General features: G+C 38.6%; 4 protein-coding genes across 19 annotated transcripts in view; all 4 read right to left on the bottom strand.

The window, feature by feature from the left end:
• Positions 1-706: 706 nt before the first annotated feature.
• Positions 707-23819, bottom strand: LY49 (killer cell lectin-like receptor subfamily A, member 1). Of its 2 annotated transcripts, XM_085024785.1 has the most exons (8): positions 23700-23819; positions 22129-22245; positions 19632-19721; positions 17313-17513; positions 13816-13958; positions 11726-11832; positions 2302-2449; positions 707-2215 (listed from the first exon to the last, which is right to left on the bottom strand). In XM_085024785.1, exons 2-7 carry the CDS (start codon positions 22241-22243, stop codon positions 2317-2319), a joined length of 789 nt encoding a protein of 262 aa, XP_084880911.1. In that variant the 5' UTR covers positions 22244-22245; positions 23700-23819; the 3' UTR covers positions 707-2215; positions 2302-2316.
• Positions 23820-29214: 5395 nt separating this feature from the next.
• MAGOHB (mago homolog B, exon junction complex subunit) lies at positions 29215-37349 on the bottom strand. 5 transcript variants are annotated; one of them, XM_084956780.1, is made up of 7 exons: positions 37204-37349; positions 36220-36276; positions 34483-34541; positions 33691-33801; positions 32603-32888; positions 31064-31146; positions 29215-29707 (listed from the first exon to the last, which is right to left on the bottom strand). In XM_084956780.1, the coding sequence occupies exons 5-7, from the start codon at positions 32666-32668 to the stop codon at positions 29608-29610; spliced, it is 249 nt and encodes an 82-aa protein (XP_084812906.1). In that variant the 5' UTR covers positions 32669-32888; positions 33691-33801; positions 34483-34541; positions 36220-36276; positions 37204-37349; the 3' UTR covers positions 29215-29607. The 5 variants fall into 5 exon arrangements, 4 of the variants coding, with proteins under 4 accessions (XP_084812906.1, XP_013843826.1, XP_013843825.1 ...); XR_014803848.1 differs by lacking the exon at positions 36220-36276; XM_013988372.3 differs by lacking the exon at positions 32603-32888.
• Positions 37350-44196: 6847 nt separating this feature from the next.
• STYK1 (serine/threonine/tyrosine kinase 1) lies at positions 44197-90218 on the bottom strand. Of its 7 annotated transcripts, none has more exons than XM_084956775.1 (10): positions 90048-90218; positions 60138-60286; positions 59567-59701; positions 56676-56942; positions 55818-55999; positions 54061-54144; positions 51300-51508; positions 49384-49424; positions 48643-48739; positions 44197-45633 (listed from the first exon to the last, which is right to left on the bottom strand). In XM_084956775.1, exons 2-10 carry the CDS (start codon positions 60199-60201, stop codon positions 45429-45431), a joined length of 1284 nt encoding a protein of 427 aa, XP_084812901.1. In that variant the 5' UTR covers positions 60202-60286; positions 90048-90218; the 3' UTR covers positions 44197-45428. The 7 variants fall into 7 exon arrangements, with proteins under 7 accessions (XP_084812901.1, XP_084812904.1, XP_084812899.1 ...); XM_084956778.1 differs by having other exon boundaries at positions 60186-60286; positions 90048-90186; XM_084956773.1 differs by lacking the exon at positions 90048-90218 and adding an exon at positions 89836-89986.
• An 11186-nt stretch (positions 90219-101404) lies between these two features.
• YBX3 (Y-box binding protein 3) overlaps positions 101405-121896 on the bottom strand; it is a 23406-nt gene continuing 2914 nt past the window's right edge. For 2 of the 5 annotated variants that reach the window (XM_003126475.4, XM_084956771.1), the window contains 9 exons: positions 120438-120501; positions 119359-119392; positions 116653-116742; positions 114716-114838; positions 111478-111681; positions 106118-106218; positions 104286-104457; positions 103589-103688; positions 101405-101955 (listed from right to left, as the gene is read on the bottom strand). In XM_003126475.4, the coding sequence (XP_003126523.1) occupies positions 103623-103688; positions 104286-104457; positions 106118-106218; positions 111478-111681; positions 114716-114838; positions 116653-116742; positions 119359-119392; positions 120438-120501 (854 nt within the window). In that variant the 3' untranslated portion in view covers positions 101405-101955; positions 103589-103622. The remainder of the gene's footprint in view (positions 101956-103588; positions 103689-104285; positions 104458-106117; positions 106219-111477; positions 111682-114715; positions 114839-116652; positions 116743-119358; positions 119393-120437; positions 120502-121896) is intronic. The other 3 variants (XM_084956769.1, XM_003355575.4, XM_084956770.1) reach the window with 3 other exon arrangements.

Below are 121896 nucleotides of genomic sequence, written 5' to 3'. Positions count from 1 at the left end.
GCAATTCAAAGCAAAGGAAAGTCTTTGACCAAATAGTGTAAAACAACTGGATATCTATAGCACACAAAAATTAACTTGAAATGGGTATGAGCCAAACATATAAGTTAAAACTCTAAAAGTTCTAGAAGCAAACAGGAGAAAAATCTCTGTGATCTTGATGTTGTCAGAAGAATTTAAAAAGATTAAATTACGCTTATCAACATTTTCAAACATACACCTACAAATCTGTACAATATACACTTAACAAAAAAATTGTTTCCAAATTGTGTTAAAAAACACTTACAACTCCACAATAAGAGAGACAAGTCCAACAAAAAGAAAAAAGGAGTTCCTGCCATGCACAATGGGATCAGCAATGTCTCTGCAGTGCCAGGATGCAGGTTGGATCCCTGGCCAGGCACAGTGGGTTAAGGGATCTGGCCCTGCTGCTGTAGTTGTGGGGTAGGTCATAATTGCAACTAGTATCACATATCTGAGTCTGATCAGGCCATGGAAGGAAGGAAGGAAGAGACAGACAAGATCAAGTACTGGCCATGATGTGGGGTAACTGAAATTCTCATATGTTGCTACTGAGAAAGTAAAATGATACAACCACACTGGAAAACAATCTAGAAGTTTCTTATATAAAATTAAACACGAACTTACCACAGAACTCAAACTCCTATATATTTAGTTAAAAAGAAATGAAATCACATCCAGAACTAGATTTGTACATAAACATTCATGGTAGATTTATTCATAACAGCCAAAAATTAAAAACACATCAAATGTCCAAACGTGGATAAGCAAATTGTGATATATCCATACAATGGAGTACTACTCAATAACAATAAAGAATGAATTCTAATACATGAAAGAACATGGGTTAATTTCAGAAACATGCTAAGCAAAAAAAAAAAAAAACAAGCCATATACAAAAGACACATGATATACAAAATTCTGTAACACAGGAGGTGAAATTAATTTATAGTCACAGAAAGCTTTATCACTGGTTGCCTGAGACCAAGTGGGTGCGGGGAGGGAGAAAGGAACTTTTGAAAGTGATGGAGACGTTCCGTGTCTTGATTCAATGATGTTTGAAAAACGTATTTCTGTTTAAAACCCGTTAACCTCATGACTTAAAATGAGAGCATTTTATTACATGAATGAGTAACACGATAAAGTTGATTTTTAAAATGTCGAGGTCAAAAAAGACAAAGAAATTGTGAAGAACTGTCACAGATTAAAGGAGACAACTTTAGTCTCCTTAACAGCACACCTAATTGTACCTGAACAAAGAGGAAAAACAAGTATAAATGACGTTACAGGGACAGTTGAGGAAATCTGAGTATAGGCTATAGATGAAATCGTAGTACTGTATCAATTTTGACAACTGTATGTTCTTGTGACATATTTATACAAAGGGACATAATTTCCTGAATTTATTACCAAATGAATCAACAAGGAGAGACAGAGAGAGGAATAAATACTATCACATGCAAATAGAGTAAAATATAATAAACAAATGGTAACTATAAGTAAAGGGTATGTGAAAGTTCCCTATACTATTGTTTCAAGTATGCAGTAAATTAAAAATTATAGAAAAAAATTTTTTTTAATTATTATTATTATTTTTTTTTGCTATTTCTTGGGCTGCCCCTGCGGCATATGGAGGTTCCCAGGCTAGGGGTCGAATCAGAGCTGTAGTCACCAGCCTACACCAGAGCCACAGCAACGAGGGATCTGAGCCGCATCTGCAAACTACACCACAGCTCACGGCAACGCCGGATCGTTAACCCACTGAGCAAGGGCAGGGACCGAACCCGCAACCTCATGGTTCCTAGTCGGATTCGTTAACTACTGCGCCACGACGGGAACTCCCGAAAAATTGTTTTTTAATGGAGTTAAAATTTAGATGGGATTGGAGGGAAGATCATCATTTTTTTATTTATTAATTGTGATCTCTCAAAGCCACAGTCTATTAAAATGATTTACCCTACTGATAAGGAAAAGCTCCAGGCTATTTACCAGAGTTCCCTAATTGGTTCTATGGATGTTTCAGGAGAAAAGAGGGTAATTCCTCAAGGCTATTCCAGAGAAGGGTAACTGCTCTCCAAAGACAAAATGATTCTCTCTTCCCCAAGAAGACAGGTGGCATCTGCTGTCTTAAATCATAGTGCAAAAGAGCAATTTCTTCCTCTTCAAGCTCATCTTTATTTCCACAATGGCCTGAATCCTGCAGTCAAAAACATTCATTTGCAACTAACCACAAATTATTATAGGAAACCAATGACCAAAAAAACCAACAAAATTTCATTTCACCTTTTCTTCTCAGTGTCAGTTGAAGAAATCAATAATTTTCTTACAGATACAACTGTAGGTATTAGAGCAACTAATATGTGTTACTCTTGTTGAGGTTAAAAATGCACATTCTCCTCTTCCAGAAGAAAAATTCCGTATCTTCAAATTACTGGAAAATAGAAAATATACATGGCCAACTGTTAATTCTGGAGCTTCCAATAACATACATCATATTTATAACTCAATTTCCTAAAGATCTGGAATATGGAAATATTAACCAGAACTTCATCATTAAAAGATTTTCTTCTGGTCTAGCCTAGTAAATAGAATAATACCCTCTTGATCACACCCATAATCTCCCATTTTGTTCCCCATGGGTAATTTTTTTTATCAGAAGGCAATATTGCTATGTTGGGATCATGATAGAGCAACCTGCTTTCATATGTCCATTATTTCAATAAAAATGAGAGATTAAAAGGAGAGGAACTGAATTTCTGTGACACTGATAACTAGATCTGATGTGCATATACTTTAAAGAGAAGAAAGAATTGGAATATTATATAGTCAGAGATGAAGTTGTATAATTGATGTTTTTATGTGTTTTATTTCTTTTCCTTCCCCACCCCATAGCTAATAGTTATTAACTGAAACATGAAAATTCATTGAAAAATATTTCAGCAAAGTGGTGGAGTAGGTGAGAACTATAACATACATCAAACGTACATGATGCACACAGATACTCAACATTCATGAGGTCTTGAGTTTGCCACCCATTGGTGACACTCATTCTGGCCCTCTGCCTAAGAAACTCAAATAAAATCCATAACTTTTCATCAGCTTAAGTGGAAATCTACAGCTCTGACCAGGATTACATGCCACTGTATCCACCAAAGAGAGATAATGTGTGTGCTAGCCATAAGAACTTTCTGTCTGTTGGACCCCCTTACTCAAACTTTAAGTATTGTCCTAGAAACACACATCAACATCAGAGTAGGGTAATGCAGCAGAGCCTGGCCATATGAAGAAGGCATAACTCAGGATTCCTGTGATCCTTTCACCCCTTTGCCTCTCATCCTCATTGTGACGAATTGTCCCGTCCCATCCAAATGTAATAAGCTATTCCACTTCTTTCCCTTTGCATAGAGCTATGTGGGGTTTTGTTTGTTTGTTTGCTGGCCCCTCCCCAGGCAGGTGGAACTTCCTGGACAAGGGATCAAACCTTTGCCACAGCAGTGACAACACCAGCTCCTTCACTCTCTGAGCCACCAGAGAACTCAAGCACTCTGGTTTTCAATTGATTCAGTTAACTGTGTGATTTGAGCCTCTTATTTTGGCCCATGACCTTTTCGTTTTGTGACCTCTGAGATTGTTTGCCTGAAAATGTACTCATGGGCTAAGATTATATCAAGGTTGTTTCCTGCATAGTATCTCTTGTAGGTTTGCAGCCCAGAACTACAATACCTGCAGGGCTCAAATTTAAAATTAAAAAGTGCTTAGATTCACAGTGCTCTAAGGCATCCAATGAAAGCAAGTTCTTTCTTGAGGAAGGCACATTCATCACAGTTCTTGAATAATTTTCACAGCAACTCAAAAAAGTAAAATAAAATCACTAAACACTGCAAATACAATGGCTCGTGAATAGAAGCCTGTAGAAATAATAAGTTAGACCCATAAAAGGTCAACTTTTAAAATTGTCAGATACCTGCAGTGCCTCTTGCATGATCTACAGGCAGTGGGGACAAACCACAGCAATCATCTCAGAAACCAGAGGAAGGAATGGCCTGCCACCACTAGGGGTCTGTTAACAGGTTCTACCTGTGGCCCCAGTCACCTCAGGTTGGCATAAAAGAGGGCAGTACAACTGACTATCACCCGTTGTTGCTCTCACTCCCCTGAGAACACACCCACCCTACTGCTGCCACTGCCAAACACTCCAGGCAGTGCCCACACATGCTTGATCACTGTCACTTCCCAGGACCCTGCAACTAGGAGCAGCCTGTGCAGCACCTCCAGCCTGGGCCAAGCAGGAAAGCGTGCTTCTTGTGTGGTCTACAGGTGGTGGGGCAAACCACCACATTTATCTCTGACTCCAGAGGTGGGTGTGGCCTACCAGCACTAGGGGTCTGTGAACAGGCACCATTTATGGCCCCAATCACCTAAGAGGCCTCCACAGAGGAGGGCACTGTGACAGAAAACCATCTGTTGTTGCTCTCACTTGGGAACTCACACACCTGCCACTGCCAATGCCAAATGCTTCTGGCACAGTCTAAATCTGCCTGAGGTTTATTACCACTTTCCAGGGCCCTGCAACTAGAAGTAGCCTGCACCACCTTCTGGCAGATCCTTGCTACTGTCAAGAACCCATCAACCAGGCACTGACTACTAGCCTTACCCACTGCCTTGTTCTTCCTAGAAACACACTCAGCACCATGGGGATAAAGCCTGAACACACTGAAGAAAGAGACAGCAAATATCCAAACTCCCACACCAAAAATAAATAGTAACCCCCCACAAAATACAAAGGTGCACTCTTGCATAGAAGTAGCCCTCCAAGACTACAGTTTGGCTTCGCTAAACTTACAGAAAAAGAAAAATATAAGTAAAAGGAAGAAGCTCAGGAACCACTTCCAGTTAAAAGAACAGGAGAATTCACCTGAAGCAACAAACAATGAAACAGACCTCTGCAGTCTAACAGACACTGAGTTCAAAAGGGAGATAGTGAAAATACTGAAGGAATTAAGGGTGAATATGAAGGAATTAAAAGCAGATATAAACAGTAATGCAGATTACATTAGAAAGGAATTAGAAAATATAAGGAGGAACCAAGAAAAATTACAAAATTCATTTGCAGAGATGTAAACTGAGCTAAAGGCACTAAAGAGCAGAATGAATAATGCAGAGGAACAAATTAGTGACTTTGAAGATAGAATAATGGAAATCAGGACAGCAGACAGAGATTCAAATTAAAAAACATTAAAGCAATATATGTAAGAGATCTATGGGATAATATAAAGCAGGTCAATTTATGCATAATGGAATTTCAGAAGGAGAAGAAAAAGAAAAGGGGAGTAAAATATATTTGAAGAAATTATGTCTGAAAACTTTCCAAATCTAAAGAAAAACAGATATTGAGATACAGGAAGCACAGGGGGCCCCAAACAATTTGAACCCAAATAGGCCCACACCAAGACATATTATAATAAAAATGAAAAAATTAAAGAGAGGATTCTAAAGGTAACAAGAGAAACACAAAGTGTAAATTATATATAAGGGAACCCCCCATAAGGCTATCAGCTGATTTCTCTACAGAAACACTACAGGCCAGAAGAGAGTGGCAAGATATATTCAAAGTTCTAAAAGGAAAAAATCTGCAACCTAGAATACTCTACCCAGCAAGAATATTATCTAAAATAGAGGCGAAATAAAGAATTTCTCCAACAAACAAAAGCTCAAAGAGTACAACAATACTAAACCCATTCCAAAAGAAATACTGAAAGGGCTTCTTTAAATAAAAAAGAAGTAAGGAGAAATAGGATGTAGGAAATCACAACTGGAAAGCAATTGCTTAAATAAACCAGTATACAGATCCAAAAAGAGAAAGAAAAAAGTGATAGTAAACATAAGGAACAGCAAAAGGACATACCTGAAGATGTTAAAAAGGACTTCAAGATCATAAAATGTGGGGAAGGAAAGTAAGAAAATCTAGATTTCTTTTTTTTAAATACTGTGATTGAGCCTATATGACTCTCAGGCTAAAGCAAGCAGATATAAGCAGGGGTTAACATACTTGAAAAACAGGGCAACCACAAATCAAAAAAAACATTACATCCACAAAAACTAAAAAGAAAAGTATGCAAGCGTAAAATAAATAAAAATCATCTAACCAAAAAAAAGAAAGGAAGGAGAAACATAGAATCAACTGGAAAACAAGGTTTAAAATGGCAGTAAATATGTATTTATCAATAATTAATTTAAATGTCAGAGGACTGAATGCTCCAATCAAAAGACACACAGTGGCAGATTGGATAAAAATGCAAGAGCCTACAATATGCTTTCTACAAGAGACTCACCTTAGGGCAAAGGACACATATAGATTGAAAGTGAGGGAATGGGGAAAGATATTTCATGCTAATGGACAAGACAGGAAAGTAGGAGTTGCAATACTCAGATCAGACAAAATAGACTTTATTTTTGTGTGTGTGTGTTACCTAACTTTATTCTGGTAATTTTTTTTTCCCACTGTACAGCAAGGGGGTCAGGTTATCCTTAGATGTATACATTGCAGTTACAGTTTTTTCCCCCACCCAAAATAGACTTTAAAATGAAAACTATAAAGACAGACAAAGAAGGACACTATGTAAGATAAAAGGATCCATTCAACAAGAGGATATTATAATCATCAGTATATATATATATGCCCCCAATATAAGAGCATCCAGATACATACAACAAATGCTAGCAGACATAAAAGGAGAAATTGATGGGAATACAATAATAGTAGGAGACTTTAACACCCCACTCACATCAAAGGACAGATCCTCTAGACAGAAAATCAGAGATCCTAAATAACACAATAGAAAAGTTAGACTTCATTGACATTTTCAGTACATTACATCCAAAAAAATCAGAATATACATTCTTCTCAAGTGCACATGGAACATTCTCAAAGATTGGCCACATACTGGGGCACAAAATTTAAGAGTATAGAAATTATTTCAAGTATCTTCTCTGATCACAATGGCGTGAAACTAGAAATCAACTACAGGAAAAGAAATGAGAAAAAAAAAACTACATGGAGACTTAACAACATGCTACTAAAAAACCAATGGGTCACTGAGGAAATCAAAAATGAAATTAAAAAATAGCTCAAGACAAATGTTAAAGAAGACACAACCATTCAAAATCTATGGGATGTCGCAAAAGTGCTGCTTAGAGAGAAGTTCATAGTGACATAGGCCTTCCTCAAAGAAGAAAAATCTCAAGTCAACAACATAACCAACCACCTAAATGAATGAGAAAAAGAAGAACAAACAAAACCTAAAATCACCAGAAGAAAGGAAATCATAAAGATCAGATAGGAAATCAATAAAACCAAGAGTGGATCTTTGAAAGGGTAAACAAAATTGACAAAACTCTGACCAGACTCACCAAGAAGAGGAGAGAAAAAACCCAAATAAACAACACAGAAATGAAAAAGGAGAAATCACAATGGATAGTGAAAAAATATAAAAAACCATAAGAGGATACTATGAACAATTGTATGCCAACAAATTTGACAACCTAGAATAAATGGACAACTTTCTAGAGACATACAGTCCACCAAAACCAAATCAAGAAGAAATAGATCAACTGAACAGACTGATCACTAGAAATAAAATTGAATATGTAATAAAAACACTCCCACAAACAAAAGTCCAGGACCAGATGGCGTCACAGGTGAATTCTACCAGTCTACAAAGAAGAACTTATACCCATACTTCTTAAACTTTTCTAAAAGGTTGAAGAAGATGGAACACTCCCAAAGACATTCTATGAAGCCAACATCACCCCAATATCAAAACCAAACAAGGAACTACCAAAAAAGAAAAATTATAGGCCAATATATTTGATGACATAGACACAAAGATTCTCAGCAAAATTTTAGCCAACTGAACCCAACAACATATAAAAAAAGATCATACACCACGACCAGGTGGGATTCATCCAAGGTGCACAAGGATGGTTCAACATATGTAAATCAATCAACGTCATACACCTCATTAACAAAAGAAAAGTAAAAAAACCACATGATCATCTCAATAGATGCAGAAAAAGCATTTGACAAAGTCCAACATCCATTCATGATCAAAACTCTTACCAAAATGGGTATAGAGAGAACATACCTTAACATAATAAAAGCCATTTATGACAAACCACAGCCAATATAATCCTCAATGGAGAAAAGCTGAGCCTTCCCACTAAAATCTGGAACAAGACAAGGATGCTCACTCGCACCACTTTTATTCAACACAGTATTGGAAGTGCCAACCATAGAAATCAGACAAACAAAAGAAATAAAAGGGTATTCAAATTGGAAGAGAAGAGGTAAAACTGTCACTTTATGCAGATGACCTGATACTAAGGATACAAAAACCCTAAAGGCTCCACACAAAAACTACTTGAACTGATCCACAAATTCAGCAAAGTAGCAGGATACAAGATTGACACTCAGAAATCGGTTGCATTTCTGTATACTAACAGTGAAATATTAGAATAGGAATATAAAAATACAATACCTTTTAAAATCACACCCAAAAAAATTAAATACCTAGGAATAAACCTGACCAAGGAGGTGAAAGACTTATATGCTGAGAACTATGAAACATTCATCGAGGAAATTAAAGAGGATTCAAAGAAATGGAAAAATATTCCATGCTCCTGGGTTGGAAGAATTAATATCATAAAAATGGCCATACTACCCAAAGCAATCTACAGAGTCAATGCAATCCCTATCAAATGACTCATGACATTTTTCACACAACTACAACAAACAATCCAAAAATTTATATGGAAATATAAAAGACCCAGAATTGCCAAAGCAATCCTGAAGAACAAAAACCAAGCAGGAGGCAAAACTCTCCCAGACTTCAGGCAATATTACAAAGCCACAGTCATCAAGACAGTGTGGTACGCATACACACACAAAAAGACATACAACCAATGGAACAGAATAGAGAACCCAGAAATAAACCCAGACACTTACATCCCAAGTGATGCTGGAAAACTGGACAGCTGCATGTAAATCAATGAATCTGGAACACTCCCTCACACCATGCACAAAAATAAACTCAAAATGGCTTAAAGACTTAAATGTAAGTCAAGACACCATCAAACTCCTAGAAAAGAACATAGGCAAAACATTCTCTGACATCAACTTAACAAATATTTTCTTAGGTCAGTCTCCCAAGGCAGCAGAAATAAAAGCGAAAATAAACAAGTGAGACCTAATCAAACTGACAAGCTTTTGCACAGCAAATAAAACCATTAAAAAAAAAAAAAGACACAGAGTTCCCCTCGTGGCTCAGTGGTTAACAAATCTGACTAGGAACCATGAGGTTGCAGATTCAGTCCCTGGCCTCAATCAGTGGGTTGAGGATCCGGCATTGCCATGAGCTGTGGTGTGGTTCACAGACTTGGCCCAGATCCTGCATTGCTGTGGCTCTGGCATAGGCTGGCGGCTACAGCTCCGATTAGACCCCTAGCCTGGGAACCTCCATATGCCTCGGGTGTGGCCCTAGAAAAGACAAAAAAAAAAAAAAAAAAAAAAAGACAATGTATGGAATGGGAAAAAATGGTTTCAAATTATGCAACTCACAAGGGCTTAATCTCTAAAATATACAAACAACTTATACAACTCAACAGCAAAAAAAAAAAAAAAAAAAAAAAAAAACAAAAAAACAAATGACCCAGTTGAAAAATGGGCAAAAACCTGAATAGACATTTCTCCAAAGAAAATATACAGATGGCCAATAAGCACATGAAAAAATGCTCAACATCATTGATTATGAGAGAAGTGCAAATCAAAACTACTATGAGGTACCACCTCATACTAGTCTGAATGGCCGTCACTAATAAGACCACAAATAACAAATGTTGGAGGGGGTGTGGAGAAAAGGAAACCCTCCTACACTGTTGGTGGGAACATAAATTGGTACAACCACTATGGAAAACAGTACAGAGGTACCTCGGAAAACTATACATAGAACTACCATATGATCCAGCAATCCCACTCTTGAGCATGTATCCAGACAAAACTTTCCTTGAAAAAGACACTTGCACCCATATGTTCACTACAGCACTATTCACAATAGCCAAGACATGGAAACAACCCAAATTTCCATTGACAGGTGATTGGATTAGGAAGATGTGGTGTATGGAATACTACCCAGCCATAAAAAAGAAAAAAAGTAATACCATTTGCAACAACATGGATGGAACTAGAGACTCTCATATTGAGTGAAGTAAGTCAGAAAGAGAAAGACAAATACCATATGATATCACTTATATCTGAAATCTAATATATGGCACAAATGAACCTTTTCACAGAAAATAAATTCATGGACTTGGAGAACAGACTTGTGGTTGCCAAGGGGGAGGGGCAGGGAGTGGAATGGACTGGGAATCTGGGGTTAATAGATGTGAACTATTGTCTTCGGAATGGATAATCAGTGAGATCCTGCTGTAGAGCACTGGGAACTATATATAGTCACTTGTGATGGAGCATGGTGGGGGATAATGTGAGAAAAATAATGTATATATGTATGTGTGACTGGGTCACTTTGCTGTATAGTAAAAAATTGGCAGAACACTGTAAACCAAGTATAATCAAAAAAATAAAATCATTATATATAAAAAAGAATGTCTCCACTGTATAAAGAAATTAGGAATTAAAAATAAATGTGAATGTAAATGAATGAATGAATGAATAAATAAATAAATAAATAAATTGTCAGATACCAAACATAAAATGAGTATGTTTAATGTCTTTCAAGGAATAGAAACAGTTCCCATCATGGCTCAGTGGTTAACGAATCCGACTAGGAACCATGAGGTTGCGGGTTCAATTCCTGACCTTGCTCGGTGGGTTAAGGATACAACATTGCTGTGAGCTGTGGTTAGGTCACAGACATGGCTTGGATCCTGCATTGCTGTGGCTCTGGCACGGGCTGGTGGCTACAGCTCCAATTAGACCCTTAGCCTGGGAAACTCCATATGCCGTGGGTGCGGCCCTAAAAGGACAAAAAAAAAAAAAAAAAGAAAGAAAGAAAGAAAAAAAAAATAGCCTGTAAATACGAATAACTAGAAGATTTGAAAATGTTAGAGTTTTCCTATAATTAAAGAAAAGTAACAGTTACGATTTTGAAAAATCATTGAACTGTTTAACAGTACATTATAATAAATGTAGAGTTTACAAAATACACACTTAGGAGGACTAAAGTGACGTGTGTGTGTGTGTGTGTTTATGTGCGTGCACACTTGTATGCTTGAACTCATATTTCTTTAAATTTATAATTAATATAAAATAATAATATACATGAGGTTCAAATGAATTTGGGGGATACTCAAAACACTCATTTGTGGTTGTATGAAGGATCACTATGACTAAGTCAGAATAACCCAATTACTTTGTACAATCTTACCTTATGATTTTGTTTTCTTTTGTACACCTCATAACATGTACTTCTGAGAATCATAAATTTTTTATTAATAATAACTCTGTACAACACTTCTCTTCCTTTTTAACTATACTTCCTAAAACATTTTCTTAATTACTCTCCTTATTCATACTAATGACCTCTACTTAGAAAATGAGTTAAGCTATGCAAAGTAAGAGAAAATTCTTTTTAAATGTGCTCTTTCCAACCCAACACCTGTATTAGAGTTTGAATGCAGCCCAGAAACTTACAGTCCATAAGATGTGCTATTGTCAATCCATTTCCATTTACTTTCCATTTCATTAAATGATAATCCAATCCAGTAGAAATTTTGGTAAATCTGGGATTGAAGGAAAATCTATGTAAAGGAAACAAAACCGATGTGACTTAAATTCCCATCTGTCAGATGAATGAAAATAAAGACAGGTAAAAGATCCCACTATTTCTCTGAACAGTGGTCTGCTAATTTCTACATCATATTTCATCCTGCCTTCCTTAAAAAAAAAAAAAAAAAAAAAAACCTCCCCTGAATCCCTGTATTTTCATTTCCCAAAGAAATTTTCTCCTAGTAGGTTATTTATTTACATTAAAAATGGCTGCCACTTTCAGAGGTTATTTAAAGTGTAGAAAAATTTTAAATCTTAAACAGCTAACAAATAGGAGAGTTGTTAAATAATTATGACACTTTATGAAACCATTCAAAATCATGCTCCAGAAAACTGTAAGGATAAAGAAAAACAATCATTACATATTCCAAGTGAAAAAAGGAATCATTAAAACAAATTTATTAAAATAATGAATGATTGTAGAGACATGTCACATTAGAGCCTTTGGCTTTATAAGAGAAAGCATTTGCTTCATTAGTTGAAGGGGGTGAAGGGAAAAGGGGAAGTATTTAATACTTAGAAATATTTACTATGTGAGAAAATGTAAGAGATCAAAGTGACATCGTACATAATGTCTGATTTAATGACCAAATATATTTCTAACGGATTTACAATATGTTTCTATTGGGTAGATTTAAATTTAACTGTGTGTTACTGCAACAAACATAAAAAATTATTTTATGTTTCTAATGAGTAGATTTAAATTTAACTGTTACTGCAACAAACATAAAAAATTATTTTATGACTTGATATCATGAATTCTTTTATGTTATGATTTAAAACATCTATTAGACTTGCATACAAATTTCATGTTGGTTTCCTGAATGATAAGTAGAAGTTTCAGATGGATCGTGGCAAACATTTCTCTGTGTGAACAGTTTTTATGTGTGTGGACAGTTATTACTAGTAATACATTAAAAATATACTGATATTACCATCACTGTATTTTCTCTTTTTACAATTTTTCTTGAAAGATATATATATTGATATAATATAAACAAATACTGGTCAAGTAAATGTTACCTACAGATGCAATGAAAATCGTATGAAGCTGATCTGTAAAGCTGTTACCACTTTTATGTTTCTCATTATTATCTACATTTTCCATGTGGGAAAACTGAGGACTAGAGAGATTAAGCAATTTACTCCAGGTCACCCAGCTAATAAGCAGCAGAACTGGATTTGATCCCAAGCAGTCTGGCTCCAGGATTCCCAATAATAACTACTAGACTGTGTTGCCTTTGGGTTCTTTGCTGCCACCTTATAATTTAAAATAACTGCTCATTCCAGGCTACAAGTTACCAAAAGGTTGAATACTTCATCAAAGGAAAGTCATGCTTCTCTGTGAGGGGTTCTCCTGCAGAGTCCTAAGAAAAGTATATGATTGCAAGGACCCAAACTGCATCTTCAGAGGAGTTTCTTTGGAAATAATAATGGTCATCATGATTGATAACATGTATTGAATGCTTAGTAAGTAGCAAGATCACCTGCCTATTAGCAGGCAGGGTCTCCTGGAAGAGTTTTCTTAATTTTTTTCATCTTTTATTTTATAGAAAACAGGACAGTATTTGAGAAGAGCATTCACCAAGAGGGTAACATTTACTAGGGATTTTGATGAACGTCACACTGAGACCTTCAACTGCAATCTTCAAGAGACAACTTCTATTCCACCCACCAGGAGATGGGGCTCCTGTGTTACAGTCTTCATGTTCTTAGGTTTTGACTCTTAAGTACTGAGCTTGATGGAACAAAAGACCAAAGATATTTCACTAGGAAAATCTTTGGGGATGGGAGGGGGAGACTCTTAACTATACACTTTTGGTTAATTCAACAGACATAACACAAAAAATAACTAAAGGCTCCTCTTTCCAGACTCCCCCATGTTCTCAGTCCAAGGAGTAAGTTTAAAGGCCAAGAGGATTAAAAAAAAAAAAACATGTAACAGTCCATAATACCAATTCATCATTATCATCTATCTTCAAAAGAGATGAAGCATAATTTTTGCAGGTCTCTTTACATTTGCTCCAGTCTTGATTTTTGGTGGTAAAGTAATAAAAGTTTCCTCTCCAACAGCTCAAGCGGCCTTCGTTGAGATGGCCTACAATATATAATGTGAAACATTAAACTTCTTTTCATCCAGTATTCTGTAAAGCAGATCAAAATACTGATCATCCCTCCATAACTCAATACAATCTTAACAGCTGTCAATAATTGTAATGTGAGGTTCATCAAATTATGGAATGCCAAGAGCTACCTGCACTCCCATAACATTGCAGCACTATTCACAAAAGTCAAGAAATGGAAACAACCCAAATGTCCAGCAATAGGTGAAAAAAATGTGGTATGTTCATACAATAGAATATTATTCACCCTTAATAAGGAAATACAGCCATATGTAATGGTATGGATGAAACTTGAGGACAATTATGTTAAGTGACATAAGCTGGTGACAAAGAGCAAATACTGCATGATTCCTCTTATATGAGCTATGAAAAGCAGTCAAACAGAAAGTAGAAAGGCAGTTGCTGGGGGAGGGAAAATGAGTTGTTATTCAATGGGTATACAGTTTCGGTTATGCAAGCTGAATAACTTCTAAAAGCCCACTGTGCAACATAGTGCCTGTAATTAACAATACTGAACTGTGCACTTAAATATTTGTTAAAAGGGTAGAACTCACTTAAGTGTTCTTACCACAAATAAAAAAGGGACATGAGAAAACTTTTGGAGTAGAAAGTTATGTCTCTTACCCTAATTGTGGATGGTTTTACACATATACACATGTGTCCAAGCTCATCATATTGCATACACTAATTATGCACAACTTTTTGCATATTAATAGTACCTTAATAAAGCTGTTTTTAAGACCTGTACTCTGAAAACTATAAGACACTGATGAAAGAAATAAAAGATGACACAAACAGATGGAAAGACACACCATGCTCTTGGATTAGAAGAGTCAATATTACCAAAAATGACTACACACCCAAGGCAATCTACAGAGTCAGTGCAATCCCTATAAAATTATCAAGGACATTTGTCGCAGAACTAGAACAAAATATCTTAAAGTTTGTTTGGAAGTACAAAAGACCCAGAATAGCCAAAAACATCCTGAAAAAGAAAAATGGAGCTGGAGGAATCAGGCTCCCGGACTTCAGACTATACTACAAAGCAACAGTCATCAAAACCATATGGTACTAGCACAAAGACAGACATATAGGTCAGTAGAATAGGATGGAAAGCCCAGAATTAAACCCACGTACCTACAGCCAACTAATCTATGACAAAGGAGGCAAGAATATACAATGGAGAAAGGACAGCCTGTTCAATAAGTGGTGCTGGGAAAACTAGACAGCCACATGGAAAAGAATGAAATTAGCACACTCCCTAACACCATACACAAAAATAAACTCAAAATGGATTAAAGACCTAGGTATAAGACCAGATACTCTAAAACTCTTAGAGGAAAACATAGGCCAAACACTCTCCGACATAAACGACAGCAACATCTTCTCAGATCCACTTCTTAGAGTAATGATAGTAACAACAAAAACAAACAAATGAGACTTAATGAAACTTAAAAGTTTCAGCACAGCAAAGGAAACCCTAAACAAAATGAAAAGACAACCCACAGAATGGGAGAAAATCTTTGCAAATGAATCAACTGACAAGGGATTAATATACAATATTTATAAACACCTCCTACGGCTCAATACCAAAGAAACAACCCCATCAAAAAATGGGCAGAAGATCTAGACAGACAATTCTCCAAAGAAGACATATGGATGGCCAAAAAACACATGAAAAGATGTTCAACATCACTCATTATTAGAGAAATGTAAATCAAAACCACTATGAGGTGCTGACTTTACACTGGCCAGAATGGCCATCATCCAAAAGTCTACAGACAATAAATGCTGGAGAGGGTGTGGAGAAAAAGGAACCCTATTAAACTGTTGGTGGGAATGTAAACTGGTACAACTACTGTGAAAAAACAGTATGGAGATTACTCAGAAAACTAAAAATAAAACTACCATTTGATCCAGCAATCCCACTCCTGGGCATCTATCCAGAGAAAACCATGACTCGAAAAGACACATGTACTCCAATGTTCATTGCAGTACTATTTTCGATAGCCAAGGCATGAAAACAACCTAAATGTCCATCAACAAAGGAGTGGATAGAGAAGATGTGGTAAATATACACAATGGAATATTACTCAGCCATTAAAAGGAAAGAAATAATATGGCATTTGTAGCCACAAGGATGGACGTAGAAATTATCATGCTAAGTGAAGTCAGTCAGACAATGAGACACCAACATCAAATGCTATCACTTCCATGTGGAATCTAAAAAAAAGACACAATGAACTTCTTTGAAGAACAGTTACTGACTCACAGACTTTGAAAAACTTATGGTTTCCAAATGAAACAGTTTGGGGGGTGGGGGGGATGCACTGAGGGTTTGGGATGGACATGCTGTAAAATTTGGTTGTGATGATTGTTGTACACCTATAAATGTAATAAAATTCATTAAGTAATAAAAATACTGCTAAAAAAGCTGTTTTTAAAATAATACAATTAAATTAAATTTTTTTAAAAGATCCTAGAATGTCTTCTACAGAAAATTAAAATGTTCCTTTGGAATTTTTTTCTTTTTCACGTATATTATATAATATACCAAATTAAAATATTATTGATTCCTCACTAACAGAGACAGTACATTTCTACTAACTGCCATCCCTAAATGGTATTAAATGTGCAAAATCTCTTTGTAAATGCTAAGCAAATATTTAGTAGTTGTTGATTAACCAGGCCGATTCATTCCATCATTATGCATGATGACAGAGTTTATTGTATGAGATTTAATATTCTTATCTCTTGGATGTTTTTAATTGTATCATCACACATAGTTGCACAAACATCAACACTACAGCAGATCTTGCAGATGTATGGCAGGGATCACAAAAAGACCAAATATCTCAAGTCAATGCAGAACAGAAATACACACACAATTCTCTTTACAACAGCTTCCAAGTAAAAGGCCTTGTGCCCATTTTAGCCTGAGCATATTTTTACTGATATTTTCCATATTTCATGTCAGCAACAAAGTTGGAGTATCTAATTTGCCCATAGGTCCAAAATGATCCAAATGTTCAGAAGTGCTGACATACTGTCTCACCTTCTGAGAGCAGCAGGAAGGCGAGAGCTGCCACTGAGTTTTGTGAAACTTGGATTCTACTAATCCAAACATGACTCCTGGGGTCCCAATCCTATATTTGAAATAAGCAAACCCAAATACCTACATTACATCTAAGAGGCACAAGTTAAAAGTTGTCTAGCAGACCTAGATCACTGGCATAGAACATAAGCCTGTTTATTAAGCCTCAAAGTTTTTGGAAGGGGAAGAAGTGATGGAAAACTGTGTGATTTTTCCTTCAAGATTTCCTCCATACCTGTATTTTGCAAAGGCTTTGAAAAGACGTCCATTTTTCTGCAACATCCCTTTCTCTGATTGTAGAGAATGCTATATTCTAATGTCTTATTTGTCAAAAGTTGCTCATTTAAGTAGTTCTCATTTTGCATAAGGTGGTACTTTTGTGTGAGGTTTCGTAGAATTTCCTCCTGTTGATGTTTCTCTTGAATATACTGGAAAGCTAAAATTAAGAGCATAGATATAATTTTTAAAGTATATAGAATGCATAAATGTTGAAATTTAAGACAGGAAAAAAAAGAATCTCACTTTGACAACCAACCCATTTCATTACTTTAATTAGTAATTTGACATTTGGGAAGTAATACCTCAATAACTTGACCATATAAATTGAAACATCAGATTTCTCGCTATTAGCTACTTAAGTGTAGAACAAATAAAGATTTCTGAATAAAATTATGATGCTAACATCTTAACAGTCGGTTCAGTTTTTAACAGTTAGTACGTCATTTACAACTAAGTACCAAAGGAAAAATCAGTCAACATTTAGCAACGCATCTTCTGGGTATGAACATCTACTGTAAGCAACCTGAAGAAAGAGCACTAAAATCACAGGAGTGGATGGAATATCCATAGGATAAAAGAGAGGAAGATCCAAATACATTATTTTATCTGAGTGTTACATATTAGTAACTCAAATGAAAGATAAAGGTTGAATTAAAGATCATCTACCATCCATGCAGAGAATCAATCTTTTTATTAGACTATTTACTTTTTTATTATTATTTTATGTATTTTATGTATTTTAGGCCATGCCTGGAGGCTGCAGAAGTTTCCAGGCCAGGGCTCGAACCCATGCTGTGGCCTGAACCACAGCAGTGATGATGCCAAATCCTTAACCTGCTGAGCCACCCGGGATCTCCAACCATTTCCTCATTATAGACTTAGAAAAAGTTAAAAAGAAAGTCATCATTTCTTTTGGCAGTTGTTTCTCAAAGAATATGTTGCTGGGATTCACAGAAATCTAAATTTAGATGGTGAAATATTATAGTAGTTCCCCCTTATCTGTGGTTTTACCATCTACAGTTTCAATTATCCTGTCAACCGCAGTGTGAAAATATTAAATGGAAAATTCCAGAAGTAAATAACTCAAAAGTTTTAAATTGCATGCTGGTCTGAGTATGATGATGAAAACTTGCACCATCTCTTTGTTCCTGCCCTGGAAGGGGAATGATTCCTTTGTCACTTAGCAGCCATTATCAGATGACTTGGAGGTGTGCAGGGCTTGCATCCAAGTAACCCCTATCTCACTTAATAATGGTCCCAAAGTACAAGAGTAGTGATGCTGGTAATTCGGATATTCTCTTACCGGGGTTAATATAAACTAAACTTTATCATAGGTATGTATGCATAGGAAAAAAAGCATAGTGTATACAGGAGTCAGTGCTATCTGCAATTTCAGGCATCTGTTGCAGGTCTTAAAGTATCCCCCATGGAAAAGCAGGGGACTAATATACTAAGGTCTGTATCAGAAGGAACGTTACCATGTCTCATAGAGAACGAAAGAGCTCATTACAGCCTCAGAGACATTTTAATAGGTAAATAAAATGTAAATGACAGTGTGATTACGTCTGAGGAAAAATCACCAAGAAAGAGCCACCTGGGGAGTTCCCACTGCGGCTCAGTGGGTTAAGAACCTGACATAGTCTCCATGAAGATGTGGCCTTGCTCAGTGGTTTAAGGATCCAGCATTGCTGCAAGCTGCCGTGTAGGTCACACATGCGGCTCCGATCTGGTGTTGCTGTGGCTGTGGCATAGGCCTCAGCTGCAGCTCTGATTCAACCCCTAGCTGGAGAACTTCCATATGCCACAGAAGCAGCCATAAAAAGAAAAGAGAAGGAAATAAAGAGCCACCTGAGATAGTCCCTTGATTAATATCTGCACAATTACGAGTTCCCATTGTGGCACAGTGGTCAACAAATCCGACTAGGAACCATGAGGTTGTGGCCTTGCTCAGCGGGTTAAGGATCTGGCATTGCAGGGAGCTGTGGTGTAGGTTACAGAGGAGGCTCAGATCTCGCGTTGCTGTGGCTCTGGTGTAGGCCGGCGGCTACAGCTCTGATTCCACCGCTAGCTTGGGAACCTCCACATGCCCCGGGAACGGCCCAGAAAAGTCAAAAAGACAAAAAAAAAAAAAAAAAAAAAAGAAAGAAAGAAATCTACACAATTAGTAGTTACTTCAGTAAGCCGTACTCACACAATTACACAATTAGTGTTATTATTAACTACAATTAGTAATTAGTGGTTACTCAGACTTGAAGGATGTATTTCAGTTACTCACTCTTTGTCCCCAACACTATAACTGTTACCAACAGAAGGAAACAGAGGATCCCAAGAATCACTGCAATGCGATGCCAGAGCACTGAAAACTCTTTAAAGAAAGAAGAAAATGATCGTTAGGCACAACTGAAGCCCTTTCTATGACTTCCCAATCCCGCTCCCTCTGCATGGAACGCCGTTCTTCCCGCTGCTGCTGCATCTTTTTTTTAATTGGAGTATAGTTGACTTACAATCTTACAACGTTGTATTAGTTCCAGGTGCACAGCAAAGGGAATCAGCTATACGTATATAAACATATCCATTCTTTTTTCCATATATGCTATTACCAACTATTGAGTAGATTTTCCCATTCTGCTGCTTAAATAGTACACCACTCGGGCTTCCTGCTGTTCTCTTGCTAATACTATGTTAGAATTGCTCCTATTGAATTGAGTACAATAATTCTACTGTATTTGTGCAGATTAGAGGGTCTAAACTAATTACGATTGATTTGGAAGTTGCAGTCTTTGCTCGTTTCTCCTTTCTACATCTTTAAAACCCTTGACAAGACCACTGTGCACAAGATCTGCTCCAGAATCAGAAATATGTATTTTGACAATGATAACCTATGATTGTAGTAATTTGGAAATAAATGTAAGAGAAATCCAAACCTCGTCTGTCTTCTTGGTTTTTTTGTTTTGTTTTTGTTTTTGGTCTTTTTGCCTTTTCTAGGGCCGCTTCCCGCTGCATATGGAGGTTCCCAGGCTAGGGGTCGAATCAGAGCTGTAGCCACCAGTCTATGCCAGAGCCTCAGCAAAGCGGGATCCGAGCCACGTCTGCAACCTACACCACAGCTCATGGCAACGCCAGATCCTTAACCAACTGAGCAAGGCCGGTGATTGAACCCTCAACTTCATGGTTCCTAGTCGGATTCATTAGCCACTGTGCCACGACGGGAACTCCCTGGGGTATTTTTTAATAGTCTTTTCTCTTACTTATTATGAAACATATTCAAAAGAGAGAAAAGTAAAAAGAATAGTACAATAAACACTGAGATATACCCCCCCCCAAAAAAAAGATCTTTAGGGATAGAGCCTGGCTCACTACTAACCTTAACCTAGACATCATTTAAAACATAGAAAAAAATTTTCTCTAGAAATTGTATAAAAATACATCATACAAAGGGTTTTAATTTACAATCTAGTAATTACAGTTTTAAAGTTTCAGATTTCTGACTGACAAACACCACGGTATAAATCCTACACACAAGAATAGTCCTATAGGATTTTAAAAATTCATCCCTTCTTGCTTTGATTACAACTAATCATGAAGAAATCATGAAGAGGAGGGTAAAAGCAGGAAAAATTTTTTTTTTTTCTTTTTTTTTTGTCTTTTTAGGACCGCACTCACAGCATATGGAGGTTCCCAGGCTAGGGGTCAAATTGGAGCTGTAACTCTCGGCCTACACCACAGCCACAGCAACTCGGGATCTGAGCCTCATCAATGACCTATACCACAGCTCATGGCAATGCCAGATCCTTAACCCACTGAGTGAGGCCAGGGATCAAACCCACATCCTCATGGATACTAGTCAGGTTTGTTAACTGCTGAGCCATGATAGGAATGCCAAGGCAATATTCTTGAGAAACTGGTAGCCAACAATGGATGTTCTGAAGCTGCAAATGTGACTGGCGCTCAGCCTTAAAATACTTTCTAGAAATCTACTTTTCTTTCTTTTTCATCAGTTTTTTTTTTTTTTTTTTTTTTCCTCTAGCAATGCTCTAGTTATCCTCTGACTTTTAAGGTCCCCCATACTGGAAAATTTTATCTCTGATGGACATTACATTAGAACAGTAAAAATTAGTCTCATTTTAAAGCTAGTAACAATACTTGAAGGTAGAAAGAGAACGGAAAAATTAGAATGCCCCTTTTAATTCGAACGTTTTTGTTTCTTCATTGCCGTCAAGGTTTGGTAAATATTTAAGACACCTTAAATATCTTTTGCCTGAATGAAAACATTGTTTCTAACACATTTTTCATTTCTTCAACATTCCGTAAGACTTACTTTTCTAGGAAATGTAATGTTTTCTTGAGACTCTAGTCTGTCCTTTACTTTTAAAGGCCTCACTAATTTCTCTTGACCAAATTTGAATGAAATCATTCTACTACCTTCTCAAATTTAAAAGAATTCATTAATTTTTCCATTCTGAAAAACTTAAAAAAAAAAAAAAAAGACCATTAAAGATCATGTGGTTTCATATTACCAGTAAAGAACCCAGAGTATAGATAGGAATTTTTGGGGGAGGAAGGGGCAGTGCTGGGCCTGCAGCATGTGGAAGTTCCCGGGCCAGGGATCAAACCTGTGCCACAGCAGTGACTGGGGGCCACCGCAGTCACAATGCCGGACACTCAACCAGCTATGCCACCAGGGAATTCCTAGATAGGAGCTCTTTATTTCGAATGTCAAAAGTTTGAGAATCCATAAGAGACAGGGGACTCTAGATGCTTAAAACATATACCTTTTTCATCAGTCTTGCCAGGCTTTTGAGTACCACCAGGTCTTAATCTATTTTGTGACTCTGAAGGCGATGGAAGAAATGTCAGGCTAGAATAAGTCACTTCCTGGTCATTCATCTCTAAAGTAAAAAGAGATATATATTTTGCATTAAAACTTTGATCTGTCTAAAGAAAAATTAAAATGTCAGTCTATAGAAACACATCAGGATTAAGAGGTATGTGTGTGTGTGTGTATGTGTTTACTGACTCCTTCAAGTGCCTAAATCATGTAAACCGAGCCTGATTTATATAAGAAATGAAAAACTTTCAATATTTCTACTAAAGTCATTTATACTCTGGTAATTATGGCCATGATTATTAGAAAATATAGAAAGAATTTTTTTAAATCTACCAATAGATTAAGCAGGCTAAGTCTTATTCATTTTAGCTCAAAATGTTCAACATACATACACAAATGTTAGGCAAAGTAATACCATATCAAATTATTGAGACACTTTTAATACTATTCAAAAAATAAAAAATGCTGTTTTTAAAATTCTTCAAAAGTATAAATATCTTGACTTATATATATATGACTCATATATATAGACATATATAATATATATACATATAAATACTAAAAAGTTCTTATAATTGTTTGAATAGTAATTCAATATCAGTTTGAAATAACAATTTCTTGGCCTGAATAGATAAGTACATTGTGTAGTTTTTTCAACTATAACATGACTCTACTATAGCGTTCCCCAAACTTTATCCCATATACCATTTGTAAAAGAATTCTTGAGGGTTAACACTGCAAATTGGTTAACATTCCAGATTTCCATATCTCATGAGAGATGTTCTGAATAAAAATCTATTAGACCCCAGACACCTATATTTTTAATCCCAAATGATTCTATATATTTTAAAATTTTAGAAATAATCCTCTAGTTGCCAGAGAAGCCTATGTGAAAATAAAATTTGTCGACAGGCAGTCTTTAATTAATAGCCATAAAAGATTCAATATATTAACATAGATCAATATAAAAATGATTAAATGGAGATATTTTAGATTTGCCTTTCTTCTTGTATTAATGAGTATGAAAAGATGATATCCAAGAAACAGGAAATATGGAAAACAAATTACACATTTAACTATATTCCTTAACACTTTTTTTAATTTCCAAAATGTTCTAAATTTGATTATTCACGTTTTCTACTTTCCTAAGGAAAATCAGTCTTTTCTATTACAGAATGCTTGAAGATTGATAATATGTAAAACATTAGACCCAAATATAAAATATTTTAACCCCCCAAATTCCTTTTCTATATTTTGATAACATAAAGGAAAAATCATAGCAGAGTAAAAGAAAATAACGTTCCGTAAATGCTGAACTACAATGGTCACATCCTTTAATATTAATGAGGTTCTAATCCAATCAATAAAAGAATGTTTTTTATCCATCCCATATTTGTGCCATCTATAATAAAAAGCCACATTCCTAGAATTTTTTTCCCTAGAATCTTTTCTTTATAGGTTGGACTAGTAGGATATTCAGGTACAAAGATCTGAGGGAATAAAAGCAGTTATTACCTATGTCTGTGCCACTCAGTGATGCAGGTGGAGAAAGTGGACCCAAAAAGGTGACAGAAGTTTGCCTTTTTGATCCTAGATCCCTTGGGTGTGTGAGGGGCTGTGAGACAGAAGGCAGAAATGAGTAGTCTCTGAATGATACTCCAACTCAAAATTTTCTGCCCCTCCTCTTGACCAAAGTGATAAAAGGAAATTATATGGTAAAAGCTAATGCTGACGGGGAAAGGAAAGGTGGTCATGAGCTGTATCTTTTTCCATTTCAACTAACCAACCACTGCAAAATTACAAACATTTGAGGACTGAGAAAATAAACACAGCTTTGGTGAAAACAAGAAGTAAGATCTTTAACAAAGCTAGCAAACTTAAAAGAAACTACTAGCAAAAACAATTAAAATGTATATGCATAAATATATAGAGGCATACACACAAGAAATAGTCTCTGACAAACTTTCTCATATATTTCTATTTGAAAAGATTTCTTTTTCCATTTATGTTTATTGCAGATAAACATTTTAGAAATTATTTTAAAACACCCATAATTCTACTATAAAATTGTGGTATATGTACTTCTAGTTTTTTATCCGTATATTATGTTTATGATCAAAGCTGGTGTCATTCCACGTACAATACTTATGATCTATTATTTTCAAATAAGGTTTCCCCATTTAATAATATTCATCTAATATGTGATTTTAAAAACCATACATAGGAGTTCCCATCGTGGTGCAGTGGTTAACAAATCCAACTAAGAACCATGAGGTTGAGGGTTCCATCCCTGGCCTTGCTCAGTGGGTTAAGGATCCGGCGTTGCCATGAGCTGTGGTGTAGGTTGCAGACACGACTCGGATCCCACGTTGCTGTGGCTCTGGCGTAGGCCAGTGGCTACAGTTCCAGTTACATCCCTAGCCTGGGACCCTCCATATGCCGTGGGAGCGGCCCAAGAAATGGCAAAAAGACAAAAACAATAAAAAAATTAAAAGCCATACATAGTTATTACTCATATGGATCATACTATAATTTATTTAGGAAATCCCCTACTATTGGTTATTTAGGTTGCTTCCAATTTTTTGTAAATGTAAAATATATCTGGCCTATACTTTTAAATACTTCTTTAGGAAAAATTTTAGACAAGAAATTATGGGGTTAAGGGGTCTATACATTAAAGAACTTCGATAATATTACCAAATGCCCTCCAGAAAGGTTATTCCCATTTATACAACACTAGTTGTGTGTGAAAATGTTCACATTTGATTTTTTTAAGAAATACTGGTGAATTATTCTTCACTTGAATTTTGTCCAGAAATCATACTGCATGAAAATCTATAATGTTCCACCTAGAAAAAATTTATTTCTATACATCTGTTTCTATGAGCCAGACCCTGCTAGAATACCCACAGATCCCTCAAACATGCAGATCTGGCTTGAAGTCCCAGCCCTTGCTTCTACGTGTGACTTGAGGCCAGTCACTTCACTTCCTTAAACCACAGCTTCACCACAGTAAAAGAGTGATATTTGCCGCCCAAAATTGTACAGTATGTAAAGTGCTAACCAGACCTGGCAACACTACAGCAGGTGTTCACTAAATAGGAAATATTATGATTTGAGGTCCAAGATTCAAAACCTTTCTGCCATGTCAAATCTTCAACCTGTTTCCCCACATGTTCAATGAGAATAACACTTCCATCATAGACATGGAAGAATTTAATGAGATTAGCAATATAGAGAGGATTACTTAGACTTCAGAAATAAGTAAATATTCTTTTTTTTCTTTCTCTCACTCTGAGGGGTCTGTAGTGTCAGTGGAAGGGCTAGGACTGCAATCCAGAAATCCTGATATGTAGCACTTGATTCTCTACCTTAACATGTCAGGTTTGGGGTGTAGATGCCTGGAAGAAAGTGTGTGGCAGGGGAGCAGTGGTGTAGAGCAGAGGGTTGCCTATTAACACAATTTAGGAGCTGGAAAACATACCTCTACTTCCCTTTGAAAAAAGTGTTCTGTGACCTCAGATGTGGTTATTTTATATCTTACTGCCCCATGGAGACAGTGTTTATGTTGAGCCTTTTTTCTGTTTTGTTTTACATCCTCATAGCTGGTTAGAGGATGGACAGCTCTCATGACAGAGGTGAGACAGGGGCAGAACAGTTTTGTGAACGTAGTTGTCTGTTTCCTCTATGTAAACTCCTTACCGTGAGTACCACATCTGCCTGTTCATTACTGTAATTGTGGCACATAGAAGAGAGATGACGCCTACACGTGTGCTCAGCGAGCAAAGTGGTTAAACATAAGAGGAACTGACAACAAGATCTAGATGTGTCATGGTTTGGCAGACAGAATGAGATTAATAACTGGAAAGCCGAATTGTGTAGCTGCTCCCTCTAAACTCTACTTTCTTTTTATTACCAAGTTCCAATTTCTGGAAAAGATGACTCCTTCCCTAAAAGAGAAAACAACCAGCATCAGACAGTAACAGCAGTAACTTCAGAGGGGACTCATTGAAACTCCTAGAACTGATCAAAGAAGCACAAAATTGGAAGCACTCAGCTTCATCTGTCATGACCACTAGTTAATAAAACAGAAAGATGAAAAAGTTAAAGAATGTTTTGAATGTTCTTATACCTGGTCTTCCCAATTCACTTTTGTGCAAAACACCACATAACACGTACACAATGTGAATACATAAAGCTTTTGCTTATATACTTCCTGGCTGTTTTACCGTAAAGGCCTTCTTCAATTAGGAAACCACACATTTTACCCATCCCTTCCTGGCAATACCAGCTTTGTCTGCTAGAAGCTTACCACACAGCTTCTAGTCACACCTTCAAACTTCATGGTCACACCTTCAACCCTCAATGGCTTATCATTTTACAGGAGCAGGCTGTTCTTCCTGTCCCAGCCTCAAGTGAAGTCTTCAGGAATAACCACCAGCTCCCAGGGAAAGATGGTCTGCATTACCCTATTTGGGGGAAGCAACCTCACATGGCCAGGCTCCCACCTCCAGAGTCATTTGTCCTCATGACTAACCTTGACACCACCCTGCAATACAAATTTTTCCTGGGTCTTACAGTAAAAACTCAAAAGGCCTCCTGTTTGAGTTTTCCTGTTTCCCTAATTAGCTACTTTATTCATCCTTCTTATCTTTACCAAAAAAAAAACTATTCTAAGGCTCTAGAGTTAAAATCCTTTGTACTGTCCCAACTGGCGTCCAGCAGCCAACCAAACAGCAGCCATCATTCCTGCAATTTCTAAGTAACTAAATGAGAGGAAAAAATAAGCATGAAAAAAAATAACGGAAAAAAAAATCTTGGATAGCTATTCAGTTTCTGTGCCACTAAGTGATAGAGGTCTATTCATAAGTTGGAAAGGAACATGGTCTTTTGAAGGAGTGCCACAATTAAGAATTTCAATTCTTCAGTGTCCTCTCCATTGTATCACAGTTTGGACTCCAAGCGCACCCTCAAATCATCCATTCACCTTTGTTGTGTTTTGTTTTAATTTTCCATTATAACTCATTGCCACATAATGCTAAGAAATCAATTATTAAAATAATAAATTTAAGATCCACACAAAAACCTGCACATGGATGTCTACAGTTTTATTCAGAATTGCAAAAACTTAGACGCAACCAAGATGTCCCTCAGTAGGTAAATGGATAAATAAACTGTGGTACATCCAGACAATGGACTATTATTCAGCCTTAAAAAAAAAAAAAACTATCAAGCCATGAAAAGACAGGGAGGAAAATTAAATGTGTACTAAAGAATTAAAGAAGTCAATCTGAAAAGGCTACATACTGTATTATTTCACCTACATGACTTCATGGAAAAAAACAAAACCATGGAGACAGTAGATTAGAGGTTGCCAGGGAATGGGGGTAGAGAAATGAATAGGCAGAGCACAGAGGATTTTGGGGGTTAGTGAAAATGTGACATGACGATACTATGACAGATATATCATTATACATTTGTCCAAACCCATAGAATGTACAATACCAAGAGTGAAACCTGATATAATCTATGGGTTTTGGTGATTGTGTCAATGTAGGTTCATCAGTTGTAGCAAATGTACCACTCTGGCGGGAGATGTTGATAATGGGGGAAGCTATGTATGGGTGGGGTGTGGGTAGAGGGGAGACAGATCTCTGTACTTTCTTCTCAATTTTGCTGTGAACTTAAAACTGCGCTCAAACCATGGTCCTTAAAAGAAAAAAACCATATGGATCTGTCATTAAAAATATAGCTCAACCCATGTTCACAGGTCTCACGCATTTCAAACGAAAATAACGTAGTCCAACAATAGGATATATAAATCATCTCAGCTATCACATATATTCATATTGTAAATGCCCACATGAATAGACTCATTCTGCTATCAATGAAATATCTACCCTCATTCTTAAACTGTAAGAGGAGGTACAAAATCTAGAAATTCAAAATAAAAGTATATAAGTAAATAAAATGGAATGGAACAGACCGACGGATCACCCTGACTCTCACAGTCCTCCTTGTTGCACTGTGTGTTGCTTTGGTTCAGCAACTCATAGAACTTAGCATCACTGTTGCGCCACATCCAAAAGACACATGCTAACCAATGTGTTCAAATATACCACTCTGTGGCATAAGCACATACACAAGAATAATCGTGATAACTGAAAGAAATGAATCTCTTACACCTCAGACTAAGTTACAAAAAGACAAGTAACCTGCAGGCAGTTAAGTACAAAAGACAATGAGTTGAATAACTTTTACAAAGCACCTACAATATGGAAAAGTCTGTACTAGGTGTTGAGTGGTGACACTCCATTCCATGAAGGGACCAAAGAAGGCATGGAGCACAAAACCAACACTTGAAAAATACATTTATCTCAAGAGGTCTCTATTTACGGGGGAAGTGGGAGGTGGGGAAATGTACCTGCTGACCTGAGTGCTATAAAAATCCTGTTTCATATAAAACTAGTGTCGCACAAAATTTATTTTTTAATGAATGTTTTAATATTCATAACATTCAAATAGTATTATTAAATGAGTGAGACAATGTTCACTAGGAGTTGGGATATAAATACACACACACATTATGTTAAGTCTACATTTCAAGTAATTTTTATAGCTGAGAACTCATTTATTTCCCACAGACACAAAATATACATAATGCGAAATAGAGAATAAGGGCCTAATAAAAGATGTGCCTAACTTGGGGTACTGACTTCACCTTTGTAACCTTGAGGAAATCACCGCTTATACCAAACCACTTAAATGTGAATAACCAGAGGGGTCTGCGACAAGCATAAAAAACCCAACACCTTCTGTAAAAAACTTCTGTAAGCACCAAAAAATTAAATTCCGTCAGGGTACGGTGGAAACAAGGAAGATCTTCAATTCCTTTAAACAGGTGGGAATCTGGCTGCACATATCTACATGAAAGAACCTCTGTCATACGATACATCTACTAAAACAATTTTTATTATCTTTGAAGCAAATCAGATACAGCCTCCTGGAGGGAAAAAAAACACTCTCCATCCAGGCTTTGACATATTTTATTAGAGCAACATTTCAATGAAAGGTGGTTTTTATTTACAGAATTTAATGCATGTGGGGCTGGCCAACCCACTTGGACCCAAGTGAAGATAACCATTAAGTCCATTTATGTATTTTCTTTCTTTTTCTTTCTTTTTGGCCGCACTCACAGCATGTGCAAGTTCCTGGGCAGGGATAGAACCTGTGCCACAAGTGACAACACGGAATCCTTAACCTGTTGTGCCACAAGGGAACTCCATGTTTATGTATTTTCTTATTTTCAATTTGCATACAAAAAGTTTGCTTTGCATTCATAAAAACCCCAGTATTATAAATGACAACCCCTCCCTCACCCATCCCTTAATTAAATATAAAAAGTTTCAAAAAAACATACAATTTAGATTGGTTTAATCTTGAAATGTAATCCAATAAGACTAAAAACTAAACATTTCAGGTCCTGTACCAAGTAATAAAATACTCGAAGGCCTTCAGGATCCCTAAAATTTAAAAAGATAAAAGTTACTTTTGTGCTCCTAGAATGAAACAAAATACAAATTAATTCCTAAAACAAAAACCAAAAACCTAAAACAATTAAGACAAATTAATTTAGGAGAAGGATTTGCTGATAACTAAAATGGTTATATGCAACAATTCCAATCTTTATCTTTTTTTCTGTAAGAAAAAAATACATCAATTTCTTCACCAGTATTCACCTGATATTTAAAGTATTTATATCCTTACAAAAATTATAGTTATACATCACAAAAATGCATAAGGCAAATAAAATTATAAAGATAGAAAAACTCAATACTATATAATTTCACAGTATTGGTATTTCTCTAATTTTTCATAACTAAAAACATTCCCTGTGGCCTTTTAAACATTACTTTTTATATTATACCAAAAAAATTGACAATAACTTTTAATTAATTTAAAAATTCTCTGCTTGTTATACATTCGTATTTTTTTCAATTACAAAGTTTTCAATGATCATCTTTATGAATAATAAAGTTTTTTCATTATTTCAGAATATTTCCCCAGAACAGATAAATGCTCAGAGATGAAATTAGCTGGATGAATATGAATGAAAAATATTAACAGCTTTTAACTCATACTATCAAACTGCTTTTCAAAAAACACTATCTATTTATAATCCCAGTAGGACACAAATGCAACACCCTCAGCAACTAGGAGAAAATAGATATATGACAGTTTAAAAGTATCCGGTCAGTCTTTATGAACGTAGCCTTTTGTATCCAATAGTTAATACGCATTCATTTCTTTCTCCTTCCTCTAATAAATGTTTATAAAGCACCTACTGTTTGTCAGGCATGGCAGGAAATTTGGACTCATGGAGTTTATAATGAAACAGGTTAAGCAAACAAGTTATTATAGTTTAGGGTGATAGGAAAAAGACAGTATAAGAACATTTAGAGGAGAAAGAATGGAAAGAAATAATTGAAGGCAGAGAGGTTCAGACAATGGTATGTGGCAGAGACACAGAGCTTAGGAAGACACAAGTAGCTAGAGCCATACTTAAGCCATACTATGTTTTTTTCTATTTCTTTCAAGTATTTACCCAAGGAAGAGAATGATGTGATGAGACTAATAAGGCTGATAAATCCAATAAGGATTTCTGTTAAATTTTGTGATACTGTGTAGAGATTAAGATTTTTTGGCAATCAATAAAAAATATAATGCTGAATTCTTTGATAACAAGTCATCACTGATATAAAAATCAGGATTACACACATATAAACTGATATAGGATGGAATTAAAATAATCTATAGTTCTAAAATGAGCCTCTCTAACAAATTATGTCAATTTAGTCCAAATGCTTTAACATACTCACTTTGACTGATTAACATCAATAAGAGAACCTATTTTTGATGTGGTGAAAGAAATGTGTTCATCTCCAATCACGATTTCAAGCTCCTGAAAAAAATTAAACAGAGAAATGTAGTTAATATAAAAATCCATCCCAAAGACAGTTTACTCTTGCGATATGAGGTCCCAATTTTATCTGCAAGCTTTCCAGCGATCACAGGAAATAAGAAAAAAAAGAAACTTGACCTTTTCTATAAACTATAAAATAAAAACCTCATCAACTGCTTCAGGAGTCCCCAATACTAGGATGAATCAACAATTCACAGAAACAGACTCAGACTTTTTAAAACTTACGGTTACCAAAGGGGAACAGGTGGGGGTGGGGGATGGCCTGGGGCTCTGGGATGGGCATAAGCACACTGAGGTACATGGAATGACTGGCCAGTGGGGACCTGCTGTGTAGCACAAGGAACTCTATCCAATATTCTATGATAATCTATGTGGGAAAGAGAATGGATGTGTGTACATGTATAACTGAATCACTCTGTGGTACAGCAATTATCACAACCTTATAAATTAACTATACTTCAATAAAAATGAAAAAATGAAAAAGAAATTGCTCTCCAGAGATGCCATAAAGAAGATACAATCAAATGAATGATATACTTCAGAGTGGCACTGGGATGTTCTTTATAATGTCAATAAAAATTAATACTATGGGTATAAGTCTACTTTAAATATGATAAATACATTTATCCTTCCTACCAGACTCTACAGATACATTGCATAATATTAACAACAGAACCACTTTAGCACCTACTGTGTGTTAGAGCCTATGCCAAGGACTTTACATTCTCTGTAATCCTTAAAATTAGGCCAAAAACCCTGACAAGGGTAGGCTTTATTAGCACAATTTTGTGAAATTCAAGACTCCCAAAGCAGAGGAAAAAAATCGTTGATATTTACAATCACTAGTAAATGATAATACAAATTTCTGAACCTTGGATCATAGGACTAAGAAATTCATAGTCTTCTGACTTCAGAAAACAATTAAGAATAAAACAAATGCAACATAATACAGATGCTTCTGGCGTGCCAAAATTACAGTATAAATTTTTCTCCAAATTTTATCTGCAAATCTAAAATGAAAAATTAAAAAGTTATAACTGCTTTCAGTTTAAATTAACAGCTTTTTCAGTTTAAGTTAACAGATGCCATTAAAGACACTCCTAGCTATACGCTTGATCAGAAGACCTAATTATGCACCGTTCATAGCACACACAAAATGGAGATTTAACAAAGGCTCTCTAGCGGTCATAAAGTCTGTCTTAAAGATTCAATAGACAATTTCTAGAGCATGAGTAATCCTCCCCACTAATTAAAACGCATGAACACATCAAGTGAGTAGATGAAAACACTGGGTTTCCCTCAATCTAAGAGATAATAAAAGCTTTGTTGCTATAGTTTTTGATTTTTAATGCATATGCATACTCACATAAGACAAAAAGATCAAAATTTACTTTGTAAAAGTATTTACAGTGCATAAAATACTGATAACTATTACCTTTGCTTTCCTAAATAATGTTTCTTTAAATAGAAGTGTTAAGTTACTGCTACAGAGCGTCAGCATCTGTTAGATTTCTCCACATTTTCTTGTAGTCAAAGGAGCTGTTAAACAGTATAATCCTTGGGAATATACAACAGCGAAATTAAATGTTTCTTCCTCCTGGGGTCATATCTCATTTCTCCAAGAGGTGAAAAGACCCAATTCAGAAATCAAACTGTCTTTCTATAGAGTGAAATTAGGCCTTCAGAGTTCTTCAGCAGCCCTCTGAGAAACATCAATTTTTCTGAAGGGAATATGAGAGGGAAAGGCAATGGTTAGTTTGAACAAAGAAACCAATCAAGTCCCTCTCTGGGGCAAATAAGAATTTCCAAAGTTATAAATCTGAAGAAAGTGAATTTTAGGTAGTTAATGAGAATCCTAATGCTCAAATTTAACAAACACCTGTGTTTTTTTCCTATGTGTATTAATTATGAATTTATTATTCCTAATAAAAGTAATTAACCTACAATAGAAATGATTCATAATAGTGTGAAAAACATCGTAACTTTAGCTGGGGCAGCTGCAAAGTTCAGAAAGACATATAAATTGACAGCTATGCATTGATTCCTTTACTTATAGGAAGTAGCACAGAAAATAAGGCAAAGTGAAATAAAATTAGTATTTACCAGATGCCTACTAAACGGAAAACCCAAAACTCAGTGAGGATCCAGTCTAAACAAATAAGGAGAAACATAACAATTATACTAACAATTTTTATTATTTACATATTTAAAGAATTACTAAACATGGGAGTTCCTTCATGGCTCAGCAGTTAATGATCCCAACTAGGACTCATGAGGATGCGAGTTCAGTCCCTGGTCTTGCTCAGTGGGTTAAGGATCTGTCACTGATGTGAGCTGTGGTATAGGCAGCAGACGCCGGCTCAGATCCCGCGCTGCTGTGGCCGTGGCATAGGGGCATAGGCCCACAGCTATAGCTCTAATTCAACCCCTAGCCTGGGAAATTCCATATGCCTCGGGTGCCGCCCTAAAAAGCAAAAATAAATAAATAAATATTTTAAAAATAAAGAATTACTAAATACAAACCTGCCGACCAACCCTGTCAGGAGGAGGCCACAAAGCATCATCTTCCTTTGTAATTTCACTGTCGTCAATAATTCTCTTCAGTTCTTCCATTACACTCTTGTGTACATAAGCCTGAAAATAGGTTATAAAAATTTCAGGGTCTATTCTCCCCATACCTCAGAAAGAAATAATAAAATTACAAATCCCGAGTATTCAAATAGAATATCAAAAAAAAAAACCCTTAATTCTGATTCTAAAAGCAAAAGTTGGGAGAAAATCATCCATCCTTATGATTTTTCTTCACTCCCTTGCCCTTTCCTTTAAATATATATTTTTCCCTCTCCACATCCTAGTCCCTTTTTAAATCTTATCCTCTTCATTTGTAACATGGACTCAAATATTTCAGAATGGTTAATGCAAAATCTACAGGGTGAACAGAGAAAAATACAAATACACATCACAGTTGATACTTTGAACTTTTTCTTACACCTAACTTTTGCACCTCTTATTTAAAATTCATACTGTGTTTAAGTCATGATTATCAATTAGTTTTAAATGACAAATAGGGTAAGAAGACAAAGTTAGTTATGAATAAATTAAATAATATGCTCAAATGTGGGACTACAATTTAATATATTCAGATTGCTTCTTTTGTTGTTACAGATGCTACAACTGGAATCCCTTTTCAATCTACAAATTAGCTGCTTTTTTACAGCCTTTAATGTACTTTAAAATATGTAAATAAAAACACAGACAGGAGGAAAATGGGCTTATATGCAAAAAAAAAAAATGAAACATTTGAAAAGAACTTACCTCCTTTCTGATCATGACATCATTTTTATAATTGCTGTTGTTGGCGTATCTAAGTTTTCCTGTGGGGAGTGGAAAAAAATTCAATCTAAATAGCAAAAACTGCTAAAAAATAAAATAATGACACTATAAGCAATTTTGAAGGTAGAAACCATTTTATACTATTACTTGTATTAATATTTCCTACCTCCTAGCATAAGATTAATGCTGGATATATGTTGGCTAAAGTTGAAGCCAGGCAACTTTTTAAATTCCATGCCTTCAATTATAATTATACAATGGGAGGGTCATTTTCAAGGCCCATTTTCTTAATCTATATCACGATCTCAACAGGGAATCTGAAAAAGGAACTAATATTTCTTCTAAAGTTTATATGTCTTATTTTTGCTAAGTTATTTACCCAGAGCATTTAACCTAATCTGAAAAATAAATAAATAAAAAGTAGGTTTTATTCTTTATTCACAGTTGAGAAAACAGGGAGTTAAATACCTTGCCCAGGGTCACACAAGATTCAAATCTAGATATACCTTCTTAATACTCATGCTTTCCCCACTGTTCTTTTAATTATTTTCTTTCAAATGAATGTGTGTATGTATTATGGCAATGCTAATATTTTAGAACTATGGTAAAGAAGAATACCAACTATGTGCAGCTTCTGGATAAAAACTGGCCGTTTTGTTAGCTGATATATACATAATTTAGGTGTACTCCTTGAGGCATGCCTCTCCTCAGTCAGTTGCCCAGGTACAGGTGTACTGTTAACTTTTTTTTTTTTTGTCTATTTAGGACCGAATCTGCAGCATACAGAAATTCCCAGGCTAGGGGTCGAATCAGAGCTGTAGCCGCTGGCCTACACCACAGCCTCAGCAATGCCAGATCCTTAACCCATTGAGCGAGGCCAGGGATTGATCCTGCACCCACATGGATACCAGTCAGATTTGATTCTGCTGAGCCAGGAGGGGAACTCCAAGATGTACTGCGATCTTTATCCTCTAGAATGATAGGTTACCCTGATGAGGTCCCTTAGGAATCATTGTTTATAGGACTCATTATTACTGACAGAAGTATGTGGAATGGTGGGGTGGCAGATGAGAGCTATTGTCCTGGAATGAAATTTCCCTGATAATATTAGACTACCTAATTTATGTGACTGGCTAAAAGTGATACAGACACACTGATAGTTGTTCACAGGCAAAAGTCCTGAAAACAATATCACATAAAGAACAGATGAAGGCATTTCCTTCGTGGTGCAGCAGAAACAAATCAGACTAGGAGCCATGAGGTTGTGGGTTCAATCCCTGGCCTTGCTCAGTGGGTTAAGGATCCCTCGTTGCCATGAGCTGTGGCGTAGGTTGCAGACGCGGCCAGGATCTGGTGTTGCTGTGGCTCTGGCATAGGGCAGCGGCTACGGCTCTGATTAGACCCCTACCTGGGAACCTCCATACGCCAGGTTCGGCCCTAAAAAGACAAAAAAACAAAAACAAAACAAAACAAAAAAAACCCAAAAATACAGATGAAGAATTCAGGTAAATCTGGCCCCTTAGCTAAATTTAAAAAAGACTTGGGTAGAATGAGGGAGACTAAGGTAATTAAGGTTTCTAAATAATTAGAGAGATGTAGCTACCCTGACTTCTACCTAAAATATTTGATATTCTCCCCTTTTTCTAATATGTGATCCTCCCCTAATTTTTCTTTTGCGCTTTCACAGAACTTTGTCCAAAGCATGAGCACAGCACTTACCATCAGAACTGCCTTATGATTAGTTTCACGTTTGTGTCACTCAGCAAGATTTAATTCCTTGAGGGGAATTAAAGAACCCGACGCATTAATATAACCTCAATTTTTGTTTTTACATGTTGCCCAGCACATAACATGCACTCTAAAAAGAAAAGCCTATGCAGCTTTTAACAAGACTGTTCTTGTTACAGTAAGAGTTCTATATACAGTACAACGATCTAAAGAGAATCAGAGCTGTCAAAAGATGTAAATTGCTGCCATTACTTGGGCAGCAGGCACTTTCACCGGCTCCTGCAGCTCTCAGTAGTCCGACTCCTTTATTTTCCCTCAGCGTCCAAGACAATATCTACTCTCATTTTGAGACTCATCTCAGCTGTCACCTTCTCTAAAGATGACCCGACTCTTTCATCCAGAACTAACCACTCCCCCGTTTTTGGAGTTTCAATGCATGCTACATGGAACAACTATATTTAAGCACCCAGAATACATCGTTACACTCATTTCTCTTTACATGTCCCGCTTCCAGCTTCTGAACAGCAGATTTTTTTTTTCTATTCATGCTGCCTTACATACAGCGCATGAATGAATAAAACGGACGCATGGGTAGTTCGAAAGTTACTGTTCACCGCAAGATTATAAGCATCCACAGGCCCACCGCGTGGCGGGGATGTTCTCATAAAACGTTCGAGTATTAGGTCGTTTAATTGGATGGCCTTTAAGGTCCCTTCTGGTGAGCAGATTCTAGGATTCTGATTACTGTAGGTTCCATTTTAGTATCTGGCAGTATAGACTTTTCTGAAATAACTTACACCGATTAGTTACCTTTTACTCACAAAACCAATATACTCTCCGATATTCTTAAGCTCCTCAGCCCCACTGCACTCTCGCCAAGCCCGCGGAGGCTCGCCCTCCCCATCACCGCCTCCTCCGCGGCCTCTCCGCCTCGCTTCCCCCAGCTCAGCACCGCTCAGGAGCGGCTCAACTCACCGTCCGGCCGAAACTCGAACTCCAGAAACTCGTGTCCAAACTTGCCCTTGTGTCCTACGTAGTAGCGCAGGTAGAAATCGCTGGCCATAGACATCTTGGTCCCCGAAAAGCCCGCCGAAGGCCTGGCCAACGTGCTACAGGGCGCCTGGTAGTGACGTCAGACGCTCAGGATAAACACGTCACTGCGAGCGCGGCCATTCCGCCTCCCGCAGCCCCAGAGGAAAACCGGAGGGCGGAGTCTCGCGAGAGAGACTAGGCGACGCCGTGGGAGGGCAGCAGCGATGTGGACTTTGGTTTATTAGAATGAAAAGTACGTTATGTTCAAAATTAGATAGGTCATATTATATTAGGAAAGAACAGCAGTGTGAGCATATGCAAGCATTTGTTATGGGTTTCGAGCTAAGGTTTGCAAATCGCTCTGGCTTTTCTGGTCGGGTCTCTAATTCTAGGAGCATCCCTTGAGGTGGGTGTGGCCTTATTCCCCTTTTTTAGTGGGATGAATAAAGATTAAACCTGAAAACTGGAATAGCAAACATCTTACATGTTTATCATCTACAAGGTACTAAAGTTTACTTTCTCTGCTTTTTATTTCATTTAATATCCACAGCAGGCCTGTGAGGTATCAACATTTCCCTATTACAGACCAAAAACCAAATGCAAACAGGCTTTGAGAGTTTGGATAATTGGGTCATTGCCCAGCAACAACAACAAAATTTTGAGAGCCAAGATTCAAGTCTACGTCTGCCTAACACTAAAGCCCATATTTTTTCTCTGTTAGTTTGCTACAAAGTACTTTCACTATCAAAGATTAATGTAAAGACATTAGAGAAAATCGTAGTCAAGTCCTGTAAAAACATACTGTCAAAGTAATAACAGGAAAGAAAAATGTGAATATTTGAAATTATCACTACAAAACACATGTTAAATAAGTGGGAATTAAAATGCACATACATATGAAATATATATGTTCAAAGCAAAACATGATTTTACTGAAATTAAAAAAAAAAAAAAAGATACAACCTGGAATTAGAACAGCAAGATTTGAAGTACAGCCCGCTCTCCTGCTAGATTCTTAACACAGGCCTTTCCTCTTCAGACGAGGATTGCTAGTTATCTAGCATCTAGAGGTTAATAATAATAAAAGCAAAGTAAAAAGAATCCATCAAACAGGAGGCCTGATGAAAGGTACATTGAAACTGAAAATCTCTGACAATCATGGTATAAAAGAGTTTCTTAAATAGTAAAACATTTCGTTGAATAAGTGTTTGTTTATCCTCGGTGGCCTCTGGAGTTTTGGCAATTTGAATGGTTTAGCCCATGTTTCTTATGGGAGAGTTAAAATTCAATTAGTGAAGGAATGCTCATCTGGGTGAGTTTCAAAGAATGAGGAAAGACAAAGTGAGCTTTACACAAACCCTATTTTTCAAATATTATCACCTTTCTTTTACCATCACACAGAATGGTCCTGCCTGTTGAATGACTTTTAGCCTTCAGTGGGATTTAGTAAAAAGAGTAACAGTCAAAAGACCTGGGGGAAATTCTCTTGTGGCAAAGCAGGTTAAGTAAACTGCCTTGTCACTGCACCTACTGGGGTCACTGCTGTGGTGTGAGTTCAATTCCTGGCCTGGGAACTTCCACATGCCGCCAGAACGCAAAAAAAAAAAAACACCAGGAATCATTCCCTCACTTACCTCGGACCTAACATTGGTTAAGACACTAAGCCTGTTTATTCATCAACCAAATGAATTTATTACAATCAAATTGACAAGCACACAGAATTATTGAGAGGATCAAATGAGATAATGCTCCTAAAATAATATTTAATATTTATGAAACATTATGAGTTGTAAGAGGCATTTCCTATGTGCTAAAAATGATTGGGCACTGTTAACGCCAGTCCTTTCTGCTTGTAGTCTGGAAAACAAACATGTAGACACATGTTAGCCCAAGGAAGCAAATACTATAAGAAAGAAATTTTCTTTTAATGGTTGTAGGACAGCACAAGAAACAAAACAAATCCCTTTACTGGGGAAAAGAAGTTAAAAAAGGGATATATCGAAGTTCCCGTCGTGGCGCAGTGGTTAACGAATCCGACTAGGAACCATGAGGTTGCGGGTTTGGTCCCTGCCCTTGCTCAGTGGGTTAATGATCTGGCGTTGCCGTGAGCTGTGGTGTAGGTTGCAGACGTGGCTCAGATCCCGCGTTGCTGTGGCTCTGGCCTGGGCTGGCAGCTACAGCTCCGATTCAACCCCTAGCCTGGGAACTTCCATGTGCCGCGGGAGCAGCCCAAGAAATGGCAAAAAGACAAAAATAAAACAAAATAAAAAATAAAGACAAAATGCAAAAGAGTATAGTTTGGTAAAAAAAAAAGGGGGGGGGATATATCTGGAAAGGCTTGTGACAAGATGTGCTTTTTTTTTTTTTTTTTTTTGTCTTTTTGCCTTTTATAGGGCCGCTCCCGCAGCCTGGGGCATATGGAGGTTCCCAGGCTAGGGGTCTCATCAGAGCCGTAGCCACTGGCCTACACCACAGCCACAGCAATGCCAGATCTGAGCCGTGTCTGTGACCTACACCACAGCTCACAGCAACACTGGATCATTAACCCACTGAGTGAGGCCAGGGATCGAACCCGCAACTTCATGGTTCCTAGTCGGATTCCTTAACCACTGCGCCACAACAGGAACTCCAATATGCTGCTTGAATTGGACCTTGTTGGATAGGTTCAGTATATGTTCAGAGGGATGGAAAAGCAAATTGCCTGAGTAAAGGCACAATGGTGTGAAAATGCACGACTTGGGAAAGCCAAGAAATTTCAGTATAGTTAGGGCATAAGGTTCATGAAAGTAGTGTAACCAGAAGGGCAGACTGAGCAGGTTATGTTGAGTCTATGTAACTGTCAACATAGAAATCTACATTAACCAGTGTATACATTTTTTTTTTTTTGGTCTTTTTGTCTTTCTAGGGCCGTACCCACAGCATATGGAGGTTTCCAGGATAGGGGTCTAATGGGAGCTGTGGCATGTGCCACAGCCACAGCAACTCCAGATCCCAGCCACATCTGCGACCTACACCACAGCTCAAGGCAACGCTGGATCCTTAACCCACTGAGCGAGGCCAGGGATCAAACCCGCAACCTCATGGTTCCTAGTCGGATTCATTTCTGCTGAGCCAAGACGGGAACTCCCATTGTATAAATGTCAATATAAAAATTACTCAGTTCCAACAGAGGCTGCTGTTATGGAAAATATGCAAGAAATATAAAGCATGATTCCTTAGGACAAAGTGACTAACCATTCCAGTTTACCCAGGACGGAGGCGTTTCCTAGGATATGAGACTTTCAGTTTTAAAACATGGAATTTCCCAGGCCAACTGGGATGAGTCAGTCACTGTACTGACTATAAAAGTAACCCACAAAAACTTGACCACAATATTCCATAATATCTCTGAACATATAGGGAGTAATCCCTTTGGTTTGTTTTTTTGTAGGGAGCCTCGCACAATCTTTTCATTCTCTAATTTTTCCTTCAGATTTTTGGCACATGTGCCAATATTCATTTTCATGCTTAACCTAAATAGATCTTCAGATCCCAGATCTGTGACTATGTAAATAGGGCTTATGGAATGCTAAGATTGTTATCTGTAGCCAATTATTGTCTTTATCCCCTGAAAAAACATCTGAGCTCTGAGCTCAAGACTAATCCTCGTTAACCCTATTTTTAAGATGAAACATGAAAATATACTTACTTAATCCTTCCTATATTTAGCCCCCCCCCAAAGCCAAAGTCCTTATCACAGAAAGGACTGGAAAGTGATAGAGCACTTGTGTATTATGGATTTTTTGGAGGTTATACACTAGAGCCGCGGAAATGTTCTGAATGGCTGTCAAGCATATGAAATGTGGCTAGTGAGACCAAGGAGATATTTTTTAAATTTTTAAATATTATTTTAGTTTGTGTGAACTTAGTTTTTAAATAGCCAGATGTGTTTAGTGGCTACTGTGTTGAATAATAAAGCCCCATTATGTGGGCTGGAAATGGTGAAAATATTTTTGGAACATTGAGAAACCTCAACCTCAGCCTTTAAATTAGGGCTAACTTAATGGTAACAGCACAGTTTATTTAGGAAAATAAATGTTTTGGCTGCTTAAATGAAGCCAAATAAAGAGCTGTTTCTGCCTTTGCTAATGCAGTCTATCTGTGGATAACTTCAAAAACCCTTGTGAAGTAATTTAGAAATAAACATTTTATTTTCCAACTCTAGCTGAAATGGCTTTAATGATTTAATCAAATACACAATATTCATTGATAAAATAATGATTTCCCACTAGAGTTTTTAAGTTTATTGCCTTCAGTTTCATGGTAACAAATCAAGTCAGAGGACTATGGTCAGAGATGATTATTTCTTATAAGTGTTAATTTAGTCTTTTAAAATCTTCTGATTTTGCCTGTGTCTAAAATTCTCTCTTCCTTTGATATCATGTCTGTTCTGTCCTCACACCTCTTTTGCCTTTTGCCCCACCATCTAAAACTATCAGATAATTCCTACTTAACAGCTTTGATAAATGTATTCTGACTTTCCTGTGATAAATTGTAGAGATGGTAGGTTTTTGTTTTCCTTGTTTATTTTATCAGTAGCTACTGAATAGTTTTGATTTTGTATTTATAACAGAAGCTGTGAGAGCTACCTCATTCCATTAAATGGATCAGAGCATTATATCAGAGTCAAGAATACTATATGGTCTAAAACAATATTTTAAGGTAATTGAAATTTGTTTTTGAAATATTTTTAAATGTCAGAATTACCACGGTCTATTTCATCTTTATTTCATTCACTCACTTTCTTTTCCATAGCAGATGTCTTTATTCAACCATATATGTTTTGGCTATGGGTCAAATCATAGCTGCAGCTGCCAGTCTATCCCACAGACACAGCCACAGCAACACACTGCGACCTATACCACAGCGTACGGCACCGCTGGATCCTTAACTCGCTGAGTGAAGTCAGGAATTGAACCCACATCCTCTTGGATACTAGTCAGGTTCATAACCTGCTAGCCACAACAGGAGCTCCCATATATGTCTTTTAAACCACTCACTAGTGTTACTTTATTAGTAAGTGAAACACCATCAGACAGAAATACCAAAACTTCCAAACTATTTTTCTCAGATAAGTTCATGCTATGGGGAGCACTTGAAGCTAGTGCTAGATTATTACATAATGATATATTTAATTCCATTTTTCAAATTAATAATTTTTCCAGCATATGAGAATTCTATATGCTTGTAACATGTAGCATAACCACTTACTCTTAGTTCCAAAACAAGTAAAACCAGTCTGCTAAATTAAACATAATAAGCTATTATCCCAGTCTTCCATTATATTTGATTCATATTTATTTGTTTAAATGAGTCATGGTAGAGCAAAATTTAATAGCAGTTTTACTGCAAGATTAAGATTTATAAGATTCTATTCATTAACTTACTTTTTCCTTTAACAATGGTGAAAATATTATTTTAATATCATTACTCAATTTTAATAACAAAATACCTAAATCTAGTGTTGTGATTTGAAAACATGAACATGATTTTAAAACTCCTGGTTCATCCTAGTCTAAGTTAAATTACATCACCGAGTGTTAGTGAGACATGGTTTCCAGGTGGGTAATTGCTCAGTTCCTAGCTATGTTGAAATTTTTTTTTAACAATAAAGCATACTTTGGAAAAGCAGGACTGGAGGAGGAGGGAATTGAAACAATAAAATAAATCCTAAACCAGATTCGACTTAATTAAATGGTAAATATTTTCATTCTTTTTTCCATTCATTAGCTTGGAAAATACCTGGAATGGCTGATAAGTCAAAGATACCAGAAATATAATTCTCCTTTTAGAAAAAGCCTGGCTAAGTGAGGGGAGGACCAAGTTTTCTTAGAATAAACAATTACTATATCCAGTTTTCCAGACCTTTATCCAGGAAAACAAATACAATTTAAAATAGCAATTGTCTACTTCTTTGCCTCCGGCCAAAACAAACATTAATGCACCAAGTGAAAGAGCGGTACTCCCTTTCATCTCCCGCCACCCTCCTCCTGCCTCACTCTGCACCAGTACCACTGCCTCCTTGCAGTTGCTCACACTGCTTTTTCTTCTGGCCTCAGAGTTTTCACACCTGTAGTCCTTCTCTTAGAAGACTTCTCCTCACTGTAATAGCCAGTAATAGTCAGGCTTATTCACCCATTCCCTAAGGTCTTGATGTAAATGCCATTTCTTCAGGGAAGTCCCCATTTTAAACTCCCTTCTACTATTCTATGCTTCTTTTTCCTATCACTTACCACAGTTGTAATTAACAAATGCCCACACAAATATGATGGATATAACATCTCTTACTTTCTAGACTGTAATCCAAAGCTTTCCGTTTCGTTTATCCAACACCTAGCACGGTGTCTCACAAGTTGGCCTTAACATTCAATTCTTTGAAGACAGTTGAATAAGTCTTTTGTCAATGTGGCTTCAATGAAGAGCTGAGAACAATGAGATCCCATAGGACTTTATCATTTTGCACTGAGCCACTCTACCTCTCTTCTCCCCACTGCTACTTACCACCCATTTAAATTCTGACTAGTCATCGTGCTCTTGCCACAGGCACAAAAGTCATTGTTCAGCTGGATGACTCATCATGACTCTATCAGGATTCTAACTTCGGAAAACTTTTCAACTGCCAGTCATCTTTCCAATAGCAGCCTTAGATGTCCCTTCAAGTGTATCCAAAGTATCCTTAATATCACAGACCACATGTTCAACTGAATTGCTGTCATCTTGATGTTTTTAGTAATTTGAAATCATAGATGACTATTGCCAGTCATCATTTTTGTCATGTAGTATTTGTACCATATCGTCATCTTTAAGCATGTCCCTGTGGTGTAACCGACAGACCACAGTTCTTTTCTTGGCCACAGTAGATGTTAAACAAAAACAATATGAAATGTTCTAGGATAATAAGGGGGAGAGTAAAGAAATCAACATTTATTGAGCACATAGTATGTGTCAGATACCGTACAAATACATATCCTCATTCAATCCTCGCAACAACCTTGTGAGGTAGGTATTACCCCTTTTTACACATGAAAAATCCCTTTTCTGACAATGTAGATTGTCTCTTGAATTTTTCTATTGACATTTACTCCCATCTATTTATTTCTTCCTATGTAGAGATTTTGGCAACCATACAACTAGAAAAGCCTACTTTCATTCAATATTAATTTAATGAAATAAGTTTCACAGTACATCATTGGATGATTGAAAAGCAGAACCTACCATCCTCCCATCTCAGATTATATCCTTTTCTAGCCCTTGTTAAAGACGTCCTACTAAGCACTTTTGCTTGGTTTCCATATTTCCCGTTAATTAAATACATACACAGTGTACTCATCACTGTCCCAACTGACTTTCTGGGCTCAGTCTCTCCAGTCTCATAGGGACCAAGAAGCCATCCTGATGAATGATACATCTCAAATGTTCTTAATCATAAAATGACCCTTCCAGCTTCTTGTTAAAAGTAGTATGAGCAGGGTTCACCTGTCTCAGAATTAGAGAAGGGGGGATGATATTTCTCCTATCTGCCCCCACGGGGAACTCAGCAGCCTTCCTTCATGTTCCCACCCCCACCCCCGTCCTGCATGAAGGCACCAGGGCTGAAGACCTATATGTCCTTCCTCTGCCTTCTCTCTGAAGGATGACCTTGGTTCTCATCTATACTCCTGAGCAAACAGAACCTTTAATTTTCTTCTCATCAACTTCTTTATCAGCTTGCTAGTCCCTCATTTTATTCCAATTTTCTGGACCTTATAATAGTCCAGAAAAAAACATCAGGCTAGTTTCAGAGGAAATTAGCCTGTGGCGGGAGGGACCAGCTTATCCGTGCCATGCTGCAGAAAACATTACAGATTCATAAAACTCCCTTGCAGTGACACTGTCGCCCCATCTACCCTGCATCTTCAGGATTGCGACAGCAGAAATGAAACCATATTTCTCCATCTCCAGGGTGTATGGTGTGTGCAGCCTCATCCAGCCTCATTTCAGGTATCTAGGGAAGTGTGTAGGGGAGGATCCAGGATCCAGGGATCCAGGATCTAGTTCTAGGTACAACTAGAAAGTCTTTTCTCTGTTCTTGGAGGAATTGGTTCCAAGAGTATATGATCTCTCAAAAGAAGCTTGTTGCTCCAGGATCTTCAAAGGATACTATAGCTGTAGGAGAGGCTCTGCACGCTGACACCTGCCACAGCTGCATATAGTTCAGGCACCACCAACTCTGGTACTTGCAACACAGCCTTGTCATTTGCAGTTCGGGCAGCTGCTTCTAGGCGTGAGTGTAGCTCTCCAAGTGAGGGGCGGCTGCCCTCACTCCAATGCCAGCAGGACTTCATGAGGCCGTACCTGAAAAGGAAACAAGACAAATTGACTTCCTTGACAAGGCAAAAGTTTGATGAACATGTTTCCTCTCATAACAAACCTGAACAAAAGAAACCTACGGTTCTTTAATCTTCTTCTCGTTGTCTGGTACCATATTCTTCCCAGAGAATGTTACTCCTTCTTATGCTCTTAACACTAAATCTTTTTTTTTTTTTTTTTTTTTTGCTTTTTCTAGGGTCGCTCCCACGGCATATGGAGATTCCCAGGCTAGGGGTCTAATCAGAGCTATAGCTGCTCGTCTACGCCAGAGCCACAGCAACATGGGATCTGAGCCACATCTGTGACCACACCACAGCTAACAGCAATGCCATATCCTTAACCCACTGAGCAAGGCCAGGGATCGAACCTGAAACCTCATGGTTCCTAGTCAGAGTCGTTAACCACTGAGCCATGACGGGAACTCCAACACTAAATCTCTTAATAGCATCTTTTCAACAGGGCCCTTTTTATAACAGGAATGATGAAAGTTTTCTTAAGCTACAATCAGTTTGATAGAACAGGGTTGTTTTTTTTTTTTATTCTATTACCAAAAACTCTTTCAGAAGCTGTTTTCATCTTTAGACATTATTAGCTTGCAGCATTCCAGACCATTGCTGTAACTTTTCTACCAGTATAACCTACATTAAAGGAAAATAAGAAGTTACGGAATGGTATGATTCATACCAATTTCAAATCATGTGATTGGATGGTTCCTTCCATTAATCTGGGTCATTTCCCTCCATTATTACTACTTAGCTTCTCTAAGAAGTTGCCTTCATCTAGATAAAAATATTTACCACCTTTAACCTGTCTTTGCTTCCATCCAGTTTCTAGAGAATTTATGACAGTCTGTTTTCAACCGCTTCTCATCATCTCATTCCTGCCCAAGAACCTACAGTGGTTTTCCACTGCCCATCATATAAAGTCAACGTCCTACCTATAGCCCCTTCCCACATAGGCCTTGCCTAACTGGAACCCTCTCCTCCTGCCGAGTCAGTGTCCTGCCATGCCCTGGATGTGATTATTAACGCTCAACTCTGGTCTTTGCTCATGCTCTGCCCAATTCCTTGAATATCCTCTCCACGGTCATCCTTTCCGACAGGTTTAAGTCTCAGTTTCTCTGTGACACCTTCACTTCTAAACCTCAGCACACTGTATTTCCCATACTATTGTGTCATGAGACATTGTGTAAGATGCTTCTTTAATAATACTGATAACACTTACAAAAACCTACTCATTATATAAGGCATGGTAGGGGAACTTAACATGCATTATTTCATTGTGGCCTCACAATAACTTTGAGGTGGGATTATCATTATACCTATTTTAAGATAAGTAAACAATATACAGTAAAATCGTAGGACTAGGACCGAACATGTGTTTTTCTGACCCTATGAGATAAATCTGAGCTTTTAACGATTCTACTAATTGCCTCAAACATTGATTTTGATTTTCATGTTGTTTCAGATATCTCCTCATCCAAGTGTTACATTCTATTCTTCAAGACCAGGTGCCTTATCAGTTAAATGTCTCCCCCTAGTATCAAGGACATCCCTTTTTTATGTATAAAGCCTTGTAAGAAATATTTGTCAATAATTTCATTCTAATATATTCATCCAAGTATCACTACACTGTATGTATGTACACATAAATTTACATAATTGTGATATTTAACATTTTTAATATGCCTGACACTGTTACTGTTTAATGTTGGGAAACCCAGGTGCTGGAAATTTACCCTTTCAAATTGAAAAATTTACAAAATAGCAGTTTAAATAGAGATGTATATTATATTAATCTCCTGCCTTTAAAAAAAAGAATGTAAGTTTTTCTTATGTCCTATAACAATCCTTTTTCGTACTTTATTAGTTACAAAATTCTGTGTGTAATTTTTAATTTTTCCATTTTCTGCCTCTACATTGGTTCACCAAGTGTCCTTTTCTTTTCTTTTTTTTTTTTGGATTTTTGCCATTCCTTGAGCCGCTCCCGCGGCATATGGAGGTTCCCAGGCTAGGGATCTAATGGGAGCTGTAGCTGCTGGCCTACGCCAGAGTCACAGCAATGCAGGATCCAAGCCGCGTCTGCCATCTACACCACAGCTCACGGCAACGCCAGATCCTTAACACATTGAGCAAGGCCAGGGGTCGAATCCTCAACCTCATGGTTCCTAGTCGGATTCGTTAACCACTGAGCCACGACGGGAACTCCCCAACTGTCCTTTTCTGCTGGCAATTTTATATCCTCCTTCTCCTATCATTTTAATTTCTTCTCATCTCCCTTCTTCTGATTGGTTTCCAACATGCTTAGAAGAGGGAAAACAGATAGTTGATAAGTTTTTAAAGTTAAATATTAAATAGGAACAAGTGAGCAACTGTAGTGCAATGGATTTTGTGAACTGCTGTATTAGAACTGAAGCTGGCAGGTTCTGAGACTGACATTTAAAGAGATAAAATCTACTGTACTTGCACTGGAGTTGGTCTATTCTTAAAGCTTCCAGAAGAACTAAACTTCATCAACTTTAGCAAATTTAAATGTCTAAAATAGGAAGTTCCTGTTGTGGCTCAGTGGGTTACAAATGCAACTAGTATCTATGAGGATGCGGGTTCGATCTCTGGCTTCACTCAGTGGTTTGAGGTGTTGCCATGAGATGTGGTGTAGATCGCAGAGGTGGCTCAGATCCCACCTTGCTGTGGTTGTGGCATAGGCTGGCAGCTCAGCTGATTCGACCCCTAGCCTGGAACTTCCATATGTTGCAGGTGAGGCCCTAAAAAGAAAAAAAAAATTCTAAAATAGTACTCAGTGGTTGCTGTGATATTCTCTGTGTGTTCCTATACATATATATGAACATAATATATATGAGCAGATGATGTTTTACCACGTAGGTTTGGTTTAAGGCTGTACTTTAGCCCAGAAAGGGCAGCTGAGAATTACCTGAGCCACTTTGAAAAGGGCATGATTGATGAAGAGCAAAAAAAGATTTTCAAAGCCACTTACATTGTGTGTGTGCAGCTACTGGGTCTCTTCATGATTTTCCTTCTTTGGAGATACTGTAGGATGCTAGTAGGAGGGACTTCAGGATAGGGAGGTGCCCCTGTTAGTATGGAAAAAATGAGAATAGTACAAGAGCTTCCATTCTCTAGATTATAAACTAACACTATTCTCCATCCACCTGGGTTAATTGCCTGCAAAAGTAGAGCCATGGGAAAAACAGTAGATATAGTTGCTCCCCGGTGATCAAGTTAGAATATAGCTTAGAGAATTCTGGGGGGGAAAAAAAGGTGTTGGAGGAGGGGAGGGGACTGATCATTTAGGATAATGTTACTTTAAGAAAGTAATGAGATAAAGCAAAGTGAGACGGCAGATCCGCCCTCTACTTCCCAAATGTGAGCAGGTGCTGTATTTTCTCAGTTGAATGGATTAATAAGTCTACAGACCATATTTTCATGTTTATGCAAGATCGTTCTTGGATTTTAAGACATCCCTTGGAACTGGGAAAGTCCTAGGGAGATGAAAGAGGAAAAAAAACAAAAGAAAGTTCAAAAGAGGAGAAGGAGGGAGAGGAGAGATAGAGAGGGAATCATGATTTTTCGAGAGTATCTCAAAAATCAAGCTTGGATTCCATGTCAGCCCAGTTCGACCTTCAGAGACTGTACTGAAACCCCTTTTCATGGCCAGTGTCATCCACCACCCAGATAAACATCCCCGTTTATTTCTGTACCGGTGCACACTCCTTACCTAGAGTCACCATCTCATAAAGCAGGATCCCAAAGGACCAACTGTAAAAGAAACAAAGCCATTTACTTAATTTCTATTTCTGCCTTTCCTAAAGAGCGCTCACTTAAAGATCAAAGGCTTTCAATAAGAACCCCATAAAAAAGAAGTTCACTTGTGGTGCAGAGGGCTAAGGATCTGGCCTTGTCACTTTTGCAGTACAGGTTCAGTCCTTAGCCTGGGAACTTCCACATACCACGGGCATGGTCCAAAAAAAAAAGCGAAAAAAACCCAACCCCATAAGAAAGGCAGTGAAGGGAAATTGAGGGTGGTTAATACAATAATACAATAAGCAAGGCAGTGGCACCATTAGAAAGCATTTCCATCCGACCCCCTTAGAAACTAATCTATTTGAGTACTAGATTTGTCTTTCTTCTATATTACACATTTACACATTAATAGATATTTACTATTATCCGCTTAATTGTATGAGTGTTTATGCAATCATATTCACCCAAACATATAGAAAATCCTTTCTGCATCTTTTGCATCCTTTCCATACCTTCCTGCTGAAATTACAGCTTTTATTCTTACCACAAGGCCAAGCAAGTTTTATCATTTATCTGCTATTTCCTCAGTAGATCTAATTGCTCAAACCTAGGGAAAATATTAATACAGCAAGCTTTATACACAATTGCAATAGGTATTTGCCTAAGCAATATGATTTGAAGGATGTATATTGCACAATTCTATAATATCATCATTAAATGAGCAATATTTCCCAGTTAAGTTTATTACTCCCAGACCTCTACAAAAAGCAGATGTCAGTGAGGCAGCAATGGAATAAAAATGCAGTCTTATAATTGACTCACTTCATCAACTGATATTCGAAATTTCCTCCACAGCTCATAACATTCATGGCTAGTAAGATATTCTATATTACATCTATGTGCATCTCTAAGCAGTCATATAGTTACCAAAAGTCAATAGTAATTCTTTTGCAATCCTGCTTATGCCAATCACACATGTAACTGCAATTATGTGATCAATTAAATATTGTGTAAGCTGATTAATTATACCTGACAAAAAGTATTAGCTTTCTGAAAACTAGGTTGAATGCTTTGGAAATATTCTATAAAACTGAGCTGCTAAAAAGAAGGTGTTATCAAATTGTGTGAATGAGATAATCGTAGAAAACTGTGAAAAGGAATTCCCACTGTGGCACAGTAGGTTAAGGATCCAGCATTGCTGCAGCTGTGGTATAGGTCACATCTCTGGCTCCAATACAATCCCTGGCCTGGGAACTTCTATATGCCGCAGGTGCATCCGAAAAAGAAAAAGAAAAGAAAACTGGAAAAAAAATTAACAATAAATGTCTGCAAACTGTTTCACAATTGTTTTTAAGTTTCTAACTCTACTTAGAGTCATCCCAAACTGAAACTCAAAAGTAAATTATTATGGATGCTGTTTATACAAGAAACACAGCAGGTACCTTCATTTACCATAGCAGGTCTATCCCCTTGGCCCTCCTCCAAAAGACTGATACATAAATGTCCATTTATATATTTCAAGTTAAAATAAATTGAATATATATATGTATTTCTTTTTATTTTAATAAGGCCTAGTTTAACAAAACTTTTGATTAAGCAGACCTACTTCTTTCAGATAGATTAAGTCCTCAGATATTGGCTTGAATCATCTTTTTTCTTTTTCTCTTCTAATTAAGGCTTCTAACCCAATACAGACAGAATACTTCAAAAGGCACTAGAAAGGACTTCAGGCAGGTGCCAAATACTAACTCTGTCACTAACACACATTTTTACTGGAGAGTCTGTCTGACTTCTAAGTAGAGATTTCATGGATGGACATAATTGATGAGAGACCCAGTCACATTCCAGGTCAAGAAAGGAAGAAATCCAAAGGGCAGGAACAAACCGTACATGTCTCCTTTGATGCTAGCTGATGTCAGCAGAAGCCGTTCTGGGGCGAGCCACTTGAGGGGTACGACTCGAGTAGAGGAAATGGCCCCTCGGGAGTGGACTTCATAAGCCAGGCCCAGTCCACAGAGCTTAGCAGTGAGATCAGCCTGGATCAAGACATTCCTGGCTGCCACATCCCCGTGGAACAGATGCTTATCCTGGAGAAATTCCTGTCGACATAAAAGATGGATCAGCTGCCATGGCTTGGGTTCCAGATAAGGCGAAGCAGTCCTAGGAATCCTCAAAAAGACAAGGGCATTTTCTACTCTGAACAAGTCTCATTAATCATGGCATATCACTCCCAAGTATTTATCAAGAATCAGACATTTTTGCATTGTATTTAAGATTAGCAAACTGATACCAGTACTTCGTTCCTTTTTAAAAAAAAATTTAAAAGACTAAGGAGTTCTCTTGCAGCACAGTGGGTTAAGGATCTGGCATTGTCACTGCAGTGGCTTGGATTGCTGCTGTGGCATGGGTTCGATCTCTGGCCTGGGAACTTCCATGCCATGGGCGCAGCCAAAAAAAAACCAAAAAAACAAAAACAAACTTTTTTTTAAGAGCTGTTTTAGATTTATAGCAAAATTGAGTGGAAAATCCAGAGCCCTCCCATATCCCTCTTTTCTCACCCCTTCATTTCGTCTATTATTAACAAATTGGCAGTGTAGTGTACAGTAGTATTTGTATTTTAAACCCAAACTCCAGGCTTATCCCTCCCCCACTTTCCCCTTGGGTAACCACAAGTTAGTTTTCAATGTCTGTGAGTCTATTTCTGTTTTGTAAATAAGTTCCTTTGTCCTGCTACCCTAACTTTATCAAGGAAGCGTACCAAGTAGAACCTCCAAACACCATAGTGAGGGGTTTTTTTGGTATGATGTGCTCTCTCCTTGCCCCATGAGAACTTCACCTGTAACTTTTTCTCACTTCACTACCTCTTTTTTCCTAAGTTTTCCCTGATTCCATCTAGATCTCTGGTATATGTCATACCTCAAGGTGGCAAAATATATCAAATACTTAGAATAGTAGCTTTGCAGAGGCCTTACTTTTTCCGTAGCAAATGCTAATTTTATTTTATTTTATTTTATTTTATTTTATTTATTTTATTTTATTTTATTTTATTTTATTTATTTTATTTTATTTTATTTTATTTATTTTATTTTATTTTATTTTATTTATTTTATTTTATTTTATTTTATTTTATTTTATTCTTTCCAGGGCTGCATCTGTGGTCAAATTGGAGCCGCAACTGCAGGCTTACACCACAGCCACAGCAACACTGGATCTGAGCTGCTTCTGTAACCTGTGCTGCCGCTTGCGGTAATGCCAGATCCTTAACCTACTGAGCGAGGGCAGGGATCAAACCCACATCTTCTTGAATACTATTTCAGGTTCTTAACCCTGTGAGCCACAATGGAAATGCCAACAAATGCTAATTTTAAACATAATCATCTAAATAATTTCATAGAAATAGTCATCTGAATTTCCTGAGTAATTCTGGGAAAGATAATTTTTTCCCTCTTAAATTTTGAGTTCTTTCTCTTCCCTATTTATTTATTTTAAAATAAAGAAATGAGGGGATTCCCTGGTGGCACAGTGGGTTAAGGATCCAGGATTGTCACTTCTGTTGCTCAGGTCACTGCTGTCATTCAGGTTCGATCCCTGGCACAGGAACTTCCTGTATGCTGCAGGCACAGCCAAAAAATAAAATGAAATGATCTCACTGTTGCCCCTTCGTATTGCTCCTCTTCTACTTTGCCTGTCCCTTTTGAAATATATGTAATTCCTATCACATTCAGTATCAAAGCAAGCTTCCAACCTAACATGTTCTGAACTAGTATTTCTTGTTTTTCAGGTACAAACTATAAGCTTCCTTCTGGTTCTGTAGCCTTTCACCCGTTCAGTTTCTCTTTCCATAGCTTCTCCCAACTTGCTTCTCTTTTCCCTTTTTAAAATCTTTTAACATAAGTATATATTGGAAACTATGTGGATATGTAACTCTTGGCCCTGGTTTTTGATCTTTAACACTGAGAAACTTTTTAAAATGCTTCCTGTTCCTTCTAAAAAACTCTAAGTTGGAATTTTCTGGTAGCCTAGAAGTTAAAGGATTCAGCATTTTCACAGCTGTGATGTGGGTTTGATCCCCGGCCTAGGAATTTCTACATGCTGGGGCATGGTCCAAAAATTTTTTAATTAAAATAAAATTAAAAAGTAAATAAAACCCAGAGTTCTCCTCATGGTGCAGTGGTTAACAAATCCGACTAGGAACCATGAGGTTGCAGGTTCGATCCCTGGCCTCGCTCAGTGGGTTAAGGATCCGGTGTTGCCATGAGCTGTGGTGTAGGTCACAGATGCAGCTCGGATCCCTCGTTGCTCTGGCCCTGGCGTAGGCTGGAGGCTACAACTCTGATTAGACCCCTAGCCTGGGAACCTCCATATGCCGCGGGTGCAGCCCTAGATTAAAAAAAAAAAAAAAAAAGTAAATAAAACCCTAAATTGACTGCTTTGTGCCTAGAATTACCAATACTGAATTATATTATCTAAATAATTTCATAAGTAAGAATTGATAACAACTTATCAGTGCTTCAGTTTCTGCCCCCAACTTCCATCTGGTTTTCTTTATAATATATACCCATTTGAGAATATAAAAATGAGATATATGACATCAAATGCCAGGCTAACAAGAAAAATCCCTGCCATCTGTTATCATTTTCCCAAGCCTTACCAAAGCCGAAAGGACCTGCTTCCCGATATGATATATTTGTTTTTCTGTGAGGTCATAGGGAAGGCCATCCATGGTCATCACATCCTAAAGAGATTTAAAAAAAAGCATTATATCAAAATGACATGAACAGATCTGAAAAAAAAATAAGAGCAGAGACATTCTTACATTATCAAAGCTAGAGGGAAAGATACAAAAACATAAGGACGATAAGATTCAAGGAGTGATGACATGAGAGATTCTCAGGTATGTAGAGAAATGCAATAATTTATTGGACCAAGAAAATGATAAAGAATATAGATGATTGAAGAATGAAAGAACAGAATAGTAGGTAAGAAAGAAAAGTACGTATAAGACTATCCATTGGAAAAAGCAACGATTCTCCTGAAACAGTGTGTGTGTGTGATAGAGATTAATTAAGCACATTAACTTAACCCATCCTGATGGAATGCTTTCTATGTGCCAGATTCCATTTTAGGAACTCAAAAGTAGCAAAATAAATATGTCTGCTGCCTTCTGGAGCTTATGCTGTGGCAAACACAGTGAATCAGAATGAGATAAATGCATGGTTGTGGATCTATAAGTGCCATGAAAGAAATGCAATCGTGAGTGGAAGATGGTAGAGGAAAGAGCTCCTTCAGTTGCAGGAGCAAGGAAAGCTCTTGGTGAGATTGGAAGAGTAAGTGGACCCTGGCTCTGCAGAGAGGGGAAGAGAGAAGTCTGGTGAAAGAGAAAGTCAAGTGAAGAAGATCTAAAATAAAGAAGCACATCATTTGAAAAATAGAAAGAAGCTAGTGAGGTTGAAGCACAGACCAAGTGATGGATAACCTCTTAAAAAAGCTTAAAATCTCATTATTTGCACATCATCCTGTTGCATCACTGGATGGAAGAGGTCAACAGGGTCCCTTTTTCACTCACATTTAGTAATAATATGATTAGCATATTAGGGGTCTTGATTAATATTGAACTTTGTTCATCAGCAAGGAAGGAGCTGACTAGGAAAATGTGGAGCATTTCAAAAAGAGCAGTAGGTGGAGAAGCAGGAAAATTGTAAGGAAGAGGATTTGCACTTTAGCCTGGAAACTTCTGAACATTTTAATTTTTAAAAATGTGAATTGGAGATACAAAAATTTGCAAGCTGAATTTTTCCTCCCCTCAGCCCTGGCACACCAGGGTGATATTACAGAATGGAAGATATACTTGACACCACCAATAACAAAGCTAATACAGACAATAGTTAGGTTGTTAAGGCAGTTATCATTATGACAGCTACCATTCTGAGTGCTTGTTATGTACCAATCACTACATTTTACATATATCATTTCTTTGAATTTTATTTATTATTACTCCCACTATACAAATTCAGAAAACTCAGGCTCGGAGAGCTGATTTGCCCAAACTCACACAGCTAGTAGAGGGTGGAGACTAAAGTCCATTCTCTAAATCTACATTACCAATATGGTAGCCTTTAGCTATATGTGACTATTCAAACATATATTATTTAAAATTAAATAAAACTCAGTTTCTTAGTCATATCAGCCATATTTCAAGGGTTGCACAGCCACATGTGATTTGTGGCTACTATATTGGACAAAGCAGATATTCTACCATCACAAAAAATTCTATTGGATGGTGATAATCACTCAGTTAGGCTATTATAATGTCTCTCTACTTTGTCATTTGTCAGGCTAATTGACCTGAGAACAGCTAATCAGCCAGGTCAAGCCTCTCCTTCCTAATACCACTACCCTAATACTTACCCGGCGACAGATCCACAGAAAGCTGAGCAGGTCCCCCTGGGCCACATCCTCCAACACCATGTAGAGTGGCAGCCTTTCTGTGCAGCATCCTTCCAGCTGTACCAGGTTCTTGTGCTTCCCCAGATACTGATAGAATTGGATTCGCCCTAAGAAATCCTGTACCTCTTGGAGCCCAGCTGATTCTGTGAATGACAAAGGAGCCATGGGGAGTGTGCAGTCACAGTAACACCAATAAAATGGGAGATATGAGGCAGGAAGCATTCTTAGAGAATACATTAGGATGCTCCAAAAGATAATGAGTAAACAGAAGAGAATCAGTTAGAGGATGGTCTTCAATGTCGCTGGTCTTTTTGTCGCAGGTAGCAAAGAACTACAGGTCTTTAGAACTCTGCCTAATAGACACATGTTCTGTTCACATTAAAATATTATTACTACCTAGGTCTTTTGACTAACATTCTTGCTAATCATATCCTTGTTCTGTCTTATGTATCCATCATTACTGGTCCATACCATGCGTACTGGCTCAAAAAAAAAAAAAAAAATACAGTAGCAGGAAAAGATATCAAACAGTGAAGAAAAATGAAGAAACAACCTCACAATCCTCATCCAACTACTATCCAATATGGAAAAATCAGTTCTAACAGCCTTGATAGGCAAGGCTGAGCTAGGGAAAGACTTGAAGAAGAACATTTCTATTTCAAGGTTTCACTTTTTATTGCCTTCTAATTCTGCGCCCAGCTGTGATCACAACTGTCTGTTAATATCTTAATGTCTGCAAAACCTGTTAAGCATTCATTGTGAGGGCTCACAGTAAAAAAAGTTAAAAGGGGAACAGAAGTCCAGCACTTCTCCTTTTACCTTTTAAAGCCTTGACGACAACACTCTTGGGCTTAGCAGGGTCTCCAATATATACCTTGGTTCGATAGATGGGCCCACAACTACCATTGTGGATTTGCTGCAGAACTTCAGAGACTTGTTCCCGAGGCAACTGCAGCTTAGCCAGGGCATGTGTGGAAATCTGTAGAAGGCTTTCCACTGATGTCTCCTTAAGTGGTACAAACATGTTTCCTCCATGTCCTGCTTCTTCCCAGCTAAGGCCCCTCGATGGAGGCAGGTGGGCAATGCCTAGAACAAAGAGATGATACCATCCAGTTTTTTCCTAGCCTGAAGGCTCCAGAAAAGCAGACTCTGGAATAAGCCAGCAAGAAGTCCCTTAAGCAATTTTCTCTCTGGCCACTGTGAGAATACCTTTGAATGTTTCAATATGAACCAGCATTAACACAAACCTTATAGAATTTATGTAATAATCCCATTAACGCTAAGATGACTCAAGATGGACCTCTGAAAACTGGTAATGACATTTCCTTTCAGTTTTTTTCAAGATGACAGTTCAGTTTGAGTAGAGAATGGAGGCAGTTAAGGAAGTTCTTGACTCAGTACTTAAACCACAGGCACCCAAAGGCATGGTAACTACTGGTGGAGATTACCATTTAAGTCGATTAAGTGGCTTCCAAAGTTGGAGGGGAGGTATGGATAACGACTCAACTCTAAGCTAAGCTTATTCTTTCTCCTTCAAGTTTTCCCCAAAGTCAAATTATTCCATATTTCCTAGAGTCTCAACTAAAAAACAAAAAACACAACTCTTATGGTACTTTCCCCCTTTCTAAGCAAATTTTCTCCATTAGAAAAAAAGAGATTGATTCTTTTTATTAAGTTACCCTTCATTCATTAATGCATCCATTTATTCAACAATATCACCTCCTACATGCCAGGCACTGTTCTAGGTGAGAGGAATAGGCAAAATCCAGATTCCTTTGAAGATGGCTTTCTAGTAGTAGGAGAGAGGAAGCAGATGATAGCATACCAGGTAAGGAGTGTTAGGGAGGAAAAGAGAGGAGTAAGAAGCATCAGTAATGCAATTTTTTATTTGAAGGTCAGCAAAGGCCTTTCTGAGAAGATGACTTTTGAGAAATACCTGGAAGCAATCAGAGAGCAAACCATACTGGTATCAGGAATGGTATTTTAGAAAAGGGGACAAAAAGTGCCACAGTATTGAGAAGGGAGCATACTTGGCAAATTTGAAGAAGAATAAGGAAACCGGTGCCTGTGAAACCAGGTGGGATATGGAGGGTTACAGGAGATAAGGCCAGGGAGGGCCCAAGTCATGTAAGGTCATGGAAAGAATTTTGTCTTTTTTCATTCTAAGATGGGAAGCTACTGGAGGGTTTTAAGCAAAGAACTGACAGGACTGACTTATGTCTTAAAAGAATCATTCTGCTGCTCTGAAGAGAATACCCCATAAAAGGATAGGGGCTGAAGCAGGGAAACCAGTGAGAAGTATATTACAATTACCTGTGAGAGGTGAGGGTGGCTTGAGTCTATTCTGAAGACAGGGTTAACAGGATTTGCTAATGGAGTGGATGTGGAGTGTGAGAGAGAGGCGCCAAAGACATCCTCAAGATTTTAGACTAAACACACAGGGAGCTGGGTTTGCCATTTACTAAGACAGGAAAGCCTTCTGAAGGGAAGATATTGTGAGGGAATTTCAGGACCTTACACATATTACATGCTTGATGTGCATCAGATCCAAATTGCAAAGTAGGTGGTTTCGATAAGAATCTGGAGTTCAAGGGGACTATCATCGCAATAGAAAAAGCATTTGAATTCATAAGACTGAAAATAAAATCACTTAGGAAGTGACTGTAAATTTAAAAGAAAAGTATTTCAAGAAATAGGAAGTGCAAAACAGTTTCAAATGCTTTTTATAGGTTGAGTAGGATGAATACTCAACATAGCTGCATTGGTGATCTTGGAAAGAGCTGTATTGGTGGGTTGTTTTAATATGCTCAAAAGAGAATGGGAACTCCCACTGTGGTGCAATGGGATTGGCGGTGTCTTGGGGGCCCTGAGATGGGGGTTTGATCCCCACCCTGGTATGGTGTGGGTTAAGGATCCAGCATTGCCACAACTGTGGCTTAGGTGGCAACTGCAGCTCAGATCTGATTCCTCGTCTGGGAGCTCCATATGCTGTGGGGCAGTCAAAAAAAGAAAAGAAAAAAAAAAAGGGAAAAAAGAGAGAGAGAGAGAGAATGTGACCAGCAGAGTAGTGGCAGCAAGTTTAGACAACTTCTTAGAGAAGTTTTTTTCTAGAAGAGTGAATTATTAGGGAATCGGGATACAATTATTAGAGAATTAGGGTTGGGATCAGCCACTATAGTTTCATGTCACTGTCAGATTTTTTCCCTTCTTTTTTCTGTGTTTTCTGTATGAGCTGATTCTCTGTCCTATGCTCCAAAACAGCATATGATCGTCTCCTACCTAATGCTTCAGAGACTGCTATGAAGGCTACCCCTTCTCATCATAAATTCCAGAAGCACAGAGTAAGCCTGGAATGTATTCTAGAGTAAACTGTCATCCTTCAAGGCTGGTTACAAAGCCTTGGGCTTTTTACTCACTAAAAAAGTTTGGTCTTCCTCCCCAATCCTAGACACTCACATGGCCAGAGATTTGTTAGTGCTATAGGACAAAGGAGACAGAAACAGGTTACATGTGGCCTCTCTTGCCTATTCTTTCAGCTAACAAGCATATATTGAACTTCTACTCAAGACTTCCTAGAGGAAAGCTCACCCCCGTCTCAAGAGGGGGAGATCCATACCCCCATCTCCTGGCAGGGACCTCTCCACTTGGGCTCATTGAGACTTGAGCCTTATCTTCCTTGAGCTACTTCCCAGATGCTTTTTGAACGTTACCTTGGGGTCCAGGAGACCGTCGTTGGGCTCTTTGTTCTCTGATAAAAAGCCACAGGATGACCCCAAGAAGGATGAGGAAGATGCCAACCAGGAAGGCTGGGATGACGATGATTTCATACTGCTGCTCCTGGATAACTAGAGAGGAAATCAAGCAAGAAGAGAAGAGATTGAGGAAGCAGCCTAACCTGACTTTCCCAACCCACAGGTCCTCAGCTCACCATATGGGGCATGATCACTTCTTCCTTCTGACTCCTCTACTTCCATTCATTGGAACCATAGTTGGGATCAACTCCCTCATCTGAAACCCCACTGCCCCTGTCTCTTAGCCCATCAAGTATGCTCTGTGCTTCTTCTCTCATGTTTCCTACTGAGATGGAAGATACAGCACACCTGGATCCCTGACTTCTGCCCCCCTAACTTTTAAAAGACAATGGCCCCTAGTGCCAAATCCTGTAGCACCACTGTCTTCATTTCTATTGGAAATCAAATGATCTCCCTTCTAGAATCTATTCAGATCTTAATCTCTATCATCCTAAAATCAGAGGACAGATATCTGTATATCTGTACTTACTACACAACTTGTCACTGAGCTTGCATTCCAAAAGCATTCGTGTCATACCCCTCTCATCTCCCATTGCCACACAGCTGTCCACTTCAGGCCTTGACCCACAGAGAGTGCACAGAGCACAGCTGAGAATAATTCTCAAGAATTGAGTTGTTCTGAAAAAGAATAAAATAGATCACAGACAGAATTTTAAAACTCCTCTACAGATCACTAGTTATTAAGTACAGGGCTACCTGGAGCTCTCTGAGCCACCAAATCATCTCTATCCATCTCTCTGATGTTCAAATCTGAAGAAAAGGTTTTCCGGCCATTTTTCCTTTATACAGCTATATAGCCATGGTCTGGTCTTATATTTTCATGCCATTGTTGCTCAAATTCTTTAAAAGTTTCCCCTCTTATTCTAGACTCCTGCTCCAGTGGTTAAGTTTATGAATGGTGTGCAATTGTGGTCCATGGGCTATGTGGCAAAGATCTACCTCCCTTACAGTCCTTAAGGAGGTCTAATTTTCTTTTTCTCTGTCTCCTCTATTTGTTAAGCAAAATACTTCATTTTTTATATAAAACTGATTCAGACAATGAATAAATAGTAGGAAGATTTCAAGAGAGGTGAGGTATGCATTTGCTTTCATCCTCTGAAACATCCTGCCAACACATTCTTACCATCGATGAGTAGATAACATGTATCAAGGAAAACTATTTAATTCTGCAGCTCCAAGAAGATTCCCCAGCCCATCATATATAGATACAGACACTCATTCATACCAATACTAGATTAAAGCAATATAAAGACAAGTCAAGAAAAAATACAGTCAGTAATAAGCCTTCTCTTTATTTTTTAAACAAAAAAAGAAATATATTCATAGGGTTAAAAAAAAAAAAAGTCTCATCCTCATCCATCTCTCTAGTTCCCCATTCTCCTCCAAATAGACTCTAGTTACTAGTTTCTCACGTATCTGGTCAGAGACTTTTTATGTGCATCTCTTTCAATTCTACACAATCAGCATATATTTCTATATAATCGGCATATATTTCCAAAGACCTGGTTTCTTCTTTCTGAAAGGAACTGGTGGTTATCACACTTCCACATATATACAAACTTTATTTTGCCCTTGGTTACCCTAATTCTATGACTAGCAAAGCCAACGTCTTTAGTTCTGATTGATCTGAAAGAAATATGGTGATTTTTCCACTGTCAAGGTAACTCTAAATATACGTTCTAGCTCTGTAGTGATGTGATAATAAAGTAAAATTTTAAAACTCATAAGCACAGTTATGAGTACAGTATTATACTCTATCATGCCTGTGTGACACTGGCATTATTACGCTGCCTTTAGTACTGATACTAATAACCACAATGTTGTTTATCGGGGCAGAGTGTCTTAGTGCCTGAACAAATCTCCCAGAGTGCCCAGACTTTTCATTATTCCTCAAACTCTGAGCTTGTCTGAGGGGATGAGTGCTAAACAATTACCTAACAACTCAGCAGAGAGACAGGTGTGTGGCTGGTGGCCAGAAGCCTATGTAAACAGAGAAACAGCCAGAGGGAGGGATATTTTAGAGAGAAAAGAAAATTCTTATCTATGGATTTGCACAGAGTGAAGGACCTACAAGGTCAATGAATCCTAAGACAGTGAAGTCCATCTCATCTAGTTTGGAAACCCAAAAGGCACGGCAAAAGCTCCCACAACCCCCCAGAAAAGGGAAACCACTCGTAAAAGGGCAAGAAACAGAGAGGCTTGAGAGGGTGGAGCAGAGGAGAAAGTCCTAAAAATAAAACATTAGCTCAGCCAGGAGAATTCAAAGGCAATTTGAAAATGTGTCCCTGCCCATCTCATTCTTGTTTTTCTTTCCTCTGGCTTCCTCTTCGGGGCATTATCAGATGTAATTATTTTCCTTCAGGGAGCAGCCAGTTCAATGAGTTTGGCTCTCCGGGGAGGTGGCTCTGTGAGCATAATCTTTCTTAGCCCCGCACCGGAGGAAGAAAGGGGTCAATCAGCAGCCAACTCCAACTTGTGAACTCTGCCCAGAAACCAAACTACACACCTGCTGATGATGCACACTAGAGCCCTGTGCCTATGTCCCCACGTTGACTTGCTCAGGGTGGCCACACCCAATGACAGCACATGGCCAAACATACCTACACCTGGGGACCCAAGTCCATGCTTCTACCCTTTCACCTGGATGACACACTTGCTACAGAGCACCCACCTTTGGATACAACTGTCTGGTGTATTTCCCGAACAAGGTTCTCACCATCATTGAATGTGTAGCGATCATTCAAAGAGACTGGGCTTAACAATACGTGGCAGCCCAATGAAATTGGATGTTGGAACAAGGAACTAAATGTGAGGTGAGGTTCACTCAATAACTTGCTTTCCAAGTGTTTGCACAATAGCTTATTCAAATGATTATGGTTTGGCTACAGGCATCCATAATACACAAAACACGTCCAGAATTTTTAAGGAATACACACCAGATATACCCACCTATCCGTGAAAGCCTGCACAGGAAACCTTACCACACAGAGCCCACCACAGCACTTAGATCCCAAAATTCTTTTTTTTTTTTTTTTGTCTTTTTGCCATTTCTTGGGCTGCTCGCGCGGCATATGGAGGTTCCCAGGCTAGCGGTCTAGTCAGAGCTGTAGCCGCCGGCCTACACCACATAGCAATGCAGGATCCGAGCTGCGTCTGCAACCTACACCACAGCTCATGGAAACACCAGATCCTTAACCCACTGAGCAAGGCCAGGGGTCGAACCCGTAAACCTCATGGTTCCTAGTCGGATTCATTAACCACTGCGCCATGACGGGAACTCCCCAAAATTCTTACATTCACTTCTAACGACAATATTCCTCTCTATATCATTTTTCTCTCAGCAATTAATATTCAATTACCGCATAACTTGGCCTTCCCACTCTGTGCCAACCTAACATATGGCCTGAATAGATACCAAAACCTTCCAGAATGACCCTTTCTATGGGTTCAATGCTAACTCATTTGACCAACATTTCTGTACAATATGACCAGTTCTCTGTCCCTTCAACTATATCTCACTGTGTTAAAAGAAAAAATTACGTTGGTTACTGCTTCTCTTAATTGGACTGTAAAATCTGTAAGTATATAAAACACTATCCTACATCTAATGCTTTCATGCCACTGTTTCTCAAATTATCACTGTTTTTTTTTTTTTTTTAATTTTATGGCCCATCCACAGCATATGGAAGTTCCTGGGCCAGGGACTGAATCTGAACCGCAGATGTGACCTATACGACAGCCATGCTGGATCCCTTAACCCACTGTGCCAGGCCGGGGATCGAACCTGCACCTCTGCAGATTGACTTGAGCTCCTGCAGTCAGATTTGTAACCCACCGCATCACAGCGGGAACTCTGTTTCTCAATTACTTTTAAAGTCTCTCCTCCCACCCAAGACTCCTGCTCCAGGGTTCAAGTTAATGTTCCCAGCACCTGTCTGAACAATGGTAAATGGGTTATGTGAGAAAAGTCTACCTCTGCTATGGTTCTTAAGCACGTCTAACTTTCTTTCACTGTCTATCATTTATTTTCTGAATGAAACATGTACTTTCATTTTTAGACAAAGCTAATTCAGACAGTGAATAGCAGATTTCAAGTTCTCTCTTCAGTGCCTCATGTTTACTAAATTGGGGCACTGGAATCATGGGTCCAGTGAGGTCGCGAAATTGTTCATTATGATAACTATATTTGATGGTTGGAAACTATGTACAGAGCTTGCCTAAGTAGATTTGGCATGTACCTATAGTGCCAAATCTCTTCAGGCAGTGCTCTAATTAAAACAATATTATTGCCTTATTTGTGGTTATCATTCCTTATTTTTTTCTCTTTTCAATTGCTTCTGACTTTTTAAGAGCATCTTAAGATGTTGAGTTCCCCTCTTGACTTGAGAATTGAGAGGGAGAAAGAGCACCAAGAAGAAGATACAAAGAAGAAGAAAAAAAGAGTAAAATCAGAGGTGAAATCCACGCTAAAGTTTTGCAGGACTGTGGTCTGGAAACCACAGAAGTTAATAATCACAACTAGAATTGACCTAAACATTCATATTAACTATCCAAATTCTTACACATATATACAGTGTAAGAACAATGCCCACGCTGCATCTTTGCATCTGCTTTATTACGCACAAAGAAAATGGTTCTTTTTGCAACAATAACACAATTCTCATCATTAGTGACATTTCTGTTCCGTTAGCAAAACAACGACCCAGCCATAATCAGCAATTTACTCATGAGTCCAGACGAAGCTCTTCTTACCAAAATACATCGACAAATAGATCTTTAAAAGTTAGATGTATTCTCCTGTGCTCTCCCTATGTGTTGTGAGAAATTCTTTGTTTGAATATTCGATGCCTGGTCCCACTCCAATAAGGTGTGATATCTGCTATACCAACCTCCCTTCAACCTCGTCACCTGCATCTCGGCACAAGTGGATTTGCTAGTCGCGTCTTCTTCATACAGACAAGTGACCCACCGCCTCGATGGACACCACACTGAGCTGAGGGAGTTAGTAAGAGCTGTGGGCTATGGGGCAGAGGACACAGAGACCCAAAGCAAGGAAGATAAAATATATGGAGAGGGCACCCAGAGACAGAGACAGTCTGCTTTCTTAGTCACTCAGCTTTCCCTTCTCTTCCCCCGTCATCCTTACCCCTGAGCGGGCTAGCCAAAACAATTCATCTAATGGAGTGACCATGTTGGAAACAAGCATAGAACTGCTCCAACAGTTCAGATCTAGAGGATTCCATTACTTATCTCCGACATTCTGAAAAACATGCTGGCCTTCCTGTTTTCAATCCAATGAACATATTTGGAGCAGCTATAACATGCATATGTTAGCCTAGGCACTTTCACACTCAGGAGGAAACAGTGTTTCAGAGAGAATATTGTCCTAAATTAGCCAGAGTTAAAAAAAAAAAAAAAAGGCAAGTAAATGGCCAAGAAAGGTTTCATCCTCCAGTCTTTTAACTAGAAACCCACTGCTCCTTAATCTATTTCAGTACACATATGCAGCTGTCACTCACACGGACAAAACACAGTGTCAAGAAATATGTCACAGTCTGAAGGAATCACGGAACCCATCACGCTGCAATAAACTTTCACCAACAATTACACCATAAATTGGAAAGAACAGGTGAGAAGAATCTGCCTGTGGGTTCTCAAAGGTCTCAGAGAACCATGTCTGCATGTTGATTTTCAAAATGGATTCTGAACATAAGCACAGGATCCTAAACTCTCTCCAGTACTCACCAGATGATGGGATCTTGGATCATTTTCTTTGTTCGTTTTCCTGGATCTGAGCCCAATCCTATGTCTATCTGCAGTTTTGAGGGGAAGGGCCGGGTTTCCAGGACCAGCAATCTTGCACTGTGAGCCCGATAGTCAGGAAGGGGCCAGAGCCCCCAGGGGCCAGATCGCCAGCCTAATAATTAGAGTTGCCATGCTGGGTCTCCGAGCGCCTGGGGCTCCCCTTTTCCTGAAGCACACTCCGGAGAGGACCGGCCAAGGGACTCACTGGGAGGCGGCCCCTTTAAGGCCAGGGAATCCAACCTGTGGAAATAACTCGTCTTCAGCCAGTGATGTCTCCTGGTGCAGATAAGGCAGCGAGGAGAGGAGTTACCCTGAGATGGTCCCTTGTCCTCCCGTTCTCCTCATATATGGAAGGATCAGGACCTTTCTGATCTTCGCCCTCCTCCACCTTCCTAGAGACTCAGGGCTTGAAGGGACCGAAATGCACTTTGAACCCAAAAAAAAAAAAAAAAAAAAAAAGGCTCTGCTGTGTTGCCTGGGAGTCCTAACCATGTTTAAACAAAATCTTTTGACAGCAGAACTGAGCGTTATCAGCTTTTCTTGCTTTATTTACCCTTAGGCAGGAATTCCTGAAACGTGCATGATGTACAAGAGAGATGAGGAAACCGAAATTGACTCTTGGCTCCTCCTGAAAAGCCTGCTCTTTAGAGGGGTGAAAGGAACATGAGGCAGACAGGCCCCCAGACACCAAGCCAAGAGGGGGCAATGTCACTTCAACCCAGCAGCATCCGATTTTAAACGTCACCACAGATATGAGCATGTTTTATGTCCTTTGAGGTGTTGCACAAACTCAAGACATTTTATTGTTATTACAATTATCATTCTATTTATCGTGTTACCGATTCTATCATCCTCCATCTACCACATGCAAACCTCAAAAGCAAGGAAATAATACATCTTGAATGATGTTCTCTTCTCTGGCTCTTTTTCCTTCCTGGAATTACTAATCAACAGTTTCCCAAGACTATTGATTAGAAGGAAAAGCCAAGAACAGGGAGGTCCTGTTGTGGCTCAGCAGGTTAAGAACCTGACAGAGTGTCCATGAGGATGTGGGTTCAATCCCTAGCCTCGCTCAGTGGGTTAGGATCCAGCATTAACACAAGCTGCAGCATAAATCACAGATGCGGCTCGGATCTGGCATTGCTGTGGCTGTGGTGTAGGCCGGCAGCTGCAGTTCCCATTTGACCCCTAGCCTGGGAACCTCCATATGCTGCAGATGCAGCCCTAAAAAGAAAGAGAAGAAGAAGGAGGAGGAGGAAGAGGAAGAGGGGGAGGGGGAGGAGGAGAAGAAGGAAAATCCAAGAACACACAACTTCCACCCCCTCTATATGTGACGCTTGGGGGCTTCCTTCATACACCTAGTTCTACTGTTATCAGTCACACTGCATTTCCAAGAATTATCTCCCTCTTTGCTATTTATCTGGTTTGGCTTTTCTTTCAAAGGGGGGAACTCCTGGTCCTTTAAAAAATATTGGGTAGCTTCCCCAATAAGCAAGGAGATCTACCCTGTTGTCCTACCATGCCTCCAGCTTTTTCCAGCCCGTAGTCCCCAACAAAGAGGAGAGGGAGGGCAGAAAGAAGACCCGCTTCAAAAGACCACAGGAACCCACACCTGTGCACACGTACACCTTCCCATTCTCTGATGAAGAAGCCCCAGAACCAGGCAAGCAGAACAGCAAGTGGACAGGAGACTCCATAATCAGGAAGTCAGCTCCGCTGCCGTTTGCCTCCGTGCTGTGTCATACAGGTGTGTCCTGCTAGGGAGTTTATACATAGAAGATCATACCAGGTAAACTATAACAACCGCCTGGCAAGGTGAAAAAGGCACCTATGGGAACACATTGCCACCACACTGCACACAGCAGGAAGCAGACAGCAGATTCCCTGCCTTAGAACTGGGCCAGCACGCTTCTGAGCTGAGCTGGCTGGAGTTGGTTCTGTTTCTCAGGAGAACCATAACTAATACAAAGACAGAGATGTCAAGTTTTTATAAGTCTATGCAATGGAATACTGTAAATATTAATTTTACGTTCATGAAAATTTTTAATAAGTGGGGAATTGTAATATTAGTACAGTCAATGACAAAAGTAAGATTTTTTTTTTCCTTTTTCAGCCACACCCACAGGCGTATGGAAGTTCCTGGGCCAGGGATCGAATCCGAGCCACCACAGAGACCACACCAGATCCTTAACCCACCTTGCCAAAGCGGTAACTTCTGATAAAAGTAGATTTTAAATATAAACATATATGAGGGAAGACCACACCCATATTGGTTGGAGGAAACACCTGTTCAGGGGAAATTAGAGGTACATCAGAATGCCACAGCAGCAAGGGTGACACTAAGAATGATTTTTTTCCCCATACTTTTTATTTTCCAGATAGTGTGAATTAAGCCTTCATTACTTTTTTTTTTTTTTTTGTCTTTTTAGGGTCGCACCTGCGGCATATGGAGGTTCCCAAGCTAGGGGTTGAATCAGAGGTGTAGCCTCCAGCCTATACTAGAGCCACAGCAACACCAGATCCGAGCCGCATCTGTAACTTACACCACAGTTCACAGCCAACGCCGGCTCCTTAACCCACTGAGCGAGGCCAGGGATCGAACCCGGAACTTCATGGTTCCTAGTCAGATTCATTTCCACTGTGCCTCAACGGGAACTCCCAAGCCTTCCTTATTTTAGAATAAGAAAATGAAAAGGAAGAACTGCTGGAAGGTGGAAAAATTTGAAAGCAGAGATATCAAAAGAAAATTGGCTGAGAGTGACAGAAAAGACAGAAGAAAAACTCTCCTTTAAGATCTTAACTAGTGATCAGAATCAAAGACAAGGTAGAATCACTAAGGCAAGAATTAAGGCTTCAGAAAAGGCTCTCTTGGCCTAAAGTCAAGGTGATGACCTAGCAAGTTCTTCCTTATTGCTTGCTGAGGGCATTATCTTTCCTACCTGGGAGAAAGCCAAGCTGGAACTTTCAGGAACCAAGTTAATATACCATCTCCATCAAACTGGGGTGCAGAAGAAAGAACACAGGACGCAAAGTTAGAAATGCAGAATGGGTGAATCTCAACCTTGCAAAGCCTTGGCTTTCTCATCTTTACCACGAGATCATCACGACCCCTCGCCTCAGAGGATTCTAGTGAGAATTAATAAGAATGTGAAAACGTTCTTCAACCGTAGTAGTTGCCGGTTCCTCTTCTAGCAAGAATTCACCTGTATAACATAATTACTTTCAGACCAAAGGTTCCAACATAGCGTTCCTGAGTAATTTATTCTACTCAGAAGTCTCTAACTTTGACTGCTACTTCCCCAGCCACGATGGTCTCAAGAGAGTGTGACTTTCCTTCAAAGCACTGGCATAAATGTCGATAAAATATATATATTCTTTTTCAGATTCTTTTCCATTATAAGTTATTACAAGATATTGAATACAGTTCCCCGTGCTATGCAGTAGGTCTTGTTGTTTATCTACTTTATATGTAGTCGTGTGTACTTGTTAATCCCGAACTCCTAATTTATCCCCCCCCCCTTCTCCTTTGGTACCCAGAAGTTTGTTCTCAAAAATCCGAGTCTGTTTCTGCTTTGTACATAAGGTCATTTGTATCACTTTTTTAGATTCCACGTGTAAATGATATTTATCTTTGTCCGAGTACAATAATCTCTAGGTCCATCCATGTCGCTGCAAGTGGCATTATTTCACTCCTTTTTAGGGAGGTAGGTATTTTCTTAAGTAAAAGTTAGCAACTCTACTATAACTAGCTTGTTATTTAATATAGCCATGGTGCAGCCCATCAGCTGGCCCCACCGTGGCTGTCTGCCTTTGTCCTTTTCACCTCAGCTCTGAACTTGTACGCATGAGAAAGGTGCTTTGTCTTCAAATGTTTCTTTCCTTAAGGTCTTTTATAGCTTCCTCGATAAAGGCCAAAAAGGCATATTCCTAGGCTTCAGTTCACTTTCACTTTTTATTATCAGTCCCACAAGTACCGGCCAGGGCATTTCTGAGGCCTGGTATATCTATCTATTCATTAGCTGTTTACTCTTGAGCAAATTACTTAATCTCTCCTAAACCTCATTTTTTTTTTCAATCTGTTGAACTGGGTTTACAACATTATCTAAATCCAAGAGTCACTGTAAGAATTAAAGGATACTTAGAACAATAATAACACAAACAGTCCAATAGTAACAAATAGTAACTATTGCTAATTATTCCTATAATAATTACAGAAATAAAAATATTCCTATAATAATTGCTGTTACTCTTCTTCAAATTATGATTTTTCAAATGACTTTCAAATGACTCTACTCTTGGATATGGAGCATCAATACCCTACACAATATCAATACCATGATTAGAATACTCGTATGTTTGTGTGTCACAGCAGTAAGAAAATTGTTTAATGTACCCTTACACAAAATGTTACCCAGGCTTCTACTACAATTTTCTCAACTTCCTTCTAAGAAATACCTGCTTTTGTTAAATCTTAAATTTTCAGCTCTCCTGTTCTTTTTCATAAATTGCTTCATCGTTTTTAAAACATCATCTACTTACAATAAAAGCGGATAAAACAGGTTTTAGATTTCTTTTCCCAGACTCTAACTCCTCAAATTTAAACTAGTGTGTTTGAAGGAGCTTTTTAAAAGTTGTAACGCCCAGGATGCATCAATGAAATTAGCATCAGACTCTCTGGGAATAGAAACCAAATGCTGGGATTCGTCAAAGTTCCAAAGGTTAATTCCAACCTGCAGTCGAGTTTGGGAATTCTGCCTCACACCCCCATCACCTTCCTTTCTTAATACAGAGAAAAGTCATCAGGCTCTAATTTAAGAGAAGGTTCTAAACTGGCAGGTCCGTTTTAGTATTCAGGGTGTGTGTATATATGTGTGTGTGTGTGTGTCTGTGTGTGCTATATGTGTCTGTATGTGTCTCTCTCATTCACTCACTCACTCTGTAATTTAGGGCAAGTTTTATCACTTCCCTGCTTTTTACTTCATCACCCCTGCGCTACCCAACCACAGACATTCTAACAAATGAGATCAAACCTATGAAAGGACTTTAAAGTTTTAGAATAAAAGGATTTCAGAAATTATCATGTTCCATCAACACATACACATACACACACACACACAGAGTCACCGCCATCTCTTCTGAAGTTATCCTTGCTTCCCAGGGTAAAATGTTTCTATAGTAACAATTTGCAGACTGTTAGCCCTTGTTAAGGTATTTCAGAGACTTTCAAGCCAACTCTCCTCATTACTCTATTGTTTACTGGTCACACTTCTTCTCTTTTCATATATCACTACTAATAATCTTTAGGGAGACAAAGTTTAATGCATTTTAAAAAAGAGGCGATCTAAGATTCACGGAGGAGAAAAATCTGATTATCAAATGAATTTTAAATAATGCTGTTCCTGCAGCAGCATGTACACCAGTGAGACCCTGTCATTAATCCTCACCCTGACTTCAGCTACTGTTTCCCCTGGAATTTGCCATATTGTCCTCACCTAGATTATTTCTCAATAGAAAATTCTAGGAGAAACATGCAGTGAGAGGGAAGGATCCTCTCCTAATACAGGCGAACAAGTCATGAGATTTAAGTTAGGATCCTGGGTCAGCAAGTTGTTGTATGTGACCTTAAGCCAATTAACATCTATTTGTCAAAGGCTTGTGTGTAAAGCACCAAGAAATAACATAAATAAAGAGTAAAAATACAATGCATTATAAGTATTTTTTGATATCCAACGAAGAGTATCTAAGAAAATAGAACTATGATAAAACCAAGTTATATATAAAATATGATTACACAGGGGAAGAGAATTCAGAATTGTAAGACCAGATAAAGGTGGACGAGAGGGGTTTTCTCTATCCTTCTCAGTAAGGAATTTAATATCGTATTCATTCCTTCGAAATGGGTGTGGAATCCATTCCTTCTAGTAAAACCTCTATTTGCTGTCTGTCAACAGACAGAGATATACAGAAAAATCAAGGACTGTAAGTGCCCCCCTAAAAAGATGATGCAGAATGCAGTTTAAAGAAAAGGGATGCAAATACAGCCTGAATATATAGTCCCCCTTCTGGGCTCTTGATTTCTTCGGAGAACAAAAATGTGGCAGTGCCCCAAACTTTGAAGATTCACTTGATCTCACTTTTCAAAATGAAAGAGCAATGAAGATCCTAACAAAGGTAGGACAAAAGAACAGAGATCATGAGGTGAGTGTCCAAACTCCACAGGAAAGCCCTCAGAGATTTCTGCCCAATGCTTATTTAATGGAACAACAAAAATATAGTCAGTACTGCTCACCACCTCTTGCCCCAGTTTCCTCCTCTATACGTCTCTCCTAACATATTTTTAGACTTTTTTCCAGGACCCAAGTAAGAAGGTTAAATTAAGGTACTGTATCCTTGGATCCACATGGTCTCTCCTCCCTCTTTTTCTGCTAAACCCACACTCTTTCCATGAGTGAGCATGGGGCAGAGTTCAGACCATAGACTAAGTGAAGCAACCTGCTTTAGACTCCACCCTTAACTGCTATTTATGTTTCACACATCGTCCTTGATACTGGTTTTTGCTTCCCATTACTGCCTAGTACATTTTATGGCATATAGTTAAAAGGACAAATACTTCCGCAGTGCTCACTGTGTGTTAGGCACTATTCTAACCGCTTTACATAAAGATGAAGAAACTGTGTCACAGAGAGTTTAAGTAAGTTGCTCTGGATCACACAGTGAGTAAACAGGGATTTGGAACTCCAACCCAGGTTGTGTGGCTTTAGAATCTGTGTTCCTACATTGTACTATGCTGCCTCCCTAGTAGATGCTCCAAAACTTTTTTTTTTTTTTTTTTTTTTGCTTTTTAGAGCCACATCCGAGGCTGCATGTGGAAGTTCCCAGGTTGGGGTCAAACTGGAGCTGCGCCTGCTGGCCTACATCACAGCCACAGCAATGCCAGGTCTGAGCCATGTCTGTGACCTACACTGAAGCTTACACCAATGGGATCCTTAACCCACTGAGCAAGGCCAGGGATTGAACCTGCATTCTCATGGAAACTAGTCAGGTTCATTACCGCTGAGCCACAATGGGAACTCCTCAAAAACTTTTTATTTCCTAACTTAAAATTACCTTTAATATTGCTTTAATACTTTTAGTTTGTTTGTTTGTTTTGTTTGGGGGTTTTTCGGCCCCACCCACTGCATGTGGAAGTTTCCAAGCCAGGGATTGAACCTGCACCATGGCATCAACCCAAGCTGCTGCAGTGACAACACCAGATCTTTAACCCACTGCAGCACAAGGGAACTCCTGGGTTTTTTTTTGGTTGAGATACTATTCACATATCAAAAAATGCACCCTTTGAAAGTGTACAATTTCGTGGGTTCTAGTATATTCACAAAGTTGTGCAACCATCACTGCTATCTCATTTTAGAATATTTTCATCACCCCTCAAAAAAAATCCTATACCAATAACAATCACTCCCCAGTGTCCACCTCCCCGACCCAAACCCCTAGCAATCACTGACTTATTTTCTGCCTTTGTGGGTTTGACTGCTTTCGATATTAAATAATAACATATAATGTAGAAACTTCTGCACCGGCTTCTTTCACTTAGCAGGTTTTCAGGTTTCATCCATTTTATTAGTCAGGGTTCTTGGAAGAAACAAAACCAATAGGATATGTACATAAAGATATATATATAAGAGGACATTTATCATAGGAATTGGATCACAAAGCTTATCAGGATGAGAGAGCCCATCATCTGCCTTCTGCAAGCTGGAGAACCAGGAAATCTGAGGCTGTCATTCAGTCTGAGGCTGCAGGTCTGAAAACCGTGGTTCGTTGGTATAAATCCCAGAGTCTGAAGTCCAGACTCACCTTATGCTAACAGGGCATGATATATGTATAAGCTGTAAAATTATTAAGTCTGAGTCCTAGAATTTTATGCTCTTTTTGAAGACTGTTTTGTGTATTCTAAGTCCCCTGTGTCCCTTCCGATACGAATTTTAGAATCTGCTCAACCATTTCTGAAAAAGAAGCCACCTGGAATTTCGGCAGAGATTGCATGGACTCTACCCATCCCCTTGGGCAGTGCTGCTGTCTTGACAATAGGAAGCTTTCCTACTTCCTACAGGATGTCCTTCCATTGATTCAGTTCTTCCTGCATTTCCTTCAATGATATTTTGGAGTTCTCAGTGTGCAGGTCTCACTTGGGGTTGACAATAACATTTACAATTCCATGGACTCTAAAGGTTAACTCAGATTTTGTGTATGGCTTGGTGATATCACAGAATGTTCTGTCTCTGAGAAAATCGGTTCTAGAACAGGTTGGACAACACATGCCTCCCAGAGGCTGACCACACATGCCATATATAAGATAATACAAGCCCACTACTGATCTTTCTCCTATCTGGATAAGCACACAGACTATACAGCACCACAGCCTGGAGCCCTCGATGTCAGAACCAAGTTTATTTTCTTTGACAGCCCTGAGTTGCTCTAACATTCTTAGGTTGCCAGGAATTGGTGGAACTAGAGAGGGTACCCAAAGAATCACACCTCCAAATTTGTATTAACATAAACATTTCTATAAAATCTAACTACAAAAATCGCTGCTCCCTGGATACCCGAGATATGACTGATTGAGGTTTAAATAAAAGCCACAAAGACACAGCCCCCAATGTCACAGTTAAACCTCATAACTCAGGTCTGAAGATGCAGGGATTTCCATCTAGCATAGAGTTCCATCCCAGGGTTTAGTGACCTTTTCGTGAGCGATTTATCTCACACACTATCTGAATATCTATAAACCCACACCCTGTGCCCTTGCTACCAATACTATCAAATCGTTATTGCCCATCTGTTTGTAGATGACCTAAACTCATACTTTTATTTTTAAGTGAGCTTGCCTCCATTTCCCAATCAATGATAACTCCGCGAATTAGAAATAACTTTTTTTTTTTTTTTGGCTTTTTAGGGCTGCATGTGCAGCATGTGGAAGTTCCCACGCTAGTGATCAAACCAGAGCTACAGCTGCCAGCCTACACCACAGCCACAGCAGTGTGGGATCCAAGCCACATCTGCGACCTACACCACAGCTCACAGCAATGCCAGATCCCGGACCCACTGAGCGAGGCCAGGGATCAAACCCGCATCCTCGTGGATTCTGGTCGGGTTTGTTTCCACTGCACCACAATGGGAACTCCAGAAATAACCAATTTTAATAGCAGCCTAAGAAGAGCAGACCTAGAAAGATAAAGGTGGAGGTGGTGAAGGGGAGGTGCGTTACAGAAATTATAAACGCACATTCAGTTTATCTACCTTTCTTTTTTCCCCTGATCTTGCAAAATTGGAATATTCTTCAAAGTTTCTATAATAGAAAATCCCTTCAGAGTAATCCACAGCTGTTTCAACAACTTCACCTTGCACATGGAAACTAAGAGCTAAGTGGAAAGGTGACTCACCTAAGGTCAGAAAATAAATCAGAAATCTAATCAAGTGGGGAAACTTCTGATCGTGAATACATTATTGGACCATCCTAAGAGTGGAACACAGGTGAGGACAAGACAGAGGAGTGAATTCAAGGTCACCCGGTGGTATGGGACCTACCTGAGCATCAGAAGGGATGTTCAATTCTCAGTGTCAAAAAGTCATTCTACTCCCACACTGTAAGCAAGTAAACCACCACGGTACTTTCTGGGCCACTGTAATCACACCTTCCTGCTAAAGAAACTATAAAAAGAGTAACCCTGCCTTCCATTTCTTACTCTGCTTTACAGGTCCACTATGAGATGCAGCACAAACTCCACCAATTCCATAGAATTCTAAACATGTACAACCAGAAGAGCCTTTTAAAAGCAACAAGAACAAGAACAAAAAACCCTAACCTCCTTCACTTACAGATGAGAAAACTGAGTCAGAATTTAGATGTCTTCCAACAGTTAAGACTAGCATCATGTGACTTGAATGCCCATTGGGTGTGCTTTTATTACAGTTTTCCACTCTTCAAAAGGCTAACTGGATATTAAACCTCTTTTTATTAAGCTGAGTTTTGTCGGATTCATTTTCACTGCACCACAATGGGAACACCAGAAATAACCAATTTTAATAGCCACCTAAGAAGAGCAGACCTAGAAAGATAAAGGTGGATGTGGTGAAGGGGAGGTGCTAGTTCTTGGAATTCATAATGTGCCTATACTTGCCTAGTTTCTTCTGCATGCCAGGTCTTCAGGCTGCACATCTGTCTGGATGAACCCCTGGAAATCTGCCCCATGCATTTCCAAGGTTGAACAGACTTTACGTTCCAGTTGTATTTTCCTTGCTAGCATTGCAGGGATTTAAGAATTTTCTACTGAATATTCTGCTTATTCAGTCCTCCACCAGAACTCATTTTGATTCATACTAAGATATCAGCCCCAAGGAACACTGAAGGGGTCAGGCTTGGGGCTAAAGAGAAAGATCACTGAGGTAGGAGGCAGGGCAGTTCCAGATCAGACTGGTTGGATTGGTGGAACGTGCTTATAAATCTGGTGGAAAACGAGGCAGTCAAGACAGATTTTCAGCATTCCCTTAGCTCCCCTCCCCCTTCCTTGAACCGTAAGCCAAACTTGTCACTTCTACTGGGGATAAACAAGTCCTTTCATGCTGCTGTAGCCTCTGAGTAGTCAGAGGCAGCACTGACTTTGGGCCCCAGCTGAAGAGGTATCATGCAGCACGTAGACAAATGTCAGTAGGCACTTCCCCTGTCTGGGCTAAGCCAACCCCATCTGACTTCAAAGGGACCTTGGAGAAGTTTATCCTAATGATACAAACTAGAGGTGGTTTTGACATGTAGTTGGTACTAATAGCTCATTACCGTCAGGAGTAGAAGTGCTTAGGAGTATCTTGTCTAAACTCTGATTTATCATCTTTGGCAAATATTTTTGTCATTCAGGTGACAGCATAATATGATTCTAAAATAACTGGTGTCTCCTAGAGTTGTTCAACACAACACCCCACATTTACCCAACAACACAGAACATTTGTTAAATCATTCAAAACTGATAATAAGATGAAAGCTAATAACGGTGATGCTTTCTTCAGGAAGCTAATTGGGTTAAAATGTGAGTATTATGTATTATTGAGATTTTTCCCTGACCATGATATATATACTTTGAAACACTTTTTTTTCTTAAACTTTAGCATCTGCTACAATTTGTTCTTAGTAGAATTCTAATGCAGCCTAGAATTATATACATGTAACAATTTAAATTTAAATCATTGTTCTAGAAACAGCACCTTATTAGTATGTTTTTTTTTTTTTTTACCCTACAACTTTAAGAACTACTTTTTTTTTTCTTTTTAGGGCCACTCCTGTGGCATATGGAAGTTCCCAGGCTAGGTATCAAATTGGAGCTGCAGCTGCCAGCCTACACCACAGCCACAGCAACCCCAGATCCTTAAGCCACTGAGTAGGGCCAGGGATTGAACCCACATCCTCATGGATACTGGTCAGGTTCATTACCACTGAGCCACAACAGAAACACCCAAAAACTACTATTAAATATATAAAGATGAGGCAATTTACTAGGGCCGAAAATATAAGATGTTAACAGCTGTAAAAGAAAAAAAAAAATGAAACAGGGTTCCTTTTCATTCATCATTCTTACCAGTAATTTAGTCTATAAAAGTATAGGAGTTCTCTGGTAGCCTAGCATTTGAGGATTCGGCATTGTTACTGCTGTTTGATCCCTGGTCCAGGAACTCCCACATGGCGTGTGTGTGGCCAAAAATAAATAAATAAGAGTGTAGGGCCAAACAATTCAATCACTATCTTCAAGTTGCTGTGATCATGCAATTGTTAATTGGTTGTGTTGAGGAGGTGGGGCCAAGAGGACAGAGTAAAAGACCCTGAGCTCACCTCTTCCCATGGCACTCCAAAGTTACTATTTACAGAACAATTATCAATGAGAATGACCTAAAGACAAGCACAAAAGATTTTTTTGGTCTTTTTTTGTGGGGCAGGGTGCACCCATTTCATATGGAAGTTCCTGGGCTAGGGGTCGAATCAGAGCTGTACCTGCCAGCCTACACCACAGCCACAGTAATGCTGTATCTGAGCCACATTTGTGATCTATATCACAGCTCACAGCAATGCCAGATGCTTAACCCACTGAGCAAGGCCGGGGATCGAACCTATGTCCTCATGGATACTAGTCAGGTTTGGAACCACTGAGCTACAATGGGAAGTCCACAAAAGATTTTTCACATCTAAAAATTCAAAGAAGAAACCACAATGAGATAGGTAGGAGGAGCAGAAAACTGTGTATTCAAGACCCACACCCCCTGCTGAGTGACCCACAAACTGGAGGATAATAACAATTTCAGAGGTTCTTGCCAAGGAATGAGGTTCTGAGTCCCACACTGGGCCCCCAAGCCTGGGCCTTCCTGCACCAGGAAGATGAACCCACAGACTAGTTTTGGTTTTGAAGGCCAGGAGGGCTTGCATAGAGAGATTTGGAGGGCTATAAGAAAAAGAGATTCATTTTTAAGGATCTCACACAAAATCTCACATCCTCTAAGACTCAGTGCAGAGGCAGTCATTCGAAAGGAGCCTGGATTGGACTCCTTGTGCTGACCTTGGAGAGCCTCTCAGAGAGGTAGGAAGCAAATGGGATTCTCTCTGGGGACAAAGGTGCTGTCAGCAGTCATTCTGGGGAGCTCATTCTACCATAATGACACTGCTGCTGGCAAGCAACATTTGGGAATCCTCCTTCTAGCCATGTAGCACCAAGGGCTTACTCACAAACTAGCCAGTTGGCACAAGTCATAGGACCCCACAGTCCCAGAAACCAGCTATGTGAGGTAACAGCTCTACCCACCAGCAAGCTGGAATCACCCTTGAGACCTTCTCAGAACCCCAAAAGCAGCCACTCTCGGACCCAACCCCATAAACTAGTGGACCAGAATCCTCCAAGTGAGGCAGGGTCTGGAGGCCAACTGGGCTGGGGGCAAGCCCCACATACTAGCACACCACAGCAGAAGGGCCCATGCAGCTCACATAGGGGGCATACCTAGAGTATATAATTCTGGTGACTAAAGGGGAGTGTGCCTCCATAAATAAGCCACTTCATCAAGATTGGGATATGTAACAAACCCACCGAATATATATAAATAAAAACTGAGAACTAGGCAACAAGCTAAAATCCCATAAAAAGAACTAAGATAAATGAAAGTATGCAAAAGACCCAGTCAAGAGTTTAGAGTAATGAATATAAATAATTTCAATGAATTAAGGAGAAGAAAGAATAAACCCAGTGAGAAGTTTAATAAAGAATTAGAAAATATAAAGAAATACCAAACAGAACTGAAAAATACAATAACTAAAGTAAAAATCACACTTGAAGGAAGAATGGTAGATTAGATTATACAGGGACTGGATCAGTGAAGTACGAAACAGAGTAGTGGAAATTACTCTGAACAGAAAAAAGAAAAAAAATTTCAAAATGAGGATAGTTTAGGAGACCTTTGTATAACATCAAGTGTACTGACATTCACATTTTAGGAGTCCCAGAAAGCGATAATAGAGTAAGAGGCAGAGAAATTATTTGAAGAAATAAAAGCTTAAAACTTCCATAATTTGGGGGGGGGAGATATCCAGGTCCAGAAATCACCGAGAATCCCAAACAAGATGAACCAAAGAGATCCACGCCATGACACATTGTAATGCAAATGACAGACCTTAGAGAATCTTAGAAGCCGCAAGGGAAAAGCAACTACTTTGTTCATGTGAGCTCCCATAAGACCATCAGCTAACTTTTCAGCAGAAACTTTGCAGGTCAGATGAGAGTGGCACCATGTCTTTAAAGTAAGAAGAGGAAAAAAAATCTATAACCACAAACACTCTTCCTGACAATGCTATTATTCAGATCTGAAAAAGAGATTTACAGCCAAACAAAATCTAAAAGAGTTGAGCACCACTAAATCAGCTTTTCGAGAAATGTTAAAGGGACTTCTCTAAGCAGAAGAGAAAAAGCCACAACTAGAAATATAAAAGTCACGAAAGGAAAAATCTCATTGGTAAAGGCAAATGTACAGTAAAGATAGTAGATCAACTATTTACAAAGCTAGTAGAAAGGTTGAAAGATGAAATTAGTAAAGCATCTGTATCTACGATAATAGTTAAGGAATGTACAAAATAAAAAGATGTAAAATATGGTCTAAATAACGCTCAGTATGTATGGGGAGGTTAAATGTAGGGTTGTTAGAATATATTTGAACTTGAGATCATTAAGTTAATAATCATGCAAATATTTAGGTTGCTATATATAAATTTCATAGTAACCACAAACCAAAAATCTAAAATAGATACACACACACACACATACACACACACACACACAGAAAGAAACCCTATATAGCCCTAAAGATTGTCATCAAATCACGAGGGAAGAGAGCAAGTGAAGATGGGAGGAACAAAAAAGAATGACAAAGACAATCCAAAAACAACTAACAGGAGTTCCTTCATGGCTCACCAGGTTGGGGATCTGGCATTGTCACTCTGGCTCTGGTTACAGCTATGGTGTGGATTTTATCCCTGGCCCAGTATATCTGCATGCCAGGGACAGGGCCAAAAAAATTTTTACAAAAAACAAGTAACAAAGTGGCAATAATTACACATATATCAATAATTACATTAAATGTAGATGTACTAAATACTCTAATCAAAAGACATAGAGTAGCTGAATGGATTTAAAAAAACAAGAGACTCACTTCAGATCTAGAGACACATAAGACTGAAAGCAAGGGGAGAGGAAAAAGTACCCCATGTAAATGAAAACAAAAAGAAAGCTGGGGTAGCAATAATTATATCAGACAAAATGGACTTTAAAACAAAGACTAACAAGAGACAAAGAAGACATTACATAATGACCAAGGGAGCAATCCAAGAAGAAGATATAACAGTTGTAAATATAGATGCACCTAACACAGGAGCACCAACATGCACAAAGCAAATATTAACAAACATGAAAGGAGAAATTGACACTAACACAACAAGAGTAGGGGAACTTTAACACACTGGTTACAGCAATGGACATATATCATCCAAACAGAAATGCATAAGGAAACACTTGCCTTAAATGATAGATTGGATCAGATAGACTTTATAGATGTAAATAGAACATTCTATTCAAAAGCAGCAGAATATACATTCTTTTCAAGTGCACATGGAACATTTTCCAGGACAGATCATATGCTAGGCCACGAGTCTCAATAAATTTTAAATGATTGAATCATATCAAGCATCTTTTCCAACTGCAATAGTATGTGACTTGAAATCGACTACGAGAAACTATAACATGTGGAGGATAAACAATATGCTATTAAAGAACCAATGGGTCACTGAAGAAATAAAAAAGAAATTTTTAAAAATACCTGAGGACTAATTAAAATGGAAGTACAATGATCCAAAATCTATGGGACACAGCAAAATTAGTTCTAAAAGGGAAATTAATAGAAATATAAGCCTACCTCAGGAAATAAGAAAAACCTCAAATAACAACCTAAACTTGCACCTAACAGAACTAAAAAATAAAGAAAAAATAAAACCCAGTAAGGTGTTCCCATTGTGGCTAAACAGTAATGAAACTGACAGGTATTCATGAGGATGAGAATTCAACCCCTGTCCCTGCTCAGTGGGTCAAGGATCCATCGTTGCCATGAGCTGCAGTGTAGGTCACAGACATGTCTTGGATCTGATGTTGCTATGTCTGTAGCATGGGCCAGTAGCTGTGGCTCCAATTTGACATCTCTGCTGGGAACTTCCATATGCTGTGGGTGTGGCCTTAAAAAAATTAGTAGAAGAAAAAATTATAAAGATCAGAAAAGAAATAAATTAAATAGAGACTTAAAAAATAAAGAACAATGAGCTGCTTCTTTGAAAAATTAGACAAAATTCTTAAGCCTTTAATCAGACTCATCAAGAAAAACAGAAAGAGGGCCAAAGAAATAAAATAAAAAAATAAAAGTGAGAAGTTACCACCAAAAGCACAGAAATACAAAGGACCATAAGAGACTACTACAAACACTTATACACCAATGAAATGCACACTCTAGAAGATATAGATAAATCTAGAAAGATATAGTCACCCAAGACTGAATTAGGAAGAAAGAGAAAATATGAACAGACCAATTGCCAGTATGAAATTGAATCAGTAATCAAAAATATCCCCAAAAAAGAAGTTTAGGACTAGATGCCTTTACACGTGAATTCTGCCAAACATTTAGAGAATTAACACTTAACCTTCCCAAACTATTAAAAAAAAAAACTGAATAGAAAGGAATGCTTCCAAACTCATTCTACAATGCAGGCATTACCATAATATCAAAACCAGGCAAATATACCATAAAAAAAAGAATATCAGATGCCAGTATTACTGATGAATATTGATGCAAAAATTTTCAACAAAATATCAACAAGTAGAATTCAACAATACATTAAAAGGATCATACACCATGAACAAGAGGGATTTATTGTAGGGATGCAAGGATGGTTCAATATCCCCAAATCAATCAGCGTGATACACCACATTAACAAATCGAAGAATAAAGATCCTATGATCATCTCAATAGATGCAGAAAAAGCTTTTTATAAAACTTTATATCCATTTATGACAAAAACCCTCAGCAAAGTATATATAAAGGTAACATATTTCAACATAATAAAGACCATATATGTCAAGTCCACAGCTAACAGTGAAAAGTTGAAAGCATTTCCTCTAAGATCAGGAACAAGACAAGGATGCCCACCCACACCACTTTTATTCAACATAGTATTGGAGTTCCTAGCCACAGCAATCATAGAAGAAAAAGAAAAACAAGGAATTTAAATGGAAATGGAAGAAGTAAAACTCTGTTTGAAGATGACATGATATTATATATAGAAAACCCTGAAGATACACTCAAAAAGCTACCAGAACTAATACATAAAGTTGAAGGATACAAAACTAAAATATAGAAATAAGTTCTGTTTCTAAATACTAACAATGAACAATGAAGCAGGAAGAGAAATTAAGAAAACAATCCCACTTACAACTGCATCAAATAGAATACAATTCCACAGAATAAATCTAGCCAAGGAGGTAAAAGATCTGTACTAAGAAAACTCCAAGTCACTGATGAAAGAAACTTAAAAGAAAACAAACAGATGGAAAGCTATACCATGTTCGTGGGTTGGAAGAATTAATACTGTTGAAAGGACCATACACTGCAAGGCAAACTACAAATCCATGTAATCCTCATCAAAATACCAATCGTATTTTGTACAGAATTAGTACAAATAATTCTCAATTTGTATAGAAGCACAAGAGACCCCCCCCCAATGGTCAAACTATCTTCAGAAAGAACAAAGCTGGAAGTATCACACTCCTTGATTTGCAACTATACTACAAAGCTAAAAAGTTATGGTAATCAAAACAGTACAGTATTGGCACAAAACTGACACATAGGTCATTGGAACAGAATAGCCCAGAAATGAACACACACTTACATGGTCAATTACCCTATGACATAGGAAGAAAAAATTTATAATGGGGAAAAGACAGCCTTTTCAGTAAATGTGGTATTGTGAAAACCAGACAGCAACATGCAAAAGAATCAAACTGGACTCCTTTCTCACAAGATATACAAAAATAAACTCAGAATGGATTAGAGACTTAACTGTAAAGACCTGAAACCATAAACTCCTAGAAGAAAACACAGGTAGTATGCATTTTGACATAGCAATATTTTTTTGAATATGTCTCCTCAGGCAAGGGGAACAAAAGAAAAAAAAAACGCAATGAAACAAAACAAATGGGACTACATCAAACTAAAACATTTTTGCACAGTGAAGGAAACCCTCAGTAAAGTGAAAAAGCCACCTACTGAATGGAAGAAGATATTTGCAAACAATATATCTGACAAGAGGTTAATATATAAAATATACAAAAAACTCACACTCATCAAAAAAAAATACCCAATTACAAAAATGGGCAGAGGACCTGAAGAGAATTTTTCCAAAAACATACAGGTGGCCAATAGACACACAAAAAGATGCTCAACATTGCAAATCACCAAGGAAATGCAAATCAAATCACGATGAGATAATGCCTCACACCCATCAGAATGGATTTTCTCAAAATAATAACAAACAAGTGTTGGTAAGGATGTAGAGAAAAGGGAACCCTAATATACCATTAGTGGAAATGTAAATCAGTGTGGCCACTAAGGGGAACAGGTCCCTCAAAAATTGAAGACAGAACTACCATATAATCTAGAGATTCTTCTTCCGTGTAATTTTCTGAAGAAAAACATACTAATTCAAAAAGCTATATGTACCCCCATTTCATTGCAGCATATTCATAATAGCCAAGGTATTCGAGTAACCTAAATATCTATCAATCGATGAATAGACAGAAAATATGTGAGATAGATGGATAGATAGATAGATAGATGAGATAGGCAGACATACAATGGAATATTATTCAGTCATAAAAAGATAAAACCTTGCCATTTGTGACATTGATGAACCTAGAGGGTATGATTCTATATAAACTAAATCAGAGAGAAAAACAAATACCATGTGATTTCACTTACATGTAGAATCTGAAAAACAAAGCAAATGGATAAACACAGCAAACAGAGGTAGATTCATAGATACAGACAACAAACAGGTGGTGGCCACAAGGGAAGAGGGTAGGGCAATGTGTGAAATAGTTGAGGGAGATTAAAAGGTTCAAACTTCCAGGTACAAAATAAATGAGCCATGAATATGAAATATATAACAGGAAATACAGTCAATAATATTGTAATAACTTTGGTAACAGATGGTAACTAGACTTATTGTGGTGACCATTTTGTGATGTACAGAAATATCAAATCACTATTTTGTCCACCTGGAACTAACATAGTTTCGTAGTTCAATTATATTTTAGTTAAAAAGGAAAAGAATTGTCTGTACTGGCAACTGGCTACTGCAATGCCAAGAAGGCTTGTTATTACAAATAAGAAAACAGATTTGGTGCAGGAGACAGATAATACTTAAAAGCTGAGCTAGAACTTAGACCAATGAGGATTAAAGAAAGCATGAGCATCAGAAATTTCTTCTAGTCCCTGAAATCTCACCCTTAGGGAATGGCATTCACAGCATGATACAGCTGAAAAGTACACTGCCCAATCCAGCTGGAGTTTTAAGGAGAGGAAAGTTGTGGAGAAGGTCACCTGAGCTAAGGGATGGATAGGACCCTGAGCTAAGGGATGGATAGGACCCTGAGCTAAGGGATGGACAGGACCCCCTTCACTTCGTCCCCATTTTCCTTTTCTTATTTTTATCTCCTCAATTAAATTCTAACCTATATCCTCATTACCATTCAGGTGAGGAAATGCAGAGAAATTATGAGAAATTGAAAAATGGAAGACTCATTTTTTTTTAATCTCAAAGATTTAAATCTTGGAAGAAGTACCCCACCCCCCAAGGTTTGCCAGTCTACGTCAACCTTTCATTTTCTAAGGCAGAATAATAACAATTAAAAAAACAACTAAGCACACTGAGGTACGTACTTTGTTCTTTCACTGCCATCACCCCCCCACACACAAAGTGCCAGAACTTAAAACAGATTTCAGGTCCTTGGACTCAGGACAGGACTCTTTCCACTCTACACTGAAGTCCATGTAATTATTTTCTTTTTCTGTGTGTATATTTGTTCTCTTCTACATTTATTTTTTCCAGTTAGTTACCTGTATCCAAGTAATGATATGATATGTTAATATAGAGCATTGAATACCTAACATACTTATTCAGTTTTCCTATGATTAACTGTTTCTTCCCAACCAGACAGTAATTTCTTTGAGGGTCTTCTCAGTTTCTCTACTTCCTTTTCTTAGCACACCCCAGAAGTAGGCACAGAACAGTAATATGGTGGGGAGTTAGAAAAGAGAGCATGAAAGACTTCATGAGAATAAGAATTTGGGGACTTTGGCTATTTTCTTCCAAGCACCTGGAAACAGGGCTTTTTCTGGGTGCATTTCAGTATGGGTTTACTACACACTACAGTAGCTCAATGGTTCACAACTATCAGTAGCTGTCAGTGAGTGGTGGGAAGAAAGCTTGGTCTGAAATGAATGAACAACAAAGATGGGGACAGGATTTGTAACAGGAGGTCACAACCACAAAAATAAAAGGGAAAGACGGGAGACAAAATGGGGATGATGTTGAAGGACTGATAGGAAAAACAAATTAAGAAAAAGAGAAGACAGAGATATGACCAATCAAGATGGTGGAGTAGGAGGAGGTCCCACCTCCTTCCACACATACATCAAAAATACACCTACATGTGGAAAAATTCTCACTGAAAATTAATTACAGAATGGCAGAAAGACTCCTCAACCAAGGCTGTAAGAATGAGCCACATCTAATTGGGTAATAAGGGAAAAGAAGCAGTCAGGTCAAGACCTGTGCCCCTGAAAGGCGATTCAGGGGAAAAGGAAGATTACACAGGTGGAAAGTGAGGCGTGAACAGTTCAAGCCACTTATTGGGCACTCTAGTCCTAGGTTCCTACACATGGGAGACTATCCTCATTGGCTTGTTGAAAGACCACCATTGGGACTAACAGGAGTACTGCAGAGAGCCTGGACATGCACTTGCTTGTCCCAGCCTATGCAAATAGAACACTCCAACTCCTCTTACTTCAAATCACATTGGGGCACTGGATCTGAGGTGGCCATGAATGGGAAGAAGGCTCAGCTGTAAGACACAGTCCTGTGGCAGAGCCTGGGTGGGGCAGTGGCACCCATTGATGGTGCTCACTCAAGCAGCACTTCAGAAGAAGCTCATATCTTTGAGGTGGCCAGTCCACCCCAGCTCACTCCCCAATACACATCTCAGGTCCACATGAGCATCGCCTTTCCTGTGGTGATACTCCACAGTAGAGTTGGAGGGGGCAGAGGCTGAGGTCAGCGATCAGCTGTGTGGCACAAAAGGGACTTGGATCCAAGGCTGCATCTGAGCAGAGTAAGGGAAACAACTGTGGGAGTCTGCACAGGCAGCACATCAGAGACAATTCGGACCTCAGTCTGTGACTGACGTGAGCAAACAGCCCCCATGGCTCCCCTTGCTTCAGCACTACCCTCCTCTGGGACAAGGATCCGAGAATAGGTAGAGGGGAAAACACACACTTAAAGGGAACAGAGCCAGCTCAGCCCAATTCTCAGGGCTTCTGCTCTAGCAACTTGGGGTCAGATCCCAATAGTGCTGTGATAGCCTCTGAGAGGAGGAAAAGTTCTGCTTCATACTAACTCCAAACCTAGCTCCTCCATCTCCAGCCCCACCTCCTACCAAGGTGAGAGCTGCCGGCACACACTGAGGAAAGATATGACATGTATCCACATTAAATCCGGCACTCCCCCCAAAGGCACTGGATATACACAGACTGTATAGAAAAGCTTCTACATAAGAACAGCTCTTTATGACTGAGGTAACTGTTTCACCTAAATTCATAGAGGCAGAGAAAGTTAAGCAAAATGAACTGCTCCCAATTAAAAGAACAAGGAAAAAACCCTGAAAAATAAATAACAGAACAGAAATAAACAATTACCAGGTAAAGAATTCAAAGCCTCAGTAATAAGAATGTTAACTGAGTTAGGGAAAGGGATAGATTAAAACGGTGATAATTTTAACAGGGAACTAGAAAATATTAAAAAAAAAAAAAAACCTCAATCAGAAATGAAGAATTCAATAACTGAAATAAATAACACACTAGAATAAATGAATACCAAATTAAGTAATACAGAAAAACACATAAGTGATTTGAAAGATAGAACAATGGAAATCACCCAATCATAACAGCAAAAAGAAAGTCAAGTTTTAAAAAATGAAATCAATCAAAGATATCTCTAAGATAATATTAAGTGCACCAATAGTTGCATTAAAGGAGGTCCCAGAAGGAGAAGAGAGAAAAAAGGGAATCAAAAATCATTTATAATTGCTTCAAAAAAGAATAAATACCTAGGAGTAAACCTAACTAAGGAGGTAAAAGATCTGTACTCAGAAAACTATGAGACACTGATACAAGAAACTGAAAATGACACAAACAGATGAAAAGATATACTATGTTCATGGATTGGCAGAATTAATGTTGTTAAAATGATCATTATTGCCCAAGCAATCTACAGATTCAATGCAGTTCCTATCAAAATATTGATGGGTATTTTTCACAGAACTAGAACAAATAATGAAGAAAGTTGTATGGAAACACAAAAGGCCTCAAATAACCAAAACAATCTTGAGCAAGAACAGAGCTGGAGGTATCATTGTCCCTAACCAGACTAGACTACAAGTCTACAGTAATCAAAACAATATGGCACTAGCACAGAAACACATACATACATCAGTGGAACAGAACAGAGAGCAGAAATAAACCCAGGCACTTTTGATTAATTAATCAACAACACAGGAGGCAAGAATATACAATGGAGAAAAAGTCTCAACAAGCAGTATTGGGAAAACTAGACAGCTACATCAATGAGTTTTGAACCCCCTCACATCATATGCAAGAATAAACTCAAAATAGTTTAAAGACCTAAATGTAAGACCTGAAATCATAAAACTTTAAGAAGAGAACATAGGCATTATACTCTTTGATATAAATTGTAGCAATAATTTTTTGAATCAGTCTCCAAAGGCAAAAGAAATAAAGACAGAAATAAACAAATGGGACTTAATTAAAGACTTCTGCACAGTAAAGGAAACCACTGAAAAAATGAAAAGACAACCTATGAAGTGGGAGAAAATATTTGCAAATGATATGACCAACAAGAGGTTAATATACAAAATACATAAATAGTTCACAAAACTCAATATCAAAAATCAACCCAATCAAAAAAAAAAGAAACGGTCGAAAGGCCTGAATAGACATTTTGCCAAAGATGTACAGATGGCTAACAGGCACATGAAAAGATGCTCAACATCGCTCATCAGCAGGGAGATGAAAATCAAAACCACAATGAGATATCACCCCACATCTGTTTAAAATAGCTTTAAATAACAAATGTTGAAGAGGATGTGGAGAAAAGGAAACTCACTACATTGTTAGTGTGAATGTAAACTGGTACAGCCACAGTGGAAAACAGTATGGGTGTTCCTCAGAAAACTAAAAATAGAACTAACATATGATCCAACAACTCCACATGTAGGTGTGTATCCAGAAAAAGGAAAACACTAATTTGAAAAGATAAATGCACCTCAATGTTCACAGCAGCATTATTTACAATAGCCAAAAAAAGAAGCAACACAAATGGCCATCAACAAATGGATAGAAAAGACATGAGATGATCGATAGATAGATAGATAGATAGATACAGACATAGGCATAGATATAGATAATGGAATATTACTCAGCCATAAAAATGATATTTTGCCATTTGCACAACATGGATGCATCTGCAGAGTATTACATATTGTGAAATAAGTCAGAACAAATACGAATTTCATATTTATTTGTGGAATCTAAAAAAATAAAATGAATGTATATAGCAAAACAGAAACAGATCCACAGATATAGAAAGCAAACTAGTGGGGAAAGAGAAGCAGGAAGGGGCAAGATAGAGGTAGAAGATTAAGAGGTACAAACTACTTTGTAGAAAACAGATAAGCAAAAAGCACGTATTGTACAGCACAGAGAATTATAGCCATTATTTTGTAATAACTTTAATGGAGTATAATCTACAAAAATACTGAATCACTATGCTGTACACTTCAAACTAATGTAATATTATAAATCAACTATACTTTAATAAAAAAGACATATTAAGAAGAAAACTAAAATTTGATTAACAAAGAACAGCATATCCCACTGTACAATTTTTAAGCCTGAGTACAGATATCATCTCATTTAAATATCAGGACAACCCCATGACGGAATTACATTGTTATGTTTACCAGATGCGAAGCTGAGGCTGAGAGCAGTGAGTCTGAAGCCACATCTGAACGACTGTATCGCCCTGTGATAAGGAATTCCTGTACTTGCTTATTTTTATCCCCCCTCTCCTGATTGCCTTCTCTCCAGAAATACAAAGACGCTCCTCAGCACTTAGCTTTCTGGCTGCCTCTGGCCTTGCCAAAATTGCTGAGGCAAATTTAGTCTTTCCTTAAAGTAAGACAGACTAAAACCCATGAGATGCTTGTTCCAAAGAAATATAGATTCATTCACCAGGTGATTGTTGTATGTTCACATAAAACACAAACAGCCACTCGCAACCATCCCACTTGCGGCTGAGTCCCTCTTTTTCTTCCCAAACACCCAAGTCCACCCCTAGCTGCATCACTGCCACCCCCTTCCCACCCTTTGAACGCCCAAGCCCTTTTCACTACCGTTTCCCTCCTCCGGCCACTCTATTTCAGATGAAACTGGCCCAACCAGGAAAAAAAAAAACCGTTTTGGGCAGGGCACGTTGTGCCCGCCTCAAGGAAAGGCTTTTCAGTCCCTCCTTCCCAATGCGGAGCGTAGCTGCCGGCAAAGGATGGAGTTTGGGCGGGCTCCCCACAAAGGAAAGTCTGCGGGCACTGAGGTTTCCGGGACTCACCACACATTAGCCAGCAGGAAACCTCTGCCGAAACTGTAAAAGTTGGATGTGTTGCTGATCAACTTATTCATTTCCTTCTCTAGCGATTGCTATACAGGCATAAAGGAGACGCCAGGGCAGCTGTAAATGTAGTCGAGATAAAGCTCATCAGCGCCACCTCCTGGAAGATCCAATAACAGCTGCCTTTGTTGGTACTCAAAATGGTCAGGATTTGATGTTTAGTTTAGCTCTAGGGACAATTGCAACCAGGTAATATTGACCACTGCTATGACATGAGGGAATCTCTATGGGATAAGTGAAAACAAAAATCCCAGGAGTAGTTAATCAATCATTCACATATGCTTTTTAAATAATTTATTTTCTGAGTTCTCTACGATAAACAAGGTAGTCATGATACCTGGCCCACATGGAATTTATAATCACAGGAGAAATACTGAAGAAAAATACACCACTTGGAGAATTCCAAATTAGACACTAAAACCTAATACATGTTTTGTTAAAGAAATATAGGTCATAGATTAAATAGATGACCAGTTTGCTCTGCACTGTTGGCCAACCAAGCAGAAATGGGCATCATTAGAACAGAAAGAATGTGGGTGAAATGTGATGTGGAGAATTCAGAGACTGAAATACTTCATTCCTCTAGAGTCTTGCTATTGATAGCTTTATTTCCTTCAGAGAGCTTTTAAAATAGGATGAACTGTACTGAATGCCACTGATTGTTCGTTTAAAAATTGTTAATGGTTAATTTTACATTACGTGAATTTTACTTCAATTTTTAACAAGAATGCTATCTCGTCAATCAGCTGCTCTTCCCATCTTTTGTGTCAGAATTGATGAATAAAAGTAAAAGGAACTGATCTGAGCTTTGCATTATGTCATCTTCAACTCTGCTTTGCCAAGAACCCAACCCTAATCTCCTTGAGGGAAGAGACCGTGGCCAGCTCATTTTTATAAATCCTCCAGTTCCTGAGCACATTGCTAGACACCTATTCTGATACACAGAATTCTGTTTAAAAATCTAGTTATTGTAAAGGAGCCATTAAAGTCATAGAAGTTACAACCTCTAGGATCTAGAAAAATTTTAAATATACATAGGTAGGACAGAGAGGGGCATGAAAATAATTTTTCTAACTTTCATGAGCAATGCAAATAAATGATGAATTTTTTTAACTTTCTGAGATAGAAAAAATTCTGGAATAATAATGCTCAGAGACAGAAATGCCTACATACATCCTAGATAGAAAATCTTAAACAGAAGATATAAACTGATGGCATATATGTGTGACTGATCCCACACATATATCATGAATAAGATGATTAGATATCCTTTATTTCTCATTTCTCTCCAAGTGTTCATTTCTTTATAATTTCAATTACTATCTCTATCTCAAATTTCTGGACCCCTGACTCATTTTCAGGAAGGCTTCAGTCCATTCATCTCTGTCAGATGGTGATTTCTGCCTCACCATAAATTCAATCAGCATTTATTGAACGCCCATTTCCTACTTTGCCCATGTCCAGTACTTTAAAGTTCTTCCAAGTTCATCCAAAGACAAACCAACTTCACCGTAGGAGGGCAGCAGTGGGCCATTAGCTGAAGACAGCTTCACAGGAAGCTTCTGGGGAAGGTTGCATGGCACAGAGAAACTGGGCAAGGTTGATGGGAGCTGTAAACAGAGTTAGGAATCGAGCCACTGCAGCAGACCCTGGCATTACTAAATGCACTGTCTCAGGCATCAAAAGAACAATAGATATTTCCAACTAAACATTGCCACTTGCCATCTGGTTCTACAAGAATGAAGTCAGCAGCCACTGCAGTCACTTGACCTTAAACACACACTGAAAGGAGTTCAGGGCAGAGATCAGGAATGAGGCACTCTGTGCTCTGGGAAAAACGGACAGAATAGGTCTCAGAAAGGTGGAGGTTTTCAGGAGATTTTTATGAGCCCAATTTCTTGCATTTCCTCATACCTAGAAAAGCACTAAAATCGTTAACAGACACATGTGCTCCTTGTGACCAAGAGCAGCCTTCTGCCAAAATGTGTGCCTGATTGCACAGATCCCCTTTCACTAACCTCTCCGACCCCCAAGTTATTCATTTGTAAAACCGAGATGGCAAATGTCTATTTCAGAGAGTTGTTGAGTAATTCAAATAAGAAAATAGACTTCAAAAGTACTTCTCTACAATCAAAAGCAATACATAGATGATAACTACATGATCTGATATTATTGATAATAATCAGCTAGGTTTCCATTATCCTACACTTGTACAATCTATGATGGGTTGTACATTTGTACTTTAAATTTTTATCCTGTTTATTTTAGTCCCCTTTAGCCAAAACATTTTAAATAATCTTGAATTAAATTCTAACCTATACCTTTCTGGCTACATTACTGAGCTATGGTCAACTACAAGTTGAATTTAAAAAACTTCTATCTACCTCATTGATAGCAATAAAAAGAACAAGGTTTAAATATATTCCATTGAATAATTATCAAAACATTCATACTAATTAGTTAATAAATATTCTGAATATGACTTTCCAAGAAGCTCTCTGTTTCCATATGGGCTATAAGCTTCAAATAAAGAGTATCACATCCTCCTATGGAGAAAAGGGAACCCTCTTACATCGCTGGTGGGGATGTAAATTGGTACAAACACTATGGAGAACAGTATGAAGATTCCTTAAAAAAATAATAAAAATAGAACTACTGTAGGACCCAGCAATCCCACTCCTGGGCATATCTAGAGAAAACTCTAATTCCAAATGATACATGCACCCTGAAGTTCATGGCAGCACTATTCACAATAACCAAGACATGAAAACAACCTAAATGTCTATCAAGAGATGACTGGATAAAGATGTGGCACATATATACAATGAAATACTATGCAGCCTTTAAAAAGAACAAAATACTGCCATTTGCAGAAACATGGATGGACCTAGACATTGTTGCACTAAGCGAAGTAAGTCAGACAAAAATAAATACTGTATGATATCACCTATACATGGATTTTTTTTTTGTCTTTTTGCTGTTTCTTGGGCCACTCCCGTGGCATATGGAGGTTCCCAGGCTAGGGGTTGAATCAGAGCTGTAGCCGCCAGCCTACGCCAGAGCCACAGCAATGCAGGATCCGAGCCATGTCTACAACCTACACCACAGCTCGCCGCAATACCAGATCCTTAACCCACTGAGCAAGGCCAGGGATCGAGCTCGCAACCTCATGGTTCCTAGTCAGATTCGTTAACCACTGAGCCACAACGGGAACTTCAACATGGAATTTTTTTAAAAAATGATATGAATGAACTTATTTACAAAACAGAAATAGACTCACGGACGTAGAAGACAAACTTATGGTTACCAAAGAGGAAAGGGGAAGGGATAAATTAGGAGTCTGGAATTAGCAGATAAAAATTACTATATAAAATAGATAACAAAGTCTTACTGTATAGCACAGGAAACTATATTCAATATCTTACATTAAACTATAATGGAAAAGTATCTGAAAAAATTATATCTATATCTATATAAAACTGAATCACTTTGCTGTATACCAGAAACTAATACATCACTGGAAATTAACTATACATAAATTTGAAAATAAATGAGCATCACATCCTCTTAACTTTGCAAGTTAGAAAGCTGAGAAATGCTGCATTAATGCTTATCTCTCTTTTTGCCGCCTTCCACCCTATCAAATGCCATCATGTACAGTCCTTCTACCTTCTGAATCTCTATCACCCTTTTCTCTTTTCCATTGTCTCAGTTCACCCTCTGTTTTCTTGACTAAATTTCTTTTTTTTTTATTAAATCATGGTTGATTTACAATGTTTCTTCAATTTCTGTTGTACAGAAAAGTGACCCAGTCACACACAGTTCCCTGTGCTGTACAGTAGGAGCCCATTGCCCATGCATTTCAATAAGAGTCATCTAACTGGCCTCCATTCCTCCTCTCACCCTCCTTCTGATCTTTCACATCATGGGCATAATGAGCTCTGCAACAAGGAAGTCTTACCTGCCCCCATTCAAAGTCTTGACATTATTGCAGAATGAAATCTCTTAGGGGTTGCCTATCTCCCTAAACACATTATTCCTTTTTTCAATTTCTTTTTACTTATCAATGTCCTCACTTTAAAAAAAATTGACTTACAAAAAGACAACAGCATACTAGAGTTGAGGTAGGCCTGGGATAACTCGGAAATGACTGTATCTGGACCCATACTGAGTTGAAAACCACTGATCCACACAATCTTTTTCCTTTCAGAGATGTTGAAACCACGATGTTGAGTGAGGGGCTTGAGGTTAAAGACTGTGAGAGCTTTGGATTTGAACCCAGATCTTCGGATTCCCTGACTCGTTCTGTCACCTCCATTTCTGTGGGTTTGAGCCTCATAAAGAATCTGTGTGAACTGGATCCTCAACTTTCTTGTTTCCTAAATGGCAGCAAAAGCTACTAGCAGGATTGTTGTGAAGTTTTAATATAACACTGAGAGTGGAGTTTCCACTGTGGTGCAAGGTGATCAGCGGCGTCTCTGAAGTGCCAGGACACAGGTCCGATGCCCAGCCCGGGACAGTGGGTTAAAGGATCCAGCAGTGCACAGTCTAGGTGGCAATTGCAGCTTGGATCTGATAACTGGCTTGGGAACTCCATATGATGCAAAAAAAATAAATAAAACAAAAGATTAAATAAGTAAATAAAATAAAACAATGTTGAGAACATGGCCTTTAATGTATTTTTTGTTTATACAAGAAAGTTTGGGAATTCCTGTCATGGTGCAGCAGATACAAATCCAACTAGGAACCATGAGGTTGTGGGTTCAATCCCTGGCCTCACTCAGTGGGTTAAGGATCCAGCGTTGCCATGAGCTGTGATGTAGGTCAAAGACAAGGCTAAGATCTTGCATTGCTGTGGCTGTGGCTGTGGCTGGAAGCTGTAGCTAGATTAGACCCCTAGCCTGGGAACTTCCATTCCTAAGTGAATGATAACATACTTCTTTACTTTTTTTTCCCACAAAATCTTTATCATCTTTGGAGTTCCCATTGTGGCTCAGTGGGTTAAGAACCTGACATAGTGTCCATGAGGATGCAGATTCAATTCCCAGCCTCACTCAGTGGGCTAAGTATCTGGCGTTGCCACAAACTGCAGTATAGTTTGCAGATGGGGCTCTGATCTGGTGTTGCCTGTGGCTGTGGCATAGATCTGCAGCTTCGGCTCGGATTTGACCCCTAGCCTAGGAACTTCTATGTGCTACAGGTGTGCCTGAAAAAGGGAAAAAAAAAATTATCTCTTATTTTGCCCAACCCAATTTCTTGAACTTTAAAAGGTGTTCACAAGACAAGTTTCAAAGTGGGGAAGGTGCTAAGACCTTACCCCTTCGTCTCACCATTTGGCTCAAACCATATCTTTTGATAAACTCAGTTAGTACATGGAGATTTCTTTTACACCCCCTGCCAAACTCAACAGTACCTGTTAATAGAGGAGAAGCCAGTGGGTCCTGAGAGCTAAATGCTCTACTGGTGCAAGAACATAGGAGAACTTGACAATAATCGATTAACAGAATCTAGTTGACATTTATAGAACACCCCACCCAAAAATGGCAGAATTATTTTTTAAGAGCTCATGGAACAGTCAATATAACAGACCATAATCCTGCGCCATAAACCAAAACAATACTCAACAAATCTTAAGGAAGTAGTATCATTCAGCCTGATCTCTGATTACAATGGAATAAAATTAGAAATTATCTCAGAAAGAGAATAGAAAAGTCCCTAAACACTTGGAAATTAAGCACTACACTTCTAAATGGGTGAATGAGAAAGTCTCAAGGGAGAAAAAAGCATATGTTCATATCAACTGAGGCACAAATAAATGACAAAATACAACATCCATTCAAGAATTTTAAAAAAACCCAGCAAATTGGAAGTAGAGGGATCTTCCTCAACTTGATAAAGAGCATCTTTAAAAAAAAAATAAAAAAAAATAAAAAAAAAAAACACATCATTAACATGATACTTAATGGTAAAATCCAGAGTGCTTTCCCCTCATATTGAGAATAAAGCAGAATATCCACTCTAATCATTCTTAGTCAATAAAGTGCTAGAAAGCCTAGCCACCCAGCACACTGAGGCAAGGGAAGGAAAAAAGGCACATAGACAGGAAAGAAAGAATAAAACTGTCCTTGAATGCAGATAAGAGCATAAAAATCCTGTTTTGTAACTACAGAAAATCCAAATCTATCAAAAAAAAAAAAGTTCCCAGGACTGATAAATGGGTTCGGTGAATATAGATTACAAGGCCAACATTTAAAGATCTGTTGTATTTCCATAATCTAGTAATGGGTCAGGGGAAGCTGACATTCCAAACACAACACCATGTGCAATCACCAAAACGGAATACTTTGTTATAAATGTAACAAAACATATACAGGACTTGTATGCAGGAAACCAAAATGTGGATGAAAGAAAACAAAGATCTGAAGAAATGGAGAGACCTACCTACTGGGTTCATGGGTTAGAAAACTCAATGTCAGCTCTCTGCAAATTTATCTATGAGTTTAACATATTTTCTATCAAAAAAATTTTGTAGAAATAGACAAGCTTATTCTAAAATATACATCGAAAGGTGAAAGAACTTGAAGCTAAAATAATTTTGAAAGAAAATAGAGAAGGAATCATGCTACCTGATTTTAACATTTACCAGTAATCAAGAATTTGTGTTATTGGCAGGAGAGACAAGCTAGCCCAAAGGAACGGAATAGAGACCCCATAAATAGACCCACATGAGAAGGGCCAACTGGATTTTGGCAAAGGCATAAAAGCAATGCAACTGGGAAGGATTAGGCTTTTCAAGACTTGGATATTTGGACATTCACAGGCAAAAATTTGAACCTCAACCTGTATACAAAATTATATCTTATACAAAAAGTATCTCAGAGGAAAACACAGAAGGAAATCTTCAAGACCTATACTAGGTGAAGAATTCTCAGACATGACACCAAAAACATAGACCATAGTGGAAAATAGTCAATAAATTAGACTTTACCAAAATTAAAAACTTTGACTCTATGAAAGACACAATTAAGAGTGTGAAAAGATAAGCCATTAGCAGGAAGAAAAACATTTGCAAACCACGTATTTGACAAAGGACTCATCTAAATTATATAAAGAACAGTTTTTTAAAAATTAGTGTTTCCCCAAGGGAGAAAAATAGCCTTTATTCACAAGTAAAACCATTTAGAAAAGGTCCATCCCTAGCCCTTAAAAATCTTCCCATCACTTCAAATTCAAGGTGTCCACAAAAGGTCAATGTCCAGCCCTAGATTTCAAGATCAAGGGCCCTGCCTGACCCAGCCACCGGGAGCCGCAGAGACCAGGTCCCTTCTAGATCCAGAGGCTGAAAGGACTGGCTGAGCCCAAGGACTCAGCCACTGAGAGCCAGCTTCAATTTTTTTAAAAAAAATTGCAGAAGACATGAATAGACATTTCACCAGAGAGAATATATACACAACAAATGAGCATATGAAAATATATTCAACATTATTAGCCATTAGTGAAATGCGTATTAAAACCACAATAAATTGTCACCACAAAAATTATTTATAGAAGAGCTAAATTTTAAAAAGTGGCAATACTAAGTGCAGGTAAGAATGAAGCTTGGGGAAGTTTCCTCTCTGGCACAGTGGAAACTATCCTGACTGGTATCCATGAGCATGCAGATTCGATCCCTGGCCTCACAAGCTTCAGCCTAAGTTTCAGACGAGGCTTGGATCCCATGTTTCTGTGGCTGTGCTGTAGGCCCGAAGCTGTAGCTCTGATTTGACTCCTAGCCTGGGAACTTGCATAATATGGCATGGGTATGGCCCTAAAAAGCAAAAAAAAAAAAAAAGAAGAAGCAGCAGCAGCAGCAGCTTAGTGTTCTCATACATCGCTATTATGAATGTAAAATGAAATGGTTTTAATTTGCTAGGGCTGCCACAACAAAACATCACAGACTGGATGGCTTCCACAATTCATTTTCTCACAGCCTGGACCTGGAAGCACAAGACCAAGGTGCCGGCAGGTCTTGCTTCTCGTGAAGCATCTCAGCCTGCAGAGAGCTGCCCTCTTGGCTGCCTTTGTGTGTGGTCATCCTTCTGCACACGCAATCTTCCTATTGAATTGGGCCCACCCTGATGGCTTCATTAACCTATCTCCAAATATAGCTATATTCTGAGGCACTGGGAGGGCTTCAACATAAATAATTTGGAAGGAATGCAACTCAGCCCCTAACAACCACTCTGGAAAATAGTTTAGGAATTACTAAAATAAATCACACACACAAAAACACACACATACGTACATATACATTCCCAACATTTTTATTGCTTGAGAAATTCTGTTCTCAATTGATGAGAAGGGTTTTTACCAGTGCTGCCATGTCCATTTAGCAGGTACAGGAGTTACTGAACTCCCTGTGTGAAATCCTCCATGAATTAAACAGTGAGAAGATTGGTGCATGAAAGGATCCCAGGGTAGTAACAGGGTCCCAGTTTCTCTTCTCCTGTCACGTGACTCCACTCTATACCCTTCTTAAAGGAATATGCCCAGACTAAAGGGGGGTAGGGAGAGGTCATGTTACTAGCATGGATTTCAATTCCATTACAGCTTCCCATCCCCATTCTGAAAATCTGGGTAGTTCCGGAGCTAAAATGAAATGCTTTCACCCTGAAGAAAATCACAACCCTGAGAAAGTCTTTACTGCCGACACTGACAAGATCACCCAATTTTCAGAGATTTATCTATCAGCACCTACTTCCTTTCTAGGCTTTTCCTATTAATCAATACATTCATGCCATAATATATAAAAATCATTCCTCTGAAGAGATTATTTTTTCCTCTTTTCAACTGAAATCAAGTACCAGCTCTTGGATTTAATGCGTCAAAGATTCAGAGAACTTTATTATTCAAAATCTCAAAGTATTAGTCTTTAAAAGTGCATTTTTTCACTCCACTAAAAGCCAAAGTACTTCTGAAAATTGTACCTGTGCAATAAACACAGGAGCCCATATAATGTTGTTGCAATGGATGTATTTGTGATGTGGGGAAAGCCCAGCATCTCTCTTGGCACATAGCAGGCCCTCAAATGTTTGGACGTTTCTTTGGTCCTTTGAGCTCCTTTCTCAACGGATGCTGTTCCACACATACAAAACTCTGGAGCTTTAAATTAAAACCTATCACAGCTAATGCGTAATCACAGTAGGACACACTTCTAGTTACATCTCTTGCTGTGCTCCCACCCAGGTACCCTACGTCTCTTGATAAGAGTAATTCAAGTCCCTGACTCTGTGCTGTAAAAGAACTTATTTCGGGCCCATTCTCATATCACAACCAATTGGTATTGTCTTCCATCCCTCCAACCAATGTGTTTTAGGGTTGTGCTTATACACACTACCAAAGTTAAAATATTTTTCCCAACTTTTTGCATTCATTGTTACATTTTTTTTTCTCTATAAATAGAAGAGCTGTAACCCTTAAACAGATGGGTGGTATTTAGAGGTAGGGATGTAGGAATTATATGAGATAAAGTGTTTATAATTACAATTCATAAAAGCCTTCAATACCCACTAATAGAAGACTGACAAAGGTATGGAGAGTTATGTAGTAGAATGACATTTAGCCAGGAAAAATGAGAGGACTCGACATACATTGATGATGGAACAAGATGAAAGCTATTAGGTGGAAAAAAGTCTCAGTGCCCAAATGTACTGTATGGTACATTTTTAAATGTATGTTTGGAATACTCCATAAGAAAATTGCTATAAAATGAACAGGAACAAAGAGAAAAATGACAAAAGAGAGGAACCAGCAGGGTAATACAGTAAATTTACCCAAAGAATTTTAACAACAGGTGTGTAAGTTGTTAGGGACAATTAAAACCCCTTCTGTCTCCCTGAATTTGCATCAGTTGGTCCAACGCATACTCACGTAGACTCATGCACAAAAAAATATATGAAATATATATTTTTTAAAACATGGCAACTGGTTGTATTGAGGGAACCAGGTCTGAGATGGGAGGCTTATTTCACGAAATACTGTTTTATACCTTTGAATATTTTTGCCTTGTCTATATTACCAATTTTTATTTTTTAACTTGCAAAGAAATATAAAATTCTTGAACAATCCACTTTCTTTAGTTGCCATTTCTTAAACAGGTAAAGCTCCCTCCTTAGTCTTTGCAGCTGCTCCCTCTGCCTGGAATATTCCTCTCTCTAGACATTCAAATAGCTATTGACCTCTCACCACAGGACTCCATTTATATAATATCTTATTACATAGAAAAGATCCCTCTTCCCCTTTAAAATAAATACACCACCCACAATTATGCCAATTTCTACCCCTTTGCCATGTCTTATTTTTCTTCATAACGTCTATTGCCATACAATATTAAATTTTGCGTTATCTTTTTTTTTTTTTTTTTTTTTGCTTTTTGGGGCTGTACCTGTGACACATGGAAATTCCCAGACTAGGGTGTCGAATCAGAGCTGCAGCTGCTGGCCTACACCACAGCCACAGCAATGCAAGATCAGAGCCACATCTGCGACCTACCCCACAGTTCATGGCAATGCCGGATCCTTAACCCACTGAGCGAGGCAAGGGATCGAACCTACATCCTCATGGATACTAGTCGGGTTTGTTACCACTGAGCCACAATGGGAACTCCTGTTTACATATTCACTCACTAAAATGCAAGCTCAGTGGGACTAGGGTCTTTTATTGGTTTGTGCCACTAGAATCGTGCTTGGCCCAAACCTAGGCTCAGTACATAGCAAATTTAAGGAATAAATAGTCTGAAAGGTGCAATAGATCTGAGAAGTAACGACATCAAACTGACATACAATGTAGTATTTCTCAACTTGGGGGGATTTTCTATTCCCCAAGGGAAGAAATGTGCAGTGTGGCTGAAAAGAAGTCCCCTTCCTCTTTTCTGAAAGACACACATATACAAGTACAACATGGCAGCTGGTGTTGAAAAGCTCTGGGGTGAGAAGTTCAAAGCTGTTAGAACTGCTAACCCCTTCATTAATCTAAAGAAAGCTGTTCATCTAAATGCCATCAGTCACCTTAAGTGAAGATTTACTCCAGAGACACAGAGCCCCAAAGCAAGCAAGCCTAGTGCTGAACTCAGATGTGAACTCATTCATCCAAGAATCCCATTTCCTATGAACTCGGCTCATATGCCTACATTTATTAAATAGCACTAATCCATAATCCATAATCCATCTGTACATTTGGCTTTGAACTATTCAGTGAATGAGGCAAGGAAAAAACACGAAATATATACTGAGATAGGAAAACATACTTCACTTATACAATTTTTTTCCTTTCAAGGGTAAAAATTTTATTTTTGAGGAACTTCATACGGCACATTTTCAAAGAGAGTCACTTAAGAAAGCAAAATGTCATCCTCCCCTCATCCTAGAAATAAATAAGGGCATAAAATTTCTTTTTAAATCATGACACTTGGAAGTTTAGCACCAGCATCCAAAATGAACAAAAAAGGAAAAAAAGCATTTACTATATATTTCAAGATTTCTTTGGTTTTCTTCTTTCAATTCATATTACCAAAACAGTAAAAACCAGGAAAAAAAATATAAACCTAGTAGTTGCTGAAACTGGGGAGGTTGCTCTCTTGTTCTGTGCAGGCGTTCCCAGGATCTCAGATTGCTGGAAAAACTGTCTGACATTTTCCTCGTGTAGTTGTTTGTTTTGTAAAGAATAATAGTAAACATTCTAATGTCCACATCTTGGTTATTGTTCTTCCACTTTATTGCTTGGACGTTTCTTTGGTGTTGTGTTGGTAAGGTCACGGTCTGCTTTTTGCTTTGTTTTATTTTTTTGAATGGTCATTAGTTCTTTAGGTCACCTGGAAAAAAATTCAAATCAAACTTACCAAGAGTGACAAGATGTCCAAAAGTTAAAGAATAAAAAGGCAAAAATGAGTTGCTCTTATGTAATTTAAAAAAAACAATACTCTAAACAAAATCTATACATGTATCATACAGATTTGTACACTAAAACTTTAGTGGAAACTTAAGTAAAATATTTTTATAGACCAGAACAGTCAGTATATAGTAGCAAAAATTTCATAAAATTATATAAAAGAAAATTCTCATCATGAAGCCTTTTCAAATAAATGATACTACAGCATTGATAGGTCTTCATAATTATTTCAGTGGCTGCACAATAGCTCCTAATACAGATATACCACAATATTTAACCACTTCTCCAATACTAGACTATAAATAGTAGACATTTTTTTCTTATATTTTGGATTATTTTCTTAGGAACAATATCTAAAAATAATGTTACTAGGTAAAAGACTATGGCCAGATTGATACATAATTCTGCCAGTTAATGCAAGCAAGCTTGACTATGGAATTTATTTCTATGATAAATTGTCCATGATAGCCAGAGATAAAACAGAATTATTAGCGTAGCAAATGTCTACCTAGCGAAAGGCTCATTTAAATCCCAAACCTCTGCATATAAAAGCAGATGGCATTTAAAAAGTAGAAACTCACAATGATCTCAAAATCTTAATAATTTTTGGAAAAATAACACTGATGCTATGAGCTTTACAACCCATCTAAATTTTAACTGGAAGTTAATTTCTTATTTATTTATTTAATGAAAAGGGCAACAACCAAGAAACACTGAAAAATTAAATTCTCAGGATTTGTATTAGATGAAAAACCCAAAATGAAACATTCTCAAAAGACAGGCTCCATAATTGAGTCAGTGTTTCTGATCTGATCTATTTCTACTTATATAAGTACAATTTCCAAGATCTTTAACAAGAAGACAGAAAAAAGCTGGAAGCAACAATGAAGAAAAACAAGCTAACTTTTATGTGGAGCTTATTCTCCACCACGCCCTGCTTAACAGCATTTCCACATGTCACCTCACTAAATCTTTGCAACCTCCCTAGCAGGGAAGTCTAGCTGGTAACCTCAGTTCACCAGCTGCTGACTCTACTAAGGCAGAGGTTAAAGTAACTGCTCAAGATCATTCAAGCGAATGAGTAGTAGGTACTGCACTGGGTATATAAATCTACCAGCTTTCATGCACTCCATGTACTGCCTCAAAACACATAATGTTGGTTTTTCAAAGGGAACAGGCAAGAAAAAAACCACTCTAGTTTATTCTACAGGTTATTAAACTGAGGCCTTGTCAGGCACTTTAAAATGACCGAATTGGCCACTAGGTGTCACAAAAGTTAAAACTTCAAAAGTTTTCTTAAGTGGCATTGGTAGTTAACAACTGTCTTATCTAGAAAACTAACTCTGTCTGCACGTTTATGTCCCCAGCCTAACAAAATAAGATCAGTCTCAGAGTTATTTAACCACCAAAACGGCTCTTTCTCCAGAATCCGGAAGGAGATTAGAGGCTGGCCCAAATGAATCGAAGAACTCGTTTAGACTGATTTGTGCTACTGTGAAGACCTCCGCGCTGTTTCAGAGAACATCAGCTGGGGTGTGGGCTGCCCGGGCCCCTACCTGCTGATGGTGAAGGTGCCTGGGGAGCCGCGTGTTACTCAGCACTGCTCTGCTCGGTGGCCGGAGCAGGGTTGTCAGATGGTGCTTCGCCTGCTTTGGTCTAAAACAACAAACCGCAAACCAGAAATGAATCTATTCATATGGCAGTGGGAAGTTCAAAACTAAAAGGTCTCAAAAGTCAAAATCTTCCTGCCTATGAAAGCAAATCACTGCGCAAAATAAGATCTTAACTATTCTTAAGTAGGAGTCAAGAATTTAGAACCACAGAAGCATGGCCTCCAAATGGCAAACACACACCACCTCTCTCCATAACAAAAAGCCACACAAGATATACAGTTGCTTCCACCACGTGCCGAGAGGCAGGTTCCTCTCTCTAAGCGCTGTCCTTTGTGTAGAGAGCCCCACACATTTTAGCTCTGAATCCCCATCAGTATGGACAACTCTTTCAGAGGATGTTAATTAGCTGAATTCAAATATTTGGTCTGTGTTTATGTGTAGGTCATCCCTGCACCACCGCCATTATACACAAATATATGGAGTTTTAAGCAAAGTGCTAATTATATATAAAGATATTATACATTTTTTTTAATACATGAGTGTCAGTTTTCAGATTATAAAACCACTCTCAGGAAGGATCCTGAAGTTTGACGTGACTAAGCATGATCTGGCGGCACTGCCTCTGGCTGGCTGGACTCACCTCTTTGCCATCTTGTGAAGGAGCATTAGGAGGACGGGGGCGCCGCCGATAGTTATAGGGGCGCCGGTACCCACGGCGAGCAGGTGGCTGGTTTGGACCATTGGCCGCTTGTTGATTCTCTTTATCTTCAGCCTCTCCAACAGCCGGGGCAGGTCGTGGGCGAGGAGGGCCCCTAGAACAGAGCACACGAGAGAAAACACATGCAACAGAACAGAGCCCTCAAGAACATCAGGTTTTATTTTTCAAGATTAATAAGTCAAAGGATGGGGACTTACTCCTAGAACTATGCACAGGTTAACATGGCAAATGGAACGAAGGCACAGTGAAAAAACCCTGCTTCTCCACCATTTTCCACCTTCACCTGAATACTTATTTACAGTGAATAAACATCTAAGAACATACACCATGGTCTTACTGGGCACTGCGATAGACACTGAGGATGGAAAAAATCAAAAAAGGAAAAGTACTCTGGTATCTGCCCTCTAAAGACAGTGTCTAGTGGAGACTAGGGATTAATTATGGGAAAGAAACTAACATCACTCACTGTGCCAGAGCCTGCACTGGTGTGTTTTCATGTTGAATAGCTAATTCAATTTCAGTGCTAATTCTGTGAGTTAAGATTTATAGTGATAAAACCAAGAGGTTTAGAGAGGCTACATATTTGGCTGAACCATAGAGGATTGTTGCCTTTACAGATCAAAAAAGGTCAAACATGACTTTCCCAAGATCACACAGCTAGGGCTTGAAAGAGCTGGGATTCACATATTACTACTCTCTTTTTTCCCATTTTTCTTAAGACAGTTCTATGAAGCCTCTTCTATTTCCAAAAGTCCTTGGGAAGGAATCAATAGAATGATTATGTCTAAAACTAAAATGAATCTTGTGAGAAAGAAGGACATAGAGTAGAACAAATCCTTTCTCAAAATAATATACTCACTCTCCTCTCAGTGAACCCACAGGGCCGAACTTCAAGGTGGTGTAAATGTCACTCAGGAATGAAGCTCTACTTTTTCCACTTACCTCCAGGATATGGGAAAGGAACAAGAAGGATTATGATATAAAAAGCTTAAAAAGAAGCTTAAGGAGTCTAGCCCATCTCAGTCTTTACAAGGGATAAAGAAGGAATAAGATGAACTAGCACTCTTCACTGACATTAGCATTGACTGGTAGTAACAACACTGATGACTGAGTGGGGGCTTACTACACCCAAGCACCACACTGACTATCTGAAACATTTTAGTATTTCACCCTATTGACAACTGTTGAATATTCCTCATTGTCCCTTTTAGAAACTCGGTATCTAAGTCTGAGACCAGGAAATTTGCCAAAGGAGATACAGCTACTAATCACAGGTGTGATGAATCATAGGGTGGGAAATTAAACAGAGATGATTTGATCTGTAGCCTGATACAGCCCCTGCCATAGACCACTTCAGTTCTCAGAATATTCAGTATCCTGAATACTCACAGGCACCCAGTTCTTCCTCCATTGGTAGCACTCCCACTGAACTACCCATCGAGTTCTGTTTATCTCATTAAATAACAAAAATTAAGTATTAATTCACTTCCTGTGCAAGCTGCCAGAAATAAATAATACTTCGGTACAGGGACAACTAAAAATTCTAATCATTAAGTAGGGGGGAAATGTCACACAGCCATCTAAAAACATATACTGCAGAATTCCCCCCAAAACTTGGACATACAGAGAAAGCAGTCACATCTTCTAATTACATAATGAATCCACAAAAGAGACCTGAAACCTCCTCATCCATCCTACTGTCACTCACTCACAAGTTCTCTGATAGGTCATTACTAGTAGAAAATGGTACATACCTACTACGGTACCTTGGGCGGTAAGTCGGATTTCGATGAACTGGTCCCTGAAGCTGTGTTCCCTCTGGGACTCCATCCTTCATTTCTCCAATCTCACCAGCCTAGGAGGAGGCAAGGAATGCTGAAGGTGAGTGTCAGGCCACAGGCTAAAACAGCACACAGTTGCATTCAGAATTTTTTTAAAAAGGAAAAAATAAAAAGCTTCATTACAAAGCTGGGAACTCTCCAACCTAACAGTAAACTGTGTACTGACTAGATCAGTGTGGATGACAGGAAAGAAAGCAAAACTCATTCCCACTATACAGTCTTTTGCCTCATCCCAGGGCGCCTCATTTTATTTTAGAACATTAAACATCTTGAAGTGTTGAAAGAAAGGCTCTATTGCAAAAGGAAATGGAATGCTATACCACCCTGGAGCAATGAGAATCTTCTCTACTCAAACTCAAACCAACTACTTCTACAAACTGGGTACCCCTTCCATATGGTTTCTATATTCAAAAGTTCTCCTACACCTCTTACCTACATCTCCGATTTCTTCCTTTCACATTTTTTCCTTTTATCTATTTGCATCATTACTTAAGAATAACATTTAAAATAGAATATACTTCAAGAAATTTAAGCTGGGGGAATACAATTTATTGACGAATTTTCAAGGAAAGAAAACTAAAAACTAAGAAACAAACACCAACAATCTCTAAAATTCATTGTAATAAGCCACATTTCAACCTTCTTTTTTTTCCTCAAAACTAATATCCCTTCCTCCTCCATATTTCACTACGAGAAGCAATCAGAGAAGAAGCTCCACATTCTTTCACTATCAAATCTACCAACCTACCTGCATTTGTTTTTTCCTTCTCTCATCACACCAATTAAGTGGTCCAGGCTCACAGCCAAAGCTAACCCCCTTTTCCTGCACCTACTAGGGTACTTGAACTCTCAATCCCCCCCTTCGCTCCTTCACTGGATGTCATTTCCCTCCTCTCCTCCGTCACTTCCATCCAGGCATAGAAACACACCGGTACTTGAACTCTCAATCCCCCCCTTCGCTCCTTCACTGGATGTCATTTCCCTCCTCTCCTCCGTCACTTCCATCCAGGCATAGAAACACACCGAGACAGCACCCATCTTTTCCAACTTTTTTCTTTAAATAATTACAAACTTACAGGACAGGTGGAAGCATAGAATCTAATCCACAGACCCCATTCAAGTTTTGACAGTTGTCCCAACAATGTCCTTTTTTTGCAAAAAGACTCATTTAGAACCATGCCTTGAATTCAGCTGTCGCTTTATCTGCAATAGTTCTTCAGTCTTTCCTTGGCTTTCAGGACCTTGACACTTTTAAAGGTTACAAGCCAGTTACTTTGTAAAATATTCCTCAGTTGGGGTTGTTTGGTGTCTCCTCATGATTTAGTTTATGCATCTTTGGAAAGGAAGCTACAGAAATGGCACTGACTAATTCTCACTGCATCCTGTCACATAGCATATGGTTTCAATTCCTACTGCTGCTGACAATGTTCACGTCGAGAAACAGTTACGGCTCTTCTGCTCTAAGTTTATTCTTTCCTCCTTTGTAATTTATGAGCATTTTGTGAAGAAGTACTTTCAAAGTCTGTAAATATTTCATTCCTCATCAAATTTATTTATTTATTTATAGCTACAAAGACTCCTGGTTTTCTATTTTATTCAATGGGCCATAATCTGTTACTATCATTACCGGCCAGTGGAACTCTCTCAAGCTGGCTCGTGTCCTTTTGACATGTCTCCAGCATTCTTTGAGTACTTCCTTGCTTTCTGGCACAACAAGATGTTCCAGGCTCATATTGTCCTTTCTCTGGCCTGGCTCTAAAATCACCATTTCTCCAAAGGAGCTTCTTTTTTATTGGAGAATGGTATTTGTAAATGAACAGTCAGGGGCCAGGCATGCTCAATGCTACTAAAGTGTCATTGATTCCAGGCCATTTTCGTAGACAGATAGAAATAAGGAACACACATGCAAACACACATACATATAACACACACTCTAAGTTACACATGTAAGTGTGTGTGTGGGGGGGGGACATATTTGATGTGCCCACATAATGGATTTAGGAGTAAATAAGGTGTTGGTGAGGGAAGGTGTGCAAGGAAGACCAGGAGTGAACTCACTCAATGTCAAAACAAAATCAAACCAAACAAACACCTTGCCCTGACCTCCTCCAGCCACGTTCCCACCTCTCTGAGCTTCTCTGCCGACATACCTATTACAGGAAACCACCTCTACCACTACAGAAACCTCCTCCAAGGGGAATATACCTCCTCTTTCTCATCGCTTGCTCTTTCCTGACTTTTATCCTCACCATACCACTCACCTCCAAGGTACCAGCCTCACTTCCTCGACTTATCAACAGCATTTAACACAGCATTTTCCTCTTGAAGGACATTCTCCCGGTCTGCTCCTACTCATTGTCCTTTGCTAGACTCCTCATCTCCCTAATCCTTAAACACGGGCGTGCCCCAGAACTCGGTCCCCAGCTCCGTTTTCTAACTTACGCTCATTTTATAGTTAATCTTGCCTTTAAATTCGTTCTGATGTCTCCATGGGTGTATCTATGGTCTCGGCTCTCCCGAAAGGCTCCCTTCCGCCTCTGAACTCGCCATTCCCTCTGCCGCCCATGCCCTTCCCAGTATGTAAACAATCTGCCCCCTTTCTTCTTTTAGGGCTCTTCTCAAACACAGCCCCAAAGACTCTATCAATCACTTTATCTAAAATCACACCATCTTAACTCAGGCCACTTTCTACCTCTACCTTTGTTTTATGTTTCTGCCTACTTGACTTATCCACTTGGAGGCAATATTTAATGTGTGAAGGAGTTCTCCAAAGGACTTCTGCCCTCAAACCTGGTCTTTCTTCACACAAAGGTAACCTTTACTCCTCACACCACACATGCACTCCATCATTAAATGCTGTCACTTGTATGTATAAGACATTTCCTAAATCTGACCACTTGCCACACTGCCACTGCCAGCCCTCTAATCCACGCCATGATCATTTCTCCCAGGGAGGGGACAGGAGCTGGTTTCTCTACTGCTGCTGCTGCCTCCTGTGGTCCAGCCTCCTTAAACAGTCCAATGTCTTCCCAAAAACTTTCTTCCCTGCTTAGATCTCTTGACTGGTCTTTCATTTAGAATAGGCCAATAGTTCTTATCATGGCCCACCAGGCATGCTTGGTCTGCCCTGAGGCACCACCTTAATCTCACCCCCAACCCTCTCTTCACTCATACCACCCCGACCACATGAGCCTCCTTTAGTTCTGTGAACAAGCAAAGCTGCTGCTTCTTCAAGAACCTTGATACACACACACACACACGCACAGAAAGAGAAAGAAAGAGCAATCTACATGTATAAAGGACGAGCATTTACTGGAATGAGACTGGATCGACAGACTGGGTTTCCATCAAGCTCTACCACTTCTTGCTCGTGTAGCCTTAGATAAAAGTTGTTAATTTTTTAAACTACTCAAATCCCTTCATTTACAAGCACAACAAAAATATAGAAACCACTGCCAACTCCATAAAGCTGTAGGGAAAACTGAGTAAGAACTGATTTCAAACATCTGTCACTTAGTAGATGCCAAACAAGGTTGCTCCCTTTCCACTACCATGTAATTCTTTTCTCAAAGACTACAAATAGCTGATATTAGCTCAGTAACCAATTCTACTTATTTTTCAAATCTCTAGAATTATTATCTTTTATAAATGGAAGTCATTCGGAACACTAATCTATCATGCTATGTCCTTGGTACATGCTATTGGCCTGCATATCATCCTTTCCCTGTTATGTCCAATAAATTTCACAGTTCTGTATATAGTGGGAAATATTGGCAAAGACCTTTCTGTGGGACCCCAATCATTTTTACCATCTCAGAGATCTAAGTTTTTAAGCCATTACATGGACAACCTGGAAGTAGCTTGGTTCTATGGGAGAAAGTTTTAGGGATTTTCATTTGGTGCTGTTGGCTGGCTTAAGCAGACTTGTGTCACTGAACAGTCAGTATGGTATGTATTAAGACTCTAAGGAAAAACTGCTGAAGCGTTTATTTCAGCTATGAAGTGGTTAAGAATTTCAACCCAAGTTAAAACAACTAGATGCCATTGCCAGAATATGCACACACTTTTCCAAATTAGTTTTCAACCTGTTTCTATAAATGATGTTCTACATGGCACTAGAAAATCCCTTTCTCTAAACCTTCCATTCCTAAGGGGAAATATATTTTATTTCAAACAAGTTGGAAAAGAATCATAGTCTCAAAAAAAATATGATACATATGTATATGCTAAATACTGAGAAGGATTATTTCAGGAAGGTACTACTAACATCCTAAAAATAAATGTGTATGACAATCTCCCTGACTCTTCCTGTCCTCCTTTCCTAGAGGCCCAGAGTGCTGCCCTAAAGAAGCCTACTATGCCTCATGTACCCAATCTCTCCATATATGTAAGGCGACTTGTTATTTTTAGCGCATTTGTCAGGGACAGCTGTTAAAGAGTAGAAGGGAAAAAAACAAGAAGCAATGTAGAAAGAACAGTCATGCATGATAGGCTAGGAAAAGGGCAGCAAAGAACAGACTGAACACAATGTTCAGTCAAAATACTTAACGGGAAAACAGAAACCAAGGACACTAAGAGGAAAAAGTTGTAGCAGATAGCAACAAAAACAATGTCTTATCCCAAGATTTCTAAGGTCCTGGGAACTGCAAAGTTGGTATAAGGCTTATTAATTACAGGTCAAGTTCATTATAGTTGTATCAATACTTTGCAGTAAAAAAGGAGAATCAATCAACAGTCTCCAATCTGTGTGAGGTTGTAATAATCAACACCATCTCATCTAAATTAAGGACTTTGTAGTCCTTAATTCAATCCTGAGGCATCACACTAAAGTCTTTACTCTTGAGTTTGCATCACCACCCCATGGTGGAGGAGACCATTCCCATTTAATGGATGGGCAAGTCAATCTCAAAAGCTCACAGATAATAAGTAGCAGAGACAAGATGCAAATCCAGGCCTGCCCACCTTCAGGGTTAAGCTCTTACACATGGCATCTGTCTCCACTTTATGTCTTTTATTCTTCCATAAACTAGGAACTGGGCCCTCTCCACCCCCCAGTTATAGTCAAGGCTCGTGTGGTCCTGTTTTGGAAGTGTTCTAGGGTGACTGCTCTGAAAAGGCAGGCTAGAGGCCAGGCCTCCACTGTGGTAGCATCGGGGAGCCAAGAGCAAAGTTTTATTTCCGGCAGCTGGTGTTGGAGGAGGAGGAGGAAGAGGAGGCAGAGGAAGGACGAAGGGGTGAGGACGGCTGAAGAGAAGTCCCAGGTGCCAGTTTACCTGCATTCTGTTGGGATGGGGAAAGACCCGAGAGCGGCGGTCAAAGGTCTGTCCCACGTGGTAAGGCGGGAACCGCCGCCGGTACTGAGGGCGATACTGGGGGCGGCGCAGCTGACTCCGGGCCCCAGAGAACTGCCCGTCAGTGGCAGGGGGCTCAAATCCTTCACTGCTGCCGCTCCCTTCCTCCTCCTCCTCCCCAGCGTACTAGCGAAGCAAAGAAACAGAGATTCAGAAGGAGTTTCAGCAGAAAAAGAACCAAAGAATACCATTTAGGATGAATAACACCAAAAGGGAGAAAAAAAAAGTCTCCCCAAAGGGAACAATCCCTTCTATTATACAGACAAAATGCATTTATCCCAGATTATCAGGTGATTACCTGGGATAAACTACATTAAGAGTAAAGTAGATCTGTGCAGATAAAATACCAAGAAGCAGAAAAGCAAGTGCAATGGATCTATAATGCATTTAGGATGCATCTAATTAGAACTGGTGAAATACCTGTTGACCAACCAACCACCCAAAAAACATCTACAGAGTTGATAATATTTAGCTTTTTTGCCAAATGCGTCTCCCCCAACATTTGCCACCCACTCGGGTAGAGTCAAGAAAAATATATTTTGTGGTGTTATCAACAGGTTGGTCTTAAGTTGTTTGCTTCCTGAGGTAGTTCTCAAAGTATGGGTGGGGTCTCTGAAACTCATAATGCTGGTAAGATACTATCTCTCTTCCCCTCTCATGCGTGTTGGAGGGAGGCCGGGTCCTCCCGGAAGCTACAGTGTCACATGGCCTCTTGGCAGCCTGAATGCAGGAACTGCAGGAATCCAGCTGTCTTCTATTAAACCAGGTATCATAGACTTGCAAAAAAGCAATACTACTCTTCTCACTCAATTAAAAAAGTACCATTTTCATAAAAATGGTGTTAATATCTATATGTAATGAGTTTAAGTAAATTAAATCTTTTAAATGTCTGCTTTAATTTTTAATACAATAAACATTCACAGATATAAACACACAAACAACAAATTCTGGGATCCTATAGTTAAGCAGTTAAATGGATCCAAAAATCAAAAGGTTTGAGAAACACTGACTTATGGCATGATCTTCTTTATATGTTTAGGAATAAAGTTTCAATTATAATAGACAGTAGTAAGTAACAGATACAGTTTCTAAATATAAGCGTTATTAACAAAGGGAATTATTGACTCATATTTCTTCCTTATTTAACATATCACATACTGATATTTTATATCAAAAAATATAAGCAAACAGTTCAATATCCCTCATAGAATTTTTAGTTCAAATCTTAAAAGAGGGATTGAAATGCTGAAAGTAGTCTTAAGGGAAGTAACTACAGTTTTAAAAAATGAACAAAATAAAATGACTGATTTATTTTGGGGATGAGGATATTTAAGATTTAGAACTGTCCAGAACCAAGCCCACAGAGCAATTAAATTTCCCAAAGAGGAAAAACCTCAGCTATAGCTTCAACTAGTCTAATTTCAGAAAAACCATGCCATTCTACTCTATAAAACCTGTAGCAATGACAATCCCCAATTACGTAAAGATACATTAGCATAGAAATGTTCACCAAAATATTAAGTATGAGACTGCATAAATCGTTTTCTCTTTGGGTTTTTCTCTATCTTTCAAGTTTTATATAACCACATCTTTGATTAAGAGTTTTACAGCAATTCCCTTGTGGCCTAGTGGTTAAGGATTCGGCATTGTCACTGCTGTGGCTGGGTTTGATCTCCGGCCCAGGAACTTCTGCATGCTGTAGGCATGGCCAAAAACATAAACAGAAATTTTAAAGTAAAGTTAAAATCCAAAACATTTGTTAAAAAAAAAAAGGGTTTTGTAAAACAAGAATAATAATACCACCTTCCCCAAAAGTGCTCTCGAGAGGTACTCAATAAGCTGTCAGGACTTAAAGACGTCAAAACAGAAAATCTTCATTTATGCATACTTTCAGAATTTTGATAATTTTATTGCTAACTATCTTTTACCTGCATGACTTCAGAATTTCCAGCTGAGGAAAAAAGTCTTTAATAGAAAAACGTTCACTAAAGGCTTTCTACCACTTTTTCTTCTGAATTAACCTAGAATCAAAGTAATTAAAACTAGAGCTCCATGAATTTAATGGACTTGAAAGAGTTAATTAACACAATATAGTAAATGCTATGGCACTTCATTCCTACCACCCCCCTACACAGCTTATTAAAAATCAAATAGGATAAGCAAAACCTGGGTAAGAAAACCAATGAAACAGAAAAATAAGATGTCATAGAGAATCTGATAATAATCAATTTGGGCTGCGTGTGAGGATGACGGAATGAAGAGGGAAAGCAATTAGGTGAATGGAAAGATATTAATCTATCCAAGCACAGACATAAATCATTCTTAACCTGCAAATACTTTATTCTGGTGAGATTTTTCAAAAGTTTCCCTTCAATGATATATAACCACAATCCTGTTCTCACAAAGCAGCTTGAGTTTTACACCGTAGCATCACTTTGAGGTACTAAGTCTAGAAACGTTAAAAGATGCCTCGTGACCACAAATTGGATGGGATTCTTTTTGGGTGCCTTGAGAATACTTTAAACTGAGCTTCCTAAGAGAGCTCCAGCTCTACTTTTTTGTAAAGTCTTTCACCTGGAATGTTACCAATCTAGAGAACTAAAAATCTAGTGAATTAGCTATTCTTTACTTTGAAATAAGGAGAAATGCCGTGCTAAATAAAATATCTACATAATGGAGTCAAATCAGCTAATATTTCTGTGGCCAGCACTGTTCATCACGTATTCCTGAGTGATTCCCCATTCTTCCTTGCCAAGCAAAGGGTGAATTTCTTAGCCAGTGCCAAGGGTTGAACACACGTTTTAGTCAATCAGGGAAATCCCAGGCCCCTTTTCCAGTGGATGCCACCTGACCCAGTTTTGGCCAGATAAAAAAGCCAAATGACGAGAAAACCTTTCTGACAACCTTGGCCCAGCCCACTTTAAGTAAGCCTTCTTGACTTGCAGCCAAATACATACAACTGATACAATCGATAAGTGGCAAGTTTCCAATAGGAACAGCGACTAAGGTTAAATTCTGGACACTAAAAATTTCCCATGGATTAAAAAAACACAAATCATCGTGTCTCCTGGAGAAGAGTTGGCACTGATGGGCTCCAAGCATACGCACTAACGTTAGAGGTGAACACGTCAACCGCTGCCTTAGGAGAGGGAGCACGTACATTGCGAGGAGGCCCTCGGCGCCGGCCGTAGTAGCCGCGTCGGTAACGGCGCCGATCGGCAGCATAGCGGCTCCCCTCCACCGGGACACCATCCGGGCCGGTCACGTTGGCTGCTTCTGCACCCTGACAAGGAAGAGAAGCAAAGACAGCCTTGGAATTAAAAAGATGCCAAACTAACTACCAGAAACACCACCTTAGGCAGCCAGCACGTTAACAAGGGGCAGAACCTACTCGAAATGCCTACTGTGACCTCAAAAACACACCCACGTTTTGATAAGATGAGCAAGCTGATGTCGCTATTGAAATGTATATAGCTTGTTGGCTTCCACAACCTTTGCTTTCTTGTTTGCGTCAAAAGCAATATGTGGCTCTTTAGAGAACATAAAAGGTAAATAGAATGCAACTGTAAAGGAAGTAATGCTACACCAGGAAGAACATTTCTCACTGGAAAATAACCATGTTCTCTATCTAGAAAATGTTGAAAGCTATGTCACTCTACGAGAGACTAAGAGTCCCTTCAAGGGCTCACATGGCTCTGTCCAGCATTGAGCTATGGTAAGAGAAAACTTCTCCCATCCAGGCAGAAGGAAGGAAGGGCCCTTGACTTAGCCTGCACAAATGCAGCCCCTGGTTTTTTTGTTTTTTTTGTGGGTTTTTTTTTGGCTTTCTTTTGTCTTTTTAAGGCCGCACCTGTGCGCATATGGAGGTTCCCAGGCCAGGGGTTGAACTGGAGCTGGAGCTGCTGGCCGGCCACAGCAATGTGGGATGTGAGCCACATCTGTGCCCTACACCACAGCTCACGGCAACACCAGATCCTCAACCCACTGAGCTGTGCCAGGGATCGAACCCATGTCCTCATGAATACTAGTCGGGTTCGTTAACCACTGAGCCAGGACAGGAACTCGGCATAAATGCAGTCCCTCTTTAAACCTTCTTCTTATGTTTTGCAACACTTGACCTTCGTTCCATTTCTCACATGGACAAATGGATCAAGTAATGCTTCAAAAACATTTGGACAAAAGAGATTCGAAGTGTGTGTTTCCCACTCTACATCAATCTGTAAAACCTTAAATTATGAAAATATACTGAGGTAAAATTTCCCCGGCCAAACAAAACTTTAAGAATTGGACACGACAGATGATTATAGATCAGTCTTTGCTGGTAGATAATTTGAAACTCAGAGATTTGCAAGATACCTTGGGGATCACAGTGGTAAAGAAATCATTTAAACTTCTGTATTAGATGAAATAAAGTGATTTTTAAAAAAAGAAAACCAGAAAACAGTTCGAGAGCTGCTAAGAATATGGACTATGGGATGGTGTGTATGTGAAAAGAGCACACACAGGAATTAAGCAGTCAGTCACTCAGCTCATAATTTCACTGCCACACTTAGCTGTCATGGCAGCTGTACCATATATAGTTTTAAAATGTTTCTATTCTTATCTCATACTGTTTTACTGATTATCTATATATGAGAGACCACTGGTTAAAGGACAAAGATTAAAGGACATTACTAACATTGGAATTAAATATCTAATAGCATGAAACTCTGTAGAAGCACTTACAAATCACAGCCTAAAAACTTTATTCTTAGAAAAAAATATCTTTGGCCCCAAAGCAGCTTTTATCTATTTTTAACACTATAAAACAGTTTAATTTTAATCTACTCTTGAATATACATTTGGTACCTAAATGTCATTTTAAATCTTGAGAAATTAGCTTTTACTTCTTTGATTAAATAATAGTCATCATTTATTAAAATATAAATTAAAATACTCTTTTTTATACAACCTCAAACAATGTATATAATGACAATAAATAGAAATATTTTTACTTAAAAGTCACACCTTTCTGCCTTACAAAAAAAATCCAAGGCTGATGAGAGACCATTTACTATGAAAGAAACCTTAGGATATCCAACCACAATTTCCTCTCACCTTCTCTCCTTCAACCACATCAAACTCTACAGTTTCTCCATCTCCTACACTGCGCAGATACTTCCGTGGGTTATTCTTCTTGATGGCAGTCTGTCAAAAGAACAGAAAATTCTAAGTGAAGTATATGTCAAAATCGGCCACAGATTTCACTGCTTTCAAGTTTGCTGGCTATATTGAAGAAATTGTTGATCTAATATTACTTTTTAAAAGTATTCTTCTGGGAGTTCCTGCCACGGCTTAGCAGAAACTAATCCGACAAGTATCCATGAGGATGCGCGTTCAATCCCTGGCCTCACTCAGTGGGTTAAGGATCTGGAATTGCTGTGAGCTGTGGCGTAGGTTGCAGACACAGCTCGGATCCCGCGTTGCTGTGGCTCTGGTGTAGGCCAGCAGCTGCAGTTCTGATTCGACCCCTAGCCTGGGAACATCCATATGCCGCAGGTGTGGCCCTAAAAAAAAGTATTCTTCCAACTAGCCTGGCTCTCCAAAACAAAAAACCTCTAAAAACTATGTTTTACATTATTTTATTGATTCATGTTATCCTTCAAAATTCATCTTGGTAGGTGGATTAAACTGAACGTATAGCCACAGCCTACCACCCAGTCATGATACTGGATAGATTCATTCCCTCACACTACCGTCTTAGATCCAGACTACACCTCCATTAATGGGCGGGGGGGGGGGAAACTGGGGGGATGCCTTCATGAAATCTTACATGCACACATAAAGACAAAAATACACTTTGGGGCTAGAAATGTCTGAAGACAGCAGAAAGTGCTAACCTCAAAAGAAAATTCGAAAATGCCAAGAGGATAAATATTTCTGACAGAATATACAAAATTACCTTAAGAAAAAAACATTACTGACAGTCTTCTTTTTCTCTCCCATTTTATGGATAAGGGAACCAACCAGAGGCTGATAAGTGGATTTTTCTGCGGTTATAAAAATACTGGCTTGGGGAAGAAGGTGGGAAGGAGGAGGGTAGGTAGGGGAAGCGTAATAGGGCAGGTGGGGAAACGTACTCCCCTGTACTGTAACTGTATGATATTTACTCAGCTTTTTCCCATCACATCATTCACATGTCACCTCATCCCTATATGTACCCCGAGATAAGACATTAAAAGATTAATGAAGATATTATCCTGCCTTGAACAGCTGTACCTACATATCTGTATATGAATGGCCTTTCTTTGTCAATCAATGGAGGGAAGAGAATAATTTCTACACTGAATTCCCATTTCTTTAGCTGGTATCTCTAAGTAGTTAAAGGGGCTCTGAGTTTCTATGGAACTAGGTCAACCTTATTTTATAAAGCGATTAGGCATGTGTAATCCAGCCCTTCCCTTACTCTGAGTAGGAGGGAGAAAAAAAAAAAAAAAAGAATGAGCCAATAGGGCAGAGAGACCTCACCCACAGAGGAAGAAGGCAGTTCTGGACAGGATATACGCACCGAGCCTGAACATCAGCCATTCCAAAAACAGCCCCTCCCTGCCGGCTTGTTCCCTTTTTCCTGTTAAACTGGGCAAGTCTCAACACATGGAGGTGACTCACCACGACCTCAGGGGGCTGGAATCAGGTCAGACACTCACAGGCAAATGAAGCTGGCCACCAGTGCAGAAACTGGGGAAGTCCTTTTACTCTAGCTGCCACCAAAATGCAGAGTTCTTACCCCAAAAGGTCGACTGACTGCTAGCTGTGATGACACTCCCTTTCAGTCTGTTATAACTTTAAAAATCATTGTATCTGAACAAAATAATCTACTCCAATTACCCAGCAACAACTGACATACAACCAAGAGAAACCACAACTAGAGAGCTTATTTTTAGGTATCACTCTCTCCCGTCACCAACCACTACCCCAATACACACGCCATCCTAAATAGAAAGGCTATAAACAGAGGCTTGACAGAGGTGAACAGTGCTGGTTCCAGTAGCTGCCTCTGCGCTTCTCGGTTGTTACACTAAGAACTGCACACACAAAAAGACAATTCACTGAAAACTAATTTCTCTAAAACAACACTAAGTGCACCTACTCCCTCCTTTAACCTATTCTGCCAAGCAAATCTAGGATACACAATAATGGAATAACATCCTAGGCTAATAATGTAAAGAAAGACTGAGACTGCTATACAGAGAAACCCAGGTTTTCCATATTTTGCCCGTTTTCTACATTTCCTTTGGATTTAGGGGAATGTGGGCATTGACCTGGACACATGCTAGCCATGCCTTGTTTTAGTGGAGGGACGACTATCCTGAGAGTTGGGAGTCTCCTTGTGTCTAAGATGCACGCACGTTAACCATCTGCTTCATTTGCTATTTCCTTCAAGTGTGAGCTGCTCTGATGGAGCTTTAACCAAAACCCACCCAGGAAAAAGCAAGATGGGTTCTACTCAGGAGAACAGGAGGCTAACAAAGCAACAGAAGGGTTTTTGCTAAAGATTCAAAGGCTTTACAAATTAGAAAGTGGTCTAATTATTGCTCTATTAAACTGCAAAAACAAAAACTGTTTGAAAGCAGTTAATGATGGGACAGAAGGGCTTATGTGCTAATCTTAAAATGTGAAGCTGAGCTCCCTTGCCAAAATAAAACCCCAGAAAGAGTTTAGAACACAACAGTAACATGTAGGACTTGATGGGAAGGAGACAATAGCACATTACAGAGGCCCCTCTCATCTCGGGGCAAATGTCACACTTACTATCCTTCTTACCTGATGTACAAACACATCTTCTTTGGTGTCATTTCTGTTGGAAAACAAAAAGCTCACAATTAAAGGTACTAGGTATGTGGGAAAACTTAAAAAGAACAGACGTTTCGTGAGTAGATCCTAAGACCTCAAAACACAATATAAATGTTTCCTTATCCTCTAAACTTAATTCAGATGCCTTCGATCGATCCTCCTTCAAAACTTCTAAACCCACAAGATACCCACCTTACTCCTCCCCATGACCACAGAGCTTAGATATAAGCACCCAGATTCAACATAGAGAAGCATCCCTTTCCTCTGTCGTCTCTTTCTAAATCACATGGTATGTAACCAGAGCCCTAGACTTCCCTCCCCGCAAAAGCAAAGCAAGACAGTTAAAAGGACAGGGCACAGCTGTGAACTAGGCTCTCCTTACACTGAAACCTAAAACAGCCCCTCCACCCCACTGCCACCCTGTCCTCCCCCCACCCCCCCACCCCCGGCCACCCTGCCTACCAAAACATGCAAGGAAGAAACTGGAGGACTTTTTTTCCAAGAAGCGGGGCTGGGGAGGGGGAGTAAAGAAAATGACGATATCATATAAAAACATCAGAATACTCCCAGCAGCTTGCAGTTGTGTTCTTGGTCCTATATGGTTAGAAGTTACCATGGTTTAAAGAAAACAGTAGGGTTTCTACACAGGACTTGGACCAGACCTGGTTTACTGATGCAGCTCAATTACTCACTAGTTGTGTGACCTTAGGAAAGTTGTTTAACCAGTCTAAGACTCCATTTCTCCATCTGTGAAACTGTGGATACCAACTCAATTATCCTAAGGTCCTTCCCATTTCTGATTTACCCTCATCTCTCTCATCCTTTTTTTTTTTTTTTAATGACTAGATTTTATAAAACAAGTTATTTCCCAGTGTTTTGGAAATGCATTTTAACTAGTACTTAATCAGTAGATTAAAAATGAGAATATTTACATGTTCAGAAATCTTATAACTTATATAAGCCATTAATAAAGAATGATAAAGAGCCCCAACAGCAGGTGCCATGACACGTTGTGCATTTAAAACATGCAGAGATGTGTGCACACATACCGATTTATAAATCCATATCCATTTCTGACGTTGAACCATTTGACAGTGCCAAGGACTTTGGTGGCTAAAATAGGATTAAGCAGATAAATTAGTATCTGACCTACAAAGAGATAGAGCTCATATCACTAAGGTCTTGATAGCATTATTTAAAGCCTAAACATACTTGAGGAAACCATTAAAAGCTTAACTCCATAGTATACTGGGAACAGAAAATGGAGCAAGTGAAAACATCACAGGGAAATACTGTTCGGAAGACAGAAACCTTTCCTCTTTGTTAAACTTTTCAGTAATGTCCTAAGGAATGGTCCTAAGTCTATACACTCCACAGTAATTAAAATTGAGAAACACCGTTTAAGGCAAAACACCACGGAAATGTGCTCTTTCAAGTTTTAACACAGAAAAAAAAATTTTAAGCACAAAAGAAGGGTCAAAATGAGAGCAACTGTAGACATGCGAACAAGGTAAGTACCAACGACGTCACACGTCACATTCACACTTTGAAATAGTAGGCAAACTTCAAATAGTGAAATAGTAGCTCCTTGTTAATAGCTAATCTACAAAGACCTGAAGAAACTTGTCTCCATGCCAGATGGGGGCCTATCAGAGGAGTCAAGAGTAATAATAGAACTGATGTCTGTCTCAGCCCAGTTCTGTACTTACCACCCTGAGACATGATGTAACAGGCCCTTTCAAACCAGTGATGAACTTGGGATTCTATTTCATTGTTTACCCTACTCTCCAGCAGTTGGTGGGAATCAAACTCAGCATTTTCGTATAAAACTCCTCTCTTTAACTTGATTACTGTCTCTATGTTCCATCATGAGTAGGACCACTTCTGTACAATGCCAGATGTTAACACAATTCAAGAGAAGGAATCTGAACAAAGAGTATGGTCATAGAACTTGTACTTTGTAGATTCAAATTTATTTCAATCATTTATGATTTTAGATGACTCCTTTGAATTAACTTTAAATACCAAACCCAGTACCTCTAGGAAATGCCTATGTCTAAATTCAGGAAATGCATAAAGCAATTATCAAGACTCACTGAAACAGGAAATCTGACTACAGAGTAACTTTAAAAAAGAAAAAAGCTTAGTAGAGAATGAACATAACAATTAACATTAGTCTATGCCTCTCTGTGAGATACAAAGTTTTTAATTTTCAAGCATAAACAATAAGGATTCTGTTTTAAAAATCAAGACTGAAATAGTAATTAGGACTTGCTTTGCTGTGGGCAGGGTTAGTTCTGAGTTTTGCTGGGTTGATAGGCTTGAGGAAGTATTTCAGCTCTCTATAAAAAGAATAAAAAAAGACAAAAAACTCTTTATGCCTTCAAAGCCATCCAGCCCACCATTTACTGAGCAATCTCCAGCTCTAATTCCAAGTAAGGAATACATCTCCAATGAAGAGATATTTTAAACCATTAAAATCTTCAGTTTTAGGCCATTTTAACTAGA

This window comes from Sus scrofa, chromosome 5, assembly GCF_054392235.1.
Source record: "Sus scrofa isolate SSC_HxYL_T2T_F1_AM1 chromosome 5, Sscrofa_HxYL_maternal_Yorkshire_Landrace_v2.0, whole genome shotgun sequence".
In the NCBI taxonomy this organism is placed as follows: Eukaryota; Metazoa; Chordata; class Mammalia; order Artiodactyla; family Suidae; genus Sus; species Sus scrofa.
The sequence above is the reverse complement of the archived record's forward strand: the minus strand, read 5'-3'. Positions and strand labels throughout refer to the sequence as shown.

Excerpts from the sequence above, each read along its gene's own strand:
- LY49 (XM_085024785.1), bottom strand. The coding sequence starts at position 22,243 with ATGAATGACCAGGAAGTGACTTATTCTAGCCTGACATTTCTTCCATCG. Across the intron at positions 17,514-19,631 it reads TATAGTGTTGGGGACAAAGA|CTTTCCAGTATATTCAAGAG; the intron begins GTGAGTAACTGA and ends TCTTAATTTTAG. Across the intron at positions 11,833-13,815 it reads TAGATGATAATGATGAATTG|ATTTTCCTTCAATCCCAGAT; the intron begins GTATTATGGACT and ends TCCTTTACATAG.
- MAGOHB (XM_013988371.3), bottom strand. The coding sequence starts at position 37,297 with ATGTCTATGGCCAGCGATTTCTACCTGCGCTACTACGTAGGACACAAG. Across the intron at positions 31,147-33,690 it reads CTGACAGGGTTGGTCGGCAG|GAGCTTGAAATCGTGATTGG; the intron begins GTTTGTATTTAG and ends AATTTTTTTCAG. Across the intron at positions 29,708-31,063 it reads ATTGATGTTAATCAGTCAAA|GGATCCTGAAGGCCTTCGAG; the intron begins GTGAGTATGTTA and ends TTTAAATTTTAG.
- STYK1 (XM_084956775.1), bottom strand. The coding sequence starts at position 60,201 with ATGGGAGATGAGAGGGGTATGACACGAATGCTTTTGGAATGCAAGCTC. Across the intron at positions 59,702-60,137 it reads GCTCAGTGACAAGTTGTGTA|TTATCCAGGAGCAGCAGTAT; the intron begins GTAAGTACAGAT and ends TTTCCTCTCTAG. Across the intron at positions 51,509-54,060 it reads AGCAGGTCCTTTCGGCTTTG|GAATTTCTCCAGGATAAGCA; the intron begins GTAAGGCTTGGG and ends TTATGTCGACAG.